The 112,220-nt window shown below is 36.6% G+C and overlaps 2 protein-coding genes across 5 annotated transcripts; one reads left to right on the forward strand and one right to left on the reverse strand.

Annotated features, from left to right (window-relative positions):
* Positions 1 to 26,876: 26,876 nt before the first annotated feature.
* Positions 26,877 to 48,767, reverse strand: LOC149778418 (DNA polymerase epsilon subunit 3-like). Of its 4 annotated transcripts, none has more exons than XM_089939238.1 (5): positions 48,638 to 48,767; positions 41,050 to 41,135; positions 36,339 to 36,424; positions 29,935 to 30,053; positions 26,877 to 28,506 (listed from the first exon to the last, which is right to left on the reverse strand). In XM_089939238.1, exons 2-5 carry the CDS (start codon positions 41,113 to 41,115, stop codon positions 28,268 to 28,270), a joined length of 510 nt encoding a protein of 169 aa, XP_089795364.1. In that variant the 5' UTR covers positions 41,116 to 41,135; positions 48,638 to 48,767; the 3' UTR covers positions 26,877 to 28,267. The 4 variants fall into 4 exon arrangements, with proteins under 4 accessions (XP_089795364.1, XP_089795365.1, XP_089795367.1 ...); XM_089939239.1 differs by lacking the exon at positions 48,638 to 48,767 and adding an exon at positions 48,094 to 48,136; XM_089939241.1 differs by lacking the exon at positions 48,638 to 48,767 and adding an exon at positions 48,047 to 48,074.
* An 898-nt stretch (positions 48,768 to 49,665) lies between these two features.
* Positions 49,666 to 111,469, forward strand: LOC149778419 (cell division cycle 7-related protein kinase-like). Its single transcript, XM_089939244.1, has 11 exons — positions 49,666 to 49,951; positions 63,147 to 63,307; positions 69,445 to 69,531; positions 71,419 to 71,554; positions 75,166 to 75,259; positions 77,240 to 77,382; positions 79,181 to 79,322; positions 86,152 to 86,429; positions 95,498 to 95,580; positions 102,290 to 102,439; positions 110,703 to 111,469. Exons 1-11 carry the CDS (start codon positions 49,842 to 49,844, stop codon positions 110,951 to 110,953), a joined length of 1,635 nt encoding a protein of 544 aa, XP_089795370.1. The 5' UTR covers positions 49,666 to 49,841; the 3' UTR covers positions 110,954 to 111,469.
* The last annotated feature ends 751 nt before the right edge of the window (positions 111,470 to 112,220 follow it).

Here is a 112,220-nt window from a genome sequence, read left to right on the forward strand (position 1 = left end):
ACATCACCTTAATGCCAGTGTCGTTTACATCACTCAAAATTTGTTTCAACAAAGTAAAGCCCATCGCACCATCAGTCTCAATGCGCATTACGGGGTCTTGTTTAAAAGCCCTCGAGATAAATCGCAAGTGCAAGTCTTAGCCAAACAGTTAGGAACGCCTTGGTTGACTCTGGCGTACGACGATGCCACTCAAACTCCACACGCCTATTTACTCGTCGATTTGAAACCTACGACCCCCGATGATTTACGATTTCGTACCTAATTGTTTCACCACTGGTGCCAAGACGGAGGGCCTGTCCTGTACACGTCTCCGTCCTCGACTTAATTTCACTCAACAAAAAAATGTATAAAAACCTCAGACACTTTTCGTCTGTCTCACATGACATCCCTTCAGTCGCATCTTCCCGTCAAATTGATTCGTGCCTTGTATGGCATCAGTCGAGAAAAAAACCCACAAATACGGGCTCGTGTCTTAGAAGCTAGTCTCAAAGAAGTCTTACGATGGTTCACGGTGACAGCACGTCAATTACTACAAGGGATCATTCAGATTCCTCATCAAACAAAACGCTTTTTTGATCGAAACAAAGTCGCTTTGGTCCAACTGGCCGATCCCCGCATCGACACTCAAACCAAAAAACAAATCATTTTGAAACCTGGAGAGAGCGGTACTCTAGGAGGGGTCATCATTCGCTCTCTCTCTTAAGATGGGATCCTAATGCTCCCAAACTTCTCCCCAAGAAAAAAGTCAAACGAAGCTCCAAGAAGAAAAAGAGCCACGGTGTCAAGACCAAGTCCCCAAGGAGACCCGTGTCTCCAAGAACTTCTCCAGTGGCGGGACCCTCCTCTAACCAGTCACCACCCCGGAAAAAGAAAAGCCCCCAGAAAAAGAAACAGAGAAAAAGTCCCCAGAAAAAGAAAAGTCCACAGAAGAAAACTAGTCGCAAGAGAGGCACTTCGGCCAGGACGCAACCTTACACTCGCAAACCACGACCTGCAACAGTGGTGACTGCGTCTCCGGTAGCCTCAGGTTCATTCACTTCTCCGTTGATGACACCAAGAACTGAAAAGTACTTGGAGACGTTGATTACACCAAGAACTTCTCCGTTGATGACCCCAAGAACTTCCCCAGTGGCAGGACCCTCCAATTTAGCGGCAGTGGCCGCTGCTCACAAAGTACCTTCTCCCAAAATCAAAGTCCAAGAAAGATCGGGCATGTTACAAAGTTTATTGGATTTGTCCAAGCAAGAACTGGCTCGATTTAGTCCGTTGCGAACCCCTGCACGACGTGTCATGCCTGTCCTCAAGTTGATACGACGTAAAGACAATCAGTGGCGACGCGTTCCAGTATAAACAAAGGCCTGTGACCAAGTAGGGGTATCAGTGTTTTTGGTGCTGAAGACTCAAAGATGTCACCCTCCAGAAAACATCCCTCTTCTAAAACCCAAGGAAAGAAAAGGAAAGGACTGCCTCCTCGTTTAGTCAAACATGGGGACATGTTATCTGTCCTGTCCAAAGTTTCTCCACCCCTACGAAAAAAACTCATTCAATCAGCTTCCAAAGAGGTCATCGATACCGTGTGCGAATGTTGTTTGAACGTCTTGAAAGGCACGATCCCTTTGTCCAAACACCAGAAACAATGCTTAGGCAAACATCGTCACGTTCTTCGCCAAATGGTTCGAAAGAAAATTCCCATTCGTCAAAAGAAGATGTTGGTCCAACGTGGAGGAATTTTACCCCTCTTGCTAGGCCCATTGCTGAAAGGAGTCTTGGGAACCATGTTGGGAGGACTGGAGGGAGCAACATAAAAAGGCCCTCTGGAGTCCCAAGATCTCAGAATCGACCCCTAACATCCCATGGAAGGACGAAAACTAGCTTTAGTGCCTTACAAACGATGGATGGAATACCATCGTTGGCAAGAACAACGCACCCCGCATTTACCTCCCAATCCCAATTTGAGCGAGATGTCCCAGTTACAACACGAATTGCAGTCCTTGATGGATCGTCAAGATTTGTCCGAAACAGAAAAATCGCAAAAGTACTTTCAACTCTTGCAACGACTGCAACTCTTTCACCAGAAAGCCTCAGACGAAACAGCTCTTCCCACTCTGAAAGATTTTAAGACCTTGATGAAAAGTCCAGCATCACCATCACCAGTACCACCAACACTGTCAGTGGCCAAGACAGAAAAAGGAGAAGAAGAAGAAGGGTTTCAAACTTCACCAGAAAAAGTACGCAAGTTAACAACACCATCTACCTCCAGAATTGGATGGATTAAAAAGATGATGACCACCCCTTCTTCATCACAAGAGAAAAAGAAGGTGAAGACAGAAGTGAAACAAGAACCGATATCCCCTGTTCAGACATCCTCCTCTGCGACACCTATTGCCGGTCGCACACGCAAAGCATTGCAATCCAAGAAAGTACCCCAAGAGAAAAATAGTAGCATCCTCCAAGAGTGGGTGTCTTATTAACAAACAAACACAAAAAATGGAAAAAGTGTTAGCCAGCATTTACTACGATCCCTCCCATCCTGCAGGTTACGCAGGAGTTCAAAAATTGTATCGTGCTGCCAAAACGCGACTGAAAAGTCTCCGTTTACCTCAGGTGCAACGATGGTTACAAGAACAAGCTACCTACACATTACACAAACCCATTCGACGCAAGTTTTCCAGAAGTCGCACCCGAGTGGAAGGCATCGATCATCAATGGCAAGCCGATTTAGCCGATGTCTCTCATTTGGCCAGCTACAATCGCGGATACAAATATTTGTTTTGTGTCATCGACGTCTTTTCCAAATTTGCCTGGGTCGTGCCCTTGACTTCCAAATCGAGCAGCGAGTTAGTGCGAGCCCTGCAACAAGTGTTGAAACAAAGCGGTCGTCACCCTCTTCGATGGCAAACGGACAAAGGCACCGAATTTCTGAACCAAGCGTTCCAAAAAGAATTAAAGAAACGTGACATTCATTTTTTTACCACCGAGAATCCCGAAACCAAAGCCAGCATCGTGGAACGTTTTCAACGCACTTTGAAAGAACGCATGTGGAAATATTTTACTCATCACCACACTCTGAAGTACATCGACATCTTACCGCACCTGGTGCAAGCGTACAATCAATCTTACCATCGAAGCATCGGACGTGCCCCGCAAGACGTGACTCCCGACAACGAAGTGCTGGTGTTTGAGCGCCTGTTTGGTACGTCCCCGACGAGGGCTGTCCCCAAGAAAAGCGGAATGTTGGACGTAGGAGATTGGGTACGCATTGGCAAAACCAAACGCACTTTCGACAAAGGTTACTTACCTAACTGGACTACCGAATTGTTTCGTGTCACTGGACGAGTGCATGGCCGTCATCCTGCCGTCTATAAATTGGAAGACATGAAGGAGAAGTGCTCAAAGGAACGTTTTACTTACCCGAGTTACAACGTGTCACCAAAAGAGAAGACGTGTACGACATCGAAAGCATTCTCGAAGGCAGAACCCGTAAAGTGGGCAAACGACGTGTCAAAGAAGTCAAAGTACGTTGGAAAGGATATCCACCCAGTTTTGATTCTTGGATCGACGCTTCGCAAGTCATCGACTATAAAAAGAAGTGACCATCATGCCCTTTCACACAGACGCAGCTACGTCGACCACTCCTTCACCTAGTTCTTCTCTGCAAGATTTACAAAAACAACCTTTGTGGGTGTGGTGTGGAGAACGTGTGCCTAAAATGCAAATCGTCTTTTTCTGCCAAATCTTCGTGGTGTATTGTGTCATCGGGGCAGCCATCGCCAATTTAAGTTTGCAACAAGGAGACAAACAATTGTGGACCATTTTATTGAGCAGCTGCATCGGTTACCTGCTTTCCAATCCCTCCCTGAAATTCTCTTCCAACGGGAACATCGAGAACCTTGTGTCCAGTGACAGTGTCAGTCACCACTCCAACAACAACAACAACAACAACCCTATTTTGGGTGGAGACACTCCTCTGACGTCCATTAACCCCTCGGACAGTCACAGAACTCTGGAATTATGAGTCACCAAAACCAATTTTACTTAACCTTACCCAGTGACAGTTCCGTGGAGGTGTTTCCCAACAACACGTTGTGCTGTTACACGGCCAAATTACCTCAGGCCATCCAATTAGATCACGAAGCCCATTGGGAAGTTGCTTTAGTGGAAATGATTCGCCCTACACAAATCCAAAACATCACTGAAAAGCAAAACACTTTTGAGGTCGAAATCATGAACGAACAATGCAACAAGCCATGAATGAAATCGGGTTTTTAGGCGACGTAAGACCAGCCAACAATTCACCCTTCAGTATCTACACCTTGAACATTCCGTCAGGGTTTTATTTTAGTGGTCAACATTTGGTGGATACCATTGCTTACAGGTTCGAGTTAGCCTTTGGCAAATACCTGAACAAAATCAAAAAAAGTGTCACCCTGGAGTACCATAAAGTGGCTTGTCGCTTACTGATGAAATTTCAGGATACCCAAACGTTGTCCATTAGTTTTAATCGTGACTTGTTTGATATTTTAGACACAAAAATGGCCCCAAATTTTAAACCGAAGATCAACAGCAATACGGAATTTTACAAGTTTTTTCGATTCCCTGTAGAACTGAACCAAGGACTGAATTTGATCTTTGTGTACTCCGATGTGGTGGAGTATAACGTGGTGGGAAACACCTCTGTGCCGTTACTGCGTATCATTCCTATCAAAGTGGATAGTATCACAAACAATGACCAGGAAGGTGGAAACACCTATCACGTTAACCGTGAATTTGTACATCCTCACTATTTGTCCGTCAGTAAGTCGTATTTGGACACGGTCAACATTGCTATAAAAGGAGATCTGGGACAAAATATTCCATTCACCAAAGGGAAAGTTACAGTGAAACTTCATTTTCGAAAACGGTTCTCTCACGAGTTGTAAGTCATGTATCCAGTGTACCGAGGGGTTGCTCGACAGCGAGGACACGGTTTAGGAGATATGTTAAAATCGGCCTTTCGTTCGGTGGCTCCGGTGTTGAAACCAATGGTGACACGCGGATTGCACGCCTTGAAAGATGCCGCACTGATGCAAGGCAAAGAATTTCTCCAAAATGTCATCATCGACAAACAAAATCCTAAAGAAGCCTTCTTGAGGGCAAGCAAAAATGTCTTGCTGTAAACGGGCAAAGACCTTTTGGGTCGACGAGAAACACCTATAAATGCCCTGCACGCTACCGAGTCAGGCATTCCTACTTCCCTGAAGCCACAGCAAGGACAAGGCAGAAAGAGACGACGAAGAAAACACCCCTTCACCAGACTTCACACTTCTAAAGCTAGAAAGGCAAAGAAAAGAAGAACCGTCCGAGACTTAGACGTTTTCGATTATTGAGAAAGAGAAAAAATGATGCACCGAGAATCTTGCGCTTGTTCCAAGTCGGAACTGGATCTGTTTGCCATGCCACCCACTATGATGACGATGCAAGAATCCCAATGGGTGGAATTTCACCCCGTTTCCTCTGTCAAGGACTCAGGATCAACTCCCCTCGAGTTTGAAATCAAAGGTCAGCCCGAAGATTACATCGATCTGAATAGCAGTTACCTGTACTTGAAAGTCAAAGTTGAGGATAAGGATGGAAATGCTATAGACACTGAGCCAGTAACGCCCGTCAACAATTTTATGCATTCCTTGTTCAACTCAGTGGATTTGTACTTGAATAACAAACTGATCAGTAGCAGCATGGTTACTTATCTTTATCGTGCCTACCTGGAAAATCTTGACGTACGGAATAGACGCCAAGACCACTCATCTGGATGCTTGCGTGGCATGGAAACCTGACACACCAGGTCAATTTAACAACACTGAAGTGGATATAAAGAAGGACCACAATAAGGGATTTATAGAACGAAGAAACAAAATCAAAGAAAACAAGAGTTTAGAACTGATGGATCGTTTGCATTTGGAGATGTGGTTGCAAGAAAAGTGTTTCCTGAACGGTGTGGATGTCCGCCTGAGACTGAGTCGCAGCAGTACCGCTTTCCATTTGATGGATGCAACTGATGATGCTTACAAAACCAAAATCGAGGAAGCCAAACTCTACGTACGACGCGTGGAAGTGTTACCTAAAGTGGGAAACGACATCAGTCACACGTTGAGCAGAACGACCGCCAAGTATCCAATACGCCGCGTGGAAGTGAAAATCTTCACCATTCCAAAGGGACTGCGATCCATGATCGAAGATCATCTGCCCCAAGGTCAGTTACCCAAACGTTTAATCCTTGGTATCGTGAGCAATGCAGCCTTCAATGGATACCAGAATGAAAATCCTTTCAACTTTTATCACTACAACGTGTCGAAGATTGAAGTCAGTCGCGATGGCAAGACCTTGTGTACCAGACCTTTCGAACCTGACTTTAGTGACACGACGAAGAATTACTTGAGATCGTACTTGTCCTTGTACGAAGCTACCGGTCAGTTAGAAACCAACACCAGTCATGACATTACGTACGAGGATTATGCACAAGGCTATACTTTGTGGGCTTTTGATTTCACTCCAGACCAAGGCAGCGACGAGGGACATTTCCACCCTATAAAATCCGGCCAGATTCGTGTGGAACTTCAGTTTGCTGTTGCTCTACCCCACACGGTGAACGTCATCCTGTATGCAGAATTCGATAATACGATAGAAATCAACAGTTTGAGAGAAGTCATTTTAGATTATTAGAAACCATGGAAGACTGTTAGCCCTCTTTACCTAGTGGAGAACCCTTGGACATGGAATGTGAGGAGACCGTGGAAGGAGAATCTCAAGACAAAAACGACGAAGTTATGATGAATTCGAAATGGCCAGAACAAGAAGCGCATTTAGTCTCCTGTTTTGCTACAGTCCTGGCAGAAAAAAAGAAGAAATTAATCAAGGAAGAGTGTTATGGATGTCAAAACGATCATCCCAGTCAAATTCAACACGATAAATGCCTGATGTTGAGTCAAGAAGAAAAATTGGACGAGTATCTGGACGATGCTTGGGGTCTCATCTCGAAAGAAGTTGTGTTGCATCAGTGGTATAAAGACTTGCGTGAACGTTCTTGTCCACCATTAACCACTCAAGAGATCCATCGTATCGAAGCTCTCCTGAATCAGAGTGGGGAGACGAAACGAAGAAACGGTTATTTGTCAGACATTTTCAAGCAAAAATCAGGATCGAATTGATCACTTTATTATTACCTGTGAAGAAGAAGAAGAAAACCACACAAATCAATGGATACCTGGGAACTGTATTACCTTTTGAACCACAGCTCGTACACTGCTTCTTGGAATCCTGTCGTCTGTGCTAAAGATGAACTCCCTCATCGCAAACCTCAAGACCATCTAGCTTACGTGATCAACACGGACAACAGTCATCTCCCAGGAACCCACTGGGTAGCAGTCTACTTTCCTCAAGAAGGATGTGTGGAATATTTCAATTCGTACGGATTGCCCCCTTTGGAAGACGATAGCATTGACTTTATGAGAAGAAATGTTCAGACCACCCGATTCAATAATGTGAAATTACAAGGCACAGATTCCTTGGTGTGTGGACAATATTGTGTGTATTTTCTGCATCATCGCAGCCTGGGCTATTCCTTAGAACATTTAGTGACTCATTTTGATCCTCGTTCTTCTTCTAGAAACGATGTGAAAGTAGATCAATGGTTTTGTGACCATTATGCTTATCTTTTGTCTCAAGCTAGGAAACGTAGTGTCCATCAATGGCCTAATGACTTCCAACAATGGAAATCACAATTTCATTCACAACGTTGTCAGCCTTGTCCAAAATAATGTGTTAGTTGAAAAAAAAATGTTTGTGATTTGGAAAAAAATGTTTGATGTTATATTGTTGGGTTATTGTTAAATATGTTATAGTTGTTTGTTAGTGCTAAGTGATTTTGAATAAAAAGTGTTGTGTTTTGAAAAGAAAATGCCTTTGTGGTTTGTTTGGCTATAGGAATCTTGATTCATGCTCTTTGACTTCTTACTATCCCTCTCATGACACTCATTGAACGTTCCGGCTCGAAAACCGTGGTGGGATGTTTTCTTTCACGTCCGCGCTTTGACTTTAGAGCCGGGGTAGCCTCCAGTCTAACCATCCATTGTCGACTCATCCTCCTACGAAGATGTGCTCCAGACTAGCTAAGCTAAACGAAGCCTACGTGAATTTGCATAGGGTCAGACACAGTCTGATACCGAAGCCAGAAGAGATAGAGAATGTGATAATGTTAAAAGTCACTGAAGACCTGATAGAAGAGCTCTTCAGAGAAGAAATGAACAGGGAGAAAGAAGAATGGACAGAGAAGTACAGACTTCAGAAACAGCAGAGAGAACGGCAACAGCAACAACAACAGCAGCAGCAGCAACCTGAACCTGACAGAGGCTTTGTCGATTGTCGTATCGACACCAAAGAGTTCTTCTTCTCTTTCCGAAGAAGCAGACCTATCGTCAGAAAGTCTGTCGTCAGAGGACGTCGCATTCTTAGAATATAAAAGATCGCCCTAGCTTCAACTTCGCACACAAAAAAACAGCCCTTTTCAGGGCTACCCCAATGTCTAGAAAAGAAATAACAGTCAATTGCCTATAGCAAGTTAAAAAAAATAGAAGCGCGTGTATAATTATTTTTTGTTAGTTAAAAAATGTGTGTGTGTGTGTGTGTGTGTGTGTGTGATTGTAAGCGCTCACGTACGTTTGTGTGGAAAGTAGATTATGATAATGTTTTTTGTTGTTTGAAGTGTGGGGATAGTAGATTTTGGTTTGATTTGACTGATTTACGTATGTGGATAGTAAATTATTGGTTCAATGAAAATTTTTTAGAATAGTGATGGGTAGTATAAAAAAGTGAGTGAGTGTTTCTTTTAGGTCCGCGCGTTGTTTGGTCATGATCTAGGCAATATAAGTTTTAGGTCTTAGGGGGAATGTTTTCCTTCACGTCCGCGCTTTAACTATAAATTGAAAATCGCTCGGCAGTCTATCTACCCTTGTTGATTGATCAACACTAGAGAATGAGCAGAAGGCTAGCGAAACTGTTGGAACTTCATATGCACCTGGAATATGCCAGGAGGAGAGAAGAAAAAAAGAAGAGGAGGAGAGAAGAAAAAAAGAAGAGGAGGAAAAGGAGAGAAGAATGGCTGTACCACAGACACAAGAAGGAAATTTCAGAATCCCAGAGACAGAAGATTGGGATTCTGAAGCCACTCATTCCGCCTCTGCACTCCCAACAAAAAAAGTAAAAGGAGACTGGAGTAGAAGATGTGTGTGTGGTGCCAGGCCTGGAAGGTGCCATCATTAACCAGGGGCCCTGGAGTTCAAGACAAACAGCCCTTTTCAGGGCTACCCAAACCTTTAGAAAAGAAATAGTAATCCATTTGCCATTGTGTGTATGTAGAGTAGTGTGAATATAAACACTGACTCTTTTTTCCTAGTGTGAGTGTATGAGTTTATGTATATGATTGTGTGTTTATAAGCGCTAGCATAGGTTAGTGTAGATAGTAGATTATTGGGATTTGATTTTTATGCTTTGCGTGTGTGGAAGGTAGATTTTGGGTTAGTTTATTGCTGGTTCGCGTATGTGGATAGTAGATAATATGAAATGAGAACAGTATGGAATTTTTCCTTAACGTACGCGCGTTTTAAGTGATACTCTAGGTAATATAAGTTTTGGGTCTTAGGGGCATGTTTTCCTTCACGTCCGCGCTTTTCGTTTAAGAACCCACAGTGTACGTCGTTCGCACCATTCTACGGAATAACTGAGACAAAATGACTCAAGTATCAGTTTTATTTAATCTATTGAGAGACATCTATTTTTGGATAATGGATGTAGAATATGTGGTGGAAAGAATAGAAAAGGAATGGAGGCATGGAGATATGAAAGACTTGGTAACCAGTCAAGTTCAATGTCTAAAGGCAGCCAGAGATATCATAGCAGGGATGATAGAAGAAGAAGTCAATAAGTCAAGAGGCTTCATTGACCCACCTTATGTCAGAGTGGGAAGTTTGAAGGAATCACTGGATCATGTCATCCAAGTCCGGTGCTTCCTAGAAAAGATATTGTACTGGACAGAGTAGAGGAATGTAAAATGGGGGTTGGACAAGATGAAGAAAGGGGAAGATCTGATGAGAAAATTGATGGAGGAAGAAGTAGAGAAGATTAAAGAGACATGGAGTAAAGAAAGAAAAGATCAGGAAAACAAAAAGAAACAGGCAGAGTTTGAGAGGCTCAATCAGAATTGGATCAAAGTTCAAGAAACGTTCAGAGCATTGGGCCATCCTGACTGGAGAAAAAGAAGACAGGAATAGTGGCAAAAGTGAGAAGATGGTTAAAGAAGTGGAGGAGTTAGAAGAAGAAGAAGAAGAAGAAGAAGAAGAAGAAGAAACCCAAAGGCCCTTTTCAGGGCCACTCATAGGTCTCGAAAAGATCTTGACTTTCAATTGCCTAGCCCTTTTTTTTAAAAAAATAAAAAAGTAGAGACCGTCCCTGTTTCAATTTCCCATGTTAATTTCCCTTGTCCCTAGACACACCCACAATTTATTCCCCATGTTAAATTTCCCCTTGTCCCTAGACAGTCCCACGATCTATTCCCCATGTTAAATTCCTCTTGTCCCTAGACAGTCCCACAATTTATTCCCCATGTTAAATTTCCCCTTGTCCCTAGACAGTCCCACGATCTATTCCCCCATGTTCAATTCCCCTTGTCCCTAGACAGTCCCACGAACTATTCCCCATGTTAAATTCCCATTGTCCCTAGGGTACAAACTTTTTTCTCTAATGTTAAATTTTACCTAGTCCCCAGGGTACAACTCTGTTAATGTTAAGTCCCATTGTCCCTAGGGTATCCCCATTCACTACTTGTGGTATATTTATCTACTCGGACTCGTAGTGGGGTATATTTACCTACTCAGACTTATAGTGGGGTATATTTATCTACTCGGACTCATAGTAGGATATATTTACCTACTCGGACTCGTAGCAGGGGTATATTTATCTACTCGGACTCGTAGTAGGATATATTTACCTACTCGGACTCGTAGTGGGTTATATTTATCTACTCGGACTCGTAGGATGATATATTTACCTATTCGGACTCGTAGTGGGGGTATATTTATCTACTCGGATTCATACTAGGATATATTTACCTACCCAAACTCGTAGTGGGAACACATTTATGTACTCGAACTCGTAAGGGGGGGGGGTATATTTATATACGATCATTTGGGAGTGATATGCATACGGAAAGAATCGCATGAAAAAAATTATAGATTAATCTTTTTCCGACGGTCTCACTGGATAGTTTATCTGGTGAGTTTTCATCCGACAATGACTGTAGTCCTGTTCCATTGTATGTTTTTCTTTTCTTTGCAGACCTATTAATTCATCATTTGTTGTGCTAAACATTGTTCATGACCATTGAGATCGATCATATCGCATCTATCCATCTATATGTCTAGTGTTTTGTTTTACATATATTTTTATCTAGCAGCAGAGAGGGTGAACAGACCACTTTTTAGAAGAGTCCATTCACGAAAATAAAGCTTCCTACGAAAACAAAAATGCAAGGTCAATAACGCTAAACCGAAGCATCTAACCGACCGAGACTTTTCTGATTGGGTTAGCTCGTTTTGTTATTTTATCTTTGACATTTGTATTTTCAAATTTGTATGCGTGCCGTTTACCTACCCGGGCATTCACTGTTTTTTCGTCACCCTCTCTGCTGCTGTAGCGTAAAAAACGTAACGGTCAAGTGGTGTAATTAATTCATTATTATATCAATAATATTACTAGCCATGGAATCTCATACAGCTAAACTAGCTCGACAGCGACTAGAGGCAATTAAAAATATCTTCCAGTCTGTGATTCTGTCAAATAAAAAATTGCAAGAGCGTCAGGAGTCTCCTGAGGTGGAATTTACAGAAGGTGAAGAACAGTTATTTAAACCGGTTACAAAATCCACTGATAAGCTATTGCTTCCATTAATAGACACAGCTAGATCCACGATAAAAACGGCAAGACAAACTAAGGAAACAGAATATCCTAAGAGAACTTCCAGGTAAAATAGCTGCTATACAACACTTGAGAGTATTGACAAAGTTCATAAGGAGGTCGAGATGTAAAGGAACTTGTTACGCCAAAACCAAAACCACCAGCCCAATTTACCGAAAACTGTCGTAGACTATCTGGTGAATTTTCATCCCACAATGACCTACTGCAGAAAAATGAGAATAATTTTACACTGAAGATACAAATAAAAACAAACTAATGATTTATGTAGAAAGTATGCATGTGAGATTTTGACTGCGGCAATAAGGTTAATTCCTTATACAACTGGTGGCTTTTATACTGAACCATCACTGCCACCAACCCCTTTTTTACCTTCATTTTTGAGAGGGAAGAGCTATTTTGAATATTTTCCTGTGACAAGGCAGCAAAAAGAATTAGTACGTGCCGTACGCATGAACAAAGTTCACTAGTACTATAACAAATTGGCATACTTTTCATCACACTTCTACCATCTTGATTTTTAGATATTTACCTCTGTAGCAGACATACGTAAATACGTAAGCCAAGTAGACTGTTCATTTGCAGCCCAAGTTACGCATTTGATATCCAATGCTAGTCTAACTGTGACATGCAGTTACCAAACATGCCAACCCATTTTCAAGCCTAACTCAAAGTAGATGTAAAGCACATTACAGATTTAGCTTCTGTGTGAATTTATAAATGCAAGGCTTATGATAATTAGCTTCATGCCTTCTACCTAAAAAATTAGGGAGTTGTCAAAATACGAAACTATCTAGTGAGACCTTAAGAATTTATATGCCAGTCTGATATGGAGAAACATTTCTCAGTTTCAAAACTTTAGGCAATTCTGAATAAAACACAACCCTCAACATGTGTAAAATTCACAATCGTCTGTTTCCTGTGGTGTATGGCAGTTGTCGATGATCGAGAGCCGTGATATAGACCAACAGCTGTGAGACACCTTCATACTTTCATTTTACTTTCCACACTTAAACCTGCAATTTCCTTATAACAAGTCAATGTCATCATTTTTCATAGCAAACATATCCTGTAGTATTAGTGCCTGGTGATATCAGTTATATCTCACAGCAAAAATAGTACTATTTATGACATCTCAAAATGTAGTGAATAAAAGATGTAAAAGAAGCCAAGCTGATTCTCTTGTAAAATAACTGCCAAATGTGCATGCTAAGTACAAAACAAAACATGAACGATGCACAGCATATACAAACTGACCAGAACTCTCTCACTGATTTCATGAAGAAGGTCAAATCTATACTAGAACAGACAAACCTGAGGTAGACTGTAACGTAGGCAACTCATCAGGTAACATAAAATGTACGGACCAATCTTTGAAAACTGAACCACATCAGCTGGGAAACTTAAACAATAATGCCAAACAATCAAAGACCGGCGTTAGACTTAACCTTTCTGCGGGTGCTATTAAAAACGCAGTCAAGATGGGTGGTATATTTCCACTTCTTGCAGCTATACCAGCGTTAATAGCCGCTGCAGCCCCAGCTGTTGCAAAAGCAGTCGCACTTGGTGCTGTTGGAACTGCTGCTGTGATGGCATTAAAGAAAGCAACAGGTCACGGAATAAAAACTTCCACAAAACAAATCAACAGGGAATGGTCTTAGACTTCCAGGAACTCCCCATTCGTGGTACGGTCAATTCACGGGGAATGGTCTAAGACTGCCCGGAATACTTCGTTGATGCTTCCCATGTCCAATTTTGATTTACTTAATGCTGCTAAGAAATTAAACATAAAAAACATCAGAGGTGTTTTTATGCGTGATTAATTACCAAAACAACCAAACCGTGTTGTAACCGGTATCATTAATCTCGATTGAAATTCTGGTCCAGGTACTCATTAGGTTGCATACGCGATTGATCTAGGTGGAATTGTTTATTTTGATTCGTATGTGTTGGCTGCACCAAAAGAATTTTTAAAACATGTCGGCGGACTTCAAAATACTCCCGTCTGGTATTCAACATTACCAACACAGACAATAACCGATCCGCCAATATGTGGACGTGAAGTATTTACTGTACTCGACGCTGTGTCAAGGTCGCTGACACCACCTCATAAAGTCGTGCACGAGTATACATCGTCGTCCAATGTTTTAAACGGGTCCTTAGTGAATATACAATGGTAAATATTTACAGAAGATCTACTCTGAGAAAGACTCAGGGAAAACCCCAAGGTGATTTATCCAAATATGCAACCCTTGACCAGGTCAAGAATGAACTCGCTGGTCTTTTGAGTCTCGCAAGTGTAGACCAAAATGAAGTCGTTGTTTTTCAGGATAAACATGGACGATTAAAGAACCAAAAATCAAACGATGATGTGGCAAATAAAAATCCGTAGACAGTAACAACAACACGACCAGAACTGAGATCGACGATCGTATACTATTCGCCGGTGATACAATGACTGGTTCTCTCAACATGACTAATAATAAAATAACTGGTCTTGGAGAACCAGAATCAAACGATGACACTGCAACGAAGAAATACGTCGACAATAACAACATCCCGATGACGAGCTCATTAACTGCAATCATTGAAGGATTGATATCTTTCAGATCTGAACATCCTAATCATGTAACCACGTTTGTAAATTTTCGCAACAAAATAAATTAAATCGCATACGATTGCTTTGGAAAGCCAACAGTTATCGGCATTAAACTCTCCAAAGTCAAAAAGATCACCGACAGTGTGGTATATACAGTAGCGTCTGGATCAGCCTTATGGACACCACTCGATAAATCCACTAAACATCGCGCTGAGGTTACCGGCATATACAGGTTCTCAGTACTCTGAGTTACAAAATTTACGGTATTTACCACAATTTCACTGCGTTATCCACTAACGGGATCCTCTGGATCTATGTTAGTGATGTTGGATCAAAACAACGAGGAAACGTTTGTGGTGGAACCCGAAGAAAAGGGCACTCTCGTGCTGTACGATTGGTGTCTTGAATTAGTCGCTAAACTGGCAACTACTTAAAATATAATGAACTCCCCAATTAACGTTCAACATTTCAGATACGAGCAAGTGTGTTCGTGGCATACCCAACTGAAAAATATCGAAGAGTATAGAGTAAAACAAAAAATATATCACAGACGTGTCGTTGTTACGGAGATAATTGTATACCCTGCATCTGCGGTCATCTCTGGAACAGTAACGGTTATCGGCGCATTGTCAGCGTCATATGTGATGGCACTAGTGAGAGGAATTGGTGTTTCAGTTGCAACATGAATTGCTGATATTCTTAATATAATTGCACAAAAAAAAGTATCCACGTGCACGGTTGATAAATTACACGAGTATACAATAAAGTTGCACACGGCAATACGCGCATGCTACAACTTATCTTCGCTAATATCATCAAGTCTCAACGATGGAATAATATCAGATCAAGAGTTCACATAAATAGTTAAGATTAACCATGAGGCCCTAACTGTGTCAGAATCTACGAAAAACGATATTAGACCCCCTGATTTTGAATCTAGCTTTAAGTAATAATAATGTCGTCAAACGATCAAAGATCGACACAATTACTATAACAGATCGTCGCTAATACAACACCGTTGAAAACCACGATATCAGCAAGTTCAACCAATTCTGAGTTCAGCGTGAGTTTTCCAACTCTGATTCCAGCACGTGAGATGGCACTAGCACAATTGCGAGTATATCATAGTTGGCCAAATATTAGATCAAAGTCGTTTGGAGGTTTAAAGCAAATAATTCACTGGTATTTGCATACAAAAATAAACCCGATGTAACACCAGCCTGGATGTTGTGAGTATACCTACGGGTAGTTATCAAATCGAACAGATCAACGATGAATTCCAATGCAGAATCCAAAAGAGTTATCACTGTTCATGATCCAACATTATCCTCCGCGATAGAAATATCGACACCCGACTACGGCATAGATATATATCAGTCATCGATCCGAAGTGTGTTAGGATGGCCAGAGGTTCCGCCGGTTTATCAAGGATCACTAGAGCCGAAACGAGCTGATTTTACAACAGATAAAATAATATTTCATAGCAAACTACATAGAATATATGAAGAAAAACCACCCCCAATACTGAAATATGGTTGTTTATAAGAAAGGGTCCAGCGCCTAAACCGTATAGAGATAAAGATATAGGCTGGAATTTTCAAATGATCCAAGATTTCCCAAAATTTTGCTCGGGCTTGTCTCAATTCTGTCATTTCCCGCTTTTGACCTTACACTGACATATCTGTCGGACCCTTATCGAACAGACTCTAATTAAAATTCACTTCATGCTCCAAAAAGAGCGGATCCCATTCCTCGCAGTCAGCAATTTATTGCGTGCCTTGCCTTAGGTCAAACTTAATGGTTACGTGTCAGGCTGACCACGACAGAAGACACTGCGATATTATCTCAACAAAATTGTCCACCGTTAAACATTATACAACAATACAAACAATTTTCAAAAAGACAGCCAACAGCTCTTGTCCTATGATAAACAACGCTTCATTTTCATACCACTTTCATGATAATTGAACTAAGAACATGACTAATTAATTACCCATCACCTATCAGTCGATTTATGGATTTATTCACATAATTTGACTATTTTACTCCTCAATTTGACACCATATAACCAGGATAGCTAAACATATTTGCTGTCCATTTCTGTGAAAATGCCATTATTTGCAAACCAATTTTAAATTTGCACTTCCATAACCGAATTAGTTTACGGTGTGTGACAGACAAATATTTAAATTTATTATTTATTGACTTTTCTTTTTCAAAATATGTTATGGCTGAATTTTGGGCTTGGCTGCTAACCAGTAAATGGATATTAATAGACACTGGAAGCATGGGTCGCATTGAAAACGTTACTCGGAAACAAGTGACTCCATGTTGATAATTGAACCGAGTTCAACGCCATAGCAGACAAACGCCTTTCCATTTGAGCTACCAACGTTTTGCTTCAGCAATCGATAGCTTGCACACTCACTCACTCACTCACATACATACATACATACATACATACATACATACATACATACATACATACATACATACATTAAAAATAACATGGCATTTAAAGTGTTGGTATAAAACAAATTGATTTACCAATACTATTGGTATATCAAATTGTGATCCGCCCATGGCGCAATAATACGAATATATAAATATTCTTTCAACTGCAGGCCTGCAGGTAAATGAAGAATTTCCACTCATTAACCATTAATGACGTATGAAAATAACGATAAAAATTTCTTTTTTCCGAGTGAAGAGAAAATCAATTTGGGTTAGATGAAATCCTTAAAACTTAACTTGCAGCAAGTAACCTACAAGAATATTGTTCGTCGTAACGGTATGTTTACACTTTCCTTGGGATCTATCTACAGTGTTCATAATATCAATGATACATAGTTGCAATATCCTGTCGACACTATTAAGTTAAATCTGTCGGTTACGAGGCTCACATACTGTAACGTATTTAATGTATTATTTTTGTTTTTGTTGTTTCTTAAACCTATTATAATGTTCTCAAAATCTCTCTCTCTCTCTCTCTCTCTCTCTCTCTCTCTCTCTCTCTCTCTCTCTCACGGGGCCATCCTAGCAAGATACGGGCGAAATCCATGAAAAAACGAGCGTTGTGGATTTTCGCTTGTGTCATACGGCGATGTGTCTGGACCTATGAATCATGGTAGTGTTAAGTCCCATGAACGATGGTAAAGTTGAGAGAGAGAGAATTATATAATCTTTTGAAAAGTCATTTCGCTTAGTTTCTATTCCACGCTAATTTCCATACGCAAGTACGTGAATGCCTGACAGTTCAGGTTCAATGTACAAGAAGCTAACCGTGTTTATAGTGCACTACTTTCTTCACAAAAGAACATATTTCATGTTTAAATGATGAGTGTCTTATATTGATTTAATAAATATGAAAAATATAGAAACTCAAAAAGAAAACAATCAACTTATCAATTTGCATATGTGATTGTGAACAAGTAAAATCGTAGAACTACATTTTCTAGCAGACATACTCCCAGGGATTTGAGGAGTTCATTCACTCGTTTAAAACACATTTACCCTGAGCATATCGTAACTCCATTTAAAGTGCAAATGTGTATTTGTATGTGATATAAATAAAATATATGTACAATATGTAAGCTATATCAATCATATACCACTAGTTGTATAAATTTTTCATTAAATGGAAACTCGTCATGCCTCGTTTCCTTTAAATGAAAAATTTATACATCTCTTGGTATATCATTGATACAGCATGAGATAGAGAGAGATGGGCTCTTGTCTCGAGGTCCACTTTGCAAGAAGGGAAACTTAACTAATATTACATTTTGTGAAGACGAAAAGAAAACAGTGAAAACCAATCAGTTTTGTAAAATTAAAAATTAAAACAAATAATTTATTTTCCAAGAGTGCCAAGTGAACAAAAACGTTACAGTGTGGTGAATTAAATCATAAACAGTCCTAAAAGTTCAATCACAAGTCCAAATGTATTGACTATTCCAAATTAGTTCCATTGGTGTTCTGAACGAAATACAATCTATTGTGCTGATGAGTCAATAGTCTGGAATAGACTGTTGAGCTAACAGTCTTGATGTATCACAATGATATAATCCAAAATGTCTTAAATGAATTTACAGTAATTCCAATGTGGCTACTTAATCTTAAAGTTTATGAGCACCTTCTAATTCCAAAGAATACTTAAAATAAATCCTTTCAACTGAACACAGCTAAATGACTCCATTAAGACTGATGTGTTAGGTAGGTCTAACTAATAAAAAAAAACAAATGAACAATTTCAGCAGAACTAGAATGAGGTCGAATTACCATATGTAGATCATTTTGTAAATAAGGTCAGGTCCTTTAATAGCTAACCAATCAAACATTAGGTCATGATTTTCCCTGGGAAAATTCCAATTTTGTCAATGCAGGCATCAATTCCTTGTATTGGCAATAAATGTTTTGGTGACACTGATCACTTTTCTATGACAAAATACATCAAGTATTATCAGGTTTCAGCACAAGAATATATCGTGACCTCCAGCTAATTTTACTTGTTTCTATGAAATTATTCTGCAGCAAAAATCGTACTTCTTTTTTCCAACGTTCCTGTTTGGATTCATCATATAAGGATGCTGTTTTACAGGTGTAGAATCTATATTTTCAATATCACGATAGATTGTTCATGTTGGAATTTCTGAAAAGTGCTCATATTCACTTAATAGCTGTTTTAGTTCACACTTCTCTCATTGAAGCAGACGTGAAAGTTTCTGATCCAGATTGTTTAATATTTCTGAATTCAAAAGATTGGTTACATTAAAGTCAATACAGTCACTGTATAGGATAGGTACAACTAAACTGATTGAATGATGTTCAGCGTTATATCTACCAGCACACTCCTTTAACATATTTATATGGCAAAGTTATTTCTGTTTACGCCTCCCAGGACATTTAATTTATGAAATTTAAGTCACATTCTTGTCAATTGTAGGGTTTTAAGGTATGGGCAAGTGAGTTGGAACTCTATCACCAGTCTGAATACTCATTTCTTTCATATTTTTGCTAAGACCAAAAATTGTTTAAAACATCGTTATCAAAGCTTTTAATATTGTTTCAGATGTACTATTTCACAAACAAATTGCCTCTGGAAATCTTGGGGATGCCCACATGGTCAACAAGTATTGGTTTCCTGACTTGGTCTTAGGTATGGAGCCTATGCAGTCTACCATTATTCTGCAAAATGGTTCTTCAAATGCAGGAATAGGATGCAAATGAGACATATATATCTTCTGATTGGGTTTTACAACCATTTTACAAGTGGAACAAGATCTACAGGATTTAGAAACATCACTTTTAATTTTTGACAAATAAAAATGATTCAAGATCTTGTGAACAGTCTTACTGACTCATAAATCACCAGCTAGGAGAGTTTTGTGGGCTAAACTAAGAATTTCCTGTCCATATGGCTTGGGAACAACAATATGATAGCTTACTGACCACTCATCAACAGCGGTTACCTCAGTACTTTCTGACTGATCATTACCAGGAGCAAAAGTGACCTCATCAAAAGCCTGACCAATAAATGTGTCAGCTAAAGGAATAATTTCCTGATTAACATCATTCTCACGAGCTTTGCCATAGCTCAAGCAATGGCACAAACTGGGTATAAATCACGGATTTCTTTTTCACTAAGATTGACTTTCTAAAGAAAGCTGGTCAGTTACATGTCATTTAACCACAACCTGATCTCCAGCTAGATCATTACCTAGTAATAAATAAATATACTAAATGGACAAAGAAGTTACCTACATTCACAGGTCCTGAGATTGATAGTATGATAACAAATAAACACAATGGAAGGGAAACCACACTATACTCCCTGAATAAGAACATTTTCAATAGAAGACTTCTCAGAAAAAGGCAAAGTATTCAATAATTAAAACCTGAGAAGCTCCTGTGTCTCTTAACATTTTAACAGGAATAGGCTTGACAAAATCACTAATAAGCGATAGAGAACCTTTCTACATGAATGGTTAATAATTCTCCATAATAAAATCAGACTGGGGTTTGTTTGACCCAACAATGTATAGCTTTCAATAAATGAGCATGATTCTAACCTGATAGAAGTGTATTAGCAATAGCTGTCTTATTTTCCTTTTTTTTCAATCTGTAGCAATTAGAAATAACATGCCCTTTCCTCTTACAATAAATGCATGGGGAAAAATAAGATAAGGATTTCTGATTAGACATTTGATTCCGAAATATAGTAACATACGGAGATATGGAAGTATTCATATGAGACTTCAATTGATTTTAAGTTAAATCTTGCTGAGAAGAAGATTTATTGACAAATGAAACTCTGTGAGTCAAGGAATAGTCATGAGCTGTACAAGCCATATTTTTAAAGTTTCAACCTTTATCTCATGATGGTAGGTCTTGAAGTCACTATGGACGCAATTCTTGAACTCTCATATCATTATGAGTTGTCTGATGTTATCAGAACCTTAATCAACTTTATTGACTGTGCATCACCTATCGAATAATTTGAACTGCAAAGATGCTGAAATTAAAGTCTAAGGGATAAGCAATCAGGAACCAGGATGCTGCAAATCATCATTATTCATTAGCATAAAACTGCATACAAACTTTGGTTTAACAAATTACAACCATTTTCATTAAAATTATATTGTAGAAATCAAATTACTGATGTACATATGGGCCAAATGAATATAATTACCATACTTTCTGTGTCAGAAAACAGCATAAATTATCTTGTTTGGTGCTGAAAAAACAGACAGGAGAAACAAGAGCCCTTTGAAGGGACTCAAACTACTGTCTGAGAAGAATTTCCAGGTAATTTCATGATACTGTTGTTTTCAAAATTTAGCCACTGTGTGTCATATTGGCTATAAGATTGTCACCATTTTAAGCAGGAAAAACCAAATAACATTGAATGACTTTTCATATGACCATTGATTCACAAGAATTACTTACAAGATTTTCAATTTGTTTATTGAAGCAACCATATTTGAGAATGGATTGGTACATTTTTGATTCAGCTTTGGTTTTGTGTGGTTTAATGCTCTTTTTCAGCACATGATACTTGGCTGCCTGTATATTTGGTGGAGAAAGAACACTTTGGGAAGAACCACTGACCTATGGGAAGCTACTGGCAAGATTTCTCACATACCCATGTTGGACAAGCCAAGACTCAAACTTACGCAGAGGTCATATGTGTTTGTGTAAAGGTGGTCACCACAGACCATTCTGTCACCCTGGGGCCCTTTCATTAAGGACCAACTAGATATCAAAATTATTCTTCAAGTGAAAACTCCAAATCAATGACTTTCCATCTGATGGCCCCAAGTGGCAGAGTGGTCTGAAGCCCTCACCATTATGGACCACTGCCATAACACCTCTGTCTGCATGGGTTTGAGTCTTGGGCTTGGCCAGTGTGGGTCAAAAAGCTAGCCAGCAGCTTCCCATGGGTTGGTGGTTCTTTCCAGTTTTCCTGGTTCTTCCTCCACCAGTTAAATTGACCACCATGTATAGCCTATCTTGTGCTGAAAAATGGCATTAGACCCCACCCCCATAACAACAATTTTTGATTTAGGAAGAGTAGCATTAACAAGATTTTCAATCTGGCCGCCATGATGTCCAGACTGCATGTCAGATCAGCACCATTTTCATTTTGTACAAACTAGACATAAAAAACAATGTTGATATGTCTTTCCCTCAAAGACAAGTAACAATAAGCTTTTCAAGACTAGTGATTTTGTGGCCACACTGAGTATCAAATCAGCAAAATTTGAATTTAGGTCCGACAAGACATCATAGTCTTTTCAGTGAAAACCTCACATTTATATATTATTCTGTTCAAGAGGAATAGAAATAACAAAGTTTTCAACATGTTAGCTTTGGTGGCCAAATTGGATGTCAGATTGGCACCATTTTTGTTCAGGACCAACTGGACATTATGGTAAGTCTTCTGGTTAAAACCCGATGTCAGTATGACTTTCTGTTCAGAACCAACTGGACATCGTAAGTCTTCTGGTTAAAATCCCATGTCAGTATGACTTTCTGCTCAGGACCAACTGGACATCATAAGTCTTCTGGCTAAAATCCCATGTCAGTATGACTTTCTGCTCAGGACCAACTGGACATCATGACAAGTCTTCTGGTTAAAATCCCATGTCAGTATGACTTTCTGTTTAGGACCAACTGGACATCATAAGTCTTCTGGTTAAAATCCCATGTCAGTATGACTTTCTGTTCAGGACCAACTGGACGTCATAAGTCTTCTTATTAAAACCCCATGTCAGTATGACTTTCTGTTCATGACCAATTGGACATCATGATAAGTCTTCTGGTTAAAACCCCATGTCAGTATGACTTTCTGTTTAGGACCAACTAGACATCATGATAAGTCTTCTGGTTAAAACCCCATGTCAGTATGACTTTCTGTTCAGGACCAACTGGACATCATGATAAATCTTCTGGTTAAAACCCCACGTCAGTATGACTTTCTGTTCAGGACCAACTGGACATCATAAGTCTTCTGGTTAAAACCCCATGTCAGTATGACTTTCTGTTGAGGACCAACTGGACATCATGACAAGTTTTCTGGTTAAAATCCCATGTCAGTATGACATTCTGTTCAGGACCAACTGGACATCATTAAGTCTTCTGGTTAAAACCCCATGTCAGTATGACTTTCTGTTCAGGACCAACTGGACATCATGATAAGTCTTCTGGTTAAAACCCCATGTCAGTATGACTTTCTGTTCAGGACCAACTGGACATCATAAGTCTTCTGGTTAAAATCCCATGTCAGTATGACTTTCTGTTCAGGACCAACTGGACATCATAAGTCTTCTGGTTAAAACCCCATGTCAGTATGACTTTCTGTTCAGGACCAACTGGACATCAAGTCTTCTGGTTAAAATCCCATGTCAGTATGACTTTCTGTTCAGGACCAACTGGACATCATGATAAGTCTTCTGGTTAAAATCCCATGTCAGTATGACTTTCTGTTCAGGACCAACTGGACATCATAAGTCTTCTGCTTAAAACCCCATGTCAGTATGACTTTCTGTTCAGGAGGTTTAGCAATAACAAGATTCTGAAGATGGCTGCTTTGGTAGCCATACTGAATATCGGATCAGCATCATTGTTATGCAAGACCATCAAGAAATCACAAGTCTTCTTTTAGGTGGCATCTACAGTTTAATATTTTGCATCAGGTTAAAGAAAATGAATTTCCACATTTTTTTTCCACTGGTCATACTGGCTATTTAAAAGAAACCTTGTACATCTTAGGTACTTCTATTAAAAGAACGTTTCATTACCTTTATTGTGGTCATGATTGATGGGTATGATTTGGGTTACATGGTTTAGCCTTACTTCAGGTGTGCACCTATACAAATAACTGCTACTCTACTTGGTCAATTTTACTTCCTGGACTTCAAACACAAATTGTAAACAAAAAAACAAGTTGTTAACATTTCTTTTACCTTTTATATATTTTGCTATTCACTGATTGCACTTTCAAAACTGGTATTGTCTAATCTGGCAAAGTTTGTTTTCCCTCTCTAAATAACAGCTAAAGACAGTGAACTTGGGACTAATTCAGACATGTTTCAAGCAGATGGGAGAAGCCATTTTGGTTAACTGTGTGCTTAGGTCATGTACGACTTCCACCAGTACAATATGTAAAGAAATTTCAGCTACAGTGCATGAAAGTAACAGGTATGTCAACATTTTCTAAACTGAGCATGCTGCAACTGCAAACGAACTGCACCTTACACCTGTCACTCTCTCAGAAGTACACAGTATCAGTAGAACACCAACACCACCTTAGTGAAACACCCTTGTTGATATGACCATCCATTAAGGAGAACTAACAAAAACATGATGGCTGCCATAATGGTTGTCTGAGTAGCACTATTTTCACTTGGACCAACTTGACCTTGGGATGAATGTGTTCATAAAGCTTTATGGTAATTCTATAAACAGTTTAGGAGTAGTGATAACAAACTCGAGTTAACAGACAGCCATTCCATAAGCCCTTCTAGTCGATGACCAATAGACGTTATAAGTGTACCTCAATGGGATCAATATCCTCTTGTCCAAAAAGAAATTCCAGGATTTCACAACAAGACCACTTCTTTTCAACAATGTAATGTTCAAACCAATTTAATATTCTTGAGATACAAGATTTTTAAATTAGCCTCTGTGGCAGCCATACTGGATGAAAGAATTAGCACCATTTAATTTACAACAAACTAGACACCATTAGAAGACTTTTGGTGAAAACCCCATGTTGATATAACCATCCATTCAGAAGAAACTGGTTTTGCAACTGTGGGTTTTAATTGCTTTTAACATATTAGTGGTTATATCATGCAGGGGAAATTGGATCCAAGTGCCTTTTCCACAGATACACAGGGGCACCCAATTTGGACTGGCTTGGACGGGTATTGAACCCACAAACCCTTGGATTAGGAATCTGATGCTTTAGCAACTGAGATACCATGGCTCCTTAGAAAATATCAGTTCACAGTAGCAACCATATCTGAGGTCATTTTCACCCAACAAGATTACTCTAGTCATTTAGTGAAACCCGCATGTTGATATGACCATCAATTTAGGAAGAGTTTTGATAACAAGATTTTCAAGATGGCTTCTGTTGCTGCCATACTGAAAGTCTCAGCAGTATAATTTTCATTTAAGACCAACTAGACCTTCTGATGAATGTGTGTGCAAAGTTGTATGGTAATCCTCCAAGTTGTTTAGGTGGAGAAGAAATATCAAACATGTGCCAATGGATAGATGCATGTTGAAGGACCTCAAATGAAGGAAACAAGATCATTCCCATAAACTTTTCTGGTCTACGACCAGTAGAGCTAATACAAGTACCTCAAAGGAATTGTGACACTCCACTGTCTGAAAAGGAGTGCTAGAAATTCATGACCATTCCTTCTTTTTAGCTGTTGAGTTTTGAAACCATCCCTGATTTTCCTGAGCAACAACATTGTCAAATTGACCAATGTCAGTCATACTGGATGTAAATCTGTACCATGTCAAATTGACCAATGTCAGTCATACTGGATGTAAATCTGCACCATGTCAAACTGACCAGTGTCAGACATATTGGATATAAATCTGCACCATTTTCACCTTGGGAAAACCAAGACGCCATTAGAAGACTTTTGGCAAAAACTCCACTCCAACATGACCATCCATTCAGGTTAAGTAGTGACAGGATATTTAACTGGTTCATTGTGGTAGCCATACTGTATGTCTGCCAGGCACCATTCAATTTTGGGCAAAATATATATCACAATGTCTTTTAGTAGAAACACTATGTTAATATGACCATCAATTCTGGAGGAGCAGCAATAACAAGATTTTCAAGATGGCCAGAGAATCAACTGTATATCATTTAAAGTCTTATGGTGAATATAAATCTGACTTTCAAATTAGAAGCTGCAATGAAAAATTTTCAAGATGGCTGCCACAGCAGTCTTATTTGAAGTCAGATCAGCACCATTTTCATTCAGACCACCTAGATATCATAAGTAGTATCCTGCTGAAAACCCCATGTCAACACGTCTTTCCATTTAGGTGTCAGCAAGATTTCAGGATGGCTGCCAAGGTGGTCATACTGGATGTCAGATCAGCAATATTTTTATTTATAAGAAGTCTTAAAGTGAAAACCAAAGGTTGATGTGGATTTCCATCTAGGAAGAATAAAACAATAAGATTTTGTAGGTGACCATGTTGGATATCAAATCAGCACAATTTTTATCTTGAGCAACGAGACTTTCATGTTAGCTACTGCGGCAGCCATATTGATGAAAGATCAGCCCCCCTGACACTTACTACAAACTAGGCATCTTTGACAGGAGGTGTTGTGATAACAAGATTTTCATGCTAGTGTGGTAGCAATACTAGATGTCCAAGTATAAACTATTTTCATCTGGGACCAGCTAGATATCACCAGAAGACTTCTGGTGAAAATCCCATGTCAAGATGGCTGCCAGATCAGAGGTCAGATTGGCACCACTTTCATTTTAACCAACCAGATATCATAGGAAGCCTTTTAGTGAAAACCCAATTTTGGTATGACCCTCCATTCAGAAGAAGTAGCAATAACAAGATGTTAAACATGGGCACTATTAGAGCAGCAGCATATATAGTTTGGACCAAGAATGTTTAAACTGTTTCTTTACATGCTGGGGCATTTGGTCCAACATACACTGGCAGATCACTCAGAAAATGTCGCTTACAAAACTGATTTGGGTTCAAAAAAGGCAAATACAAATTAAATCAAAGTTTTTATTGCATTAAAGAAGGTGTAAAAATATGGGGGTTTTGGACTTGAATAAAAATGGAAACAATATACTTACTAGTCAATACCCATCATTGTTCTATATTATTATTTTTTTTTTCTCAAATTCACATTTGTCAAGTAAAAAAAAAAGGTTAATATCCTGAACAGCAATAACTACTCATAATCAACTGAACATAATAAAAATAAGGACAATATTTTTGTTTGCTTTAAAAAGACATATAACTCTGCTAATCAATTTAGAGTCTTTGTTGTATTGTTTAGTGAGATGAAATTGGAGATTGTGGCTGCTAATTAACTAAAAACATTGAATGCTGCACCCAATTAACAGCAAATAAATGTGGTCTCTTCTGTAATAATGTCAACACTGAAAACCAATTATATTTTCTTAACTGAACAACAACATTCAACAAAGAACCAATGATAAACAATCTTCCATTAAACTGCTGATTACAAAATATTCAACACATCAACTGAAACCTTGCAGACATTTTTGTGCATTGACTATCATACACATATTTGATCCCATGTTGTGCCCAACTTTTTTTAACAGAAGCATTGCCATTCAGTAGATTACATAACAGGGTGAACAAAAAGACAGGCAAATCTTTCATTACAAAAAACTGCATTTGAACAAAATGTTGTTATGGGTCAAGTTTGTGATCATATGAAATATTTCTTGTTACGTATGCACCAGTATTTCCCGAGTTAATCTGGCACCTTTTCGTGACCAAATGAAGTGAACTATATCGGTTTCATTACAGCCAAAGCTTAATTAGCAACAAACAATTTGCAGCTTTTACGAGAAAAAAATATATCCAAAAAGCAGAAGATAAGGACATTTTTTGGGTAAATCATCATCAGAATATTACATGGAACTAGGTGTTTATTTTGGGAAATAATGTTGAGGTCCAAAAACAGAAAAAAATAGGGCACTTCTTTCAGTCTTCCCCAACATTATTTCTGTTAACAAACATTTCTGTAACACTCTGACTTAATGCTTACTAAAGCCTCCCTGACGGGATCTAATTAAAATACATATAACAAGTACCTTTATTATCAAGCAGCAGCACTGGTCATCACTGCAGAGGTACCAGCTAGTATCCAACAGCTGTTGAATGATATACAGGACTTATACAGCGTAAGTATCACAGTACTGAAAACAGTTAACTTCGTTTTAAAGAGGGTTGTAGCTTGCAATTTAAAGTAGGAATTGAGCTCATAGTGAATTGTTCCTCAACAATAAAAAACTTGATAGTTTTTTAATCAAATCGTGGTAGACATACGGTAAAAAACAAAATGTTTCATTGCACCATAAAATACTCAATCTGGACATGAAACCTCTCTTCCTCTCTCTCTCTCTCTTAAGAATCACTACTGGCATCTGAAATTATCATGACATCACTGTCTGCTACACTAACAGCTTGTTCTCCATTGTCTTCATCATCCTCCTCTTCCACTTCTGCCTCATTTTCATTATCATCCACTTCTACATCACTTCCTGCATCCCCTTCACCCTCCTCTGGGAGATCCTTGGATGAATCACTTTGCTCTTTACTTTTCTTCTTTTGGTCTTTCTTTCCTTGCTGCCCTTTCCTGTATGCTGGTTAAAACAAATATAAAGTAAATTAGTACAAATTCAGCTGGAGAAATAACTGGAGATGGCTCTTGCTAGAATGTTGTGAACAACATGTCTGTCTGATGGTAAGAAGGAAATGAGTATTTAATGATGACCTGCAATGTGGAAAGTGTTACAGTTTCCACTATCGTGTGATGCTCTCTCTTCTCCAATTCGTGTGTAGATGAAACGTGAACAATTAGACATTCAACTTCTCTTAATTTGGCAGCAACCTGTTTTTGGCTCCTTATACAATGGATGGAAAGATGTATTTATCTGGCCCAAGACACCTCTCTTGGTCAAAATAATATTGAAACACAATGACAGGAGTGTACAGCCAATGGTCAGTTGAGGAACTTGTGTGCTGTACGATGGACTGCAAACAATGTAAACAAGCCATCTTGTGCTTATTTTTCATGTCTGAATTAAAATGATGACATGGTATACATTTCTGTAAATAAATACCTATTTTCAAATTGTATTTAATGTTTACATCATCCCCTTGTGCCCTTTGGGATTATGACAGCAATGAAACAATAAAAAACAGCTCTTCATCTACTGAAATAGAGGCTGTTTTACAAGTCTTTATTTCTGAACTATCCATCTTTGAGCCACAATTTTAGAATTTTTTAAATTTCAATCAAGTTGATATGCCAACATTTTTGACAGTTGTTTTAAGTCAAAGATACATAAAATTACAGAAAATAATTTATAATTTTAGAAATTTTTACAAAATACAAATTGCAAAACTTTTGTTGAAACTTTGTGTGTATTTTTTATATATGTTGATGTATGCATAATTCAATCAGCCAAGTGAGCTACACATACTAGAATGCTATATACTGAATTCAAGTAGGCCACTTGACTGCATGTACTTGATTACGATATGCCAAATTATGGTAGCTCAGTGGTGAATTCAGTTATGTCACTGGTCTACATGTACTTCACTACAATATGTTGAATTCAGATCACTGGTTTACATGCACTGAACTGCCATGTTGAATTTGGGCAACCAAGTGGGCTATATATACGTAATATACTGAATTCCAACACCCCTGTAGGCTTCAAGTACTGGACTACAAAATGCTGAATTCAGGTGGTTTAGTAGGCCACATGTATTAAATGATACCACAATGTGTTCACTGGTTTAGTATATGATATCATGCTATTTCCTCTTGTTGTGCTTCAAGACGATTTTTTAAACTCTAAAATTGTAAAAATGGAGAAGACTAAATAATTGTGGACAACAAGGAAAGAAAAACGAGTACTTTAACTAAGCTTTATATTTAAGTGCCTTTGGTTTGACTACCAAGCTTAATCTGGGTTCTTTACATAGCAGCCTTGAAAACGCCAAATTAAACAAAGCAAAGACATGAACAATGGTAGCTTTAAACCTGGGGTGTATATTATTACCTTCCAAACAATTCTTCAGTGGCTCAACAAATTGATCAAACTCCATGTCTTCCATGGCGGTTATCACATCCTGGGCTGCTATGGTCTTCCTCTTGCCCTTCATTGCAAAGTTGTTAGAACTGATGATGATAGAGAAAAAAGATCAACTGACATAATGTAGGTCATTATACTTCAGTCTTGAATGACCTTTCCTAAAAGGACAATATTTATAGGTTACATTCTATATTTATGATCATTCTAACATCTTTATGAAGGAAACGTATCAAAAAAGGAAATACCCCATGACACTGTCGTGTTTTGAATGACATGATTTTCAGAAATTTTCGAAACAATAAAGAACAAAGACATGACCTGAATATATACTTGTAACATGTAGTATAAACAGTCCTGATCAGAGTTAGTGTAAAACTATCCTTGGGGCTGTTTATACAGCAAACTGTCATAGAGGATAATCAACCACCACTGCAGATATTAATAACAGGGGTCCATGTATAGCCTATCGTGTGCTGAAAAATGGTGTTAAACCCTACAACAACAACAACAACTTAAAAATGGGCTGCCAATAACTACAGTGAGGTGTTAAGTCCTTTGAAGACTGCTATGGGGAAACCCACTGTGCTGACTTGCATAGGTGAAGTTTACAAAGTGGAACAACCCAATCGATTAAACTATAGGTAAATCAAAGAGATGCTAGATGCATGTTGAAGAATAAGTTATCACACATCACTGCCTTAAATGAGAATGTTTATGCCATCTGTATTAAATATTAATGGCAAGTTTGTGAACTGTGGTAACATTTCTTTGAAGTTGGAATTTACGCCATACACAAAGTGCACAACAGAGTCTTTTCAGTTTCCAAATAGTATTTAAGTGTGACTCATTTCTGAAGGTGATTCAGGAAGCAATAGGAAATCAGAAAAGTTCAGCATAAATAAATTTCATAACTTCCTGGTTGACAGTTTTACTTTGTGAAGCACGGCAGCAATGGGGAGTAAAGCTGTCAAAATTTTAGGAAACATCTACCGGGTACCTGTCAATCCTAATAATTGGTTACCCAGGTACCTGATTGAAAGGAAATTGTATTAAATGTAAACATGAACTGCTTCGTAGCCAGTTTACATATGCCAACCCCATGAGAGGTGTAAGTGTAATTATTACTAATATAAGTGGCAAAAAAGCGTAATCTGATCATAAAAAGAGATAGCTATATCTCATTTACAGAAAACTATGAAAAACATACATTTATTTTAGCTACTTACCTGGATCTGCATTGGCTAAATCCATGTGGATTAGTAGTTAGTACAAGAGTATAGACATAAAACAAACTGACAAATAATTTATGCATAACACTCACTTTAACTAGTGTACATGTCTAACTTTCACTGAATTGTCAAGAAGTATTACATCACTGTACAATTCTTCTTTCAGAATTTGCAAAGAGCTATTGATTTGTCCTTAACACATCAATCTATGGCGCCATTTTGTTTTCCAGTTTAGACTGGTATGCTATGATGTATCAAAATATAATTAATCAGTGACACATGGTTTTCACATTCATAAAACACATCTGTTTTCTTGGAACTATTTCACATCCAGTTACTTTAAATAGAAAATAAGTAAATTAGTTGGAGATTTAATAATGGATAAATGCATTGCAGCCAATAGTCACTCGACATGAGCCTCAAACTGTTATCATATTGTGTGTCTCGCTTGCACCTGATATCTTTCGTATGAACTTGGAAACTTTTTACAAATTTAACAGGTACCTGGTTGCACATTTTATTACCTAGGTTATTATCAAGACCTTAGAGTTGTTATAGGAAATTGGGCACTTGCCCTTGGGATAGGAAGTTCTTTAAAATATTCTAGAAAACTTTGCTTTTAAAATCTTAATTCACCTTGTTTGGGAATTTTTTTATCTGAGCGAGACACTAACAAGGATGCTCGCATGGTGGGGTGGTTAGGAGGGTTTTTAAGTACTGTGATCGTGAAAGTATTCTTGGAGAAACATAATTTACTTTTAAAATTTGCTTTCTGCTTCAAATACATTCCCTAATCACATTACGTTAGGAGAATAGTAGGAGAAGGGGATGGTGAGCATCTGACCTATACCTTGGGTATACTTATGAGGAATAACAACTGGATTCTCCATGTGAACGATAACCTGTTCTCTTAATTACATCAGCAACATAGCCTGGGGTCACTTGACCAATGACTCTTAACTAGGTTAACACATTAACACCTGGTGACGAGTTTAAGTGGCAGGAGGTAGTAGCCTACTGCCGAGCTCTGTAGCGTCAAAGTCATGTAAGATACACTAAAGTGGGTGGTATTATAGAAAGGTAGACAGATGTAGCTGTACAATGATACCAAATAATCTGGAAGCTCTAGTTGCACTACAAAATATAGAGGGAAAAAATTCATTTTCTGGACCCATTTTTTTTCCACCCAAAATTCGCCCGTGGTCAGAATCTGATTTTGTGTCCAGACTGAAACTTTTTGCAACCGGCCCAACCAGACACAAGGTTTGCCTCTGTGACACTTTATCTCTGAGAATGAAACTCGAGTAGGTTGACCCTGCATGCAACCTAACAGCTTCCACCATATCTTGGATCTAAACATTACATTCAAATGCGAGGCTCACATCTCACAGACTGCAATCTTCATAAGGCAGCTGTGGTCTTTTGAGACCTCAAGGTGCACCGAACATATAACCCACTTTAATCATGAAGCAAGGGTTTGAGGGGTGATATCCTGTTTCCCTGCTTTCATTAGCAGAAAGAGGCAATTGTGCATGTGTTTCAAGTAGTGCTTGAGAGGGTGGACATGATCCTGCATGGCAGCTGCTCTCAACGTCTATGGAAGAGAAGGAGTGATTGATGACTCCTTGGTTACCGATGGACAGTAATGTGCTTTTGGCTACAAAGCCTGGTTGTTTCAAAAGGCCTGCTGAACCATCTGATTTCAACTGAAGATAGTTCAGGTCCAAGGAAAGGGCATGTAGTTCGCTTACCCTGCAAGTGGAGGATAAAGCTATCAGGAATATGTCTTGCATGCGAGAAACTTTAGCTAAGTGTGCGACAGAGGCTCGAATTTGCTCGAACTGAGCCATGTTAAAACCAAAGACAAGTTTCATTTTGGAAAGAAGGTGAGGAATTTTGATCAATTGAGATCAAAATTAGCTAAAAGACCTGAGAGGTCTTTATCATGCCCAATGCTGGAATGTATCTCATACAGAGTGGTACCCTTTGATGGGGGCCAGCTGTTTCTCCTCAAAGAGTCAGACAGAAAAGTCAGCCATATGAGGGATTGAGGCACACAAAATGATGATGTAATTGGTCTGGCATCAGTCACTGAAAATGTGCCACTTTCCCCTCGTAAGTCTTCAAAGTGGAGGGCCTTCTTGCTCTCGAGATTCTCTCCAAGTCTTAAGGTTTAATTTTTTTGTCTCGTAAGATTAGCCAAGCATGCAAAAGATGATGGTCCAGGCAGGGATGGAACACCTGCAACAGTGGTGGTTTGAGATCAGGGTTGGCTCGGATCTTCCTGGCAGATCTATTGCTATATCGAGTAGATTGGTGACCCAGCACTTATCCCATACTGCAATTCCGACCCCATAGCTTCTGGATTACTTTTGATATCAGGACTGTGTGGGGGTAGGCAATGGCCCACAGCCCCTCCCAACTGATTGACAACACATCATAAGCTCATGCTTTTGGGTCTGGAAAGGAAAAGATGAAGGCAAGCTTGTGATTCCACCTTGTTGTAAAAAGGTCACTCATCAGATGTCCACAAATTCAAGTGAAGACCAACTGACTGAGAGACCATTCCATGTGAAGGACTTGTCTTGTTCTGGACAGTGTCGGCCAAGACGACATTTGTGTTGGGAATGTGTCTCATTTGTACATTGATATGGAGGTTGTCACACTAACAGAGAAACTGAAAAATCAGAACACACAGGTTGGGTGCCTCCGTTTGAGGAAATAGGACACCACGACTCAGTTGCAGGACATAATAAGAACCGCTTTCCATGAGAGTCAATCTCCCCAGAAGTTTAAGGCTTTGATGACAGCCTTCATTTCAAGGATATTGATGAGCAGAGACCATTCCCCTGGCTCCCACTTGCCGCTGATGGGCACCCAAACATACACAACTGCACTGGTGCATACCTAATTTCTACTTGGGGCTTCTCCAGTGTGATTCCCATGGTCAGCCAACCTGGGTTCCTACATTGGAATAGGAATGATCATATCTTGCTTGATTGAGGGGTGTTGAAAATGGGCGCCACTGTGCCAACAATGTCAACTATAAGGGGCACATAAAAAGATCATCAAGTGGAATCAGGACTGCTGCCTAACAGAGAAATTGCAAAAACTCTCTCCGAAATCCAAGTCTTCTTGGAAACGGGCTTGATGAGTTCGACGATTACGTTCATGTGAATACAAGGAAGCTGCACCAGATTCAAGTTGGTTAAGAACTCCATACTCAGATGGACAAAGTTCTGAGATGGATGGAGGTCTGACTTTTTCCAGTTCACTACAAATCCAAGATGATCTGAATGAGAAAGGAGATCGTTCCTGCCTCGGAGAAGGATAGAACTTTCTAGAGAATGTTGTTCCAGGTTTACTGCTGTAATTAACATCGACCAAAAGAGGGAGACAATGCAATCCATAATCTCAGTAACTGTGTGATTGGCATGGATGCTGGCTGCATGAAAGACAGCTCAGCAATCATCAGTACCAGCTGCTCTGAAGGTCTGGCTGAACGGGCAGATTTCTCATTGAAATCTCCGGTATAATATTGATAAGATGTCAAAGACAGTTAGATGGATGGATATATCATTAAGAACCCATATAAACTATCTGATTGGATCCAGGCAAAACGCTATTTCATGAAAGATTTCAACTGGCCCCTGACCCCAGGCAAAAAGATATCCTGTGTAGAATTTTCATAGGGCCCTGGCCCAAGGCAGAATGCTAACCTATTCTGAAGCATATTAAATCAAGTAAATGATTAACAAGTAGAGATCTTTCTCACATGCTCAATAGTTAACCTAAATATACAGAGAAAGAATGAAGAAAACACAATAAATCTGCAATTCTAATATGAAACCTGGACCCAAATCAAGCACAGACAAGCTAATTATCAGGATTTTACCACAACAATCTCATTTTTTTATAGTTTCTGCTTTCATTCTGCAAGTTCATATGGGTCATTTCATCTGACTTAGGCAAAATCGTATAAGAAGGCAGGTCAACCCTATGCAAACATGAACAAAGTTTGGTCACTGCAGCCTGTGGAGAACTCGATATAGGTGCAAAAACCATTTTCTTCCAACAGTGTGCTTGACCTATGACCCCCAAATCAGTATGGTTCCTCCTTACTCCAAGTGCAGGCCATCCACAACATTTGTTAGCTGTAGATGATAGATAACTTATGTTATTTTGTAGAAATCAATTTTCAGACACAGTGACCTAGACTTCAGAATCAACCCGTTCTTCCTTACTCCAAGTGCAAGCAATCCACAAAGTTTGTTAACTGTAGATGTCAGCAACTGGAGTTATTAACTCATTAACCCCTGAGCCAAACAGACATTCCCCTACAGCATACTTGCAGAGAGATCACCTAGAGCAGTGTTAGCCTTACCAGTGCCTGTATCCCTGAGACTTGCTGACAGCACTTGGCTTGCAGATTTTTACAAAGGGGGCTAACTGCAAAAAATTTGTAATTTTTTAATTTTGTTCCTTTAATTAAGCTGAAATTTGGCTCAATAAACTTATGTACATAATGGTATAAATAATATGCTACATTCAGAAATAAAATTCATGCATAAATGATGTACTTAAATAATTAACACTAACATATGAAATTAATTCTATTTTATGTATGCATAAATTCCACGTCCTCTCTCTTGCAAACTTAACCTTGTGTGAATACTCCATCTGTCAAGTAAAAGTCTACTCCCAGTGGCTGATTCTCGTCATTTTCAAATCTAAATATTTCCCATATTTCTGCCACCATCAAAGTCAATATTTTCCCTTTGTTCAGCAGTGTTCACTCTATCTCTGTAAGCTAACATTTTATTGGTTAAACTGTCTGCATAATTTGGAAATGGCTTAAAATGAAACAAATGTTTGCACCAGTTTAACTCAATGTGCGTGATACAGGCCCTAACTAATACTGTCACTCAGGATACAAGCTAGGTAAACTGAGCCACGTTATCGTGGCACTCAAGAGATGAGTTATAGTGGCAGCATGGGTTAACGAGTTGATCAAAAATGAAAATGGTAACAGACAGATGAGCGGGCAACATTACAACCTAATACGCCCTGCCTTATTGCTGGTGTATAAAAGCTAAGGGATACAATTAATGTGTAGAGCTTCGCAGTATGTTCCCAACTCACCATGATGTGGCATAAAGGACAAACACACTGGCTGCTTTAGAAATAGCTAGTCTAGCCTCTTTGGAGACATTTACACCATCTGGGATCTGAAAGTAAAAGATGGAAATTTTGTAAATGTATTTAGTTCACCCCAAGTATTACCACTGATCTGAAGCAGAACTGATGGACCCTGGTGCAAAATCTGAGTAACGGTAGAAATATTTATATTATAAGTTGCAACTGAACTGTTCTGACCTGTTGTTGTTGTTGTTGTTGTAGGGTTTAACGCCACTTTTCAGCACACGATAGGCTATACATGGCGGCCAGTATTAATGGTGGAGGAAGAAACCAGGAAAACCCAGAAGGAACCACCGACCCACGAGAAGCTACTAGTAAGCTTTCTCACATACCCACATTGGCCGAATCCAAAACTCGAACCCATGCAGACAGAGGTGAGATGGCAGTGATCTGTAACGGAAAGCGCTTAAGACCACTCGGCCACTCGGGGCCCCAGACTGATCAGTATGAACTGTGAATAAATTTTGGAAAAAAGATATATGGAAATGAAACAACAAACGGCACTCTGAAGTTACACCACTTTTTTAATAGTCTTATATTTAGATTAAGGAAATCATTTTTAATGCAGACGTTTCTTCTTTCAGTGACAGTGACCTTGAACACTGACCTCAATCAATGGGCTTCTTTCTTTGCCCCAAATATAAGCCCATCCAAGAAGCTTGGTCCAGGTTTGTGACAAAAAACTAATGTTATTGAGATGAAATGATTTGTCTTCTTTCTGGCACAGTGACATTGATGGTTTGATCCTAAAAATCAATCAAAAATCAATCAGCTTCTTCCTGATCATAACTGCATGCTATATGCAGTGTCTGGTCAGGTTAAGTGATGTGGAACTAATAATTTTGTGTGAAACTCATTTTTTCCTTTCAGTCAGTGACCCTGATCTCTGGCCTTTAGACCAAAATTAGGTATCTGCTGATGAGGAGACTTCAGTCATAGTGCGCAAATCATATTGACGTCACAGTGGCCTTACCAGTGACCTTCTGGATACAAAAATCAATAGAATTTTATCTTACCCTAAATTGGTCAGAACCAGCCTAAAAAAATCTGACATATTTCCATGCATCTGTAAAGCACATGTAATTTGTGTAATTTCTGAGTCACTGAAAACATGCACAACACTTTTAAAATCATCAAAACTTGTAAGAAAATATTAATAATTATCATTTATTAATTTGGTCTTTGGAAGATCGGCCAAGATATAGTAAGGCTGTACATATTCAAATGCTTTCTTATGTGTGGACTCCCAATTCAACAGCCAATGCCATTGTTGCACAACACATCTCTATTGTTTTAGAGCTAAACTAAAAATAACCTTATATTTTTAGTGTTTCCCTCGGATCATTTTAGAATGGTGCCATGCCATTCTGTTTCATTCACAAGCTGGGCGCTTGTAATCTGCAGCAGGTCATTTTTAACATTTTGAAATGTCGGCCACTCTGGGCCCCTTTAACATTTTGAAATGTCAGCCACTCTGGGCCCCCTTAACATTTTGAAATGTCACCCACTCTGGGCCCCTTTAACATTTTGAAATGTCAGCCACTCTGGGTCCCCTTAATATTTTGAAATGTCCTTTCTAAACAACTTGTACATTTTTTGGGTTGAAAACTAAACCTTTTCATCTCTTGCTCACAAAAACAGTAACTTCTGTTCTTATGTTACATGTTTAGGCTTTAATAAACAGCAACAAAAGAAAAAGTGTAGAGAATAAGCTTTGAAAAAAATTAACAAATAATTTATTTCCTGGGAAAATCACTGTAAAAATGAAAAAAAATAAGAACTTGCTGTTTTAAGAATCAAATCCAAAAATTATCCAAGAATAATACACAAATTAAATTTTAGAAGTCCTATTAATGAAATGTTGAAATTTGAGTTTGAGTCCCGACGAAAAATCCAAAATGGAAGGCGATGACGTATACTGTAGCCAGTATTGTGCTGTTGTGTCTACAGTTCTTTGTTGATTCACAAACAGTAATTTTCCGATGTTTGAATTTCCAAATAAAATTTAGAGAAATGTCTTTGTCCAAGAATTCTGTTAAGACCACTCAAATATTTCCAGTACAAAAAATTAATCTTTTAGAATTCAAACACATGTAATATGAATAAAAATTCAAATATAACTCCATACTGTCACAACAAAAGGAACACCTCTACATCCCAGTGTTTTGAAGCCCAACTGAGAAAAAGCTCTATAAACATCACTAATAAATCTAACTATTGCGCAATTTTAGAAAACCCAGAATTGTGAAATGGGGTTGTTTAGGATCTAAAGTCACATACTCCCAGTATGACCTTGATAAAAACCAATCATTTTACTCCAAGAATAAACTAAAAATAGAAAGTTGTTTACTTGTCTCAGTGATTTCTAAATCAAGATTGGGAACTAAAAATAGAAACAGTATTTCTATTATTAGGTATTTATGAAAAGATTCAGGTCAAAATGAATTTTATGGAAATAATCAAATTCCTAGAAATCAAAATTACATTACATTGACGTGTAAATTAAAAAAAAGAAAATTTAACTTACAAGCAGAAATTTAAATTAAATCAAAATTAAATCAAATATACATAATTTGTATGATCATACACAGAAAATGTTCCCCAAGCTTAAGCTATTGTGTCCACTAAGAGCATGTAGTGATGCATAACGAACATCTCTAATTTTCTGAACTGTCCACTCACTTAGTATTCTCCTTGAATCATTTTAGCATTTTTTATATAGTGCAACGCCTTTTTGCCCAACAACTTTGTTGCAAACCACTCCTTGTGTTATATATATATCTATATTTTTCATGACTACTGGTAAATGATTTTGTCAAATGTTTGTCATTTTTATTCATTGCTGTAAACTGAAGTCATTGTCTTTAATTGAAATTGTGTCAGTGCACATGGCCTGTTTTAGGAAGATAAGGAGCTTAAAATGCAAAAGATCTATAAATAAATGATTATGTACATGTTGACAATTACTAATAAGAGAACTATTAATAAATATGTTTATGAAATTCGACTTTTATCCCACTGGTTAGATCAATCAAGACGTATCTTAGAAGAATTAAGTTACTTCCTACTGGATGAGTTAGTTGCTAAAAAAAATGAAAACTTCGCCTTCTTCTATTAACAAAGTAAAAACAATGTGGCCCTGTGATTTTTTTATATGTATATTTTGTGTGACTAACTTTTGAGATGCTCCCTAGTCTTAGACGATTATTTTCAGTATTTTGTTTTAGCTGAAGGCGAAACGTAGGCATCAAGACATCAAACAGCTGGTAAAAATTTTGATAGCTGACTGACCATTAACACTTTCCCGGTAAGTTATAGCAAAGATGTGTTATATATGTCTCTGGTTATAGCAACTGTCAATGGCTGATTTCTGCAAGTCATCATTTGATAAAAAAAGATACAAATTTGTGTTTTGAAACTAAGAAAAAAAATAGGAATGTAAACAACAATTTATGTTATAACAGAATCGGTGAGCTGAAGATTTTAACTGCTGCAAGTGCATTTTAATTTCATCATAAAATCAGTTTGAAACAGTAAGTGAACTTGTCAGGGCGATATAATGGCGGACATCACTGGGTCTAAAAAGTACAACTTGATTAGATTGTGTTCATAAACATTTGGGTAAAATATTCAATTCATAGAAATCAGAGTTTAAAGATATTTTATCGAAGATTTGGCATAAAAATGCAATTATGCATTTATTTAGGTCCCAAACATATGGAACAATGCTATGTTGTGGAATTCGAGAAGCGATGTAAGGTCCAAGTTCACTAAAAAAAATTGAAAATATAAAGGAAAAAAGCAATGCCTACACGATCAAAGACAAATAATAAAACCATAAATTTGCAATCCTACCACTGGACTGTTGTTAAAAAGCTAGAATTACTCCTCTTTCTAAAAATAAATGCACTCGCATATTGGCCGTTTCAATGCGGTTGAAAATAAGGTTTTAATTCATTCATATACTTACTGTAATGATTCAGTTAGTTATCTATGATTAGTTATGGTAATGTTTTATCGACAACAAAGAAATTGAAACCAACAATATGGTATGAAGACGTGTGCATTTGCTTTTCTTATTTTAAGGTCACATGCACTACTGTTTGGCTACACTTGGAAACAAACACAATTATGAAAGCTAAAGTTGTTCATTTGATGTACTCTTATAATGGCCATAGGTACATCACTAGGTCTTCCACCTCTGAATTAAGTCATTGTAAATATCAGCACATTTTCCCACCACCCAGCAGATAGTCAAATTCTTTGAACTTGCTAGATTGTGGGACATGTTCTTCTGATGTACTCTTACAATGACAACATGTACATCTGGAGGTCTTTCAGACACTAAATTCTCTCATCCTAAATATCAGCACAGCAAAATGATCAACTGAACAACATATTTTCCCACTCAGCAGGTGGCTGAAGCAGGACTGGCAAGCCTTTGAATTTGCTGTCCAGCTATTGTGTGCATATGGATGACTCCTGCATAAGTGATTTTCTGCATCCCAGATAAAACAATCTGCATCCAAATACATGTGATTAAGCGTTTCCAAGACATCTTTCACATACTCAATATTCAACCTTAAGGAACAAACGAAGAAAATACAATAAATCTGCAAATGCTGGAAGATAATGCATTCTACAATTCACTCACTGCATCTTTGATGATCCTTGTGATGACAGCTGTGGGTAGATTCAAATCTTCTGGCCTCTCTGCCATCTTGTGATCTTTCTAAGAAACTGCAATAGAAAATAAATCCTGGAAAATACAGAATTCACTATAACAATTTTTTTCAATCTACACTTACTACTGTACTGTTCCTTGCCCACATAACATGTTACAAATATTTCTACCTCTGTAATGCATATGTATACTACTGAGATATCAATCAAGTGTACTGCCTCAATATTGAAAAATCCCAAATGCTTTCATGGCAAGCTGATGACTCTTGGTTACCTCAGAGTAATACCTATATGTACCAGAGTCTTGACTGGCACAAAAAGCTGTCAACAAGTACCCAGGTACTCTGGTAACCACCCGTTCATAAATACCTGGGTAACAAAATGAGGCATAGACTACCCGTTTACCATCTACCATTTTTCTGCCCATGTTTGTTAAGGCAATACTCACTTTGTTTACAAGGTGACACTCCTTTTCAGTGAGCCTCAAATATGTGGAATTTTTCTGTGCTAAGCAAAGGTAAGACTTCAGTAAATAACTGACCTTAATTGCAAAACTTATTTTCTGTGACAACCCTCTGATTGTGCCACAAGTGTGATTCAGTGACATGTAACAGTGGGAGGTTATTTGATCTTGCTGCACAAATGACATGCTCAGTTGCAACTTTTAATATAAACTGTATGACTGAAGTGTTACTTACAAAGCTCAAATCTCTAAATAAGCATCTGCATCTGACAGTAAGGTCAAGGAAAGGGATGATATTTACAGTGACTACAGTTTTTACATATCCTCCCATTTTTTTCATACCCCATTCAATTTTAAAAACGAAAAGCATCAAGGATATTTTAAAAAACACAAAATTTAGTCATTCATTCATCGATTTATAATTCGTAATTTGATTATTGCCATGTAGTCCCTAACACTGTTAAATTGTTGAATCATTAGCATTTCGACAGAAACGGAAGGTCCTGGTGTAGACAAGCAAGACTGACTGCAAGCTATAATGTATTTCTGGTTTGTAAAATAGTGTGTTTCAGTTAAAAAAACTGTCACCTGCATCCAATATTTGCAATATCTAGTTTTAATATTCTAAATTAACAAACAAAAAGCAGGAACTCTTGTATACATCTGTTTAAAGAGCTGTAAATCAAAAAAATTACAGAATTATTGTGATTTTCAAAGAGAGTGAAACTAGATCACTGCAATTGCTTTATGCCATCCATGGTGATAAAAAATTGCCCTCTGATTTGAAAAGCCAACAAACTGATAGCGTCTGGGACCCCCTGGCGACAATCGGGTTATAATTTCTTATATCCTTGATGCATTCCGTTTTTAAAATGGGGGTGGGGGTGGATGGGTTTACAAACAGGATGGTCTGAGAAACACGACGACGATTTACTAACCAACAATGGAGTATTTCAGAATTGCATCATGCAAAAATATAAATATGTTTCCTATTGAACTGGTATTAAAATTTGGGTAATATATATATTTTTTTATTTTAAACGAACATTGTGGAGAAAAGTGCTAGGGTCAGCAATGAAAATCAAACATGATCAGCTGACAGGAAACTTATTTTTTTGGATTCAGACAATGGGGATGATTTCTTGGACTTCGTAGCTGATCAGGGATGGCACTGGCTTTCAAAAAGTTGTCGCCAAAAAATGCCAACTTTAATCTTTTGTCACCAAATTTCAAACTACAATACAATCCATTTATCTCAACATCTTTGTGACCAAGGTGAAATTGTCAACATAAGCAGATGTTTCGATAAAGGGGGAGGGGCTGAAAATAAATTGAAATTTCGCAAACAAGTGAAATTCTTAAGTGACCTGTCAGTGACAAGGATTGACATTTTGAAAAAAATGGACATTTTGATCAAATGAAGTCAACTAGTCTGAAATACACTTGTATATTGATAACTTACATAATATAGTAAATTCCTTAATGTGTTAAATAATATACATCCATATGAAAAATCCATAAAAAAGTCCGCATTCAATCTATATCCCGTTGTCAACACGCATTTCCCGAAACACTTCACTCTGATATTTATTATCCTAGTAGCAGATGGCTGTATAGTTGTTTATATGCCTGTAATTAAATTGGCCTCGATTTTGGTCAGCGAGAGACAACTACCATGATGCCGAGGCTACCAAGGGGATGAGGCTATTCAAAGGGAAATGAAAACGTCAACAAATTAAAAAGTTTCACATTCTTGCAAGATGTGACACTTTCATTTAAGTCATGGGCCAGATATTTAATGCTTCAAAATATTGGAACTTTACTTCGGGTTTTAAACCGCCATGGTAGCGAACATAAGCATGATTTTTTGGGTTGCAAACAGTAAACTTTCACGGCACAATAAATAAGTTCTAATCAGTATGAAAACTGAAACAAGAATTTTATTTCTGTTTGCAACTGTGTCAACTTTCCTTGATCCAAGATCTTCAGCTTGCTTGTTGAAGTTCATGTGTAAGTAAAGACATCGCTAAAAGCACTCTTTGAAGGACCAAACAAATGCCCCATTATTATTGTTGCAACATCAAATAATTGTAAAACAATAACAGCGACATAATTTTTTTCATTTGCTTAGTATATATACAGAACAATTGATGCTTCAAAGGTAATCAGTTTTCTTTAAAAAATTTAGCTAAACTATTTTTTCTGGTTTATTTTTTTTTTAAATGAGAGAAAAAAATGCCATCATCTGGTACTGGTAGATTTTAGTCGTTCCTGTACCCACCTTCAGAGGTGGTCGACTGTAGCTAGTCATGCAGCATGACTATTTGGGTTTTATTACAACATACAGTACCAAGGTCAGACATCAGCATAACCAGATTATGATACAACAATGCAGTGTAAGGGTGGTTTGTCAATATGAAGAAAGGATATATTTATGTAACAATAGATTCCAGTGCAATTTTATATCTAAGTTTGTGGCTTCCTGTCATGGTGCCTTTGAATTTCTCATTCCAAACCCAAGACTGAATATACAAATTTTAATAGCCAAAAATGTTGACACCAAAAAGATCACCTGATTGCGACATCAGCGAAGCCTAGCCCCATCCCTGCTGGTGATATCAGGTAGTAGAGCTGGGTACAGAAAAGTACACCATGGGGTGCACGTGAGTCACTATTTTGGGGACAAAGACAATTTTTTAAAGGGGGAAACCTGTTCTCAACAAGAAAAAAATTGACAACAATAACAATAAAATAAAGAATTAAGATAACACGTCAGTATGAGACAGATCACCAAGTTGTTCTCAGTATTATGTTCTGACACTACTGGAACAAATGCACAGCCACAATAAATTGTTGACTTGAACACATGCATCAACAGTTTAAATCAAAAGTTAAAAAGCCACTGGAACAACAACAATAACAATAATAATATTCCACTTCCAGAGTACAACTCATTGAACAACTGAAGATAAGTTATAAATAAATGCAGGATGGTATTTTCTTCTAACCAATGAGAGGACAGTATTCCATTCAGCAGGATTTCACTTGCATATCAAGCGGACGTTATTATGGCCATGTCGAGCAGTAGTGTGGGAAAATGGTCTGGCATTCCTTAAAGGTATGATAGCAAGCCAAACTTTGGGTAAGCATACAAAGTCAAATGCCTGAGCTAAACATTGGTACCAAATTTATTAGGCTACGCAAAGTGTAGCTTGATATATCAGCATTGATTATTAGATAGGTCACACAAGAAAGAAGTGTCCTCCTTTGTATTATTGTATACTACTGTATTGCTGACAGTTAAATTGTAAGCAACAATACAAGCCCCTGTGCCGTGGCATTGAATTCCAAACTTCCTAATAAGCACTTGACTCTTACCAAATACACCAACATTAATGACCAAATATCAAGGATAACGAGGGAAAGGTTAGATGTAATCCGAATATTGATAAACGGGTGGTGAAAAAAAAAACAAGAAAAAAATAATCCAAGGTATGTGTAATCAAATCATCAAGGACGAATCAACCGAGTTCAGACCGTCGGTACCGAACGCCAGCATGACCTGTGTAAACTGTACTTTAAGAACTTGTGGCATTATACATCACTGACACATATTTGTCATTTACTATATGGGTCTCACTAAACACCCCAAGACTCTCAAAGAACACATCAAGACTCAATAAATTACCTACTTTAAATTTCAACAACACATAAAAACAAAAGTGTGAATATTTAGCGACTGTTTATTTAACGGAAAAAGCAGCGAGGTCAAAGAGTTGCCAAGGGAAATAACTCCAATTTTGACGAAGAGTGCTCAGGTGCAGTAACGTGAATATTTATCAACATTTATAAATAAGTAGCAATACTACATGGGAGCAAAACATTTCGACACCAAGAAAATTGCCAAGACATTTCGACACCAAGAAAATTCCCAAGACATTTTGACCCCAAGACACTTCAACTCCAGTCAAGGGACAATTCGACCCCAATTCAAGCATATTTAAAATAATAATTAGCACTAATATTAATTTCCACTAATCACGCCATTATTCATTGATGTCTGCAATTAAAGAAGATACTAACACATCTCTAAGTCACCGAAAAAATGTCAACAATTAATTATAATTAAAGTCACGTTTATTAAGTTATTGAATGCACACTAATCTGAATGAAAAGAAATCACATTTACTGCACACTAGAAATTTGCATAAAAATTCCGATTTTGTTTTAGAAACAATAATTAACACACTGCTAATGGTCATTCCCACTATTCACACGGTTATTCAATGATGTCTGCAATTTAAAAAAAAGATTTTATTAAGTTAATCAATGCACACTAATTTGAATAAAAAGAAAAAGGGTTGAAAATTAAACGCACTACAAGCTTTAAATTTGTACAAAAGAGCCAAACATTTTCATTACATGCTAGTTTTTGTCCTAAGCTTTAATAAAGGTGTTTGGCATACTTGTGTGTATATTTTGCATTAATTTAAAGTAATTACAGTTTATATTGTGACATTTCGATCGGATATATTGTGGTACAATATGAACTGAACTGTGTTAATTGTGACAATGGCGTTTTATCCTTGTGTACAATATCATAATCATGTCAGGCCTTGCCAGCTTTCTTTGTCTTGTAATAGATACAGGAAATGACAGCACAGCATTTGCAATACAGGTTAGTGTAATGATTCATTATCCTTTTTTATTCTGTCAGTCTTCCTCTCTTATATATTTATTTATCTATTTATTTCTGAATTGAACATACCAAGTAGCATAGATGATGCTTGTATATTCATACATTTTAGATATAATAGCATATATATATAATTATTTTTTTCCTTCAAGCTTACCAACTTCATACAGTTATAGAATTTCTTTATTTTTAGAACATAATGTAATGTAAATAATTAAATAATGAATCAACGATTAGCAAAAACATATTACTAATTTCAATATTTCAGTCTGACTCAAACATTGTTTGCAGTAATTGCGAAGTATTAGATGTTTGACTTTAAACACCAAAATATCATGTTCTGTAGTTTTTAATGTATTTTATTGCTAAATTAATTAGTACCAAGCATGAAGTTAGTAGTGAAATCTTCTATACAATACATCAATACTATGATTACAGATTCATGTAAATTCTTAATATTTAGCTTTCCAAAACACAATATATATTTTATAATTAGTATTATATAGTACTAATAGCTTTATTAATTACGGTGTATTTTCCATTTTGTGATTTCATGTACTTTGATTTCTGTATACGTTTAATGTCCTTGAGGACGTTTGCAAAAATCTCTGTCTTTCGCTTTTCGGATTTACACCTCCAGACACTGTCATGTATGTGTCAAATGTGTTCTTTTTTTCGTTAACTGATAATTCCCGCTGTGGTAAAGAGCGCCTCTATCATCTATGAAATGGAGCTGTGTCACGCTTAAAAGTTTATTAGATCTTGCGCGTGTTGTGGTTTCCAGTCAACGGAACGTTGTAGAATGTTATTGATGGATTGTCATTAGTCAAATTCATGCGTTCAGCAATTTTGCAGCTATCTTTTTGAAAAAATATTTATGTAGTCTTGGTTTCAAGTTATTTATAAAGTATGGTGCAAATGTCGGATGCTGTTCAATGATGATTGTTTCCAAAAGTTCCGATCGTGCACAGATAGCGTGTAGCCGAGGGGAATACAGGCTCCATTGGCTTGGTTATACTCTTCTCATCATCACTTCCAAATTCCATCATTTCAGGCACTCTTACTTCCACTGACTCAACATCTATATCTAGATCTGTAGCAATATGCTCCAGAAAGCTCTTGTAAGTTCTGTAACAAGTGTCTGTGAACAGAAGGACAGGATCAATACATATCGGATGTTCATTTGTACTGTTTCCGTCAACTCATTGATAGGTTATACTATCGTTTTACTCATCAATAACTCTTTGATACATTGTACTATTATTTTACTCGTCAATAACTCTTTATGCAATTTGTTTTGTAAATATAATGCAATGAAAGCACGATTTGCTATAGAATTCAATAATCAATAAATATGCATTGCTGTTTGATAGTGTTGATAATGGCCTGATTAACTAAAAGTTAATTTTAAATTTTCTTTATGGAAACATTGTAAAGTTATTTTGGCAAAAATAAATGTAAATGCGATAGCTCATATCTTTTTTTTTTCTGATTTCAGCTAGAAACTTGCTATATTAAATAAATTTAAAACGATGAAAATCTACCTTTTATATTCTATTACTATGCTTGCAAAAACATTAATAACTTCTAAAATAAACCAGTTATGTGTGTTTCATTGTTTTTCTTCTTTTAATCAGTCTGTAATTTGGATAATATTATTGGCATGTCCTCTCGATTCGCTATTGAGACAGAGTAATTCATACAGAGAATTAAACAACCTGGTGGTTTGTGAGTTATTGTTGATAATTAATTGTCTATGTGACTGTACTAATCATTAAATGGCCTGTATAATCAGTTTAGATAAATTACATCTGATATATCAAGCATGACATTGATGTAAAATCGAAAGGAATTACAGAGCGACTTTCCTTCACGGCTACTTAAAATCAAGGGAAATCACTCGCGTGGCGCTTGTAACACTCTTTGGTCATGTATTCTAAACGTCTGTCAAAAATGTTGATGCACGATTTAAAATGAAAATTTGAATATAAAGTTTATAACAAAATAAATGAGAGAAGTATGGTGCATAGCCATTAAATAAGGAAATTGTTTAATAATATTATAAAATTAAAGATATTTGATGCATAAGAGTTAGTTTCCGTAGGTTAATGGAAATAGGGACATCAACCAATGCTATTAATCACTGATGGTAACAATGTGTGTTTGCTTTTTTTTCCCGCTTCTTAGTACATGTTTGAGATCTTTGGTGCCAATATATGTAATATTGGGGGTGTTCTTGGAGAGTCTTGGGGTGTTTAGAGAGACCGTTTACTATACTATATAGACAAGTCGATCGCTTTTAACGATAATCAGCTTGATGTCCCTATCGTGGCACTGGTGTGGTCCTTTATGCTGTCTTTATGTCATTTGCAAAACTTAAAAAACAGAAAAGTAACTTACTCATCAAATACCCTGTGACGAATTCTCTAACTTTTGGCGCAGAAGGCGACTCGTGTAGCGGTTCTGGCTTTGTTACGTTTCCCACAATATCATCACGTTGCCGCTCTAAATGACGTATCCAATCAAATCCTCCCTAGAATGTTTTAACCAATTAGAACCCCTGTTGCATTAAAGGGGGCGCTCACTAATTAATATGTACTTTAGAGAGAGTGACGTATGTAAGGTGAAGTAGTTTGCATTTAAAACATGCACAATGGAGAGAATGTTGGCATACCTATATGTTACAGTAATGTAATGTGGATGATATTTCTTTGGATATTGTACTTTTGGAAATTTTACATGATTTAAGCACACTGCTAACTAAAATGACTGCTCCCTTGTGTTAAAAAATCAGCCTGAATTAGTCTAAAGTTCACTATACATAGCAGCTATTAAAATGGGGAAATGAATTTTGCTAGACTAGACAATACCAGCTTCTGGATGTACAATGAATGAATTACCAAATATGTAAAATGTAAAAAAAAGTTATCGGCTCTTTTTTATACAATTTACCTCTGAAGTTCAGGAAGTGAAAATGACCAAGTAGAGCTAGCACATTTTTGAAAGATTCACATTTGAAGTAAGGCCAAGCTGTATACTCTATAACCCATAGTACACCCATCAATCATACATCAAAATAAAGGGAATTAAAGGTTCTTTTAACTATACCTAAGATATAAAAGGTCTTTCTTAAATAGCCAGTATAACCAGTGAGGAAAGCCGGGGAAATTCTTTTTCTTTAAAATCTTAACTATGCAAAATGCGAAACTATATAGCGCCACCAAAGTCGCAGTGGTTTCATTTGGCATCACTCTGTACTGTCGCTGATAGACTGGTCCCATATTGTAATAATATAAATAATTGTATAGATCTTATAGTAAAATAAGTACCGGGAACCAGGCGATGTCGCCGCTACCGGAATTAATGAAAGTGTCATTTTTCGACTCGGATGACAATTATTTTTCCAAAGCCTAGTAAATCATATCTAAATCTTAAATACCTTCAAGGATGGGCTCATGGTGAAATTCTTAGATTATCTGGTATTTTTGGAGAGGATGGACTATAAAGGACTAACGATACTAATCCAGTTCTCTTAGTAAACCTATGCAAACACCATGATATTAAAAATTCAGTAACTGAATCAAACCTATATTTATCAGTATATATGAAACCTGGATGTCAGCTTCTGTGTAGAGGAAAGGATATGAGCCGCGTCATTTTCTGGACCTGCATGTGTTTGAAACATGTGCTTTCAATTCCGCACCAAAGAGTCAGGTGCTAATTTTAGTAATGAGTGTTCCAAACTCAAGACTGTTAAAGGACTGAAATTCCATCAATAAAACAATGTCTCTATTTTTTCATTTACAACTAGATAAGCTCTCAAAAGATACTTTTTCCTTAAAAATAACTTATATTATTAACCAATCCTGGCCAGCCAAACACATATATACTCTATTTTATGCACCATTTCTAGGCTGGTTCCCATTTTTCTATACAATTAGTACCGTGTGTCCTAAACAATGCTCCGTGCAATGGGTCAAAGATTTCATTTCCGGATCATAATCAATACCCCATTATTCATTTTGTTCAGTCGCCTAAATTACACACTGACATCCCATAAGGCTCAGATCATAACTAGAAATGTCTAAAGCTAACAATCTGACTCTTGTATCACCACCAAAATTATAGAGGTAAAACTGCTCTCAAATAACCCGGGACTACAACTGGAAGTAATAATTGTTACCAGAGTCCATATAGATATTTTGTTGGGCACTAATAACAAATCTTATATTAAATAAGACAAATGTCACACTGATAAAACAGTTAATAAGACCATTAAGAAAACACAAGTTTTCTACTTTATTCTGTTACTTTTGTTGTTGTAGTTGTCTTACTGTGGTACTGAAACGGAAGTAATAATTGTGCTCCGAGTCCATTGGGCCTTTGGAAATTGTTCGTCTCTTTCTGATTAGCCTGGTTCCCAGCCTCTTTTGTAGTACAACACTGAACCAGTCCATTTTCCGATGCCAGTCGAATAACTTTGTGGCGTGCGATTGTAAAGGCCGAAATTATACCAAATGCTACACTCGGATAAATGTCTCTTCCATAATACTAGACTGGTACATAACACATTTTTTTCAGATGAAAGCAAAACCCGAGTTAGCGGTAAGGTGCTCCTCTCAGGTCATAATATTTCAGAAAATGTGCGCTTTAGGGAAAAATAGCTATGACGTCAGAAGCTTACACTACGGGTCTCCGCCAGAGGTACAGTCTGGTCGGTCTCGGTAGAGAAAAAGCACTTATCCATTACAATATACAAAATAGTGCACCAATCCTGTGCAATAGGAGCATGTACATAATAAAAATACGCACGATCGGAGGGTGTTTCGTTTTTAATATTAAGTATGTTTCTGATGCAGAATCAAAAATGCATAGAAAAAGAAGATATTATAAGATGCCATGTCAATGGACGATTTGCGCGACGTTGTCATGCAGCAGACATTACGAAAATGGTGAGTAAATAAATTTGCTGACGATTATTCGGAATTTGGCAATGAATTCGCATGGCCACATGATAGTCCAACTCGGAAATTTATTGTTCTGTAATAACCAAAGTGTTTCTTGACCGAACGATGTTAAAACCTGGCGCTAATCCGGCTAGGAGTTATAAGTTTCCGCTGATTCCAAAGACTCTCAAATAACTACTTTTGCGAACTGTAAAGTCCATCGTGTCCAATCGATAAATAATTTTACTCGAATTAATACAAAACTATAAATCTCATAACCATTGTCTGTCAACCGCACAATTCTTTGGTTTCTCTTCATTAAATTTCCTTAACGTACAGCCAGCATTTCACGCCGTGAAACTATACAACTCAACCACCTAATGCATGGAACTATTTTTACTATGCCACCTTAGGCCAGTCAAATCATTATTTTAAACCATATTTCACCTGTCACTTTGCACCCTATTTACCACCACAACAATAATAAACTGTGCCGACTGCGGAACAGCCCCTTCTCGTTTATTCCATTGTATAATGTACCAATCTCCAATTATCAATACTGCAACAGGAGTCACACAATCAATTTACACAATTAGATTTCAATAGGGACTATTGAGCGACTAGGACTGCAACGGGAGTCACACAATCAGTTTACACAATTAGATTTCAATAGGGACTATTGAGCGACTAGGATACTCATGCAGCTCGGACCTGGGTTCAAAAGTAAACCATAACATCATGGAAACTCACTAACACCTCACTCAGTGACGTTTACCCCTAGTAACTGGCTAATTATTTAGGTCCGAGGAAGATATTCCCAGCACAGACTTGAGCATCATTGGGGGGGGGGGGGAATCTGGGGTATTTTTGTCACTCTGTATGAGTTTTTTCCTTCAGGTTATTTTTTTCTCAGCATCAAGCTTGCGTGGAGCACTAGTGGGATTAGCAACTGCACAGTCAAAGATACAAGAAAAATAAATAATCTGAAGGAAAAATATTATACAAACGGACAAAAATACATTAGATTACACACACACACACACACACACACACACACACACATGACCCGTTCTGACATAGGACCCTCTCTGTCATAATAGATAAGAGAGAAAGTACGTAACTTCCAAATAATTCGTTCCACCCATGACCCTCGATTTCCTTCTGCTATTTCCGTCTTTAAAGGCACACGACCATACTGTATGGCTTGTTTTACTCCTGAAATATTTATCTACTCATCAAGCCATCATTGACTTTTCTGTGTTGTACCAAACTGAAGTTACAGGCTCCGAGACGTGCGAATTTTGCGAATTATGTCTCTTGATTCAAGTGCGTGCACATGTAAAAACCGGTGAAAATAGTTACATGTACCATGTTTGCGACTCTCCGATTCGTCCCTTCTTGAATTATATATTATAATAGAGAGGGTCCTATGTCAGAACGGGTCATTTGGGTAATCTAAGTTATTTTTGTCACTCTGTATGATTTTTCCTTCAGATTATTGTGTTGTTTTTTTTTCTTCTCAGAATCAAGCTCGTGGCCAGCACCTGTGGCTAATCCAGCTGGAAGTTCTCGAAGAATCTTTTTAGTCGCTTTAGTTCTTTCTGCTATTTTTCCGGTTGCTTTAGCGGTTTCTTCCAGAGATGGAAGAAGACGTTTTAGTGGTCACTGTGACCAGATTCTACTCGAGCTTCATGGCGTTGCTGTAGCTGCTGTTTGACAGAATCACGGATGTGGAGATATTTCACAATTGCCTCTAGTCGTTGTCGAGCTAGTTTTGATATATGAGATTCATTAGTTAACGCAGAATCACTCATTGTTTATGATATAACAACAATTTAATTATATCACCTGTCAGCGCTACTTTACCCTACCCTACCCCAGTGAAAAGGTTCAGTTTGAACGTCCATTCACACACACACACACACCATTTTTTTGGTGGCAATTTTCGCAAGGACTTTCCTGAAGCGTCATTATAGCCCCTATGGTAAACTTTGTTATAAGCCTTATTTTTACCGAATATTTCTGTATTCTCACACACACACGCGCGCGTGTGCGCGCGCATCCCTGGGCATTATTTGTACCGTATTGTTGCTCTAGCGACCTTATTTTTTACCAAACATTTTGACCTGTTCGGCCTCCCTGCTGCTATTAGTAGATAATGAATTAGGATAAATTAGTATACAAAGTTTAATAAATAGGCATATTCTGAAATGTTACCTCATAAATCTAAAAATGCCAGAAGACAAATATCCTAAATAATGCTACAATTTGTACTTAAGATGAGGGGACTATTGTGATTGCTTGGATAACAATGTCAGAAAACTTTTTACGTATGGATTTGGCAATGTTAGGTGTACTCAGTGCGTAAATGAGGAAAATACATTTATTAGATTGTTTATTCAGAGATGTGAAGATAATTTTAGGCAAACGCTGCACGATGAGATTAAGTCAATGGAAAGATAAATTTATGTAGGTCATTGAGAATAGAATTCACGTATCAAAGATATCTAAAATTGTTAGGAGATAGAAGTTTTTGTTACATAATCATAGCGCTTAGAGTGAGGAACTTTCTAATCAGATGTAACACATAAAGATATGAAAATATTTCTTATGAAGAAATATTTTGTTAAATTAATAACGTTAATATCGAAAATGATTTCTATTTTATTACTGCTTGTCTGCTACATGGAGAATTACGAAGAAAATGTTTAGCCCCCGTTTGCATATAAAAATCCATCTTTATTACAATTTAGGTCTTTTATAAAAAAAATATAGTAGAAAACTTCTGATTACAAGTTTAGCATCGTTTATTATAAAAGCCTCAGGGAGTAGAGAAGTCGTTCTATCATCAATTCCTGTTACATAGACACTATATCAATATCCCAAACATGTTTTCTCCGTGCAATCGTTAGGGTTCTCTTTACTCTGTATTGTGTGATTATTATGCAATGCACATTTGTATTTTAGTTACGTAAAAGCTATAGATAATAAAATTTATTACCTGCATGTATAACCTTTCCAATGGATACGATATTTTTTTGTTGTTACATACTCAAACACTTTTTTGTGTCGTATGATTTATGGATATGTATCATGGGACAGTATCCTGTAAACGTTGTTGTTGTTGTTGTTTTTGTTATTATTTATTATTATTATTATTATTATTATTATTATTTAATTTTAAATACAAAATCGTTCACTTCTAGAAATAATTTCTATTGTGCTAGTGGACAAGATTGAAATTGTCATGCGTGTGTAATGGAATCTCCAGATCCATTTTAAAATGTAGCCAGTATAATAGTCATGGTATTTAAATCAGATATTTTTTTCTGCTCATTTATAAATGTGATCATCATCTGCCAATTTCAAATATTTGTACTGATGGTTGCCACTGACATTTTGTTTCCGTCGAAATCATTCGGTATCTGGCGCCTATCAAAGTTGGACCCTTCAAGATCGGAAAACGCATGAAGAAAACAAAATGCCGGGACCCCCACCCCCCATTAAAGTCCTGATGTTTATGAGAATTATATTAATATAATGTCGATAATTGCGATGATGCAATATATAATAAATTGAATTCATCGTATGGTATTGAATCTCATGTACCAGGCAAATTACAAATTGTCCAGTATACCATATGAATACGATTCTTCTAAAAAATGTAATAGACGAAGACGTTCACACTGTTCGCATTTCACCGAAGATAATTATTTTACAAACAGTTGAACTAATGAAACTTTGAAAATGCATTTAAAAGGCATTATAATAAGGATTATATAAGTTCAAAATGTAATTTGATAACTCGCGACACCTGCTAACATTGGGTTGATCGATAACTACAATGCCAGCTTAGATTGTATTCGTTCTGAGATGGGCTCTACATTTGCATGAATAGCAATGGATGACAGATTTTTCCGACTAATAATGTGCCCAATAAAGATAAATGAATTCATAGTAAAGAACAAAATACGGTTAAAGCCACCACAGACAGTCTTGACTGCAACGTGTCAGAGACCATTGTCTATTTTAGTTTGGATGAACACTAGGTTAAGAAACGCAAATCAACAAATTCTTGTGTAGATGGTGTCCATAATCATTCTTCTAATCTTAATAAGACTTTGTATGGTAAGTAAGAGAATTTTATTTCTTAAAAATGAAATGCTATATAAATCAATATTTTCATATTAAGAATATAATAAAGAGTTTCACTTATAATGAATAGATGCAGAGAGAGAGAGAGAGAGAGAGAGAGAGATTGTTGTTGCGATTTTGTAACATCCCTCAATTGGACAACTCTCTGCTTGAGGTATCTGGCTTAGAAACTTATTATCATATAGATAATGGTGAAAAACATTTGATAATCATAGAAACAATAAATGTTTACAGAATCATGCATGTAAGATGAACGTTTGTAAGAATGTGTTTTCCGGCAGCATTTATTAGCCAGGCAGCGTTTCTCAGTCGCAATTCAGATCGAATAGAATCATATAATCCATATGGTAAAGCAAGAGCAGTATTAATAGTCATGCATAGAAAATGACAATATTTATATTTCAAGTGTTTTATTTCCCGGTTTCCTGTGTTTTTCGGCGTTTGCCCGTATTTTTGTACGCACCGGAGCTAAAGATACATAACAATTGGAACCAGTCTCTCATTTTTTGGGCGCCTTGTTTGTTTCTATTTTGTGGTAAGTGCTCTTATTCTGAATGAAATTATCGGCACAAGTTTGTGTATCTTAAAGAAATTAAATAATCACTTGCTCTCATTGCGTTGCATTAATAGCTGATATTGAAAACGTTACTAAATTAATAATTTTTCTTCCCCTATTTTTGGTAGTGTTTTAAGAAAATCGTATCAACGTCTACGGTGCCTGGCGCGAGCTTGATGTTGAGACCCCCCCCCCCACACTAATCTGAAGGAAAAATCATACAGACTGACAAAAATGCCTTAGATTATCCCCATGACCCGTTCTGACACATGACTCTCTCTCTATCGTAATATATAAGAGAGAAGGTACGTACAGTCCAAATACTTCGTTCCACTCATGACCCTCGATTTCCTTCTGCTATTAACGTCTTTAACGACCATACTATATGGTTTGTTTTACTCCTGAAATATTTTTCTATTCATCAAGCTATATTGACTTTTCTGCGTTGTACCAAATTGAAGTTACGGGTTCCGAAACGTGCGTTTTGACCCGAATATTTGCTGCTGAGACAAGTCCGAGCTCGTGTGATAATAAGTACAACCTTTTGACCCAGTCATATTTCGGCGTTGACGTGTGTGCCGCATTGTTTGCCTATTTTGAAAATAGAGTCGATGTATGTGCAGTGAAGAAGACAATGTCTAATTCTTGCATGGAACAGGATTCCTAAAGTTGAATAGAGTTAATGGCAAGTAAAAACTTTTGCATCTACCACTGTTCTGTAATTCAAGAAGGGATGCATCGTAGAGTCGCAAACATGGTACATGTAGCAATTTTCACCAGTTTTCACATGTGCACGCACTTGTCTCAAGAGGCAAAATTTGCTAAAATCGCACGTTTCAGAGATCGTAATTTCAGTTTGGTAAAATGCAGAAAAGTCTCTGATGTATGGATGTTATTTTAGTATAACCTTTTGACCCAATCATAATTCAGCATTGACATGTTGACATTTAGAAATCAAATTTTCATATGCATTTTGAGTCAAAATGTGGGATATTTTTGTACAGTTTATGAATATCACTTTTCCTAATTAATGTATGACTGTTCTTTCTTGAAACAAAATGGATTTTTGACCCAAAATAACATGTGATCCAATGTTTACAGAAATTAGGTATCGTTGCGCATAATTACCTGACTCGCAGAATTGGCCAACATTGCGGTGTGTTAGACATAGCATGTTATTTTTGTTTTAGTGCTATGTCCCAAAACAAATATCAGCATCAAGGTCTTACATTTAGGACTACTGTATATACTCACAGCCAAGGTAAAACTATTAGCTTTATGCTGTCTTTTTCTTTTGGTTAAAAGAAGTGGGTGTTTTCAATAATCCTGACATTATCACTGACAAAAAATGAGTGACTGATGATCAGCACAAAACAACTTAACTTACAGGACATTGGCTCCAGATGGAGTTAATTCCCATTTTCAGGATACTAGTCACTGTGTGTAATATCACAAATATCTTTTGTGTAAGTTAGGTTCTTATGGAATGAATCATACTAGTCCACAACTTTCATTATGGGTGGCATAACAGATTTGTTATATATGACATTAAGAGTATGTAGGACCAGTAAACCTCCCAGGACTGGGGGGTTTACTAGTCCTACAATGCAAGACATGTCACATGTAATGTTATGTAAGACATATTGCACATTATTAATGTTTTAGTGCTACGTCTTATTGCCCAAATAATGGCATGTTCCAATGTCGGTTGACATCGGAATGAGTAGTCAAAGTTTCAGGAATGTCGCACACACTTGGCAGCCCACATTGACACTCTTCCACAAATTGATTTGTAATTAATATGCTTACTGTGCTGTTTTTATTCTGGTGGAATCAAAATCTGACAATAGCAAATGGGCGCATTTTCATGTTCCGTTGACATACATTTGAATTTGAAGAAATGCGATGGTAGTCGAGGTATGCCGAAGTAGGTTCATAAGGGGGGAATATCTCTCTAGAACAAAACGAAATGTTGTTTTCTGTTCCAATAGGCATAATATATTTTTTATTGATTTTGTTAAAGAATCTTACTTCAGCTTAACCTAATTTCAGCATTCCCAGCTTCCATGACTTTTCAGCCAACTGAAATGTAGGCCAACAAAACTTGAAAACAGGTCCATTTGCTTATGTGAGAATTTTAATTTCACTGGAAAAAGACATCAGAGTAAGGAAAGTTTCAGTCTCACTAATACATTTATTTGTAGAAAAGCTCCAATATGGACTGCCTAGTGTGTGAGAGATTCCTGAAAATTTGACTTTCGTTACGATGTCAGTCGACATCAAAACATACTATTCATGTGAAAAAGGGAAGAAAAGGTACCTAGATCACAAGACATGTTCATTATTTCAACTGGTTAAGGAAAGAAACAAAAAAGGGGGATATTGTGTGGTCTCTATCAAGAATATAAGGAAGATGTTGTAGGGTTTAACACCATTTTTCAGCACACGATAGGCTATACATGACGGCCAGTATTAATGGTGGAGGAAGAACCCGGGAAAACCATGGAAAGAACCACCGACCCATGAGAAGCTACTGGCAAGCTTTCTCACATACCCACATTAGCTGAATCCAAGACTCGAACCCACGCAGACAGAGGTGAGATGGCAGTAATCTGTAACACATAGCTGCCAACCCTCATGAATTTGGTGTGAATTTCATGACTTTTTCAGCGATTCACGGATTTACGCCGTAAGCTAAAAATTCACGAATTTTCCAGTCCTCAATTATTTTAAATCTTTAATAAAATAACCGATTTCCCATTAAGCGCTAGTCGTGATATTCGCAGTTGCCGAAACGTTCCAGTACTGCTGGTCACAATATTAGTAGATCTACAGCTGATTAGTATATTTGGCCCGGTAGCAAGCATTTTAGCCTATTTTAATCATTATGTATAAGAGTAGTTTTACTAATGCTTTAGAGAGAAACTGGGGCCTAACCGGAAATTTGCTCCGCGCATGTGTCAAAACACTGATTTGAGTTACCGTCAGCATCGCATGTAAGATCTTGAAAATGTCTTTACCACCAAGGAAAAAGAATTGTATTACTCAAAAAGTGAAGTTTAATTTGGGTTTTTTGCACTCAGTGTGCCATCGCAGAGACGATGTGAGGAAGAATGTCGGTTGCAAAAAACACATAGAAGTTGGCAAAATTAAGAATTCGCAGATTTCAGCTCTGGAATATTTTAAACCATTGGTGGAAGACCTGCAGGCTACCAACGCTGAAGCATTATTTGTGAGTTTTCTTGTTGAACACAATCTACCTTTATCAGCTGGAGACCATGCTAAATATTTGTTCTGACAAATGTTCCTGGACTCGAAAATCGCTTCCATATTTTCCCGTGGAAGAACAAAAAATGCTGCAGCTCCTGTGCATTCCTCACAGCAACAGTGACAGCAAAAGAGTATTTTCTTTAGTGAGGAAAAATAAGACAGACTTTAGGGCCTCCTTAGCTGCAGAAAATTTGTCAGCAACTCTAGTCCCCAAGATCAACCTGCAGGCAAGAAGTCGGAACTGTTTAGAAAACATTTATGATCAAGCAGTTGAGGAAGTTCAAGTCTGCCACAGTATCATGTCTTGATAAATAAATATTTCTGCATATATGTAGTGTTTTATTTTTATTTTGCGAACTTGATATAGTATTGACGGTCGGAGTGGTCAGAGTGGATGGAGTTATTGTCATGGATTTTTCACGAATTCATGTCCAAATTCACGACTTTTTATCCCTATTTTCACTAATTGTGAGCCTGGAAGGTTGGCAGCTATGGTAACAGAGAGCGTTTTAGACCACTCAGCCACTCGTGTCCCCTATAAGGAAGATAATTCATTTGCTAATGATAATGGTTGCACAGGTTAACCAATATTTCTTCAAAGGCTTGAATACAGCCTTGCATTACATGTGATCCTACAACAGAAATACAGTATTTTTGAATAAAATGATCAAGTTGTGGAAAATTATTTTTAAATAGCATGAAGACCAGTTCTATAAGCCCCCCTCCCTCCTCCAAATGTGTGTTGGCAGATCGTCCCTATTTTTCATAGCCGACCCAAGCACTTTTTCCTTCCAGGGTTAAAAAAAATTCCTGAAATTGATTTGTGTATCTGATTGAGCCGGTTCTTACACCAGTACTTGAAGCACTTACTACATTATATATACTAATCATTATAATATGTATATAATGTTTTTTTTAAAAAAAAAATACCTAATTATCTTCACATTAAAAACAGTACTATAGGAAACATTGTTTTGTGTAAGCATGGCAAAAAAATTACAGTGATTCTCCAATTAGCAGATTGTTAGAAGGGATTTAGTTTACAAAACAGAATTCACACTGCTCTGAGGAATGATCAGTGAATAAATTGATGACTTCAGATACAAGGTGGGCATATATACCTCTTGAGGTAGGTGTGGTGGACCTCCCTCTCTTAAGAAAATTCATGGCAGCATCTGTACATTGGAATTGGAGCCAGAAAATAATTGGCCAACTTTTTCTGCTAAATAGTGGGTGATAGAGACCCAGTGCTGGTGAGCAAATACATGTACACAAAAGTTTAAACTTGATGTTAGAGCTGTTGTTGTAGGGTTTAACGCCATTTTTCAGAACAAGATAGGCTATACATGGCAGCCAATATAACTGATGGAGGAAGAATTTTGGAAAACCCCGGGAAGAACCACCAACCCATGAGAAGCTACTGGCAAGCTTTCTCACTACCAGCGTTAGTTGAGCCTGAGACTTGAACACATGCAGATGTTAGAGCTGTATTATTTGTAAAAAAGTGCAGCTCGAAAGGAAGGATGGACACATTTTTATAGCAGTTTTGACACAAACCCTGAAAAATATGTTTTTGCAACTCAGTTTTGTTTGAAATGATCATTCTCATTAGAAGTTTGGTTACAATAGTTTAAGGGGCCATGAGTGGTCTAAAGCACTCACCGTTCTGGATCACTGCCATCTCACCTCTGTCTGCGTGGGTTCGAGTCCAAGGCTCAGCTAGCGTGGGTATGTGGGAAAGCCTGGCAGTAGCTTCTTGTGGGTTGGTGGTTCTTCCATGTGTGTTCCAGGGTTCTTCCTCCACCAGTTATACTGGCCGCCATGTATAGCCTATCTTGTGTTGAAAAATGGCGTTAAACCCTAGAACAACAACAGCAACAATTGTTTAAATGTTAGCATTATAGCATTGAGGGAAAAAATGTACGCAATTATTGATTAATTCTGAGTCCATTTGTGTGTGTTTGTGTGTAATAGATGTTCATCTCAGTATGCACATGAAGTGCTAGTTTTATTTAAATTTGTTTAATATATAGTACTTGCAATACAGACAGGAATGTGTTTTTAAACAATTTTATTATGCCGTGAATAGCTCAGAACAATTTAAATGCTGCAATGAGACAATTGGGAAAGAAAAAAATCTTTGCCATGATGTGACAAAGAAATTATTTTAAAATCAACTACTTTAAGAATATTAACCAAAAAACTTTAAAAACACAAGGAATATTAAAACAAATTCTGTTTACTGAAACCTTTCAGAAAGGTTATTCATCTGTGGAGTCCACAGTTTTAATGTTCATTATAGTAAGATTGGTGTCACAATTATCACACAGTCACAACAAAAGCTAACAAGTTGGATAATTTCAGTGATATTCCTAAAGGTGTAGGACAAATGATTCACTGGCATCATGCATCACATCTTTAGATGAACACAAAAATGTACCAATGAGGAAGGGGGCCCCCGAGTGGCTGAGTGGTCTAAAGTGCTCTTTGTTACGGATCACTGCCATCTCACCTCTGTCTGCGGCGGTTCGAGTCTAAGATTCAGCCAATGTGGGTATGTGAGAAAGCTTGCCAGTAGCTTCTTGTGGGTCGGTGGTTCTTTCCGGGGTTTTCCTGGGTTCTTCCTCCACCATTAATACGTGTGCTGAAAAATGGCGTTAAACCCAACAACAACAACAACCTATGAGGAAGATTCTTATGGCAATATTTTGTCCACCACTAATTTGATGTTTTAATTTCAAGCGCTGTGGGCAACTTATAATTATGAAATTTGTATAAAATCTGTTAGACATGTAACATGTTTTTTTGTCAGATTTTGTACCATGTAAAGTGCATGCAAGCATGTCAGAATTACAATTATATATATATATATATGTATGTATGTATGTATTGCACACAACCCAACTGGGGTCCCCAAACCAGGAAACAAAAGGATTCTTACTGATTATGCAGCCTTAGAACATTGAAACCAAGCAGTTTACAAAAAGACAACCATGCACAAATGAAATTATCTTTTGCAGCTGACATATTTTCTTTTAAATAATTCTCTATATTTGCTTAATAGCCTATGAATACTTTAACAATTAAATATCTGGGATATAATTTGTGCTTACATAAATTTACATAAAATAACATGTCGTTATGGCTCATCAGTTTCTAGGTCAATGCAAATATTTTCCAGTATCAGCAACAAGCTGAAATGAACTAGTTGAAATATAATAAGGTTGAATTCCTGTAGAAACAGCCATGTAAAGTTTCACAAACATAACTGTTTCTGTTTTATTTGTTTGTCTTGTCTATGTTTTGTATTTGCCTTTTGAAATAGACTCATTAAAGAGTCTAAAGCTCTCAGGCTAGCTAGATACTAGTTTCGCACTGTTCTATATATATATATATATATATATATATATATATATATATATATATATATGTGTGTGTGTGTGTGTTTTTTTGTCAGAAAATTGCAATCATGTACCTTAAAATGGATAAATGGATCATCTTTGTGGGACGAGCAATGCTCTTACACAAAATTCTTAAAATTGTTTTGCATAATTTAAAACGTGTTTCATGTCAGTTATGCCTTAGGGTGGTCAAGATAATCGGAGTGACATTAGGCTGAGCATGATCATTAATACATGCATACTTCTTACGCTGACTTACCATATATACTTATACGGTCAGTATAATGCCATTGCATAATGTTCAAGCCATTTAGTCTGTGTCGGTTGTTCTACTCAGAATTGCATACTCATATGTACAGTAATTATATCATCAGTTATTCAATTATTTGTCACCTGTTAATCATCTCACATAGCCTGTTTGCTCTTGTGTGAAAATCTTGGAATATGGTTTATGTGTCCAATTATTCATGATTGGCCAGCATTTAATATTTGTGTTCAATTTGCAGCAATGAGAGGAAGTATGGGTAAGCCTGCATACCATAGAGATAAATATTATAAATTTTGTTTACCTTGTTTTACAGACAACTCTGTTATTTTCTCAACCAAATGAGTACAGTTATGAGTATGGCAAGTGTTGGTGCTTCACAGTCCAGACAGAAAGCAGCTTCCAGTCAGTGGTCTGGTTCAGTAAAATCCATGAGAGGAGATGAAAATTTCATTTCACCATTTCAATCATTACCATGTAAGAAGTCTTGACAGATCAAGAATTCTCTTATCACACACACACACAGACACACACACACACACACACACACATGTTATAACCATGTCAATTAGCTGAAGACAATGACTAAAAATTGGCCCAGTGGGGGGGGGGGATAAAAGCTGGTACAGAAATATGTGCTTTTGATTAAATGAAGTCAAACTTTGTGTAGTACAGTCCATATTCCATTAAGTACTGTACATATATATGAAAAGTCCTTGAGTTCGTACATACATCATATGTTATAAAATTCATGTATCAGTCACATCCCATTAGAAAACACAAGTAACACATCTATAAAAAAAATGGTAGTCCTTTTTTGATCTATATCCGATTGACTCTAAACATCTTGCTACAATATTGTTGCCAGTAGCATGTTGCTATAGTTGTTTATGCTACGTACATGTACTTAAATTGGCCTAGGATTCGGTCAGCTGGAGACAGCTATCATCTTGCTGAGGCTACCCAGGAGATGATGCTGTTCATTTAACATTTAGCAAACATCTTTTGCGAGGCATTTTCAATTAATTTGATGGCCAGATATCTATGGTTTCAGGAGGTTGGAAATTTAATTTGCGTTTATGCTGCCATTGGTAGTGATTGTAAGCATAAACTTTTTTCTGCAAAAAGTTAACTTTTATGGCACAATAAACATGTTACAGTCACTTCGGAAAATGCAACAATCCATCAGAAAAAATGCATTTAAAGTGGGGTGGTGCTTTTATTGAAATTAACTGCTATGGAAATCTCATGTGACCACATGAAAGGCTACATCATCTTTATCTAGTGGCAAGGTTAAGTCATGTAGTTGTAATTTAAATATCTACATTAAACAAAAAAGTTGTACTCATGAGGGAGTAAAAACATAAAGGTTGTCAGGCTGGGTCACGTTTTGAAAAGAATCAACAAAGAGTTGTAAGAGAAATCGACTGGAACCTATCAAGGGTTCATCTTGGAGCTAGTTTGTTCAATGGAAAACATTGATGTTTTGTAATGTTGTTATGGACAACATCACACTTAAAAACTACTGCCATTTCAACACCCAAAAATTTTGTTGACAGGGCTTCAGGAGGACTTTACGTTGTTGTGAACAATAGGGCTCCTCTTGGCATCAGTCCTTTGAACACAAATTTGCAAGCCATTTTTGTAAGCATCACTCTGCATCGAGTGATTTTCTTTTGTTCCATTTATATACCAGCAAACACCAACCTACTATGAAACAAATTAAAGAATCTTGTTCATCAACTGCCCACTCCATTTGTTCTACTCTGAGGTTTTAATGCCCATAACATTTTATGTGGATCAAATTATATCAGCGACAGATTAAAAAGGTAGAAGATTTCATTTCTAGACACGATTTGTGTCTCTATAACAGAAGTTGAAAACAAAGTATAAAGTATATTTGCAGTCTTTGAAAAATTTCTGTATTGATTATTTCTGACAACAAAACAAGGAATAGTCACTTGTATTCATTTATATACAAATTTATAAAAACAAGAAAGTATCAGTGTCCATGCAAGCATAGAGGGGAAGAAGCTAATGCACTGACCAAAAACATCAGGATATTTGTCACGTATTATGCTGCCACAGTATCAGCCTAGTATGAACTGTCTATAGGAAGCATGTCTATTGGCACTCATCAGAACAACCTCTTCAAGAACTGGAATATCCCATCAATATATACAGCCTCAAGGGAGAAGGGGTATTTCATGATGAGATAGTTTCATTTGAGTAAATGTGTTTTGTGGACTTTAGACCTTTCAAGGTGTAAAATTTAATATTGTTGATGAATTTGATGGGATTTGAGTTCAGGTCATGATAAACTCTAGAACTAATTAAATATTTTGGAATTACTGTGAATTCATTTAAAGATATTTTGGATCATATTGTGATACATCAATTATTAGCATACAAACATTATTCAAAGCTATTGGCACTGCTCCAGTGGCCTTGTGGTTAGAGCATCTGCCTCGGGTGCAGGAGTTCGTGGAGAAAACTCATTTTAATTTTTTTGGGTAACTTTGTTGTGATATTAAATTGATATTTGTGGCCAAGCTCAAACCTCCCAAGGGCAAGGTTAATTTTCAGTTTGGTGGGAGGTGGTCAGACTGACATGATACTGTTTGCTTAACAGAAGAGAATTATATGAAACTTTACAGGTTGATTTTGAAAAAGCCTTTGTCTCTTGGAGTTTTATACAGGATGTGCTTTCTTTCTTTAATTTTTCTGAACAAGTTAAATATATATTGCATTTATATATTTTATAGAAATGCAAAAGTATGTGTGACTCAGAATGGATTTTCATTTCAGTTTTTTATTTTGGACGTCATTGTCTTCAAAGTGATCCCCTCTTCTTATCTGGTTGTTTTTAGTAGCTGATACTTTAGGAATTATGGTTTGGAACCATAATAAGTTTTAAAGCATACTCGTAAATGGATATGAAAATAAACTGGCTCAATTAGCTGATGATACATCATTCCGATTAGATGGATTGGAGAATTCTTTGTATGTCTCAGTAGAAACATTAGATGCATTTGCTTCATTGTAGGGACTGAAGATGAATATCAACAAAACAAAAGTTATAACAATAGTGCATTAAATAATTCACCAACGCAGATGTGTGCAGATTTAGAATTTGATTTGGTTTCAGATTTCTCCCTATTAGGAGTTGAGTTATCTGTAAATACAGAAGACATTATAGATAGGAATTTTAAAAACAAAATTCAGTATGTACAAAAACTGTTAGGGGAATGAAATCGGAGAAAATCGACAATATATGGGAAAATTCTTGTTCTAAAATCAGTGGCCTTATAAAAACTGACAATTTTATTGTTAATGTTACCAAATCCAAAAGCATGTGTTCTAAAGAGAATAAAAAAAAATATTTTTTTAATTTATGTGAAGTAACGGTCATGATAAAATAAGTAGAACAACACTTGTGAATAAGCTCAAAGAAGTTGGATTGTGCATGAAACAATGAGCCTATTTGGTCATATCTTTAAAAATTGTTGGGTAAAGCGATTGCTGTCTAATTCTGAATGGCAAAATATAATACACTTTTTCTTAATAAATACAATTTGTCCTTTTACACATTTTTTAATTGATTTGCAAAAATCGAGATTATCCAAAGATATAAAAAAATTGTTTCGGACAGATTTTCTTTTAGCATGGGTAAAATTTATGACAATAGAAAAAGATAGAAACTTACTGGAAATTTCACAGGAGGGAGTATGGAAAAATAAAAATATAACAAATAACAACAAACCAGTTTTGTATCGAGCATGACTGTTAAAAGGGGTAAAATTTATATATCATTTCTTGGATGAACAAGGTTTATACTTATCATATGAAGGATTTTGTGATCTATATGATTTTTTACCCCAGATTGTGCAATATTACAGTATTATAAGTGCAGTTAGATTATATTTATAAAGATTAAATTTGCAACATGAGAGAAAACGATCTGCACCCTTTTTCCCTGAAGAATATTGAAATTCTACTCAAGAATAAAAAAGGATGCAGAGAGATACATAATAATAAATAATAAATAATAAAGTGATTATTACATTGTCCCAAAGCTCAGGAAACCTTTTTTTTTTATTAAATTCAACATTCCAAAAGACAAAAATTGTTGAATAAGGTATATTTGATTATGTATCAAAATTACTTCGGATACAAAGTTATCATGGCTTCAGTTTAGAATTAACCATAACATGCTGACTACAATTTTCTATTAATATTTGGTTTTGTTCTTTCTGTAATAGTGAGGAAGAAACGATGAAACATTTATTTTGCATCTGTGTTGTTGTAAAATGTTTTTTTGGTCAGGTTTTACATTTTTGTAGAATGGAGATTGAGTAAATTTCGAGATTTCTGAAAATTTTATTTTATTTGGAGATTTAAGTGAATGTTGCCAATCAAATCTAGTAATATATTTAGTAAAATATATTATAATTAGATCAAAATATCAAAACAAAAAACCAAATCTGCAAGAGCTCCACTTTGATTTGATATTTCATTATAAATTTGAAGCTAATATATCTGACCTCAAAGATTCAAAAGTTCAAAAGTTATTTATTAAATGGAATGATGTGAACACATGTTTTATTGGAAAATAGAGTAATGGCTATGATAGTGGAATAAGGTGATCACTGAATGAAATGTTGACTCTAAAAACAATTTTTCTTTTACTCCCTTTCTCATACGTGTATGCAGGCAGGGATGTACATATATGCAGATGTATGTGGTCATAGATAAATGTATGTATGTGTGTGTGTGTGTGTGTGTGTGTATATATATATATTTGCGTATATGAATTTTTTGTGCATGAATATGACTATGCTCTAATTTTTTTATATAGAATTGCTATTATTATCATATGTATTGATATGTTATGTTGAAATAATTTAATGCAAACTATTTCTTTTTGTATTCAATAGTTTCTCTCTTCCTTCCCTCTTACCTTTCATCTTCCCCTTGCTTGACTTCTGGTTTAAATAGTTTATTAAGATATATGTATTACATGCATGTGGTATTTATCTCTATGTCAGTGAAAAAGTAAATTCAAGTTGGTTTGCAAATTTACTTTAGTCCAGTTATGTATATTTAATTTGCATTATTAGTTTTTTAATTCATTATATGCTGTGGATAATTGTATTTTGGACATGACCTTGTCCAAAAGCAAGTTTATTTTCTACATGACCTGAATCATAGATTTTAGTTTTGTAACAACATGTTTATCTTAAGTCCAGAACATTGGAAATTCCCATTGAAATGCTGGGTCTACCTGTTGCTTGCCACATTTAATATTATATTTTTAGTAACACACCTTCTAATTTTACCCAATATTTTAAACATTTGGTATCTTCCAGAATAAAATTTTCCATTAGGTAATAGTTTTTATTTTAGAAGTCAAGTAAAGCACTATATAATCTTGCTAATCTTTGGATTATTGTTATGTCCAGCCTTTCATTTGGGCTGGAATTTATTCATTCAAATCATTTCATTCAAGTTCTTGTCTGGAAATACAGAGTACTGAAAATAACATTCTTGGAAATAGAGGCTTGGATTATTTGGGATTTAATTTGCAATACCATAAGCTCTTTTTACATTTTTCTCATTGTTTTCTGTTGAAATAAATTATTTGTTGAATTTAAAAATACTTGTTGGTTTGTATTACTTAGTTTAAGACCATGAGTTGTAATACAACCCTGACTAGGTGTCCTCTGTAATATGGTTTCTTCTGCAGAATGAACACTTCTTTTCATCCCAATATTACCATTCTAATATTTAAAAAAACTGTACTGGTCACCTCTGTCAAGCAGCCAAAATGTTTGATCTCATGAGTGTCCAGTTTGGAAAGGTCTTGCAATACTAAGGGCTGTTCCATTTAAACATACATGGTACTGCAGGAATGGTACTCCGATGTCTTAGATAGTTCATATGAAAAGGATTTTTTAAAAAGAATTCAAACTGCATCTGTGGGTGGCTGCTCCAAACTAAAACTTGGGTCCCAAGCATATTTTACTGGAACTGCCCAAAATATAATTTCCAGATAAATAAATATCTGAACTTACTTGAATGAGGTTTAGCAAAAAGAGTTTAGGGAATGAAGTCAGACCGAATAATTCTTTTTCTGTTTCTGTCATATTAATGTTTGCCCAAGTGTTAAATTCATAATATTTTCTCCTGCTTTTTGTTTTGCTTGCATAATCTTCGTGATGTACAGGAGTCACTTTTCCGTCATCAACAGTGTTAAAATTTTGCATTGAATTTTTGAATTTGAGTTACTGGGTTATACTGACAAGCATAATGGTTTATACTGACAAGCATATATATGCAGGTGAGACACTGGGTTATACTGCAAAGGATATTGTTTTCTACTGACAAGCATATAGATGCAGGTGAGACACTAGGGTTATACAATCATATAGATGCAGGTGAGACACTGGGTTATACTGCAAATGATATTGTTTTCTACTGACAAGCATATAGATGGAGGTGAGACTGGGTTATAATGACAATCATATAGATGCAGGTGAGACACTGGGTTATGCTGACAACCATATTGATGCAGATGAGAAACAGGGTTTTGCAGAACTTGTTTTTACTTTCAGATGATATTCAGGATGAGATAGAGAGCCTGTATGACTTTGTACCTGAGGTGCAACAGCATTTTGTGATTCTGGACAAAATAGGAGAAGGTTTGAATTTTTTCAATTTTCAAGAAAGCACCTAAAAATAGTGTTAACTTACGAACTTGTGATGTTAGTATAAAACAGATTTAGTTTTTTGCATAGTAACTGAAAGATATCATTTTTATGTCCAAATATTTTGCCATTGCAGCTAATGACATCTTGAATTGGTCAGGAGGAGGTATACATCCTTTTGGAACACCGAAGGAATTACAACACTCTCTCGATAACTCAATGCCCCGATAACTTGTGAATCCGCTTATAATGCAGGGTCAGGCATTGACCCAATTTTTTAAGTAGAAAATACAAAAAATATTATCTTTGTTGAACTTGAAGAAAATCATGATCAAAATTGATAACTGAAACATTTATGTATCACTTGTTTTATCGTCGAAAACGATAGACTGAACCTGGAAATTTTAATCAACATTATAAAATTATCAGCTTTTATCTTTAAAATTTAAAGAGGTCATATATTTTGTAACATGTTTTTTCCAAACAATCTTAGTACACCATGAATAACGATAGTCAGTGACATTTTGAGCAGTGAAAATGTCATGCCTGCTGAAGGTATTACACTAATAAATAAATATCAAATAAGTTTCTGTCAAGTGAAATTTGTGTTTTAGTTCGGTCTTTTAGTTTGGTTTAAGTGTATTCATCATAAATGTAATGTGTCCTTGTATTCAAACATAAATGTACTAATCAACCATAATAGCTATGTCCGCGAGCATTTCACTGAAAACTAAATTAAGTGCCAATCATGTTTTGACGTCTCACTTAAGGAAGTATTTTTATTGTTGCACTAAATTAAGAGCTGGCCTCATTTGTGTTATCACATTAATTGCATCTTTTGTATCAAATAAAGGAGGTTGAATAAAAGAAAAGTTAAAAGGAATGCAAATCCTACATGTGTAAGATCTAGCAACCCGGTCATAAATTGGTTGAACTCGCTCCATTTGATGAATAGAACACAGTTATAAATATTATTGCATATGTAGTATAATTAAACTACCTACTCATTCATAAATGTGATCAAGGATATTAAGACTACGAAGTGAAATGAATACTTTGTCAGATAAAGAGCTTTGTTTCAGATAGGATCATTGTGGAGAAGTGAGTTTCAGAGAATTTCTGGATTGGCACCTTGAGATATTCTCAAGGGTAAGGAGAAGTATCACTAATATTTGCAATGAAATAATGGTATCAATTTTTTATTAATTGAGCAATACAAAAATTTAGTTTTAATGTTGATGATTGTTTCATGAATAAATGTTGCTTGTTTTTGGAAAAAGGTATCTTGTGTTATGGTGTATCAACATTTAGTTGGCCCATATTTGGGAGATTCCCTGCTTCAAACTTGGTAGCCATTTATAAAGCAAGAAACCAGACTAATCAACAACAAAAAACAATGACATAATACACAATGTTCTTGCATACACATGAATGTGGTTAGAACAATGTTAGGGCTATTGAAAATAAATAATTTATACAGAACATCTTCAGTAGACAAAGCGCTTTATTGACATGTATTCTTGATGCAATTTTAAGAGTTACCAGTCATTAAATTGTACATATACCAACACACCCCTCCCCATTTTGATGTTTGCTAGATGTCCAGTGGGGATGGATTGCTTAATTTTGGGAGGTCCTTCAGTAACTTGTGCCCTCGTTTACAGTGTGATCTATGTTTTTGGACCCTATTGCATATGAGTTATTGAGGGAGAGGTGTATATGCTTGAATGATTTTATTGTTCATTCTTCTGGAATTTACATGAAAAGCTGTGGCAGAGCAAGGACTTATTGCTAAATGAGCAGTTCACTGGAGAAATTAATGAGATAACTGCACACAGAATTCCTATTGGAATATGTCTGTCATGATTTTTTGTATTCCAGGCACTTTCAGTTCTGTGTTCATGGCTAAGTTACGGCACTACCCAGACATCAGTCAGCTGTTTGCCCTGAAGCACATTATTCCTACCAGTCATCCAAACAGGATAGAGGGAGAGTTACGCTGTCTAAAACAGATAGGGTAAATTGTCCTGTTTTTTTTTTTTAATAAAAACAACTTTTTTTAAAATTGTTTTCCTCAATAAACTAAAGAAATATTCACTCAGCCTCTTCTCACGTTGTACTGATCCTAGAATCAAAATTTTAGCAAGTTTGAATAAGTCTTCTGTTTATTTAAGGAGTAGTGGGTAGATTAAAATGAGCAATTTTTTATGTCTACTTCAAATGCAGTACCCTTTGTTCTCCTTCAGATACTTTCCCTGATCACAATAATGTTAGAATATAAGGCTCCTTCCTCCTGAATTCAGCCCAACTAAAAAGACAAAAATTCATCTTTTCTATCTATCTCATATAGACAAAAGGTAATAACTCTTGCCTTTTACCTACCCTTGCCTTTTACCTACCCTTGCCACCCCTAGGTGTAGACTGTTTTTAGTTATACTTCCATACTGTCAATTTCGGATATCTATGCATCAATCCATGCCATTATAATTGAAAAATTTTAGCTATCCACCTGGAATTTGGATTTGTTTTGTGTAGGATCATTCCTCTACAACAATGGTTCCTAGCTTGTGGACAGTGTACCTGTGGGAGCCACAGAGTTATCCACGGAGTTGATGAATTCACATAGCATTTCAGATCTAAAAGTAAAACTGTTAGCATGTGGCCATCCACAACATGTTTTAAAGTTAAAAATCGGTTCTTATGCTTCTAAAGATTGGGAACCATGTGCTGTACATTTTGTAAACATTATTCATACATCCAAGTTCGGGTAAATTTGTCACAGTCCAGAGATTTTGAATATTTTGGCCTTGAAAACAACACACTATCAGTGAATACATGCTGTCCAGCTTAGTTTAGCACAATACCATTTTCACTTTCTCCGTTACCAACGAGTGTTGTATTATCGACTACTTGACAGACTGTAAAGTTAATTTGTGTTTTTTTTTTCTCCCCTCATCTTGTGCTGTTTCAGTATAAAATGTCAATCAAATGCCTTAGAGGCAAGAAATTTCAAGCAATGGAAGACACACTAGCCTTATCAAGGATGTACAGCATATATGTCATTTTTTCCCAGCAGCATCTGCATTATGCGGTCAGAGGAAGTTTCAAATGTAGTTATACAAAAATGCAGCCAAACGAAGAGACATAACGAATAAGTCTCAAAAAGTTAGCATTGATATTCTAAGCATGCATATGAAGTCAACATCTTTTATGAGCCGTGTATGGATGCTGTTGCCCCCCCCCCATTGTGTGATGTTTACAACCAGCAGCAGTGGTTACTTAAGCAGAAAGGGGTGAACAAAATGTTGACATTTTGCAAATCACCATGGAGCCAGAGATGCTGCCAGGCTGCAGGATTGCACGATTCTTGCAAAAATATCATTAGTCGCACGGCTTCTCAAAACCAATGCGGGAAAGGTCATGCAAATTATTTGTGGTTCCCACAATTTGTTTTGCCCAATGCTCACTGGTGTGTTTTTGTTGTTCTTTGTTTCATCCATATTACTAATGATCTCAGTCAAGCTATAATAAGGTAGATGCAGTGTTTCGATACAAGCATTGATAAGATCGAGATCAGCTGCTGTTTTTTTTTTTTTATTTTATAGCTTGGTTCCTGGTCGATAGATAGATACTACCCATAATGTGTGTGTGTGTGTGTATATATATATGTATATATATATATATATATATATATATATATATATATATATATATATATATGGAACCAGTCTGCTTTTTTTAAACCGAAATTATGTAGGGGTTCTGATCCTGAAGAAGGGTATAACAATTTGATCCATTGATCAGCCATACTAGAAATTTACAGAATGTTACAAGCAGTGAGCTTAAGTATTCCGAAAAGGAAGATAACAGATTTCTTTGCAGTAAGATCGTCTGGTATGGATGACTCAGTTAGATAGTCTGGTATGATCAGTACTTTAGAGCAAGAGGAAATCTCTCATGTTCCAAAGCATAATGAAGATGTCATACAAACCAGTGACACTAAAGTAGCCTGCACCTCGTCATCAGGGCACATGGAAGGGGAACTGAAGACTGAGGGGAAAAAAAGGAACTGAAATTAGAAGACAAGTGGCTGAGTACCTACAACTGGTTAAGGAAATAACCAAAAGGAGGGATGTTATGTGTTGGGGTTTTTTTTGAGGAACATAAGAAAAATAATCCATTTACTAACGTCAGTGGTTGCACAAATTTTTGAACATCAACTTTGACACAGCATATGGAATCGACAGATGTCTAAGCACTTAGGGAATCTGTGATGCTGTGGGAATTCCAGTCAGCAGTGGTACATGCAGTTTCAAAAATGGCAGTAAAAAAGTGATGCTGTTATTTGTGCCATGCAAACAGCTCTCAATGATGGTGCTGCAACCTTGGCTAAATACAGCCTTGCAAAAAATGTGATCTTACAACATAAATATTCTAGGGACAACATGATGGAGTTGAGGAAAATTATGTTCCAGTATAATTTGTTTCAATTCACCAAGATTACAGTGGTTCTTTCATTACAAACAGCAGATTGTGAGAGGGGATTTTGTTCACAAAACCGAATTAACACTGCTTTGAGGAGTAGGTTAATATGAGAAATAGTGAATAAACTGATGACTATTCAGATACAGTGGGTCATATAGACAATTTCCCATCTGCAAAGGCTTTGAAAAAGTGGAGTGAGAAGAAGCAGAGAAGAATATTTACCAGTTCAGCAAACTTAATTAGGTATGCAGATACCTTATGTGCTTGTTGTGGAAGAAGTGCTATAAAATAATTAAATTCTTGTCTTTAATTAGGTATACATATATTTTATAATACTGTTGTTACTCATTAGCTACCATTCAGCGATATCTCGCCCATTTCCCTCTCTACACCCCCCCCCCCCCCGAAAGTAGGTATGGGGGACCTCCCCCTCTTAAAAAAATTCCTAGCAGCATCTCTGTGGAACAGATGTGTTATCTGGTTGAAGAGATGACGATACAATTTTTAGACACGGGACACATTTTACCCTTATTTCCATGACTTGTACAGGTTCTCCTGACTTGTTGGGGAGGGTTCCTCCAATTTTAGGCAGCCCAGTAGAATGTCCAAGCATGGCTTCTGGGCCTGTAAGCCAGGGTGCATGGGTTTTTTACTGGATGAATAGGAGGGAATGCACAAGAGTTATTGCCCTTTGAGATGTTCTTGAAATAACAAAATTTACTTAGAAATTTATTTTCTCTGTCATCTATTATTGGATTCAGTTTTCATGTGGGGCATTGATGATTCATTAATATGCTTCTTGGCTTTGCTAAACTTGCAGCAAAAAGTAATTGTGACATTATAGTCTCATGTCCTGAAAGATTTTTTGTATGTAAAAATATTGTCCTGTCCCCCACTGCTTGTGTGGCATGTGGAGGTAATGAGTAAGATATTCCCTTAGTCTGTATGTTACAAAGCTGGCCAAATGGAATTTTCATCATTTTAGGACTGCTTAATTCAGGAGTTGGTAGAGTCTGTTTCCTGGAATTAACGTGATCTAGTAAGTATTATCTGAGAAATTATTTTGAAAGTCACAAAAATATTGATGCCCACGAAAAATGAATTCACAGTGCAATTGTGATAAAATTTTATTTTGAATTTCAGTGGCCAAGATAACGTGATAGGTGTGGAGCTATGTCTCAGAAATCGGGATCATGTTGTCATAGTGATGCCATACATCCCACATGAGAAGTTCCAGGTAGGATAAAAGATATCTTTCAAAAACCTTTGTGAGTAGTAGGAAGTTAATTTTGCATCATCTGGGTTGTTTACAGTGCAATTGCAAATATTACATGTAAGGAAAATTATCAGACAATTTTGTGGGATACGTGAAATGAGTTACATTGAATATAAAAAGGGAACATGAGTTGTTTAATACCACAGATAGGATTAATAACGATATTTACATGTACCTCTCTGATGAACATCCAGCACTCCTCACTTCCCACAGGACTTTATATTTCTCCATCAAATACATTACTCGGTTACATTTATGTTAGGATCAACCTTCACTCATGGTCCGTACAGTCCTTGAAAGTCTTTGAAAATGCATGAATTTTAAGGGTGTCATTTCAAGGCCTCCTATTTTGAGAAAAGGAGATAGGTCCTTGAATAATGCTTGAATTTTGGCAATATATAAATGATTGTGTTTGTTGGAAATAAAAATGTAATTCTGTGTTTTTCATTTTCATTGTACTTTCTGGTTTGTGAACATATAGCACTTACTCAAAATGGAAACCGAAAAGGAAATAACATGAGTAGACTCCCTTTAAGCAGCATGTGCATGCATTTCATGTAATATCTTCCACATTTCTGCATAACGAGAAGATGGATTACAAAGAACCGTTTTTTTTATTGTGCTTTTTATTTTGTACTGTTGCACGGCTGCAAGTTTTTGAACATTTCTGTCTGTATGGACCCTGTCACTGCCTCTCAAATTCAGCCCTCCCAGGAAGACAAAAAACTTTGTCTTTCGCATCTCTGTATGTCATTAAAAGTCTATGAAATTAGCATATGTTTGAAGAGATAGTGTCATGTAACCTTGACTTAGTAAGAGGTGGTGTCTTTCTTTGTTCATTATATTGATAATGAATTTTGTTAGTGGACCAGTCTGTACTTTTAAAGAAAATGGCACCAGATATTAAGTGAAATTTGACTTTAATGGGTGGACATGTGGATGAAAATTTTTTGAGGAGATGGGTCTATTTAAACTTAAAAGCATTGTTTGTGAATATATTTGATGAAGCCCTTGAATGATGTCACTTAAATATGTCAAAAATATTTTAATTTTATATTTGACCAAAAATTAACATGTGGGAGAGAAGGGGACTTCCATTTAGTATGTACGCATGGAGGGGGGTTAACTCAGATGCATACGCTTGTGTATGGGAGGGTTCTACTGATAATGTATGTACGCATTGGAAACAAGGGGGTTGGGTGGTGAAACCTCGATAATAATTTGTCTAATATGTAACCTGTTTGACTGGGTTCAGTTGGCGTTTGAATTTTAGCAGACATTAGACAAAATTTTTAAAGTTACGCAGCTTATTTCTTTGATGCAGCCAGACATTCAATATTGGTGGACTGTCTGTTTTATTAAACACATTAATTTTATTAATCCTTGATCGTTTCTGTGTGGATTAAATATAGGACTTTCTATAGAATTCGGGGGGGGGGGGGCATCATTCGTACATATGCAGGAGGGAGGTTGTAAAAAAAAAAAGTATGCATGTGTACAGGGGTCAGGGGTCAAACTTTGCTAGATTTTTGCGTACATGCTAAATGGATGACCCCCAAGCTCATCGATTTTCTATCCATGAGGTTCAAGGTCATTGGTTATGACAAAGAATTTTGTAGTGCACTTACAGAAAATTTTTTTCTTCCTTAAATTTGGCATGTTGGAGTTCATGATAGCTCAGGCTGTTTCAAGTTGAAAAGAATATTTGTACAAAATAAATGGATTTATGCTGGATTACTGGAAAATCTTTTTCGCCAATATGACATTTGCATTTTTGAAAGACTTTTTTGGGATTTTTTTTGTTTTGTTTTTTTATTATGATTTTCAGATTAAAAAATTTGATCTGCATGTTTCTGCCTTCTTCATTGCCACTTTTTTGCAGCAAACTGACTTTGGAGAATAATACTGAGATTCCTACACAGAGTCGTCTTTGCTTTTCAGGATTACATTTTGAAGCTGAGTGTCAGTGAAGTGAGGGATTATATGAGGAACCTCCTACTTGCCCTGAAAAGAGTGCATCAGTTTAATATCATACATCGGGATGTCAAACCCAGCAATTTCCTGTACAACAGGGAAACAAAGCAGTATGTTACTTTCTGGAAAGCTTTCACCATATAAAATCTATATTTGATTTATTTGTATAAAGAATAATTGATTCTTTTCTTTCTCAGCAAGAAATGAGAATAGATGAGAATCTTAAGATTGTCAGCAGTTTTCAGATATTTTAATGACTCTTCAAAAATGTTAAACTTTGCAAAATTTGATCTGCCCAAAATGCTGTTTTTATTAAGGGATTATTTGTGTGTGTGTTTGTTTGTGTCAAAAAATCATGAATTCGTATTTTTATATTTTGTTTTATTTAAAAATTTAAATTAAGCTCTAAATAAATTTAATTAAAATAAGCACTCAGTTTTGTAAACCAAGTATATTCAACTGCATTGGAGCATTCCTGTTATATGCACCACCATACCTCAAATAAGTCTGATCAAGGTTGAGGAAAACTATTGACCTTTGGGACCAAATAAGTCTAATCAAGAATGATTAAACCTATTGATCTTTGTGACCAAGTTAGTCTTATAAAGGGTGATGAAAATCATTGATCTTTGTGATCAAATAAGTCTGATAAAGGGTGATAAAAACTAGTGATCTTTGTGATCAAATAAGTCTGATAAAGGGTGATGAAAACTAGTGATCTTTGTGATCAAATAAGTCTGATAAAGGGTGATAAAAACTAGTGATATTTGTGATCAAATAAGTCTGATATAGGGTGATAAAAGCTAGTGATCTTTGTGATCAAATAAGTCTGATAAAGGGTGATGAAAATCATTGATCTTTGTGATCAAATAAGTCTGATAAAGGGTGATAAAAACTAGTGATCTTTGTTATCAAATAAGTCTGATAAAGGATGATAAAAACTAGTGATCTTTGTGATCAAATAAGTCTGAAAAAGGGTGATTGTTGTTGTTGTTGTAGTAGTAGGGTTTAACGCCATTTTTCAGCACACGATAGGCTATACATGGCGGCCAGTATTAATGGTGGAGGAAGATCACGGGAAAACCCCGGAAAGAACCACCGACCCTCGAGAAGCTACTGGCAAGCTTTCTCACATACCCACATTGGCTGAACCCGAGACTCGAACCTATGCAGACAGAGGTCAGATGGCAGTAATCTGTAACGGAGAGCACTTTAGACCACTCGGCCATTTGGGCCCCGATAAAGGGTGATGAAATCAAGTGATCTTTGATCAAATAAGTCTGATAAAGGGTGATAAAAACTAGTGATCTTTGTGATCAAATAAGTCTGATAAAGGGTGATGAAAATCATTGATGTTTGTGATCAAATAAGTCTGATAAAGGGTGATAAAAACTAGTTATCTTTGTGATCCAATAAGTCTGATAAAGGGTGATAAAAACTAGTGATCTTTGTGATTAAATAAATCTGATAAAGGGTGATTCAATAAATTCTATCCAGTTGTTCCTTATTTGAGTATCAAGAAGATCCTTATTTACATTGCCCAGTATATGTTTCTTCAGTGCAAGAATATTTTCCATTTATTTCAAAAAGTTATCATTTCAAATTTCTTTTGGAGGAATGTGGCCCATATACAGTAATTCTTCATTATCAGTGATACAAAAGTTCATAATCACTTTGACTTTTTTGTCATCATGATTATAGGCTTCTATGACACAAAGCAAGATTACATTTAAACAAAATCATTTAATTTCTTATAAGGTATGTGAGCATTTACATTTGTAAAAATGACATTTGTTTTCCTGTTGCACATACTAACATTTACATTAATTTTTATCACCTTCCTTTTGATTTCAGTGTCATTTTTTGCACTTGTTCAAACAGTAATTTTCCTACCCAATTTTTCACCAGGTATGCCCTTGTAGATTTTGGTCTTGCTCACGAGTCACCAACACCAAGGAAAGGTGCAAGCTCTGACAGATTACAGGGCTCTGAGAAGTCTGGTTTGCTGTCACACAAAAAAGGAGTTTTTACATCAACTTTAAATAACCAGGTACATCAGTTATGAATGTGAGCAGAGTTAATGATTTTTCATATTTTCAAAGATGCCATATGGCCAGTTTGACTTTTCTGCTGGTCAGTTTCGACATTCTCAAAACTGAAGCCTTTAGGATCAAATGGACTCGGTTACATGAAAGAATGTTTTTATTTTTAATCTTTGCAACACTTATGGAAATCACTTAAATTTTCTTTGTGATGAAATGAAAACTTTGATGCACTGAAAAATGGGGAAATTTACTTCCAAGTTGTTGGAAGAGTAATAAATTATTAATATTTATCCTCATATATGCATCTTACCTGTATGAAGATCGTCTATTTATCATACTTCTATCGAAAGCTGTAAACTTTGTGTTTAAAGTAAAGTGTGTGATCTTTAAATAGGAACATTGCCTAGGTTACTCAACTAGTGCTCACATGGCGTTAACTTGCATGTGATTCTCAAATAACGTTATGGATATTTATGTGCCTGAAACCAGCCAGAGCAAGTCTAGTATGTACCAGAACTGTTCCAACAATTACTGCAACGCGTGCAGTGATGTGTGTGGCTACGTTTTGCAACTGAGGCTACTTTGTGTACGCAAGTTGTTAATTGAATACTTTATTGTTGTAATCTGGAGAGTTGAGGTCAAATGCAGGATGATTTTGGATGTATTAAAAGTAATAAAGTGATCAAATGTGGTCATGTTGGCTTTTGAGTCGTTGATTAAAAATCAGCTGTCTTTGGCGGTGTTGAGATAAAAACGAAAGCCTGACTAAACAGTATTTCGGCAAAAGCACTTGAGTATGAATTTTTAGGTTAGTGTTTAATGCTATTTCGTTGTTCAAGATGTTTCAAGTTAAAGTTTAGTCTAAAATAACACAGCTGTCCCTTACTCACACTTACACTAGTGTAATGAAACACTGGTTAAACAAATTGAGTGTTATGAACAACAAAAGTATAAACAGAAACTGTATAAATCTAGACATGCTTAACATGCTAGTGAACATAAACACTGTTGATCCACAGTGTAACAAGGACATTGTTAAAGCAATTAGACAATGGCTGATCTCATGTCCTGGAGGAAAACATTGCTTTATTTAAAAGATTTTGAGATCTAAATAAACACAGAAGTAAATTTAATATGGTTTTGTTGTAATCTTTTCATATTTGAAGCATAGCAATCGCAGTATCGTGTGACAAATAATATTAAAAAAGGGGCAATTTTGGGCATTTGGAAATTGGAGTCCGTGCTTGTGGAATTTGCATTAGGGCTTGTGATTTTTTTAAAGTCACATACCCTGGGCCTTTTTATAAAATTTTTTTCCTTGAGCACTGCATAAACATTGGTTATACTGACATGAATAATGACATGAGAGACACAGCGTCCGTGGAAATTGTTCATCCACCATTCTGGAAGAAACTCATCATGCCTATCAATGTATTTTTTGTAAATATGAACTTCTTGTTGATGAAATATAGGGCTAATTTGTCCTAATAGTATAATCATATCAATTGGACATCCTATTGGCTGTTGCAGTGGCCATCTTGAAACTTTATATTGTTACTCCTCCTAATTACCATTATCAGCATAGGATAGGGCACCCAATCGTGTGAATCATGCAAATATTTGTAAATTTGCCGACTTTGGAGAGCAGTGATGAGAACTGCAAATTAGTTTAAAATTATGAAAGTGTACTGTCTGGGGTATATAAATTTTATTACAAGTGTTGTAGCCAGTGTTGTGATTTCTCTTTTTTCAGGTAGTCATCTTGATTATTCAACTTGACATAAGTGGTTGTTAAAGTAAATTTGATTAGTAAGGAAGATGATGCCTGATGGCATTCCCTCCTATCTTTAGATGTTGTTTATTCATCCCCAATCCCTGACTGGTATTATTATCTTTATAACTCATCATATAGAATTTAACTAGTTGATTCCTTTGATCAAGTAATCACCGTGCAATGACATTGCAAGGCCAGACCTGCCAACTCTTACAATTTTGCCTTAAGTCTTAAGAAAATTACCCTTGAAATACGAACTTATGGCATACTCATACATGCCAACCATTACGCTTTTGGTGTAATCATTATGCTTTTTTCAATTAATTATGCCTTACATATATACGTGTATGGATTACGCTTTTTCGGTATATCCACCTTCCAAAAAATCAATTGTTTGTTTTCTCATTTTTATTAACATCCCGTTAATCCCACAGACCGTATTTTAGAAAAGATGGCTTCTATGTAACTAGACTATAAGAGTACACTTGTCAGTGCACTTTCCTAAAAATATTATGTTCTATTTATAGCAACTATCCTATTACCCGGAAACATGCTGGTTCTACTTTCAAACTTTTGACCTTGTATTCTATTTATAGCTGCTGTTTGGCTTAGTGAGGAGAGAACAGACTGGTTTTCTAATTTTTAATCTTTACTCGCAGATTTTTTCTTCTAATTTATATTTAGTACAGAACCAGTCTATAGGTATTTGGCGCTGAAAAGTATAATTTATTTTAGTCAATGCGTGTATGAGAGCAAAAATATCTCCTTTCAAATAATTTCACAGATGGATTAGAAAAGTGCCAATAATAAACGAAACATCAAATAACAGAATCCTCCAAAGATGAGGGCAGCATCACATGACGTCTATTGCAGGCTGTGTGGAAATAATTTTACTATTTGGCGCTAAAAGTCATCAGATGTATTCTAGTCGATGTTTGTGTTAGAGCACATATATTTTTTCAAAGAATTTCTCAGGTAGATCAGAAAAAGACAACAAAAAACAAACAATGAATCCTTCAAAGATGAATACATGAATGGCATAATACATCGTTCCATTCTCGGGCACAGGGGCTCGTATCGTTGCTTATAATTGACCTGTCATACATGTACTATATAGTATATGTATGACAGGTCAGTTTTAAGCAACGATACGAGTCCCTGTATTCTAGGGCAGCATCATGCTCATTTTAATATTGGGCATGGTGGTAAATGTTATGTGGAGAAACACTTGAAAATAAAGAAACATTGAATTAGCTCATCATACGAACTCCAATACTAAGGTAACTTCTTATCTTCAGCAGAACTAAATTGCAGACATGAATGTTATAAATGCAGAGGTGTTATTTACCGAGTTCTAGAAAGATAATGAAGATCTTGCTATTGGTGCAGAAGCAAGAGAATTCATAGAACACAATTCTACTCTAGTTGTGAAGGTGTTTTATGATAATGTTAGAGATTATTATGCTACAGCCTGTGATTACATGCTCCAAAAATTCCCATATGGAGATGAAGTGCTTTTAAATGCTTCAGTTGCTGATGTAAATGAGAGACAGTTAAAAAGCTTCAAAAGTATTAGATTCTTTGTCAGGAGTTGTCCCTTTCTATTACCATCTTTGCCTACCTTGGCTCATCTGGAAGGAGAATTCCTGCAGTATAAAGTTGGGATTCTACCTGACAATATACTTAATGCAGATAAAGTTGATGTGCAGTGGCACCTTATTTCCCAGCTAAAAGACACAGTCACTGGAAGATATGTTTCCTCTTTTTTGTCAGGTTATGAAAGGAATATTGGTTCTTTACCATTCTAATGCTGACTGAGAGATTGTTCAGTATTGTTAACAAAAATAAAAGTGAATTCAGATCCAGGCTTAGTAACCCAGTACTTTGTGTTCTACTGGTGTGCAAAACATTCATGGTCTCAGCTGGTACAAAGTTTTTTAAAATGCAACATGAAAATCTGTTGCTTTCGAAAGCTAAAAGTGCTACCTATGAAAACTTTAAGCAGTAAATGATGTTAAAAGACAAGAGGGGCAAATAAATCATTGTTTATTGAATTTTTAGCATGTTGGTTGTGGATTTCTCTTTTTCTGCTTGGATTCCTCTTTTTCTCCACTTGGATTACACTTTTTCCTCGTCAGGGGTTGGCATGTATGCATACTAGCAAAAACTATGGAGAAATGATTGTTACCAAAAAATCAGGATAATTGGTTCATCCGTGTTTGTTTGGATCCGGGTTTCATCTTAGAATTATTGAAATTAGTCAGGGAACCGGATTAACTTTACAGCAGCACCCCGGACACTTTGAAAATCACCTATTTGTTCATGCGAAGTGTCTGCCTGATCAAACTGTTGATTATAGAATTTTTAAAAATGGCATGCAGAAAGTGATGCATGTTTAAGATGAAAGGGAAAATAAGCTTCTTGAAAAGTGTTAATAATCAACACAGAAGAATAAAAAGAGTATTTAGATTCTTGTGAATAAAAGCTGGAAGGGAAACAATTACATTTAATGGACATCATGTGCCATTTTGAGTATAGGGAGATATGATTGCCGTCGTCTTGTGAAATGGAAAAGAATTTCCAAGAATTATGTCAATTTGAGAGATAGCAACAAGCCACTGAGCTGCATAGGGTTTGGAACTAGAGGCTGTGCAACTGTACTAGTGGTAAATAAAGTTTAAACGTACTTTACTAACTTTTACTCCTTAACAGATGGTCATATCAGCATTGGGCTTCATTCAATGACTTATGATATCTAGTTGGTCCTAAATGAAAATGGTGCTTATATGACTTTTAATGCAGTTGCCACAATGGCCATTTTTAAAATCATATCACTACTTCTCTTGAAGGCTAATCATCTCAGCATTGTGCTTTCAGTGAAAGACTTCTTATGATGAATCCAGTATCCGATATGGCCACTATGGCAGCCATCCTGAAAATCACCAAAGAACATGGGGTTGCCAACAAACAACTTGTGATATCATGTTGGGTCTAAATGAAAAGGGTGCCAATCTGACATCCTGGTTGCCCACCAAAGCAACTAATTTAAAAATTTTGTTAATGCTGAAGAATATCAGTTAAAAAGGAAGGATATGGTCTTATGAATTCCTGGAAAGTCTTTTCAGACCATTTTATGCTGGGAGCCAGTTTAGTTCAGTTGCTATAATATCAGAGAGTTTCAACACTCAGCTGCTGAAAGGATGAAATGGTCTTATCTGGAATTTCATAAAAGGTCTTTCAGCTTCTAAAGTATCAGTCCCTTATATGCAGGGAGACATGGTAGTTCAGTTGGTAAAGTGTTGGATGAATAATCCAAGGATTATAGGTTTGATACCTGCCCATGCCTGTTAAGTTTGGCTGCCAATGTCGATGTGGCAGGCACTTAGCTAATTGTCAACAGTGTATTTAAAGTGGCATTAAAAACCAACAAACAGCATTATGTACATGTATGCATTCTGCTAGAGTTATTCCATTCTAGTACCGTACATGAACGGCTGCCAAAACATCATTTTTGGGTGATGTGACAGTAGCAATGGTAGTATGGGCACTGGAACGTGCAGGCAGGCAATAGTTGTCTTATCTTGCTAAAAAGGTCCTAGGTTCAATACCAAGCAGAAACCCAGTATGGAGCAAATTATTGAAATTACTTGTTTAGCGCTAGGGTGTCAATATTTGTAGTAATCAAGGTCCCTAGATTCATCAACCATTGTATAATAATATATATATAAGTATATAGTCTTAAGAGTAAATCTCCTTAGGCCAGTGCTTGGAGTAATGTGACGGCTTATCTGAGGGCCAAGGTCTAAACTTGAAAGAATTTTAGATACCATAATGGCTGTAAATCTTGGGACACGAAAAAAAAGAGTTTTTTTCCAAGTCCTAAGAGGTAGATGCATGTGAAAAAATAAACATTCTCAGTGTCCCAACACTTACTAAACTGTTATAAACTACTATGATTGCTTTTGTTATTATTTTGCATGTGCATATTTTCTGATTTCTCCAACATGAAGTTAAATAAAGGTAAATAAAGACTTCGTAATTCATGGGACAGTTCGAGTTTACCTGGGAGACCAGGCTGTACTATAATGTACAGTACTTACACATTGCAAATCCTTGTTTATTCCCAATCATATTAGATGCAGATTTTGCTTTATTCATTCTTTTCAACCAAATTGCATTCTTCCAGATAACACTTCAGCTAGTCAGTAATTGCTGTTTCATTTACGTTGATCCATGCGCTCATGAGTTAATCTTTTTCAATGATATAAGCGATGCTTCAAATTGAGATAATCTTTATAAAGAGGTACAAACATCCAATTATGCAAGCACAACCAGCGTAACTGTTACATGTTCATGAAAGATTGGTAATAATAAAGGCTAAACTTCTGAATATAGATCAGCTAAGATCATCATCAATCTATTTTGGTTTTGTGCTTTGGCTGAACAAATCACAAGTTTCCACAAATTGGAAAGCTGGATGTTTCAGCATCTCCTTTGTTTATAATTGGCAGATTTTTCTTTTGTTTTCTGATAGCAATACAGGCCAGTTTATCATTAAAACCCTCAAACTGGCTTGGGTTAAGAGGGAATTTTGACTGGCAACTATGCCATTACTTTGCTGTGTAATTGCCTTTCACTCTGTAATATTAGCACGATTACTATATTTTTGTAAAACTGGGTTATACCATTTCTGTGTAACAATATTACATGCCAACCCCAAGAGAGTTATACAGGTAACGCTTGCTAATATAAGTTTGCCTAAATAAATGCAGTTAGTAGTTAGCCTCATGTATCTAGTTATGCCTTCACAGACTTTTGGGTCTGCTTATATATGGGTCATGCACTTTTTAGCATTTTTACCTATTCAGTTTTGGGGGTCAGCTTACGAGCACATGGGTTTATATGCAAGTACATAAGGTATGTATTTTGGTAACACTTTTTATATTCTTTTGTGTTTAATTAGAAAGAAGTGACTTGGTTATTGTCTACTCTAGGAAAAGTTAATAAGGTAACTTTAAATTGAATTTGTTGTTGATATACTGTTTTCGTTTGTATTTCAGAATACAGATTGTACCCAAGAAGCCAGACATAATTCCACAAGTAAAAACAATCCAAGTTCTAATTTTAACAGTAAACAATACACACCTCCCACCCCAGGACTTGACAGTAAGATTTGTACCAAGAAAATGAAGTCTCCACGTCGAGTACTGCTGGCTAAAAGAGCCTTGATGGTAAAAGAGAAAGAACTAGTTCTTACCAACAGGGGTCATTCCACATACTCTGCAAGCCACTGTCATTGTTTCGGCCTCCCACAGATCTGCTCCTTTTGTATGGCAAGGTGAGGAATCATTTGAAACAGATGCCAGTGTTGATTTGCAGAATTGTTACAAAAATTTCTATACTAAGTTTGCTTTCTGAAATCAGTTTATGAAATTCTCAAAATCATTTAATTGTTAAAATGCAGATTGAGATTTTGTATAGGCATGGGTGAGGGGAAACACACATTGCTCACATTGATCAGAGGGTTTGATGTTCATCTGCCAAAGTATGCTTTAAGTCATGTGGTCTGGCATTAAACTCGGAATGACTTTCGATGATATTTTTAATGACGTGGGTTTTTGCCTATTCATTCGAAGTGGAATATAATTATTTATAGCATTCAAGATTCTAGGTATTGATTTGTTCATACTTGGAATATATGTGTCAAGTGATGCCATTGTTTAAGTCGTTATATTGTTGTTCTTGTGGGGTTTAATGCCATTTTTCAGCACACGATAGGCTATACATGGTGGCCAGTATTAGTGGTGGAGGAAGAACCCGGGAAAACCCCGGAAAGAACCACCAACCCATGAGAAGCTACTGGCAAGCTTTCTCTAAGTCGTTATAAAACTACTAAATTTAGCATTACGTCATAGCACACTGTACCTCCAATAACATCTGTAAGTATTAAACATATATTATAATGCACATAAAATATTTGCTAGATAAATAGACAGAAAAAAACGTTTTTCTTGCAGTTGTTCAGTCTCATGTTAAGGATACATATTGATCAATTGTTTATGATTGGCTAAACTTGTATCCAGTCTAAAGGACTTACTTCTGATCTGATTTTTATCAGACTTAGAATCGGTGCTTATGTCGTTAAGATATTCCATTTCGATAATGGGTAAGATGCACACATTAATGAGGTGGACAGGAATCAGATTAGCTTGAACTGAAAATATGAAGGAAGGGTAATATCCCTCCATTTAAATAAAGGTTGAGAATGATTATAGGATGGATTTAATAAAGAAGTAAAGGGAGTATTTGGAAATATAAGGCAAGATTTTCAAGCATTCTGTTGATTTTTCAGTTTCGTATGTTATGTTAGAACTTTACATGAATTCCTCAATTTCACACCCTTGAATGTGCCTTGTGCAGAGATGCAGCCAGGATGCGTGAATGGGGGAATAGTGAAAATTTTTACAAATTGATGCAGTTGGAGAGCAGTGATGCAGGAGATCTCCCCACAAATCAGTTTAAAGTTGCACATATACAAATGTAATATGCACAGTACACAATATTTATTTAAATGTTAACCCTTTAAAATACATGTCATGATACTAGTCATGCTACTGATAATCATAGCACTTGATCTGACATCTCTTTTCAGGTAGGCAACTGTTTACACCTCTGGGTTCTTCTGCTTGACATCATTGCTTGTTAAAGTAAATTTGATTGGATTGCCTTTTGACATCATTGCTTGTTAAACTAAATTTGATTGGATTGCCATGATGCACCCGAGCATTCTGTCATAGCTTGAACCTTGCCTCAAGGACGTTTTGCAAATGTTTGTTTAAAATATGGACTACAAAGATGACCAAAATTTAATTCCCAACATGGGTCATCTTAGGTGACAATTTCATTCAGCAAATACTGGCTAAATGATAGTGATGATGACAATGATTCTTAAAGTTATGAACTATATCAGATTATTGGAGCTTTGCAAGTTTTAATGAAGATACTAGTGAGTGATTTTGATGTTGAATATGAGTCTGATGCTGGAAGGACAAAAACAGATGGCATGCAGGTCAACCCTCTTTCAGCAGTATTTAAAATTAAATGTAGAAAAGGCACAATACCAAAAAAATTAAAATGCAGACAATTAAAAAGTAGAATGCAATTTTCATTTCTTTTCACAAACAATCTATCCCTGTTGAATCTTGTGCTTCAGAAGTGTATAGCCCTATAAGGTTTAAGATAAACTGAATAAATAAGACTCTAAAGTGAAATTAAAAAGTAAAGGTATTTATTTGATCAAAATATTTCAGTCTTAAAAACGATAATATACCATTGATAGGCTTGAAACCCAAATATGGGGCCCCGAGTGGCTGAGTGGTCTAAAGCGCTCTCTGTTACGGATCACTGCCATATCACCTCTGTCTGCATGGATTTGAGTCTTGGATTCAGCCAGTGTGGGTATATGAGAAGGCTTGCCAGTAGCTTGTTGTGGGTCGGTGGTTCTTTCTGGAGGTTTTTCCTGGGTTCTTCCTCCACCATTAATACTGGCCACCATGTATAGCCTATCGTGTGCTGAAAAATGGCGTTAAACCCTACAACAACAACAAAAGAAACCCTAATACAACATTATGGAGCAGATAGTAAATCTGGCATAACCATAGATTTAAGAAAATGAAACTTTGGCAGAGCTTTTGTTGGTCAAAAACTTACTTGGGATCAGCAGTATTCCCCCCCCCCCCCCCAGTACCTATGAGCTGTGGAAAATTGTACATAACAACCATAAAAATTAGTTTCCCAGCTTGTTAAGCTGGCTATGCTAGCTATGCATGTACCGCTTTAGACTGCAGACTATCATGTCCTGAAAATAGCAGTGGTGCAAGGTCTGGGACCTGCAGTTTTTACAGTTGGACGCAAGAGGTAAACTTGTCCAAAGTCTATCAGACCTGCCACTTTTCCCAAAAAATGAAAATTAAAAGTATTTCTCTTCAGTCTATGAATTGTTTCTTAAGCAAAGTACAAGAAGTTAACAAATATATGAAAAATTACCTACAAGCAATGTTACTTGATGCCTGCTAACACCATTGCTGTGTACATGATAGTCAGACTGGATAAACGTGTATAGAATTGTGTGAACGAGGATTTTTACTCTCTGAATTCGTGAAGCCTTCCACAAAAGTCTAATCTCATTCAATGGGGCTTCACCTTATTAATTGGAAAGAGATAAAATTCCAAAGTCATCTGCTTGAAGCTTTATTCAGTGAGTCTCAATATTTCTGATGTAATGGCTGGCTAAAAAAAATGTGTTGCATGACTGGTCCTATACCATAAGGTTGAATTAGCCACTGACTACAGCTCTAAAATGTGAACCGACCTGCAATACGTTGTTGTGATCCAATGAACATAACAATCAATATGAGTCAAGAGTTTATTTTTTTAAACTCTGGTTTCTCATCAGTTGGCAAATCCAAAAACCTTAGGAACCCAAAAATAAAGAAAATGGACCCCCAGCGAAAAAGAATGAGCCAAACAAGGATGCATAAGTGTGACAAGTGCCATGTTCGCACATTTAAAAAAAAACACTGGAAAACAAATTGGTCATGAATCAAATATGATCAGGAGACAGGTAAAATATGTTCGACCTTTTTAAAGTTCCCTGATTTAGCTTACAGGTCCAGCACCATATGCCATGGTACAACAAAATTAAAAATTAATTTAACTTCACTGATGTTAATCTCTTCAGTGATATTAATCTCGAGTCCAGTGACAATATAAACAAAGACCATGGAAGACTACTGAACATTGAAAGTTAACTACACTGTTTAAAAATAGCAATTTTTTTTCATTTATTAAAGCTTATACATATAACTATGCTTTTGTATTGAATTTGATGTTCCTCACAACAGCTCAGACCTGTTTATGTGTTTGTTGGACCTGGCTCTTTCAGAGGTGACAAGTCCTGGACCGGCCACCTATCAACACTATTTTCAAGTCCAGCCCTTGAGCCACTTCAGGATGATGGCAATCCCATTTGAAGGTCTTCCTCTCTTTACAGAGATACTAGCAGGAAGTCCAGTCCTTAGGAGGGCTCAGGATGATGGCATCCCCATCTTAAGGTCTTCCTCTAGAGATACTAGCAGGAAGTTCAGTCCTTAGGAGGGCTCAGGATGATGGCATCCCCATCTTAAGGTCTTCCTCTCTGGACAGAGATACTAGCAGGAAGCCCAGTCCTTTGGAGGGCTCAGGATGATGGCATCCCCATTTCAAGTTCTTCCTCTCTGGACAGAGATAACAGTCCAGTCCATAGGAGGGCTCAGGATGATGGCGTCCCCATTTCAAGGTCTTCCTCTCTGGACAGAGATACTAGCAGGAACAGTCCAGTCCTTAGGAGGGCTCAGGATGATGGCGTCATTTCCATCATAGCGGATGTGTTCTTGGAGGAACTAGTGGCTATGGTCCCTTCTCCTCCATTGGGGTCCCAAGCTCCATCATACCTACTAAGTGCTGGTCTCGGAGTCTTAGAAAGTTGCATCCTTGCTAGCAGTGTCTTCATGATTTCAGAATTTTAGTAGGAGCTCATCAAGCCCTTATTTCATGGATAATGGTCAGGTATCACAGATAATGTGTTGGTCCATTACTTCATAAATGGTTACTATCTTTGTTTCATGGAACAAACCCTAACCAGCCTTACGAGGATTTGTGTTCATATGGACAGGACTGACCAAATCTCGCCATCATAACAGCTGTTTTGGCCAAGACCTTGTTAGCTGGCCTTAACCTCTCACCTGGTGACTCCAAGTGACTGCAGACTTAGCTCCCCTTGGGAAACTTTACTTGTGCTCTCTATCAGCTTGGATCACCCAGGTATGTAATTTGAACCATCATATGTAGTGGTGGATAAATCAGAAACCATTTTTGTGTGTGACAGAGTTGTAATTCTTGACTTCTGAAACCTACTTATTTCAATACACTGACACATCAGATTGGAGTCAGAAGGTGTAGTTTTTCAGTGATTTTCGTCCCACGAAGAATCAACCCTTTCCTATAAACAAGCTGGAAATGTGGGCAGTATTTCTAGCTTTGCAGGGGTGTATCAACTTCATAAACCAACTTTGCATTATGGACACCTCACAAAACATGTCAGTAATAGCATACCTCAGGCTTCAGGATGACATAAATGCCCTATTAGGGAGGTGTGGAAATTCTATTTGAGTTTGCCATATTTTGGTCAAGAGGAACATACAGATAGTCAATCCATAGGGGGTTATTCATGCCACGCTGAATGGTCTGTACACCAGTTGGTAGCAGTCATTTTCCAGCTGGGGATGAGAGCTTTGGTAGACTTGTTCGTAACCCCTTTTTTTGTCTCTCCTGCACCAGATCAGAGGGCCTGGGCAGTGGATGGTTTCAGTTTAAAATGAGATCATCTGTATACATGCACCTTCCCACTTTTCAAAATGATTCTGCAAGTGTTCTACCAGGTCAGGATCTCCACTGCTTGTATTGTCCTTGTAGTCCTTCTGTTGCCCAAACAGTCTTGATTCAGCAACATACATGACCTCTTACTAGGCTGGACCAGGGGATTACCACAGAGAAGAGACCTGCTGTCGCTTTACATGGGAGTCTTTTCTTCATAGCAGGCTGCACACTCTCCATCTTCATGATTGGCTGCTCTCAAAGTGATCCACTGCATCATCCAAGCTAGGAAACAATCTACTGAGATTTATAATGCAGACTGGATAATCTTCTGTGATTAGCGCAGTAGTAAATGCATTGATCCTTTGAGTACTGTTCCAGATTTTCTGAGGAAAGAGAATGTTCAGTGTACACTATTAATTGGTCTGCATCAAGATCCCAAGTCTCTGCTTTAGCTGTGCTCGGGATGATAAAGATAGATTCCTTTACCCATTTAAGGCTTTATGGTTTTATTTGGCTTCTTCTAAAGGGAGAAAAGGAAGGGTCATACATGTCTCATCCCAACTAGTAAAAGTTCCTCTGATATTTTGGCATCCACAGTTTTCAAGTCATTGTCCTCTCTATCAACAGAGCTATCATTCCCATGCTGAGAGGGACCTTGCTTTGAGGAGAATTAAAGCCCATAAATTTAGAACTATTGCTACATCTTAGGCCATTTTGATCACTCTTTGGTTATTGTTACGAGAGTTACCCACTTTTGGTCTCTTACTACTTTCTTTTACCTTCAATTTTTTGTTATTTTCTTGAGCCCTATATTGATGGCATAACTTGTGCCGAAAAATCAGAATAATTGGTTCATCCGTGTTTTATTTGGATCCGGGTTTCATCTTAGAATTAGTGAAATTAGTCAGAGAACCAGACTAACTTTACAGCAGCACCCCAGATTCTTCAAACTACACCTATTTGCTCATGATAAGCGTCTGCCTGATCAAACTTTTGATTATAGAATTTTTTTAAATGGCATCCAGAAAGCAATGCATGTTTAAGACGAAAGGGAAAATAAACTTCTAGAAGAGTGTTAATAATGAACACAGAAAAATAAAAAGGAGTATTCAGATTCTTGTGAATAATAGCTGGAAAGGACACAATTACGTTTATTGGACATCACATGCCAATTTGAGTATGTCTCGTGGTGGGAGATATGATTGCCGTTATCATGTGAAATGGAAACAAATTTCCAAGAATTATGTCAGGTTGAGAGATAGTAACAAGCCATTGAGCTGCATAAGGTTTGGAACTAGAGTTTGTGCAACTGTACTAATGGTAAATAAAGTCTACGCATACTTTACAAACTTTTCAGTTGAACATAATGTTTATCGAACTTTTAATTGCGTTTTCCAGCTTTACAATAGCAGTTATTGATATTTTGTTACACCTTACTGAAAACTGGTCAGTCTTACAGAAAAAAGTCAACTGCCTTACTGAGATGGACTCAGCAGGGTTGGCAGGTCTGCAAAGAGATTGTCTTACAGTATGGTCTTCTTTATCTGACCCCATCAGCAAATCTCAGCAACATAATGGATAAGTTTTTCAGCAAGAAGCGAAAAAAAGAAAAGGATGTAACTGATGAATTTTCACCAGCCAAGAAAAAGAAATGGGATCAAAAATACAGGAGTGATTGGGAGAATCAGTTTGCTTTCATTCGTCCATTGACTCATGGGACCTATCATATCTCAATATGATGTGGTGGTCTAGATGATATTAATAAACCAGCATTCTCAAAAGTCAGAAAAAACAGAACTAGCCAAAGAGCCAGCCTGTCAGCATCAACCCTGGAAGATATTCTTGTTAGCAATTTGGCATCCAAGGACAAATAAATGATGAACTTTTGCAGAAATGCAAATCTGCACCATACAATGGACTGAAATAACAAAAGTAAACATCTTTATCATGATAAATACACCTTACTCTTGTACCTCCTGACTTTTTTTAACCCTGCCTCCTGATTTTTACTGGTGATTTGGGGGTAAATTCCTGATTTTGATTTTTGCAATGTTGGCAGGTCTGGAAAAGCAATGCAATACAGTAAAACCTGTTATGAGAGACTGCCCCTTTAGCCAACCAAAGCGGTCTCTCAAGACAGGTGGTCTCCCATAAGTGGTGTGTGAAAATAGGCTGGTTTCCAGTGTCATTAGTTCGCTTTATGGAAGAAGAAAAAATACCCATACTCACTGTACATGTATCATATCCTTTATTCATAAATCTTGTTAAATATTGCATGCATTCCTCTCAAAATAACTTAAAAAAATAAAGATATACATTTTCAAACAGCATTTAAACATTACATGAATTTTGTTCTTTCTTCCAGAATTTTTCTTTGTTTCATCAGAGGTTCTGCCACTTTTATTAGTGTTGATGTAATAACAACTTGATCTGTTTTGGTTTTGATCAGGTTTTGGGAAATGTGGAATAAATATATATATTATGTACCAGTGAATGAAACCAAAAGACATAATTAACTCGTCAAGAAATAATACATTTATTTTGAGACGAAGTTTAAATCACCAGCATTATAGCTTGATAAATAAAGGTTGATACCAACTGCACCCAGGTAAACAGATGGTAGCTTGGTGAAACACTGTAACAAAAGAAATTTTTAAAAAAGAATCCAGAAATGATTCAAACTTTCAAGTATTAAAGACAAAGAGCTCATTCACCCCCCCCCCCCCACCACCACCACCACCCCCCGGCATTACGGATTAACTGGAAAGACAGTGTACTCAACCCTACACTGAAGCCCTTTCAAACGATTTCTCACTGGGACATTAGGACTACTGGCATTGTGTGGGTTTTCACAAAGATAAAAAATACAAAGCTCTAAATTGACTGCATATTTCCATCATTACTCCCTTTGATTAAAAAATAGTTAATCTTACTGGCTATTCACATGACTTTTGCACTACAGTGGCAGTTAGTGACTATAGTCTGGTTTACTGTAGTTTACAAATGTCACCATATGCTGGACTTTTTTGTACATTTCACAAAACTGGTAGCTAGCTATTTTTAAAAAAAATACCTTATTAGGACAATCTTTACTGTTTATGTGGTTGTTGTTACAAAGGATTAATCAATGGTTAGTGGTGTTTATCTTGCTATATGGTTGTTGTTCAGCTGTAGTGTTATTTAACGTGCACTTTGTTTGCATACTATATGTATCCTGAGCTCTCGTGTTGACAGAGGATTAGATCAAGGTATGTTGTGTCGATCTGTTTTTTTGTGATGATGTCATTCATAGCAGTGTCTAAATGCATATTTTGCCAAGACATCGCGGTCGCGTTCAGCAGGTGGTCACTTATAACAGAACGTTTTTATAATAAAATCGACCCATGCATTATGATTGTGGTCGGAAATGACAGGTTGCTCATAACAATTTTTATTGTAATAGCAGGCAAATATTATGTAGAATGAAATTTAATTTTATCCCTCCACCCCACCATACACACACAACTACATATCGCTTCTCCTGAGCAAAAAGTTGTACTGAAATGCGGTTTTCACCAGAAGATGTTTTGTTGGTCCTAAATGAAAATGGTCCTGCTTGGACATGTGGTCTTCTTGAAAACCTTATTAATGCTACTTCTGATGAATTGATGGTCATATCAGCCTTCACATGCCATTTTGAAAATCTTGTTATTGCTGTTCCTGAACAGAAATTGATATTAACACAAGATTTTCAACAGAAGATCCTGTGCTTTAGGTGCAGTACATGGACATAATAATTTGCATTTATGGTTGAAATGTTTGTTCAGGAAAGTCTGGTCTTATCACATTCAAGAGCATGAATTATGATCAGATTTTGCAAATATTAGTTCAACAGGAATGGTGTGCCTAAAAGTTTGAAGGATGCAGGTGCAGAGGTTATTTGGTGGTGTGTTATTAAGGCTGTGGTGAAACAGCTACAGACAAGACAATAAATTTATTTTCATCTTGAAGGGGACAGCAGCAGGCTCCAAGAGCTGGGACACCTGGCTTCCGATCACCAGAAGTTCTCATGAGATGTCCAGAGCAGTCCACAGGTAATTTATTTTCATTTATTTCATTAAAAGTCCTCAACACTGTATTCTCCCTTATTTGCTTTAAAATAAAACTGAATAAATTTTTAACACTGGGAGTTTAGTTTAATTGAAAACTCTTGTTCAGACTGATTTCTGATATTTGTTGCTTAGCTTCTTGATGCAAAGTCTGAAACAGCCTGGGCTATTTTCACAGCATTTTTGGGGGTATCTGCAGTCAGGTTATCCCCAGTGGTTTAGCTTGTCTGTACTAAGTAATGAATAGGCTAGGCTGTACATGCAACATTATTGGGGTTATCTGCAATCAGGTTATCACCATTGGTTTAGCTTGTCAGTACAAAGTAATAAATAGGCTAGGCTGTGCACACAGTATTGATGGGGGTATCTGCAGTCAGGTTATCCTTAGTGGTTTAGCTTGTCTGATTAAAGGAATGAATAGGCTAGGCTGTACACACAACATTGTTGGGGGTATCTGCAGTCAAGTTATCCTCAGTGGTTTAGCTTGTCTGTACAAAGTAATAAATAGGCTAGGCTGTACACACAACATTGTTGGGGGTATCTGCAGTTAGGTTATCCCCAGTTGTTTAGCTTGTCTGTACAAAGTAATAAATAGGCTAGGCTGTACACACAACATTGTTGGGGGTATCTGCAGTCATTTTATGCCCAGTGGTTTAGCTTGTCTGTACAAAGTAATGAATTGGCTAAGCTGTACACACAACATTGTTGGGGGTATCTGCAGTCAGGTTATCCCCAATTAATGTTCTGATTTCCTGCCCTTGCATCTTACTTTATGCTTGGTATCATCATGGAACTTGGTCATTGTGTTAATTGGATCATTCTGAACCTCCCAATGGAATGTAGGTCACAATAAACTGTAGTCCATTGTCATTTATCTGGCAAAATCCATTGCATAAAATTTTGTTGAAGCAATGTAAAGTAGAATTGTTTATGTGTGTGAAAATACATTAGAGAAAGGTGAAAATGCGTTAGACAGGGTTCATATGGTCTTGGAAGGTCTTTGGCGGTTTGGGAAAAATGAGTTGGCATTTTCAAGGCCTTGAAAGTTTTGGAAAATCAAGCAGATTTCCCTGAGGTCTTTAAAAGTCTTTGAAAATTGAAATAAACTCCAACATTTTAATTTCTTTCCATAATCACAAATAAAATTGTCCAAGGTTGTTAGATTCAGATGTAGAGTTTTCCTGGTTTATTTCTTTTGATAACCCGTTAGTTTCATTTCATCATTAGTCTTTTGAATGTTGTTTTCTCATATAACATAACTTGTATCCAAAATGTTAGTGAAAATAGGTCTTGGCAATCTATGTTTTGTGGTCTTTGAAAGTTTGGGAAAAGTTTTTGAATTTATCATTCCGAATTCTGTATGAACCCAGATTAGACTGACCCCTAATCATGATAAATTACTTAGTTTCCATGAAAAAGAAGTGGAAATGATACAGTAATCTTACTTTTGTTAGTATTCACAATGTATCTTTTTAAAATAGACCAAGTAGGCAAAAAACTGTAGGCAAAATAAATACAAAATATAATAGCCATCTGGGAAATTATTAGGCAAAGGGGACAATGGCCAGCACTACTGGGTATATAGATTAGGGCTTGAATTACTGTAAAACTCTTAAACGTCTAGATGTTAATTGTCATCATAAGGGATTATATGTCTCTTAACACGATCGTATTGGGTACAAAATTAGGCGCAGGATAATGAAGTCAGATTAATGAGTGAATAATATGGCTGTTTCCCGTATTTGTTATAAAAATAACAAACAATATTTCCCCAGGGGTGTAAGAATGAGAGTCAAAAATACCCTTAATGCCAGAAGGGGGGGGGGGGTCAAATTAAAAAAATTGTGGTCACTGAGGCACAAATTAGGGTAAAGGGAAACAGATTAGGAACATAAGACTGTTGGTTAAAACTGTTTTAAATAAGTAAAGAACTGTTTCATATCATTTAATCATTAGAACATATAGTTGTAATTATATATTATCTTTCATAATTTATAGAGGGGGCATATAATCAGTTCCCATATCTTGTCAGGCATATCCCATCATATCCTTTCAGTTGCAGATTTTGTTTATAACTCAGTAACTTTTTGAAGGACATCATGGATTTACACCAAAAATTCACTTTGTGGCCAAATACAGGGATGGCGGCTAAACCCTTATTTCATGATAATTGGGGTCCACAAAATGCCACTGTGTCATATATCAGGACAGATAACTGCAGAATATATTGCATGTTTATCTTCTTGGCGACATAAGACACTAGCGTGATGCAGCTGCAAACTTTAATTGATGGATATTAAATGAGAAATACTGGATATTGAATGAGATATACTTCATGCAGGAATAACTTCTTGGGCAGAAAACCAGGAATTGGTACTTGCATGCAAAAGAAAATTAGCAGATGAATTGTATAAATAAAATACTCATGTACTCACCAATCAATCTCATTGTGTTCTTAGAAGTAATTTCATTGTAAAAATGCTTTTTAATAAAAGCCCACATAATTTCTAAAAATTTCTCTCCTTCACTATATTCGGAATCAGATAACTGAATATCGTGTTAATAAACTCTAAGTTATGAGACATATGTTTGGAAATATTTATGTATGCTGGATGTGTCCAAAGGGACTGATTTTGACCCACCATATTTACAGTGTATATTGGGACACAATAAAATAATAATTAAATTTTTATCTTGTCCCAGAACTTAAAGTGAATTTTTGTTCCCCTACATTATATGTCTGAATACATAGGAACCCCTGTACTGCATGCTGCAATAAAATAGATGGATACAATGTTTATTTAATAATAAAATGAAAGAAACTAACCTTGTACTGTTTTAATTTGTTCACTTTTTTGTTCTTCATGAGCAATTTATTAAGGGCAAAAATATATCCACTAACTCTGTAATATGAAGTGTATGCATCTATGGTGTGTATCACTTTTATCAGGTAACATGACACATGGGTCATTGACATGAATATAGAGAAACGAATCTTGTTTATTTGTCCTCAGAGGTTTGAATATTATCAGACTGAAAACTGGATCCAGAAAATCACAAACGAGAGATGCAGAGAAATATCAGTCTGTCACTTGAAGGCACCTGTCATTCATGCATGAACATGGTGTAAAGTGCAAAATAACCAAGAGTGTGCTATATCCAGGTTAGCAGTATGACAGTATCTTGCAAATAAAAATGTTTTTGCTTGCATGGTTTACAAAAGGTATTATTAAAGCAAGTTAATGCTGTGTATATTATTTACCCCGTAACCACTACATTGGCCTGTTGGAGAGAGCGTCTGCCTCTGATGCAGTAGGTGGTGGATTTGAACACTGGCCAAGTCATACCAATTACTTTAAAAAATGGAACTAAGGGCTGCCTCACTAGGTGCTCATCTTTAAGAGGTTAGTTTTAGGACTGGTCGGCCTGGTGTCAGGATAATGTAAATGTGTAGAAAATTGTGCTACATATCTGCAGCATGATGCCCCAGTGCTAAACCACCACACTGTTAACATCGTATCAATATGAGTGAAAAATTGTTGAAGCTACATTAAAAATCCAAATCACACATCAGATATCAAATACAAAGGTTATTTTATTACAAAGCGAGCTGACCATGGAAGATGAATGGATTCTTTTAAGTGTGCAGATTGTTTATTTTTATTTTTATTTATACAAAGTCGGCTGATATAGGGAAGCCAACTTTGCTTCATTTTTACCGGTATTTATAGAAATTTTGAAAATAAATTGAAACAGTGGAACAGTTTTTAAAGCAACACAGTCTAGTACTTTGTGCATGGACATTGATGATCCAGCGCTCAAAAGATTTGGAGTGAAAAATAAAAATCAATAAATTTTTGGAGGCAAGAAGAGAAGATGATTTCACCAACAACATGATCATTAACATGGATGAAACTCCAGTGTACTTTGGTCTCATTCCAGGACAGACTGTTGATCAGAAGGGGGTTAAAAGTGTGAGAATTCATTTAACTGGTGCAGATAAAAATGAATATTTATCTTGGCGTGGGTGAGCCAAAATAAATACTCGTGCACCTAAAGGATGGATCATATGTGTACAGGAGAAGGATTGGGTTGATGAGGTGATACTGCAGTAAAACAAAAGAGTTTTATCTCATATACACATTTTAATTTTTTGGTTTTGTTGTAATAAAAATTTGAGTGCATTTTCTGACATGTAATTTTCAAATGATTTAAAAGATGTCCCACAACTCAAAAAGAAAATGATGTGTCCAGAACATACAGTGCACACAAACAAAATACTTAAAGAATGACTTTGTGGTGTCCCAACAAATATGGTTATCCAATATATATGGGAAATATAGTATAATAAAATGTCATTATAGGACATTGGGATTCTGTAATAAGAAAATTGCATTTTGGCTTGAAAAAATACTATAACTGAAATTCACAAAGGGATATTGCTCTGTGCATGAGATGAGCATAGCAGTAACTGTAAAACTGCCATAGCCAAGTTTGGCATTCCGAAGTATGATGAATGACAAACTGGGGGAACACGTATGTGGCAATGACCAGAACTGCTACTGACAATTTGAGTGATAAACTTTGTTTTAGTGGGTATGTACTTCATAACAGTTGTTTGGGCAGGCTTTGGTGGTTAATTGATTGCCCTAGATTGAACAACAGTTTACACAACGGATTGAAGACAGAATATGAATTCATAGCATTATTATTGCTGGTTAAATCCATTAATATTGATCAGCTTAACATATCAAAACATTTACTTTGCCCATAAAACTTTACAGCAAGTCATGAGAAATTAGTGAATAGGTTTAAAAAGTTGGTGGATCTTGTCCATACAATGACTTGCATTCAGATTCATGCTAAGTGTGTTATAGTGGGATTTGCCTGAGTTAAAGAGACATAGGTCAAGTTTAATTTGTAACATTTCCAGCAGAATTTTAATGATCCCTGCTAGACTTAAACTTTGTGTTGTATCCTGAATTGTTTGTCTCACAGGGCTGTCATGGTGGGGTCAAGTGTTTCATATGGACATGTTTCTAGTTATACACTAATGATTTTCCTGTTTACAGGTTTTCGTGTTAAAGTTTTAGTTTCCATACATGGTTTCTGCTGTAGGCCTGAGCATAGTATGTAAGTTTAACTTGGCCAGGAAATCACCTTGCTTATTGAGAAACTCTTTCAAGCCATATTGAAGTAACATGAACTTTTCATGCAGAGTAGCATACAGGTTTACTTTGTTATCTTTCTGGCATGTCCTGAGCTGTAGGCATATCTTCATGGAACACTATAAAAATATTGCAACTAACCCAAGAAAAAAGTCACAATGACTTCACTTGTGATATATCACTCATCATGTCCATCAATTCATCATCAACTTTTGTTTCAAGTTTAGTTTTAATTACAATATCTTTAGCATTAAAATGTCTTCTTTCTGGCAAGTCCTGGGCTCTAGGCATGATATATTCATGAAACATTATAAAATACTTGCAAACTAAAGCAAGAAAAAGGTCAAGAAGACCTACTTTCAGTCACAGTGTTCATCCGTCCAACATCACCTTTTGGTTCAAGTTTGTTTTTAGTTAAAATATCTCCTGTTTTGATCAGTGGACCATTACAAGACTTTGCATCATGTGGTAAGGAATATTCCTAGACATTGAAAGCTAAGGAGGTCAAGGTCATATGAAGCAGTTGTTAAATTTTAGATGGGTAGTCAGTGGTTACTGTTTTGGGTTCTGATCTTGCCATCAGTGAATTCTCATCAGAGTCATTGTCTTTATTACTGCTGGTGTCATTGAGGTCAAGTGGCCAAAGGACCAGATACAGTTGTTACTTTTTACATTTGGGTATGGGGGCAATAACAAGCATTAGATTTTTAATTAGATTCACAAATGTAAATGGTATATTTCTTGGGAAAGATTGATCTTGACATCAGAGTTCAAGTCCACAGGGTGTGTTGTATTTGTTTTTTTAAATTTGTTTTTCTTGTTTGTTAAATTGTTAAGAGTTACATGAAGGGGTTATATCTTCTGTTTCCATATGTGATTTGTCACATGTTAGCAATGGAATGGAGTGGTTGAAAGGTCAGAGGTAAAGGTCATGGGTTTTGTCATGTGTTTCCAGATATACTGTGACAATATCATAGGCAGGTTGACTCATCAGTGTATTTTCTTACATTAATGACTGTTACATGTTAATGTAGCCTCCTGTTGAACTTTTTTTTGATGTGATATCATGTTCAGTGTTGCATATGGACAGGGGATGGTGGGTATTGACACTTGAGTTTGTCAGGGTATAGCTTGACAAACCTGACATCTGTTGGACCTGTCATAAGTACAGTCTATTAGCTTAGTCCACCAGAGGAAAAGATCGAGTTGTATGCATAAATTATACACACTCCATGTGAATGAGGTAACTAAACCATGTTCTGCAATACACATTTTTGGAGTAATATTCCACAAAATGTTTAATGGCTGGGACATTTAGGTCTACCCATGAAAAGAGATAACAGTTGCAGTACCAAACACCAGTATACAGGTGGGCATTGTTATCTACAAATATTCTTGTTAGTCATTCCTATGCAGGAATCTTGTTTATATACTCTTTACAATATTAACTCGTAATATTATATATAAAAGTATGGATTTTTCTTAAATGAAAGCCACTGATATTTAATTGAATCTTTTCTTTTCAGCTGTGGACATTTGGTCAGCTGGGGTTATATTTCTGTCCCTACTTAGTGGGCGTTACCCATTTTTCCGTGCCAGCGATGACTTGACAGCACTTGCTCAGATTATCAGTATCTTTGGAAGTGAGGAGATGAAACAGTCAGCTAAATTATATGGTGAGTATTGGAGAACAAATTCATGTGACTAAATATGGTGAAATTATTGAAGTCAGGTTGAACTTTTTTATTAGTTTTTCCAATGATTATTTCGGTTTATTTTATGATCATAAGTTGCACCAGGAGCAGTTTTTTTATGAGTGTAAAAAATGCGTTTTTGGCCAAGGGGCCTTCGGCCACCTGGACCCCTGGATCAGGGGCACTGCCCCTCGAGATCCTGTTGGGAGAGGACCCCCAAATCCCCCTTAAACTTTTTTCAGCTTTTATTTTGGAAGACAAAAATCATGTCTGAATCCGTGACAAACCATTATAAATTCATGATAAACTGTTAACAACATTATGATTCAATGACCCCACAATGATCTGTGTTGTTACTTTTGACAATATCTTGACAAATGTAGTGAAACATTTCAAGAACCAACTTTAGTAAAAAGAACTAAACTGCATCTTGTCAGACGTGAAATTTTTTAACTGATTTCAGTCATGTATATTGACCAAATGACAAATTCAGTATCAGTAATACATAACCTGTTCTTGTTGTGTAGCTTGCTTTTTCTGGACAGAAAGTGCCCTTGATCATATGTTGAGAATTTATCCATAGGGCGACTTCAAGAAAGATCTGAAGTTAAACTTGTGATCCTAACCCATGCACACTTGTCTTCATTATTTTTCAGTGGCCACCATCATTAATGTGGTTTAAATTACTTGTCAGACTTGAAAGTTATTGGATCAGCCCCTTTCCTATAATTCAACTAAATCCCTACACACTGTGTGGCCCTCCACTATAGATAATTGACTGGTCCTTCCCCTGCATGCAGCTATGAATTTCAGGGCCTTGGTACGATGGTAGAGAAGTTGATGTTGCGGTTGGTGACCTGACATTGGCCTCAGTGCAAATTGGGGTCAGAAAGAAGCGGTAGGAGCAGATCTTCCTTCTCTGTATTTTCTAAACTAGACCCCTACAGCTGATTATAGGGTTCACTTCCTTTCCTGGCCCCATAAACCTCCCATTTTGGTTGCCAGAGTGGCACAAGTGGGTATTTCCAAGGGGACATATTACACTGGAGGCTTTAGTACTAGCTAGGTCTCATGTTACCATAGCCTTTCCTGTTAGCCTTTTTTTGGCAACCTCTTTTAGTCTTGTGAAGGAGGAGTCTCTTTTGCCAGTTTCACTTCAGCATTTCTTTGAAGCAGTGGCCAGAACATCTAGGCATATGTTATATGTATCCATGGTTTTACCACCCCAGCAGGGATATTGCTCTGGACACATGGTGTTAATGGAGCACAGGTAGAATCTTCTGTTGCATTTAGCCTTCTTCGAGGGCTCATTCCTTCTGTGGCTTTGCAGAATTTGAAAGACCAGCAACACTGGTCCCTTGCCTTCTCTGCTAAACCTTTTCTCCTTCAAATATGTTACCCAATCACATTACACATTACGTTAGGAATATTAGCCTGTTACCTTGTGGATCAAGCCCTGCAAAAGACAAAAATTTGTCTTTATATATATATAAAAATATAAAGAAATATATCTGATCATTGATTTCATTGAAAATAGTTGGCCCTACCTTTGTTTGTGTAAGTCCTTTCTGCAGAGTTTGTACATGACTTTTTCATATCTAAATTCTACTTCATTAGTGGTCCCTTATTTGCTTTGTATAAACCAAACCAAGGCCAAATACAAGAACAAGCTTTTCCACCAGGATATTGGTATATTGTGATTTGATCATTTTGACCCATGGCACGTGTATTAGATCTAATAGCTTTTAAAAAAATGTTATTCGGAATCCTTGGTTTTCTTTAAAAACACAATAAGGAGAAGGAACTAGTCTGTTTGTGCCAAGTGCTTTATAGTTGACTCCCTTTCTCCACAATTGATAATGAATTTCACACATGATTAGCATATTGGTTAGCCCAACCAAATGATTTTTTATTGTAATCAATAATTGGAACAATACTGGTCTCCTCTCAAAACACGGTGGTGGTAGCTTACCTCAAGTGATGATGAGTCACATCTTCTCCATCTCTGTGCATAGAGATTTGGAACTTACATCACAGAACGATTTCAAAAAGGATTACCCTCAGAGTTTGCCACCTTCCTGGGAAAAATAATATTTTGGCAGACAGACTATCCAGGAGGGGCATGTTAGTCCTTGCAGAATTTCCTCTGTACCAATCCGTAACATATTCCTTGTTCAGACTTTGAGGGATATCCTTTTGAACTTGTTCATGACAAAGCTAAACAACAAGCTCCCCTTTTATGTTTCCCCCAGTCAGAGACCAGAGAGAAAAACCTGTACTACTCAGCTCTTTTGATAGTCCTTCTGTGGCCCTGTTAACTGTGGTTCAGTGATGGCAATCAGCTTGCTAGTATACCAACCTAGGATTGTACTCCAGAGGAGGGACCTTCTGTCGCAGCACAGGGATACTCTCGTACGCAATAACCCACAGATTCGCCATCTTCATGCATGGCTCATCGCAAACAGTCTCTCCACCAGGACAAGTTTTAAGCAAGGTTGCCAGGTGTATCATTCAGTTTAGGAACAGTATACATACAAGGTCTATGATGCCAGGTGGAGAATCTTAAGCAATTGTTGCAGATGGGAACATGTTAATCCTGCTTGCCCGTCAACTAGTGCATTAAGAAATGGATGGAGGTCAACTTTGATAAGTGGGGTGAAGGGGGTGGGCAGGTTTAGTTGTTCAATACTCATTTAATAATCCTGCAAGGAATTTTTGTAAATAGATAGCCTTTTCAAGTGAATTACTTCACTTTTCTGTATAAATTACCTTTATTTTCAATATGTCCAATCTCAGAAAGATCATTTGAAACCTTAATCCATTTGATTTCAAAACATCACTAAAGATGCCAACTGTTACCCACCCATCGATAATAACTCCGGTAATAAAATGAACAACCAGATACTAGTTTTAAAAAGGTATTCCAAGTTCAGATCGAGACACAGAATAATGATTACGTTTGGAGGCTCGTGTCATGTGCGCATTAATTCATCAACACAGGGGCTCGTAAGGTTGCTTACAATTTACTTGTCACATACTATATAATAATATATGGGAGGACATTTGTCTCCTTTCAACACTGATATTTAAAGCTAGACTGTCTTAATTTCGTGCCTATCCATGGTTCGTGGACCATTTTTCTCGTGATTTAAATGCACTTGTTTTAAGATCCTAATTATGTTAACTAACTCAATACCTTTCGTTGAAAAAAAGTAAGTACTGATTAAGAAATAGTCCACAAAATAAAATTTAAATATATACTGTGATTCAGATAAATGAAAGCACGAAATGTCCAGTTTAAATAATGCCATGTTTGCCTCAAGTTTGTGGCCCTGGAGCAAGTGTAAGCTGTTCAAGTCAGGGCCGCTGTTCACATGTTTGTTTTACTGGACCTTTTATTAGCGTTAAACCCAAGACAGATATTTTTGTCATGGCAAAGGCACCACAAAAACTTGGTTACAGTAACATGCACTTCTAATACCAAGTTAGGAATCTATGAATGAAATGGACAACTATACAGAATGACATTTTTCACTGAATTATTTAAATATAAGCGAAATATTTGTTATCTAATAACACTGATAAAAAATCTAATAATAGTTTACCACATGTGTAAACATGGTAATTTTCACATTAATTTTACATGAAACATTTCCAAGAAAACAGATGGGATTCTTGAATGTGAAACCACTTGTCATAGATCCATTCTATTTTGATACTAAATACATAGTGGATCACTCTAAATTAAAAATAAATGGCACAGATATCATAAAAAAACACACACAAAATTGGCTGTATCGATGTGACTGTTGGATGTTACATGACTGAAACATGTTAGAGGAGAGGGATTTTGTTAAACTTAAAAACATGTTGCACCGGACTATCATTAAGAGACAAACCATGGCAGGTCGAGGATACCACAACACTCATAATTTGTAAACTTTATGACTATTCACGAAAGTTACAGTAGACATGTAGACTAGTTAAAGTGAATGTTGTGGATCAATAATTTATAAATTTCTTTTGTGTCTATACTCTTGTACTAATTACTAATCCACATGGATTTAGCCGATTTGTGACAAAAATTTTAACTGCAGATCCAAGCAAGTAGCAAAAATAAATGCACGTTAAATAAAATAAATATGCTGATTTTTCATATGGTTTTCTGCAATTATGGCATGTGATTTGTAGATCGCTCTTTTTTACGCTCAGATTATGCTTTTTGTGACTTATATTAGTAATACATTATGCTTATACCTCTCTTAGGGGTTATCATGTGTGAGCCTACAACAAAGCAGTTTAGGTTCCATTTAATACGATTTCACATTGATCAGGTACCTGGGTAACCGATCATTAGGACTGATGGGTACCCGGTAGAAATTTCCCAAAATTTTGACATCTCTACATATCACATGTTTACCAGCAAAAACGTTGTGTATTATATCTTTGCATGTGAATGTGGATTTATTCTAATGTTACTGTTGATTCAGAATAAAACAAGATTCATTATTTTAAATAAGTGTGAGATTTTATTTAGCAAAACTTGATCTTTTTTTAAATTGTTATATTAGTAAAATACCAATACTGTGATAGTATATGAAACTCACACAAAAATTCCTCAAGCCTACAGAACCAGTAACCTGAAAATACTGCTGGTCCTGTCAGTAACCAACTGTTCCAACACATCATCATACAAGACAACAAAATGTAATCAATCACACAATGGTAAATTCAGGTAGAAATGAATATCTGCCCTTAATACGCCCTTACTACAGTTATTTATATGATGAAACAGGGAAAATAAAGTAAAACACAAAATAAGTTATTTATATCATATGTCACATCAGCTGAATAGTTATAGTTCATTGACCTCAGCATCATGAATTATATCCATCCATGTCTGTACCTATATGAATTTTCCCCTCAGCATCATGAATGATATCCATCCATGTCTGTACCTCTGTGAATTTTCCCCTCAGCATCATGAATGATATCCATCCATGTCTGTACCTCTGTGAATTTTCCCCTCAGCATCATTAATGATATCCATCCATGTCTGTACCTCTGTGAATTTTCCTGTCAGCATCATTAATGATATCCATCCATGTCTGTACCTCTGTGAATTTTCCCCTCAGCATCATGAATGATATCCATCCATGTCTGTACCTCTGTGAATTTTCCCCTCAGCATCATGAATGATATCCATCCATGTCTGTACCTCTGTGAATTTTCCCCTCAGCATCATTAATGATATCCATCCATGTCTGTACCTGTGAATTTTCCTGTCAGCATCATTAATGATATCCATCCATGTCTGTACCTCTGTGAATTTTCCCCTCAGCATCATGAATTATATCCATCCATGTCTGTACCTCTTTGAATTTTCCTCTCAGCATCATTAATGATATCCATCCTTGTCTGTACCTCTGTGAATTTTCCCCTCAGCATCATTAATGATATCCATCCATGTCTGTACCTCGGTGAATTTTCCTCTCAGCATCATGAATGATATCTATCCATGTCTGTACCTCTGTGAATTTTCCCCTCAGCATCATGAATGATATCCATCCATGTCTGTACCTCTGTGAATTTTCCCCTCAGCATCATTAATGATATCCATCCATGTCTGTACCTCAGTGAATTTTCACCTCAGCATCATGAATAATATCCATCCATGTCTGTACCTCTGTGAATTTTCCCCTCAGCATCATGAATGATATCCATCCATGTCTGTACCTCTGTGAATTTTCCCCTCAGCATCATTAATGATATCCATCCATGTCTGTACCTCTGTGAATTTTCCCCTCAGCATCATGAATTATATCCATCCATGTCTGTACCTCTTTGAATTTTCCTCTCAGCATCATTAATGATATCCATCCATGTCTGTACCTCTGTGAATTTTCCCCTCAGCATCATTAATGATATCCATCCATGTCTGTACCTCTGTGAATTTTCCTCTCAGCATCATGAATGATATCCATCCATGTCTGTACCTCTGTGAATTTTCCCCTCAGCATCATGAATGATATCCATCCATGTCTGTACCTCTGTGAATTTTCCCCTCAGCATCATTAATGATATCCATCCATGTCTGTACCTCAGTGAATTTTCACCTCAGCATCATGAATAATATCCATCCATGTCTGTACCTCTGTGAATTTTCCCCTCAGCATCATGAATGATATCCATCCATGTCTGTACCTCTGTGAATTTTCCCCTCAGCATCATTAATGATATCCATCCATGTCTGTACCTCTGTGAATTTTCACCTCAGCATCATGAATAATATTCATCCATGTCTGTACCTCTGTGAATTTTCACCTCAGCATCATGAAATGTAGATACATTTACTTAATTAAAAGATCATCTGCTTCATTCAGTTTTCTTTAATTTACATTTTTAGTTACTGGATACTTGTGATATAATATGTGCTTAATGAGTAGACTTTGTTTACCTGTGGCATGAGAATATTCTAACTGCATTGTCTTGTATCACAAAAGAACTCTTCCATAACTCGAGAGGCAGCATGGTTGATTACATGTACCAATCTTTTTCAGGATATATTAAACAAATAGTTCTACTCTATGATGATACAAATGGTCTTGAAATCAGTCATGTGTGAAAAGTTGCATTATGGGAGGTTTGCATGAAAAATTCACTGAGCAACAGTCTCAGTTATCATTTCAGTGCTTAGCTTAACAAACTATATCTGTATTGTCATGGTCTTAGAATACTTCCTGTTTCCATATTCCAAGTGAATTCTGTAACCCAGCTATTGTTCTCACTTGATAGTTTTGCTTTTGAATATTTCTTTTTTTTCCTGGCTGTGTCTGACTTTTAGCCAGCTGTGGCATCCAGGCATCCCAAAACTTCATTTTCAAATTGGGAATAAGAAATATCATCAGACATCACATAGAGACAAGTCTTTATTCGGAGTTACAAGCATCAAGTGTACTCAGATTAAATGAGAGATATTTATCTCATTTCACCTGGATTCACAAGTGGTCATAAGAAACAATTCACAATTTTTTTCTTTACCTTGTGTTTGTTATTTCCTTAAATAGCATAAAAAATATATAATCTGTAGATTAAATATACTCAGTATGTCAAGAAATCCAACTGGCCAGACAATGGCTGCTCATTTTTTGCACCAGTCCACAGTGAAATTGGCTGGCATCAGACCACCACCAATTACACACGCTGCTTTGATGACATTGCAAATTATAGTGAAATTTCTGCTTATCCTTGTACAAATCCGAGTGCCATTTTAGAAAATTTTATCATTGATGACATTTGTGAATAAACCACTGATTAATGTTCAATACTTTAATTATGTTAGAAGTAATACTGTGTTCTCTGTGTTCAGTTAGTCAGTTGAAATGAGTCAACTTTTCATTGTTTTATGCAGGTTGGATTTCCATGCCTTTTAACTTTTTTATTTTAATCTTCATCCTTTGATTACAGTCCAGGTCAACATTTAATTGAATGTAATAACACAACCAACACTTGTGCAAGGCAAGAGATAAAATACAAAAAATGGCTGATATATACTTAATTAGGTTCTCATGGAAGATTTATGTGATAGTTGAGTGACACTTTTCACATTTGAATACAAGTGCACATCGTGTTTATAATGATTATAGTAAAAGTCAATTAAAAGTTAAGACTGAAACATTAATTTTTTTCGTGAGAAAACTTATTTAATTGGTATTTATTAAAGTATTTCCAACAGTAGGCATTAGTAACATTTTCATTGATTGCTATAATATCAGGTATTGATTTTTAGCAGTGTACTGAGAAGTTATTTATTTTTTTTAATTTTATTTTAAAACCATAAAGAAAATTAAACAACATATATGACTTTTATTAAAAGTTACGAAGTTTACATTTCCAAACTCTAGCTGCTTATTTCTATGATAAAACAAGCAATATATCAAAATTTAATTTACCAACTTCAATTAAGATTTTCTTATGTTCAACAAAAATGGTCATATCTGTGTATTTTCTAGAAGAATAAAATGCCTGTCCCCACATAAATGGGTTTGTAAGTTGTCTGAGCTTGAGATATTGAGGGATAGGTGTATATACAGTATTCAAGGCATGAAAACTGTACATTTTTGAAGATTATTCCACTTTTGACCTTTAAGAATTGGATATTGGTTTAGGCACTTGCTTTTCTTCTTTGACATGTACTTGATGTATAAATAGAAATGATCACATGGTGTATATTTTTCCTTTCCAGGCAAAACGCTAGTGTGCAGTCCATCCAGTTCCAAATCAAACCTGCAGACATTATGTACCAAATTAAGAGCTGGACCAATCAGTAAAGAGACAAGCAGACAAAGTGATGCAGACAAAGAGAATGCTGCTATTTTGTCATGGAACAGTGTGCCAGACTCTGCATACAATTTGTTAGAAAGACTGCTAGATCTCAATCATTTCACAAGGATAACAGCTGCAGAGGCACTGAAACATGAATTTTTCCAGAGTTAACAAAGGCTGGGGTTTTAGATTCATTGGATGTGTTAAGAATTTTTATTTTTTTAAGTCAGAACTTCAAGAAACATAGCTACATCAGTATTAAATTACATCACATTAGGTTCTATTCCTTTTTTCTAGGGGCCTCGAGTGGACGAGTGGTCTAAAGCGCTCTCCGTTACGGATCACTGCCATCTCACCTCTGTCTGCGTGGGTTTGAGTCTCAGGTTTGGCCAATGTGGGTATGTGAGAAAGCTTGCCAGTAGCTTCTCGTGGGTCGGTGGTTCTTCCCGGAATTTTCCAGGGTTCTTCCTCCACCATTAATACTGGCCGCCATGCATAGCCTATCATGTGCTGAAAAATGGCGTTAAACCCCACAACATCCACAACAACCTTTTTTCTATTTTAGGAATTAAATTGAATTATTTTAATAGAAGATATTGTCAAATCCTGTTCAGTTACAGATCTTTTCCATGACTGGTCCAAAGAAAGTTTCCTCAGATGGCTTTAATAAAACTCCAACAACTATCAGATTGTATTGTTTTTCTCAAGTCACCCAAGTAGAAAATGAAGTTATTTCTCTTCCACTAATTCACCGGTAATGTCAGTAGAGATACTGTAGTGCTTTTCATGACACAAGTCACATCAGTAGAGGTATTAAGTGCTTGTCATGACACAAGTCATGTCAGTAGAAGTATTATAGTGCTTGTTGTGACACAAATCATGTCAGTAGAGGTATTGTAATGCTTGTCATGATGCAAGTCACATCAGTAGAAATATTGTAATGGATGACATGATACAAGTCATGTCAGTAGAGGTATTGTAATGCTTGTTTTACAGACCTGCCAACTCTTATGATTTTGCTGTCAGTCTTACGAAAATTACCCTTAAAATACAAACTTACAGCATACAAGCAAAAACTACAGAAAATGATCGTTGCTGAAAAATCCGGATAATTGGTTCATCCATATTTTGATATGGATCCGGGTTTCATATTAGGATTAGTGAAATCAGTAAGGGAACCAGACTAATTTTACAGCAGCACCCTAGACGCTTTAAACTACACCTGTTTGTTCATGCAAAGCGTCTGCATGATCAAACTGTTGTTTATAAAAAAAGAATTAAAATGGCATCCAGAAAGCAATGCATGTGTAAGGGCTGTTCCAGTAAAACATATATCCCCCCCGAGGACGGCACTTCAAAAAATTTCTGTAGGAGGTTGTGTTTTAAACTATTTTGATTCTGATAGTGGAAGGTTGGTTAGGAAAATCACTTCTTTTGT

The sequence above is a fragment of the Sinohyriopsis cumingii genome, chromosome 17 (assembly GCF_028554795.1).
Source record: "Sinohyriopsis cumingii isolate HCF-2022 chromosome 17, ASM2855479v2, whole genome shotgun sequence".
In the NCBI taxonomy this organism is placed as follows: domain Eukaryota; kingdom Metazoa; phylum Mollusca; class Bivalvia; order Unionida; family Unionidae; genus Sinohyriopsis; species Sinohyriopsis cumingii.

What these genes read in the sequence shown, in the direction of transcription:
- LOC149778418 (XM_089939238.1), bottom strand. Translation starts at nt 41,115, where the DNA reads ATGGCAGAGAGGCCAGAAGATTTGAATCTACCCACAGCTGTCATCACA. An exon ending in CAAGGATCATCAAAGATGCA is followed by an intron (nt 36,425 to 41,049) that starts GTGAGTGAATTG and finishes TTTTACTTTCAG; the next exon opens with ATCCCAGATGGTGTAAATGT. An exon ending in GTCCTTTATGCCACATCATG is followed by an intron (nt 30,054 to 36,338) that starts GTGAGTTGGGAA and finishes TATCATCATCAG; the next exon opens with TTCTAACAACTTTGCAATGA.
- LOC149778419 (XM_089939244.1), top strand. Translation starts at nt 49,842, where the DNA reads ATGAAACCTGGATGTCAGCTTCTGTGTAGAGGAAAGGATATGAGCCGC. An exon ending in ACCATTTCAATCATTACCAT is followed by an intron (nt 63,308 to 69,444) that starts GTAAGAAGTCTT and finishes TTTTACTTTCAG; the next exon opens with ATGATATTCAGGATGAGATA. An exon ending in ATGTCCAGAGCAGTCCACAG is followed by an intron (nt 95,581 to 102,289) that starts GTAATTTATTTT and finishes TTTTCTTTTCAG; the next exon opens with CTGTGGACATTTGGTCAGCT.